The sequence below is a fragment of the Urocitellus parryii genome, chromosome 10, assembly GCF_045843805.1.
Source record: "Urocitellus parryii isolate mUroPar1 chromosome 10, mUroPar1.hap1, whole genome shotgun sequence".
NCBI lineage: Eukaryota > Metazoa > Chordata > Mammalia > Rodentia > Sciuridae > Urocitellus > Urocitellus parryii.
In genome coordinates, this window is record NC_135540.1 from 32352481 (window position 1) to 32496659 (window position 144179).

General features: G+C 37.3%; 4 protein-coding genes, 1 long non-coding RNA gene, 2 other non-coding genes and 1 pseudogene across 10 annotated transcripts in view; 5 read left to right on the top strand and 3 right to left on the bottom strand.

The window, feature by feature from the left end:
* Nucleotides 1–1717: 1717 nt before the first annotated feature.
* Nucleotides 1718–4784, bottom strand: C10H4orf46 (chromosome 10 C4orf46 homolog). 2 transcript variants are annotated; one of them, XM_026395956.2, is made up of 3 exons: nt 4706–4784; nt 4323–4537; nt 1718–3184 (listed from the first exon to the last, which is right to left on the bottom strand). In XM_026395956.2, the coding sequence occupies exons 2-3, from the start codon at nt 4506–4508 to the stop codon at nt 3029–3031; spliced, it is 342 nt and encodes a 113-aa protein (XP_026251741.1). In that variant the 5' UTR covers nt 4509–4537; nt 4706–4784; the 3' UTR covers nt 1718–3028. The 2 variants fall into 2 exon arrangements, with proteins under 2 accessions (XP_026251741.1, XP_026251740.1); XM_026395955.2 differs by lacking the exon at nt 4706–4784 and having other exon boundaries at nt 4323–4605.
* Nucleotides 4785–5020: 236 nt separating this feature from the next.
* On the top strand, nt 5021–37551 carry Etfdh (electron transfer flavoprotein dehydrogenase). Its single transcript, XM_026395962.2, has 13 exons — nt 5021–5267; nt 10153–10293; nt 10717–10946; nt 12583–12664; nt 13103–13221; nt 15431–15508; nt 19399–19545; nt 21179–21319; nt 22471–22614; nt 32463–32631; nt 35078–35260; nt 35701–35922; nt 37008–37551. Exons 1-13 carry the CDS (start codon nt 5234–5236, stop codon nt 37169–37171), a joined length of 1854 nt encoding a protein of 617 aa, XP_026251747.1. The 5' UTR covers nt 5021–5233; the 3' UTR covers nt 37172–37551.
* A 454-nt stretch (nt 37552–38005) lies between these two features.
* Ppid (peptidylprolyl isomerase D) lies at nt 38006–52740 on the bottom strand. Of its 2 annotated transcripts, XM_077803575.1 has the most exons (10): nt 52555–52740; nt 50198–50338; nt 48079–48185; nt 45328–45516; nt 44239–44361; nt 43433–43539; nt 41552–41693; nt 39160–39246; nt 39023–39065; nt 38006–38272 (listed from the first exon to the last, which is right to left on the bottom strand). In XM_077803575.1, the coding sequence occupies exons 1-10, from the start codon at nt 52637–52639 to the stop codon at nt 38184–38186; spliced, it is 1113 nt and encodes a 370-aa protein (XP_077659701.1). In that variant the 5' UTR covers nt 52640–52740; the 3' UTR covers nt 38006–38183. The 2 variants fall into 2 exon arrangements, with proteins under 2 accessions (XP_077659701.1, XP_077659702.1); XM_077803576.1 differs by lacking the exons at nt 50198–50338; nt 52555–52740 and adding an exon at nt 47407–47572 and having other exon boundaries at nt 48079–48160.
* Nucleotides 52741–68940: 16200 nt separating this feature from the next.
* LOC113187878 (ATP synthase peripheral stalk subunit b, mitochondrial pseudogene) lies at nt 68941–69673 on the top strand (annotated as a pseudogene).
* Nucleotides 69674–75232: 5559 nt separating this feature from the next.
* LOC113178578 (U4 spliceosomal RNA) lies at nt 75233–75373 on the top strand. The gene has a single exon (XR_003300227.1). It is a non-coding gene; the product is annotated as a U4 spliceosomal RNA (small nuclear RNA).
* A 5598-nt stretch (nt 75374–80971) lies between these two features.
* On the bottom strand, nt 80972–91863 carry LOC113187884 (uncharacterized). The gene is made up of 3 exons (XR_003301468.2): nt 91653–91863; nt 90659–90730; nt 80972–81199 (listed from the first exon to the last, which is right to left on the bottom strand). It is a non-coding gene; the product is annotated as an uncharacterized LOC113187884 (long non-coding RNA).
* Nucleotides 91864–92174: 311 nt separating this feature from the next.
* Nucleotides 92175–144179, top strand: part of Fnip2 (folliculin interacting protein 2) — a 112896-nt gene continuing 60891 nt past the window's right edge. For both annotated transcript variants that reach the window (XM_026395936.2, XM_026395937.2), the window contains exon 1: nt 92175–92321. In XM_026395936.2, the coding sequence (XP_026251721.1) occupies nt 92215–92321 (107 nt within the window). In that variant the 5' untranslated portion in view covers nt 92175–92214. The remainder of the gene's footprint in view (nt 92322–144179) is intronic.
* Nucleotides 114632–114704, top strand: Trnaa-cgc (transfer RNA alanine (anticodon CGC)). Its single transcript has one exon. It is a non-coding gene; the product is annotated as a tRNA-Ala (tRNA).

The following is a 144179-nucleotide window of genomic DNA, read 5'->3' on the forward strand; positions in this document are numbered from 1 at the left end:
GTTAGAAAGACAGTCAACCCTTTGTTCTAGTCAGACATTCAGTGATTGGTTGAGGCCACCTATATTACAGAATGTTCTCTACTTTGCTCATTCTATAAATTTAAAAATTAACCTCATCCAAAAAAAAAAAAAAAAAGAAAGAAAATCCCAGAATGCTGTGTTGGACCATATATCTGGACACCTGTGGCCAGTTAAATTTACATTATAAAATTAACCATCATCACAGGCTAGACATGGTGGTGCATGCTTATAGTCTGAGCACTTGAGAGGCTGAAAGCAGAATTGCTTGATCCCTGGTGGAAGACCCCATACCAAACAAAAATGAACTTCTCTGTGCACCACACATGGTAATACCAATGTATGTAAAGCTAAGCTGTGGGCTACTGGATTCCAAACACCAGCAGCTTTAAGTTTACAGCTAAGGAATTAACAAAAAATACCCACAGAACGATTGTTATAAAATCCTTAGGAGGAATTAACCTAAAATGACTGCAACTGAAAACAATTAGAAATCAGTAACATTTTTTTTTCTTTTTTAACTTAAAAAAACTGTGATGCGGGGAAACACATACAAATCACATTTATGGTACAGCTAAAACAAGGGAAATTTACATAGAGACTTGGCTGGGAGTGCGTAAGCAAATAGATCAAAAGAAAAGAATAGGGAGCTCAGAACTGGCACTTTTACATGATAAGTGAACAACAGATGTTGCACTGAAACAAGAGTACTTGGAGGAACAGCTATACACATGCAAAAATAAAAAAGATTCTAAAATCATACAATAAGAAAAAAATTTCAGTTGGATTAAACACCTAAATATATATTTTTTAATTATTAGAAGGACTAATAGGATATCTTAATGACATTTCCTATTTAAAAAAAAAAAACAGAACTACTTGGTAAGAGTACATTAAAAATAAAAACCATTAGTCAAGGAGACTCCATAATCAAAATAAAGACAAACCAGTCTAGATAAGGTGGTTGAAATATACCTAACAGATCAAAGACAAAAATAGAAAAAGGACAAAAATAGGGTCTGAGAAATCATTCACTGCATTTTCTTGATATTCTGGTGGTTACACACATCAGCACTACTGAGTGGTGCCCAGGGACATGGATAGCAGCAGGCAAGGGACCAGTAGGGCCATCTGCAGGCCAGCTACCAAATAAAAATACATAAAACAATAGTTTGTAGTGCTTCAAAAAATACCTGTGTACTAAAAATATGAACACACAAACTAGAATATACACCATCTCTAGGACAGTAGTTACGTTTAGGGAAGAAAGGAGGGAACAAGATTGAAGAGGTAACAAAGTAGGCTTTCAATATATCTGAAATTAACATTTACACACACACACACACAAACACACACAAATCTGAATAGGAAAATGCTATTTATAAAATCTTCATTGTAGGAATATACTGATTCTCTTTTTTTTAAGTTGAAGATGGATTCTCTTTTTAAGTTGTACATGGACACAATATTTTTATTTATTTTTATGTGGTGCTGAGGATTGAACCCAGTGCCTCACTCCTGAGAGGCAGGTGTTCTACCACTGATATACAACCCTAGCCTGGAATACACTGATTCTTTAAATTGATAATTTGTCCTATTTGCAATATATCAAAACCTTTAAAATAATAAGCCCAAAGAAATGGAAACAATATTTGCTTTTAATAAGTTTATTTTTAGACATTTTAAAAATTGCAACTTTCAGAATATATAAGAAAAATATTTTTATAATACTGAAGTAAGCATCTCTTTGGTATAAAAATCACACAACATGTGTGATCTTTAACTAAAATAATTAATCAAGAACTATGACCTAATATGCTAAACAAAACTATTCTTTGCCCATCCATATGTCCCCTTGTATCACCCCCACTATGGGGCTTTAAGAATATACTTCTGTACACATCTCCATATCTACAAAGAATTAAGATGCCACATCAAATATGTTTAAAAATTATATATAGTAGAGCATTAGAGCTAGCTCAGTTGTTGACACACGACACAAACCAACAAAAAGCAATATAAGATACAAGACACATAAAATAGAACATTGTCACTGAGATCAAATAATATGAAAACAATTACTTCATTTAAATTTGATATTCTGGAAACAGAGCAATTTCTTTAGAATTATTATGTAAGTAACTTGCAACTCAGTAATAGTACTGAGTCAAAAATTTGATAAGATATTTTTAAGATAGTACTCAAACATTCAAAATGTAAAATACAAGAAATATTAAAGATAAAAGCAATTAACCACAAATAGGGCAAAAACATGCATTCTTTCCAGACGTGCTTTCATTTCAGACATCCTTTTTTAAAAAGCATCTTAGAAAGGCAAAAAAAAATTATATTTTAAGAAACTATCATCAAAGTTCAAATCCCCATTTAAAAAACAATGTTTTCCTTCAAGTCAATGAAGTTCAGATTCATACATTTTTGAAAAACAATTACAGTCTTCATGCTAAAAACATGAAGGAAAAAAAGCTTTTAGTTATGTTTCTCAAGTCTTTTATTCAACAAGCATTTAGCAAGTATTGTGTGACACTGTTTCAGGTGCTGAGGATATAAAAGCAAGACTTAGTCACTGGTTTTGGAGAATTTACCCTAATGGAGGTGGATTCATCATTAGAAACCTTAGTTACCTCCTTTGGGCCATAAATTGAAGCTCAACTTCAAATTCTACTATTCTTGCATCTTCTTTTAAATAATGTTCTGTGTAGTATGCTACTGGTAGTCCTGTGGCACTATTAACATTATCTACTGATGGAATTAACTTCCATAAAGGATTCTACAAAAGTTTAGATGGCAGAAAGTATTTAAGAATAAACAAATACTGGTCTGCATCAAAAATATCAGTATTCTGCTTTCATAAAAGTCAAGAAAAAGTTCTGTGAGTATACAGAACTGCTGGAAACAGATCATCCTATGTATGCAGTACATGTGCAAAAATCGTATGTTAAGAAGTATGTTACACGGTCCATTGCTGGAACAGCTAGCTAAGCAGGCCAAATCAGTTGTCAGGTTTCAAAGAGTCATAGCCTTCTTTCAGGAGGTCCCGCCAGGTTTTAAGGAAACGTGCATTTTCTGTACATTTGAGGGCAAGCTCTTCCACTTGAGCTGATACTGCAGATGTGGCTTCGAGAAGTTTGGTTAGAGAAAAAGCTGCCTGAAATTAAAAAAAAAAACAAAAACATAAGTTTATTTTTAAAATTCTCATCTCATTTTATAGTCTAAGTTAAATTCGCTCAATACTTTAAACCCAATGCCCAAGTTATTTTCTTTAAAAGTAATAGATTTTCAAATTAAAATGCTAACTCTTTCAGGGAACCTAAGCAAACACTGTTCCCAGATAACACACCAGGAATTAATTTTACATATTTACTTGTAACCAGTCTTATTCTGTAAAAATAGATCCTGATTCATCAAGAGGGGGGGGGAGGGAGGGAGGGAGAGAGAGAAAGAGACAGAAAGAAGGAAGGAAGGAAAAGAATTTGAGTTCAGTCCCCAGTTTCCAATGTGCACAGGAAGGTCTATTCCACAAGTTACCCCAGGAAGGTCATGCGTTACAAACTTCACTCCACTTGCCACACTCAAGCGTCCATAAATACGGAATTTGTGACCCCCACCACTGGGCTCCAATGGTATATGTGATAAGGTTGGGAGGCTAGGTGCTAGTTTCTGAAAATCGGAGATTTAACAGAAATCTTCCAGACTATGCATTCCTTAGCATTCATAGGGAGAAGTCCTGTACTAAACAGTTAAAGAAACCGACAGAGACGTCAGGGGCTGTGACTAAGCCCTCCCAGATGGGTCCAGCGCAAAGCAAGCCTGGGAGACAATAGCATTACCAGCTGGCTCTGGGCAGATGGCCAAGTAGAACAGCGAGCTCTAAGTCCCTCAGAAAGAAATCACAGCTGGGTCCAAATCACCAACAGGCAGCAAGGCTACCGGATCGCGCATTTAAAAGTGGGAGAAGAGCGGGCAGAAAGATCTGGCACCAACAAGCGCAGATGAGATGCATGGTTTCGGGTTACAGCAGATGATTGAAACCAGAAGTCGAAGCAAAAAGACAACAGGGGTGGGGCAGTGGAGAGACAGCTCCTTAATTCCTTGACTCGAAATCTACAGGCAGAATTTCTGTATGGGCTGGCACTTTAGCCGTTATCATCGCCCACCCTTCGGATGTGGCAGCTGGTGTAGGGCTGGGCCCGGCTCCCTCCGTCTCCCGGGCTCGGTAGGGTCTATCTTAAGAAAATCCCCAAAGGGGACGCGGTCCCAGACTTATAGAGCAACGCGACACTCACATCTCCTATCTGCAGCTCCACTTCCTCCAGTGGGTCCACGGTTCGGCCACTGCTCCTGCTCGAATCCCGCCAGCCCAAACTCATTGGGACACCGGGGGAAGATGCTGAAGAAACGTCGGAAGAAGAAGGAGAGGAGGGAGGCGGTGGGGGAGGCGAAGAAACACGAAACTCCTCAGGATCAGCCATGGGAAAAGGCTGGGACCGCAGAGCCGGACCTAAACAGCAGAACCGACACCAACAGTCTTTCAATCGCTCGCGCCCAAAGCCCAGAGGCTCCGCCTCCTCCCCCCCGAAGTCCCGCCCCGTCCTCTCGTGGATCTCAGTCCAAGACCACAAAGACTTTTCGTTTTTCGCGACAGCCAATCAGACGTCAGTCAAGTCACCTTGGGCGGCTCACCGCTCCTGCGCAAACCTCCTGTTGGGCCTCCAGTTCTGCCGGGGCAGAAGACTACAACTCCCAGGGTGCTGTGCGCGTCTCCCGACTCCTGCTGCCACTTACTGCTCGTGCGCATGCGTTTTCGGGGTACCTTGCGCGACTCTCCCGCCCCAATTCGGCTTTAGAGCTAGACCTTTGGCCTACTGGTGCGTGGGTCAGGAGGAAGCGCAGGCTCAATCCTCAACCTGAAGCCGCAGGGCGCCTGGGACTTGAAGTCTCTTTCTCTTTTGCTACTTGACCCGGAAACCTGTTTTTGCTGTCGCGTCATGTGTGGCGCCCGCGCAGAGAGGGAGGGAGGCGGGGACGCCGCGAAGCAAGGGCGGTCGGTGGATCCGAAAGGCAAACTTTAGCCGGAGAGTAGGTGTAACCTGGCAGGTGATGGCGCCCCCCGTGGCATAGAGGTCCAGCGCCCTCCGCGAGTCTCAGACAAGTTCTTCCGTGGTGTCCGACAGAGAAAGTCCTGATTATTTTGAACATGTTGGTGCGGCTAGCCAAGCTGTCCTGCCCGGGTGAGAGGGAACTCCTGGTGGGGACCAGTGAAGGAAGGTGAAGGATTTGGGCGAAACAGACTAGCCCACGCCTCGGGGCTGTAGACACCCCTCCCGTCCCACCTCTCGTCTATTTTCTCAGGCTAGACTGGGGCAGAGGTGGACCCTGTCTGCCTCTGGAAATGGACCCTGGCTTCCTCCCCTTGGGGTTGCCACAATTGGGAGAATTCATAACTAGGTTAAAGGTCACGGGCAGAGGAAAGTTGTCAACACGGCCCCCTCAGTGGACTTCTGAATTGAGTGTTCCTAAATCTTGGTCCTAATGCACATCCCAAAGCTCAGGTGCTATATGTTGCCTTGCTAAGAGTGGGAAAAAATAATATTTGTACAGTTTTTCTTCTTGGTCCTGACCTGACTCGTCTTGCAGTCATCCTAGTCTAGTCTTAAGAATTTGAAGTCTGATCTGTCACATCGTGATTAACATTCATATGCTGCCCAAGTCACAAATTATATCTGGAGTTAGGAATTTTTCTGCATTATCTAAAATTAACTAGAGGCTTATCGTTTTGGGTGCACCTTGACGCTGTTACACGTTTTTATAAAGTTTTACTTTAAAACAATATGTATTTTTTAAATTCAAACAAAGTTTAGAAGACCTTAAATTCCAAGTTAAAACTTGCTATATATTTTAAACGAAGTTTTGGTTATAAAATAATGCTTAAACAAGAATAAATGTTTAAAGTTCAAGATGTTCGTATTAAATTTCATGAAAGTAGAATTTTGTTAAATTTGGTCCCCTTATAAAGTTTCTGTTACCCGTGAATCTATTGTGCACCTAATGCATGGATATTCTTTGTTTTGTTGACCATTGGTAATGTCAGATGCTATCTACTCTACAGCCTAATTTAGGTGCATTCAGTCTTAGCCCAGTAACTCTTTTTTCTTTAAATACTTACTCATTGCCATTTTCCTAACCTGGTGTTAGCACTAGTGTGAGCAAAGAGTTGGAACTCCAGTGTTCTGCGGTGTCCAAATCAGTGTGAGTGATATGATGGTGTTATGGGTTCAGTGGACTTTGTGACTTCACTTCTTAACCCAAATTCACAGTGCCTAACTGAAATCTCTAAAGTAAGAGATTTCATTTGTTTTCAGAAAAGGCTGTGGCTTTTTTTTTTTTTTTAAAGATCCCCTGGAAGAAATCAGGACTGGGGATGTAGCTTGGTAGTAGAACACCCTTGATTTTAATCCCCAGTACATGGAGGTGGGGAGGATACATTCAACTTGCAATTGGGTACTGAATAAAAATAATTAGCGTTTGCCAGGCTGATCTTTATTCAAACATGTCATCTTCAGTTAATTGGAAAGAAAGAAAACAATTTTACCACAGCCTCAAATTCAGTGACTTCAGAGATAATTTCAAGTTGATTAATAGTCTCATAACTTGACAGACTGTTAAAATTGAGATTGCGTTTGAATTTATTTGTATCTTCTGTAAATGGGGATTGTAGCTGCCTCATATATCTCATAAAGTGATGAAAGGATAAAATTCTTAGCCATCAGTATGTCCACAAAAGAGTAAATTATACAGTCCAAATCCACTGAAATTATTTTGTTGATCTTTGCTATTTACTGTTTACAACACATTTTAGAAGTTTATTCATTTGTAGATAGATGCTTCATAGTAGTGACATTTTGAAAATTAGGAAAGGCCTTATTGTTATTATACCAGAAATTAAACAGAGATTTGCAGGCTTCTCTATAACAGTTGTTAACTAGGAAGGCACCTATCCAGTTAACAAATAGGTATTTAAAACTTGCTTTGTATAAGACATATTCTAGATCCTTCATAGATTGACTATAAACCTTATAGTAAATGGATAAGGAGAAGTAACTTGCTAAAAACATCATTGCTATTAATAAATTCAAACACTGAGGAGATAGACTTTACTTTTGTATTTTTGTGGCTGGCTTCTTCCATTTTGCAATGTTATTCACAAGGATTATCCATGTTGTAGCATCTATCAGTACTATCAATTTTTCGTTTTTATTGCTGAATATTATTTAATTGTATGAGTACATCACTATCCATTTACTAGTTTACATTTGGGTTTTTTCCACTTTGTGGCTATAAACATTTATGTACAAGTTTTTGTGTGGACATGTTTTCATTTATCTTTGAAAACCCTGTTTAACCTGTTTCCCAAAAAGTTGTACCATTTTATATTCCCACTAGCAGTATGTGAGGTTTTCAATATTTCCACATCCTTGCCAGTACTGTCTTCTTGAATATAACCATCCTAGTGAATATAAAGTGGTATTTCATGGTTTTGATTTGCATTTCCCTATGTTCAATGATGTTGAGCATCTTTTAATGTGTTTCTTTGGGAAAACATCTATTCAAATCCTTTGCCCACTTTTTAATTGGTTTAGGTGTCTTTTTGTTATTAGATATAAGATTTCTTTGTATAGACTGAAGATATTCTAGATACAAGTCTCTTATCACATATATGATTTACAATTATGCTTTCCCTTGTATGGATTATCTTTTCATTTTCTTTTTTAAAAAAATATTTTTAGATGTAGATGGGCATAATAACTTTATTTATTTATTTTTTTTAATGTGGTGCTGAAGATCAAATCTAGTGCCTCACACATGCTAGGCAAGTGCTCTACCACAGCCACAACCCCAGGCCACTTTTCACTTTCTTAATGGTATCCTTATTAGCACAAAAGTTTTTCATTTTGGTGAAATGCATTTTAATTATTTTTTTCTTTTGTTTGTGCTTTTGGTTGTCATATCAATAATTTACACCAATATTTTATAGTTTTAACTCTTATATTTCAGTCTTTGAACTTCTTTTTGAGTTAATTTTTATACTACCATAATCTTTTTTTTTTTTTTTATTGGACGTTCATAACATTACATAGTTCTTAATACATCATATTACACGGTTGATTCACGTGGATTATGAACTCCCGCTTTTACCCCGTATACAAATTGCTGTATCACATCAGTTTCCCTTCCATTGATTGACATATTGCCTTTCTAGTTTCTGATGTATTCTGCTGTCTGTCCAATTCTCTACTATCCCCCCTCCCTTCCCCTCCCCTCCCCTCCCCTCCCCTTTTCTCTCTCTACCCCTTCTACTGTAAATCATTTCTTCCATTTGTATTATCTTGTCTTGCCCCTCCTTTCCTCTTATATGACATTTTGTATAACCCTGAGGATCGCCTTCCATTTCCATGCAATTTCCCTTCTCACTCCCTTTCCCTCCCACCTCTCATCCCTATTTAATGTAAATCTTATTCTCAAGCTCTTCGTCCCTGCCCTGTCCTTGTTTACTCCCCTTATATCAAAGGAGTCATTTGGTATTTGTTTTTTAAAGATTGACTAGCTTCACTTAGCATAATCTGCTCTAATGCCATCCATTTCCCTCCAAATTCTATGATTTTGTCGTTTCTTAATGCAGAGTAATACTCCATAGTATATAAATGCCACATTTTTTTTATCCATTCATCTATTGAAGGGCATCTAGGCTGGTTCCACAGTCTTGCTATCGTGAATTGAGCTGCTATGAACATCGATGTAGCAGTGTCCCTGTAGCATGCTCTTGTTAGGGCTTTAGGGAATAGACCGAGAAGGGGAATAATCTTTTAACTTTTTATTTCAAAATAATTTTTAACTTAGATGAGTTGCTAAGATAATACAGAGTTCCCATATACCCTTTGCTAAGCTTAATGTCTTACATAACCATAGAATAATTATCAAAACTGAGAAATTAACATTAATGAAATACTACTAATTAACTACAAACTTTATTCAGATTTCCTTTTTCTGTTCCAGTATTCAGTCCAGAGTACCACCTTGCATTTACTTGGTCTACTTAATTGTGACAGTTCCTATATTAATTCTTATCTTTCATGACCTTGAGACTTTTATGTATATTTGTCAGGTATTTTGTAGAATGTCTTGTGATTTATCTTGATTACAGAGAGATTAAAGATTTTGAGCGTGTATTTTATAGAAGTGAAGAATCCTTTTCATTGCAGCATATTGATGTATGATACCAATAGGTCTTGCTGGTGATATTTAAACTTGATCACTTGGTTAAAGTCATATTTCTCTACTGTAAAGGTGATATTTTTCTCTTTTAGTATTCTTTCTTGCTAGAAACTATTCTATATGTCCAACTCACATTCAAAGGGAGGAAAATTAAAGATTTTATGGGCATATCTCAGTGTTTTATACTGTGATAGTTCTGTCAAAATCTTTGTTGAAAGGGAATTTATTTGGCATAAGGAATAGGATATACATTTTTCCAAATGGCTTTCATCTATTTTTGAACCTCTAATAAGTGACTATCTCCTCATGATTTGGAATAGCATCTTTATCATATACCACATCCTTTTGTGTATTCTACTTCTGAACTCTTTTTATTTGTTCATTATTCTGTCCCTTCTCTTGTTTATTAGATAGTTTTTAAATATCTAAAATTCACAAACTTTGTGACCAAATGCTAACTGAATTGCCTATCTAAGAAAGAATAGAATCTGCTCACATTTGAATCATTTTTTAAGAAGCTATTCAAGTGGGGCTCAGTTTCACATGCCTGGAATCCCAACAGTGGCTCTGGAGGCTGAGACAGGGGAATTGCAAGTTCAAGGCCAGCCTCAGCAATTTAGCAAGCCCCTGAACAACTTAGGGAGAATCTGTCTCAAAATAAAACATTGAAAAAAAAAGTTTGGAGATGTGGTTTAGTTACCCCTGGGTTCAATCCCCAGTACCAAAACAAACAATAATGATTAAAAAAAAAAAAAAACAGTCATTCAGCTTATGTTTTTTTCAGTTTACTCCTAACGAGAACTAATTTTAAAAAATAAAATAATGTTCATAATTTTTATACAGCCTATCATTGCTTTCATGCCTTAAAAATTAAGAAAAATTATCTACCTCTCTGTGCTACAAGATGGTCTTCAACTTCTGTTGTACCTCAAATCACTACCCACTATACTATTTATCCCCGGGATAAAGACAAGCGATGGGAAGGTAAGTAATAATTTGTGTAAAATTGTTGAAACTTTTCTAGATACTTTATATCACTTTGTGGAGAGGAATATTTTATTTTTCATGATAATTTAAAATCATCTAATAATATTTTATGGCTTTACCAAGTGTGTTATATATTACTACATAGATAAGTAAATATTTAATAAATTTATGATAATCTCAAAGTCAAAAGTTGCTTTATGGAAGCTAACATAAGATATGCACTGGGATAGAACCTAAGAGAGCATCAAACTTATACAATAATATATGTAGTATCTTTATGCAAAACAGAGGGAATTTCTATAAGTAACACTAAAGCATAGCAGGTCGTTTGTATACCAGCATGTAATTTCTTGTGATTATTAGGTCATATTAATCTTAATATTAAAATTAATTAATATTAATTTTATTTATTTTTAACAGGAGTGAACATGGAAAGATTTGCAGAAGAAGCGGATGTGGTAATAGTTGGTGCCGGCCCTGCAGGGCTCTCTGCAGCTATTCGTTTAAAGCAGTTGGCTGCTGAACATGAAAAGGACATCCGTGTGTGTCTAGTGGAGAAAGCTGCTCAGATAGGCGCTCATACCCTCTCAGGGGCTTGCCTTGATCCGCGTGCTTTTCAGGAACTCTTCCCAGACTGGAAGGAAAGGGGGGTATGAAAAATTGCTTCTTTTATAGAGTCTATACTGTATCTCTTTTTCCAAATTATGGAATAGAAGAACCCTTATCATGTAATTCTTTTAGGGGGTAATTGTATACATATGTATAGATGTTTAAATTTGAAAATTGCAAACATGTTAGCCCTTATCAGAATTATAATATATTGGCTCACTGGGTGCTGTGGTGCACACCTATAATCCCAGAAGCTTGGGAAGCTGAGGCAGGAGGATCACGAGTTCAAAGCCAGCCTCAGCAAAAGTGAGGCGCTAAGCAACTCCGTGAGACTCTTGTCTCTAAATCTGGGGATGTGGCTCAGTGGTTGAGTGCCCCTGAGTTCAATCCCCAGTACCAAAAAAAAAAAAAAAAGATTTTTTTTTACTCTTATTTTTATATAATGCCTTCTACATATTATATTTATGTACTGGACTTATGGGAAGGCATGATTTGGGAAAGATCCATGAGTATTTGTGCTTTTTTTATTTTTATTTTTTAACTTGTTTCTATAGATATTTGTATTATTGTTCTTAAAGCATTATATAAAATTTTCTAGAACAATGTTATATCTAAAGTCAAAGAGGATAATGTAATTTTCTAAAGAAATTAGTTGCTGTGTCCTCTCATGACTCACCAAAAAAAGCTACAGGTGTGATATGCAGAGGACCAAGAGCTAGTTTTACTGCTTTCAAATAAAATTTCTATGAACTTTATTAAAATCTTACAGTCTCAGTTTTTTAATGCCTATCCTGTTCTAGGGTTAGAATATTCAGTGTCTTTTAATACTCTGGCTGAAGGACAAAAAAGTTTATAAATATTGGGCTGGGGATGTAAGTTAGTGGTAGAACACTTAACTAGCATGTATGAGGCCCTGGGTTTGATCCCCAGCAGCACAAAAACAAAACAAAAATCAAAAAAGTGTATAAATATCATTTGTATTCTTTTTATATGGAGTAAATTTCATTTTGCTCTCCTTTACAAAAGATTGTACTCTTGAAAATAAAAGTAATTTTGCTCAATTAAATATTTGGTCAATATTATAGCAGAAATATCATTGAATTATTATCAGCATGATATCAGTTCTGATAGAAAACATTTTTTTTGTGTCAGACCCCTTTATTGCTTTGGTACATACACATACACACATGTATGTACATACACACAAACACATACATATTTGGAGATGAAATTCATTGTATGTATGTTAATTACTTTTATCCAAAGGAAAAATAAAACTTTTCTAATTTTTTTTTTTTCAAAAAGCAAGAAATTTCAACTTGGAGTCAAGCATCTAGGCCAAACTCCTGTAGGGACAGGGAAACATAATGTTCACATTGCAAAGATGTTTCCCAGACCCCCAAGAAAGGGGTTTCTGGGATGCAAAACTGGAAAGAGACTTATTTGGTTTTTAAAAAGATGCCCATCCACTCAAAAAGACAGAAAAAGGATTTGCAGTTAAAAGATTTTCAAAGAAAAGCCTGAAAGGAAGATGAGGGAGGGGATTCCCTTTCCATATTGTGTCAACTAAATTCAAAAGGTAGTTGGTTTTTTGTGGGGGGTTTGTTGTTTTGTTTTTGTTGGGGTTTTTTGCCCTTACAAATTAAAACTAAAAAGTTTTCTTTCTTTTGTTTCTAGGCTCCTCTTAACACTCCTGTAACAGAAGACAGATTTGGGATTTTAACAGAGAAATACAGAATTCCTGTGCCAATTCTTCCAGGTAGAAAATAGTTCTAGAACAGTGAAATTCCACACCTGAAAGGAAGTACATTTCATTTAGAGAAATTCCTTCCTTTGCAGATGAGAAAACCGATATTCAGAGATTTGAAATATTTAGCCAAAGATATACAACTAACTGGTGGGAAAGCAGGAGTAAAACCCAGTTCTTTTGACTTCCAGTCTGGAAAAATCATGATAGCCTTGGAAGCCAACCAGGAATTTTTAATTTAATGTTTTTAATTTAGTAAATTAGAACTAAATTAAATCAAAATTATAAAAAGTATTGAAATTATGACCATCAACATAATGTATACATATATGCAGAAGTACAAGTTGATTAGAATTAAAAAGTATATTTTAAGTATTAAATTAAAAAGTATATTTTTTAAATGTTTATTAACAAAAAAGTCAGATTTACAAATTAAGCATGTATTTGTAGGTCTTCCAATGAACAATCATGGCAATTACATTGTACGCTTGGGACATTTAGTGAGTTGGATGGGAGAACAAGCAGAGGCCCTTGGTGTTGAAGTGTATCCAGGGTATGCTGCTGCCGAGGTTTGTATAGTCTTGTTTTTAATGTTTGTAGGAAACAATTTCTTTTTCTTCTGTAAATAAACCAATAATTTTACAGAGGTGAGGATATATTTTAGAAATGGCATAGGAATTAACAATTATAAGATTGAGGAACCTTAAAAAGATCAAATCTGAAAGTACTTGAATTCCTTATATTGTACCCTCATCAAGTGATTTTCCAATTTCTGATTAAACACCATAAGGAATGAAAAATACTCTTCTGGGTGTGTAGACTAACAGTAACCTCTCCCTTATATTGAACAGAAAATACTATTTTATGCTATACAGAACAAATACATATACCCTTTCAAGGACAACTTTCCAATTATATTTAGGCCTTGCTATCTCCTGGCTCACCTTTACTATGGAGTTTTTTCTTTCCAAGACTAAATATTCTTTTCAGTCATCACATGATGTAATTTGAGTTCCTTGAGTATTCTCGTTGCTGTCTTCAGAACATGTTCCTTTTTATCCTTTTAATAATTGACTTCATATCATTTTATCCCCCTTTATACTTCACTCAGAATAAATTACTTCAAGTCTAATATAGAACAGGACTGTTATCTTCTTCATACTAAAAACTTCTGTTCCCTGAAAGTAATTTTCTTGGCAACTACATCAAACTGTTGATCCTCATTATGTGTTATTGGGAAAATTATTAAAATCTTCTGCCAACCCAGAAGAATCCTCTCCACAAATTGTTTAAAATAAAAGAAATAGCTTTATTATTGAATGAACATTAAATCAAGACTGCAAAGAATGTCAAGAAATCTCTTCCTTCTAAAGCAGCAAACTAGATACAGTCTGTTACAAAATATATAATAATTGTCATTATTGAAAGGAAGAATAAAAGTTGTGTTCTTTTGATAAGCAGCACATTACTTGGACTCAGGCAACCCAAATTCCCACAGAGACAAAAAGACCTGATGGCATCCTTCTTGATGTTCACATTTCAGAGTGACAACTCCAAAGCCCTAAGGAGACATCCTTGGAATGTAAAACTGTCATTGTGTTTATTTAGATTTTTTTAAAAGACTCCCATATATCTGCGACAGATTAAGCATTTGCAGTTAGAGCTTGGCTAGAAGAAATGCTGAAAGAAAAGTGAGGGATGGGGCAGTTTTCTTTGGTACTGAGAAAAATTCAGATTTTAAAAATTTGTTTTGACCATTACAGTATATAAGTCAAATAAAACACAGATCCCTGTTATACCTGTTGTTACAAATTTGTTTTCCCAGCTGATACATATGCATTTGGTTTTTTGGACCCCAGTGTGGGATTTACATTTCTCCTTATTAGACATTCTTGATTGGGATCAGTGTCAAAATCACAGGTAGGTGATTTGTAGAACCTATGATTTTCACTTTTTGATTATATGCACACACTGAGAATGTCTTGTCTTTCTCCTCTTTTCCTCGTTCCCCCCCCCCATATCTTTTCCTCAGTTCTTTAATGATTGTTGCCAACAGAAGATTGATCTATTTTCCAATTTTGTTTTGATACCCTAAACTAGACTTCAGTTCATTTTTTCCCATATCCATTCCTATTAACCCTTGTTTTGCCTTCCTACTCTCGTTTCTTTATAATCTGTCGTTTGTTTCCTCTCTGAAGAAAAATGCTCTTTGGAGGGAAAAGTACAAAATGTGTAATGGAACCAATATGAGGATTATAGAGTGATACTGTTTCTCATTTGCAAAATTACACTTTCGATGTATCTTCCTCCCTCCTTCTTGATCTGAAAATAAACTATAATCACCACTGGGAAGTTTTTATCCTCCTTTTGTTTTGGGGGGTCCCAATTCACTGAAGTTAGGCTTTCTTCAAAGTTTCTTTCTCTATCCATGTTATTAGCCTCTCATTTCAGATTCTTTACATATGATTTTATATCTGAAGGGAGTCTCTTTTTTAATATTATCAGTTTATTTTACTAACCTCTTTTTGCCTCCTCCTTTTCTTCCTCATCAGGCTTGTGGCATTGCTGTTATTTCCATCAGTATGACTCATGTTCTTTTGTACTCCAAAAGAGAGTACCTCAAAAGCATGTCTCTTTTTTGCCTTAACATTTCAAAGCCTGTGTTTCTATAATCTAGAGAACATGTTCACATTCTAAGAAATCGAAGGCTGTTTACTCTTCCTTTTCAAGGTTAGTATGAATCCTGAAGTGATAACAAATTTGTTTTTGTCATTTTAGATCCTTTTCCATGAGGATGGTAGTGTAAAAGGAATTGCCACTAATGATGTGGGAATACAAAAGGATGGTGCACCAAAGGTAATAGTAACATGGCTACCAAATTGACAAAAAAAGAGAGCACACTCAAAATCAGTAATTTAGGTCTTGCTCCAACTACACATAATTATGTGGGTTTTAGAATATAATTATTAGTATGGAATATTTGTTTAAAAAATATAAAAGCAATTTGAGCTCCACATGATTTATGCAAGTAGATACAACAATTAAGAATAACATTTTAGGGCTGGGGTTGTAGCTCAGTGGTAGAGTGCTTACCTTGCATGTATGAGGCACTGGGTTCAATTCTCAGCACCACATATAAATAAAATAAAAGTCCATCAACAACTAAAAAAAATATTTAAAAAACAAAGTGATTCCTTTTAAAAAAAAGAATAATTTTTAAATAGATACAATAATTCATGCAAATATACAAAAAAATACATTTCAAAATTTTTACTTCATTCAGTTGATAAGGCAATCAATAAGGTATCATTACCAGTTCAACGAAAATTCAAAACACATACAAGTGTATATAGGTCATCAGTCACCTGCATTGCCACCTCCACAATTTTCATTCCTATGGATAAGAATCATTTATATTATTATCAGTAGGTGAACAATGATAGACTTTGACCTGATTTTAACCATCAAGTCCTTTGGTAGATATAAAACTGGTTGCCTTTCTCTCATTCAAAATGTACAGCTGAATGGTTTTCACATTTTCACAATTTGTGTTTTTGAATCTGAGGAAGAAAAACCATTAGTTTATAGAGTTCTCACCTATAAGGTTAATTGGAAAAGACAAGAAAAAAGTACATTGCTTTCCAATTAGAGCAAAACACAAATTCACATTCTAATTAACTACATATCTGCGCTTTATTATCTGATTTCACAACTAGATCATAAGCTTCATGAGGACAGAGATGAAATGATCTAATGCCTGGCACCATGCCCGGTACATAGTTAGGTCTCAGTAAATGTTTGTTTATGGATAGTTTATACCCCTTTCTACCACTTTTAAAACTAGGACTTTGTCTAGTTTGTTCCAGTAGATCTTCATGCTTCTCATTACTTCTTGCTGAGAAAGCAAATGGCAAAGTTTGTAAGTTATACCTTTTTCCTCCTATATAGCAATTTAAGTGGCTACATCAGAATCATCTGAGGTATTAGGGTTCAACAAGTCCTTCAGTAGAGATAAAGAAACTGGGCTTTGGGGATTTGTTTTATATTGGGGACTGAACCCAGAGATGCATTACCACTGAGCTATATCCCTAGCCCATTTTTGCTGAGGCTGGCCTTGAATTTGAAATCCTCCTGTCTGAGCCTCCCAAGTCACTAGGATTATAGGCATGTACCACCATGCCCAGTAAAGAAACTGTTTCTTTTTTTTGTTGTTGTTGTTGTTGTTTTGTTTTTTTGTTTTGGTACTGGGATTGAACCCAGGGGTGCTTAACCACTGAGCCACATCGCCAGCCCTTTTTATATTTTATTTAGAGACAGAGTCTTACAGAGTTGCTTAGAGCCTCACCAAATAGCTGAGGCAGGCTTTGAACTCTTGATCCTCCTGCCTCAGCATCCTGAGCCACTGGGATTACAGGCATGCACCATCAGGACAGGCTAAGCAGTTGTTTCTTAAAACATGCACTCAGAAATTCCAAGTCATTGCCAAGTGAACAGACAACTGTTATCTTATAGTAACAAAAGAAAATTGGTTATTTTTCCTACATTATGACAATAATTTATCAATATCAAATAAGTCATTAATGTCACAACAAAATTCACACAAATTCTACCATTCTGATATTTCATTTTTTGTGTTCTCATATTTGTTCAAAATTTTTTTGTGTTCTGTGCTTTATATTTATAAAAGTATATTTTGTATATTGTATTCATATAGATATGAAAGCATAGAAACTGGGTTTGGTAGTATACATAGTGGTAGGCCAAAGCAGGAGGATCACTTGAGCCCCTGAGTTGGAGACTAGCCTGGGCAACATAAGACGACCCCATCTCTTAAAAAAACATATTAACCTAAAAGAACATAGAAGAATGTAATGGAGTCTTAGTTTTGGGAACTCAAAATCTAAGTTTTTTAAGTGGAAAAAAAAAAATCAAGGATTCCTCTGCTCCCTCTGTTGTACCATTCTCTGTTTAACCCAGGTTTTCCTCCCTGACATTTTACTGAAACAACTCGTTAAGAGTCATATACCTTAGCTTGCCAATTCACTAGTCAGTCTGTCTTTTCTTACTTCACCTGTATAAACACTTCATAAGAAAAATAAGTTACAAAAAAACATGAAAAATGTTCAAACTCAAGTAACCAAAAATAAGTTAATGATGAAATAATTCTTACCACTGAGACTGAAAATATTTAGAACTTAGGATATTGATCCTAGCAGTAATTAACATTGAAACAACCTAAATGTTCAACTATTGGAATTTGGTTGAGAACTTGAGAATCTCTTCAAATATTGAAGATAAATGCTTTATTTGATGTATATTGCTTTAGGCAAATCAGTTTATAATGTGAAAATAATTGTAAATTATGCCATTTTAAACCTTTTAATTGTATGACTATATCTGTGCACACATATTCATGCAAACATATGAATAGAAAAACATTAAGATATATTTCTAAGAGATTTTTCCTGATTATTTTTTATTTTGTTCAAAAACTTTATTAATAGAGCATCTACCATGTATCAGACATAAATGCACAATATATTACAGGAGAAAAATGCTCATTGTAGTTCATTTTATAGTAGGAAAAAGCATTTCATTTCATACAAATTGTTCAGCAAAAAAGAAAAAATAATCAACTGAAGAATTTAACCTGATCCTATAAAAGGATATAAATAAACTCTCTATAATTTTCTATTCATAGTAATTTTCTGGAATGATTCACAAGAAAGCTATTAAAGTGGGTTTTGCTGCTAGTAGTAAAACTGGAAAATCAGGAACAGTTGGAAAATGACCTTTCCACTTTATATGCATTTGTAGAGGATTTTTTTTTTTTAGCATGAGCATCCTTTATTGTAAAAACAAGACACAAGATATAAAATTTAAATTAGATTCCACTTAAAACAGTATTCTTTGGCAGTTATCAAGAATACAAGCAATGTGTTGGAGAGGATCTGGGGGCGTGGGGAAGGTGTACTCATACATTGCTGCTGGGATTACAAATTGGTGCAACCACTTTGAAAAGCAGTGTGGAGATTCCTCAGAAAACTTGGAATGGAACCACCATTTGACCCAGCTATCCCACTCCTCAGTCTATACCTAAATCAGCATATTGTAGTAACATAGCCACATCAGTGTTTATAGCAGCTGAATCATAATAGCTAAACTGTGGAAGCAACCTAGATGCCCCTCAACAGATAAATGGATAAACTGTGGTATATATACAATGGAATATTACTCAGCATTAAAAGTGAATAAAATTATGGCATTTGCAGGTAAATGTATGGAGCTGGAGAATATTAGGATAAGCTAAAAGTAAGCCAATCTCAAAAAACTAAAGGCTGGGTGTTTTCTCTGATTAGTAGATGCTGATCTGTGCTGGGGGCAGGGGGTGTTGCATGGGAAGAATGGAGGATCTTTGGATTGGGCAAAGGGGAGGGGAGGGAGCGGGTATGGGGGTAGGAAAGAGATAGACATCATTACCCTACGTACATGTATGATTGCATGAATGATGCATCTCTACATTGTGTACAACCAGATAATTGAAATGTTGCACTCCATTTCTGTATCATGAATTGAAATGCATTCTGCTGTCATGTACAACTAAGTAGAAAAATAATAATAATAATAATAAACAGTATTCTTAGTTCTGTTCCTATTATATTTTTGCATTGTCTTTTCTATACCTGAGTTAAGACTGAATGGAATGTGTATGTTATATTGTCATTTAACATGATTTTCTTTTTAAGACAACATTTGAGCGGGGACTAGAACTACATGCCAAAGTCACAGTTTTTGCGGAGGGTTGCCATGGACACCTAGCCAAGCAACTATACAAGAAATTTGATTTGAGGGCCAATTGTGATCCCCAAACCTATGGGATTGGACTGAAGGAGGTATCCTGATTTGTTTTTACAATTCTAATTTTGATATGTAGAAGTTAATTTTCAATTAAATTTATTTGTATTTTTCATTGACTTGAAACATTCATTAAACTAAAAATACTTGGGATAGTTTTCAAAGGGCAAGAAAATACTACTGATCAAATTATTATCTAAATTATTATATTTTGAAATTGTTTTATCAAGTGATGCTAAAATGAGTCTTGGAAATATTTAAACCTTGATTTTTTTCATAATAATACCATCTGCCCTAGTAGAATCAGACCTGTTATCCATATGCTGTTGTAGCATAGCCACATTATACAGAGAAGTGTTTATTCAAAATTGTAAGGTGAGCCGGGCACAGTAGTGCACAACTATAATCCAAGCTACTTGGGAGCCTGAGGCAGGAGTTTCAAAAGTCTGAAGCCAACTTTTGGCAACTTCAGGACCCTATCTCAAAATAAAAAATAAAAAGATGGGGGGGAGGTGGTGGCTCAGTGGTAGAGCACTCGCCTAGCACATTCGAGGCCTTGGGTTCAATACTCAGCACCACATAAAAAAAAATAAAATAAAGGCATTGTGTCCAACTACAACACACACACACACACACACACACACACACACTCTCTCTCTCTCTCTCTCTCTCTCTCTCTCTCTCTCTCTCTCTCTGTCTCTCTCTCTCTAGGCTAGGTGTTACTCAGTGGTAGAGCACCCCTGGGTTCAATCACCAATACTAAAAAAAAAAAAAGTATCATGAAGATAATTTAAAATTTATACAGTACACACCAGGCATAGTATATGGATCTGCAGTCTAAAATTTAATTAGGAAGCAGGCAGGATGGCACACCCCTATAATCCCAGTGGCTCAGGAGGCTGAGGCAGGAGGATTATAAGTTCAAAGCCAGCTTCATTCAGCAGCTTAGTGAGGCCCTAAGCAACTGAGCCAGACCCTGTCTCTAAATAAAAAACATAAAAAGGGTTGGGGATATGACTCAGGGTTGAGCGTCCCTAGATTAAATCCTAAGTCCAAAAATATACGGAGAATAGCTCATGTATTATAAACAGATCTCAAGTGTGCAGCCCCAATAATTTTAACACAGTAAACACATTCATATAACTTGTCACCTAGGTGGAAACAGAGAACATTACCAGCACCCCAGAAGTTTCCCTCATCCTTTCACTGGTGTTTTCTATAATCACACAAAAGTTTGGCCAGTTTGAAACTCTAATGTCTTAAAAAGCGTTCATAATTTTTTTAAATATTTATTTTTTAGTTGTAGTTGGACACGATACCTTTATTTTTATGAGGTGCTGAGGATCGAACCCAGGGCCTCACGTGTGCCAGGCCAGTGCTCTACCACTGAACCACAGCCCCAGGCCAAAAGGGTTCATAATTTTTCCAACTCATTTCTTTACTCAGATTCAACATGCTACAAATTGGGCTGGGGTTGTGGCCCACTGGTAGAGTGCTTGCTTGCCTAGCATGTGTGAGGCACTGGGTTCGAGTTTAGCACCACATAAAATAAATAAATAAATATGCTACAAATTGATATAATTCTTTGATATATGAAGTAGTTTTTTGTTGCATATTATAGTCTTTGTTATAATTAATACTATAGGAACATTTTGAATTTTTGTTTTTTAGTTATGGATTATTGATGAAAAGAAGTGGAAACCTGGAAGAGTGGATCACACAGTTGGATGGCCCTTGGACAGGCATACTTATGGAGGCTCTTTCCTCTATCATTTAAATGAAGGTGAACCCCTCGTAGCTCTTGGTTTTGTGGTAAGTTATATCCCCATTACAGAAAAAATCTGGTAGAGTTATAGGATCATCAGTTTTGTAAAGCAAGGGTTTTGAATTGGGAAATATAAAATGCTTTTCATTTAAATCTTGTTTTTCAGTTTTACTAATATGTAAAGTGCTTATCACTATCATAAAAATCAGTGGACTTAGAAACACATAATAATAGCAGCTACTACATTCCAGGCACCATGCTAGACACTTTATTGATATTACTAACTTTCCTAAGAGTCCTATGAAGTAAGCATATCCTTAGAGTTTATGAGAAAGCTGAAGTCCAAACAAGTTAAACGGTTTTTCCAAGCACACCAAATGATGGAAGCAGGATTCATGCGTGAAGTTATCTGCCTTCAAAGCCCATTTCCACTATGGCATGCTGCCACCAAATATGAAATCAAACTGGATTTGAACCTACAACTTTTTAAAAATATAAGTAGCTTCTTCTTTCTTGACCACCTACATCTTTGCAGCATCATGAACATTTCAAGGAAAAGAGAAGTAAAAGTTTCTATACTTTGCATTTGGTGGCAATCTTATATTTTAGTGTCATGGGTAGGATTGTACATAACACATTGTTAAATTTATGCATATAGGTGTTTTTACCTCTGGTCAAGTGTTCAGTGCATCACCTTTGGATATTGATTCATTTAATCTAACCAAAGAAAAACGGTGTAGTTAGTAATTCCAGCACTTCAGTAATGCCTTATAGAATGTAACCTATATCCCTTATTCTTTTTTTTCTAAATGTAGTTTACATCCTTTTTCTTCATTTTTGCCCTAGTAGTACTGTAGTAGTGGATTATTAGTTGACTCCTAGAGTTGATATTGATAAATGAATAATAATTAATTACAACTCCTTTTGTAAAAGCATAATCTAAGATACCTATAGATATTTTTCATATTGGACTTTTATTTCCAGAGCAGTGATTTGTTAATATGCTCCAAATTTCTTAAGTTTTGCTGATTATAAACACATGGTAACCTTTTGTCTGTGCTTTCTTTTCCACACAGATTTTATAATCACTTGTTTAAATTTGCATTATTGTATATGTTTCTGCATATACTTTGCATGTGAGAAATTTAACATATTTATTTGCTTATAAATAGTCAAATTTAAATGTACACATTTTAAGGTTGGTCTAGACTATCAAAATCCATACCTGAGTCCATTCAGAGAATTCCAAAGGTGGAAACACCATCCCAGCATTCAGCCAACATTGGAAGGTGGAAAAAGAATTGCCTATGGAGCCAGAGCTCTCAATGAAGGTGGCTTTCAGGTAACTCTTCCAATTGGTTTTTCCTTATTTATGTATTATCAATTCCAAACTGAAAATAAGTTATAACCAACTGAGAAAGAATAGAAAATTATCTCATAGAAAGAAAATTTTTATAAAACCATGTACATGGTAATTAAATTGTATATACTATGAATTTAATTTTAAGACTATATTGATCTCTAGAGATTCATGAGGGTCTTGTCAGTTTATTTTCAACCACAAAGTGATAACACATGATATTTCCATTGTCCTTTTTTTTTTTTTTTTTTTTTTTTTTTTTATTGGTCGTTCATAACATTACATAGTTCTTAATACATCATATTACACGGTTTGATTCAAGTGGATTATGAACTCCCGCTTTTACCCCGATACAAATTGCTGTATCACATCAGTTACCCTTCCATTGATTGACATATTGCCTTTCTAGTGTCTGATGTATTCTGCTGTCTGTCCTATTGTCTACTATCCCCCCTCCCCTCCCCTCCCCTCCCCTCCCCTTTTTTCTCTCTACCCCTTCTACTGTAAATCATGTCTTCCATTTGTATTCTCTTGACTTACCCCTCCTTACCTCTTATATGACATTTTGTATAACCCTGAGGATCGCCTTCCATTTCCATGCAATTTCCCTTCTCACTCCCTTTCCCTCCCACCTCTCATCCCTGTTTACTGTAAATATTCTTCTCAAGCTCTTCGTCCCTACCCTGTCCTTGTTTACACCCCTTATATCAAAGGAGTCATTTGGTATTTGTTTTTTAAAGATGGACTAGCTTCACTTAGCATAATCTGCTCTAATGCCATCCATTTCCCTCCAAATTCTATAATTTTGTCATTTTTTAATGCAGAGTAATACTCCATAGTGTATAAATGCCACATTTTTTTTATCCATTCATCTATTGAAGGGCATCTAGGCTGGTTCCACAGTCTTGCTATCGTGAATTGAGCTGCTATGAACATCGATGTAGCAGTGTCCCTGTAGCATGCTCTTGTTAGGGCTTTAGGGAATAGACCGAGAAGGGGAATAGCTGGGTCAAATGGTGGTTCCATTCCCAGCTTTCCGAGAAATCTCCATACTGCTTTCCAAATTGGCTGCACCAATTTGCAGTCCCACCAGCAATGAACAAGAGTGCCCTTTTCCCCGCATCCTCTCCAGCACTTATTGTTGTTTGACTTCCTAATGGCTGCCAGTCTTACTGGAGTGAGATGGTATCTTAGGGTAGTTTTGATTTGCATTTCTCTGACTGCTAGCGATGGTGAGCATTTTTTCATGTACTTGTTGATTGATTGTATGTCCTCCTCTGAGAAGTGTCTGTTCAGGTCCTTGGCCCATTTATTGATTGGGTTATTTGTTATCTTATTGTCTAATTTTTTGAGTTCTTTGTATATTCTGGTTATTAGGGCTCTATCTGAAGTGTGTGGAGTAAAGATTTGTTCCCAGGATGTAGGCTCCCTATTTATCTCTCTTATTGTTTCTTTTGCTGAGAAAAAACTTTTTAGTTTGAGTAAGTCCCATTTGTTGATTCTATTTGTTAACTCTAGCGCTATGGGTGTCCTATTGAGGAATTTGGAGCCCGATCCCACAGCGTGTAGATCATAACCAACTTTTTCTTCTATCAGATGCCGTGTCTCTGATTTAATATCAAGCTCCTTGATCCATTTTGAGTTAACTTTTGTGCACGGCGAGAGATAGGGATTCAGATTCATTTTGGTGCAAATGGATTTCCAGTTTTCCCAGCACCATTTGTTGAAGATGCTATCCTTCCTCCATTGCATGCTTTTAGCCCCTTTATCAAAAATAAGATAGTTGTAGTTTTGTGGATTGGTTACTGTGTCCTCTATTCTGTACCATTGGTCCACCCGCCTGTTTTGGTACCAGTACCATGCTGTTTTTGTTACTATTGCTCTGTAGTATAGTTTGAAGTCTGGTATCGCTATACCGCCTGATTCACACTTCCTGCTTAGTATTGTTTTTGCTATTCTGGGTCTTTTATTATTCCATATGAATTTCATGATTCTTTTATCTATTTCTACAAGATATGCTGTTGGGATTTTGATTGGCATTGCATTGAACTTATAGAGAACTTTTGGTAATATCGCCATTTTGATGATGTTAGTTCTGCCTATCCATGAGCAGGGTATGTTTTTCCATCTTCTAAGGTCTTCTTCTATGTCTTTCTTTAGGGTTCTGTAATTTTCATTGTATAAATCTTTCACCTCTTTTGTTAGGTTGATTCCCAAGTATTTTATTTTTTGGGGGGATATTGTGAATGGAGTAGTTGTCCTCATTTCCGTTTCAGAGGATTTGTCGCTCATATACAGGAATGCCTTTGATTTATGCGTGTTGATCTTATATCCTGCCACTTTGCTGAATTCATTTATTAGCTCTAATAGCTTCTTTGTAGACCCTTTTGGGTCTGCTAGGTATAGAATCATATCATCTGCAAATAGTGATAATTTAAGTTCTTCTTTTCCTATTTTTATGCCTTTAATTTCTTTTGACTGTCTAATTGCTCTGGCCAGTGTTTCGAGGACTATGTTGAACAGAAGTGGTGAGAGAGGGCATCCCTGTCTTGTACCAGATCTTAGAGGGAATGCCTTCCATTTTTCTCCATTCAGAATGATGCTGGCCTGTGGCTTATCATAGATTGCTTTTACAATGTTGAGGTATGATCCTGTTATCCCTAATTTTTCTAGCGTTTTGAACATAAAGGGATGCTGTACTTTGTCGAATGCTTTTTCTGCATCTATTGAGATGATCATATGGTTCTTATTTCTAAGTCTATTGATGTGGTGAATAACATTTATTGATTTCCGTATATTAAACCAGCCTTGCATCCCAGGGATGAATCCTACTTGATCATGATGTATAATTTTTTTGATATGTATTTGAATCCGATTCGCCAGAATTTTATTGAGGATTTTTGCGTCAAGGTTCATTAGAGATATTGGTCTGTAGTTTTCCTTCTTTGATGTGTCTTTGTCTGGTTTCGGAATCAGGGTGATGTTGGCCTCGTAGAATGAATTTGGAAGTTCTCCCTCTTTTTCTATTTCCTGAAATAGCTTGAAAAGTATTGGTGTTAGTTCCTCTTTAAAGGTTTTGTAAAACTCTGCTGTATATCCATCCGGTCCTGGGCTTTTCTTAGTTGGTAGTCTTTTGATGGTTTCTTCTATTTCCTCTATTGTTATTGGTCTGTTTAGGTTGTCTATATCCTCCTGGCTCAATCTGGGCAGATCATAGGACTCAAGGAATTTATCTTTGCCTTCACTATCTTCTATTTTATTGGAGTATAAGGATTCAAAGTAATTTCTGATTATCTTATGTATTTCTGAAGTGTCTGTTGTGATATTGTCTTTTTCATCCCATATGCTAGTAATTTGGGTTCTCTCTCTTCTTCTCTTCGTTAGCATGGCTAAGGGTCTGTCAATTTTATTTATTTTTTCAAAGAACCAGCTTTTAGTTTTGTCAATTTTTTCAATTGTTTCTTTTGTTTCAATTTCATTAATTTCAGCTCTGATTTTAATTATTTCTTGCCTTCTACTTCTTTTGCTGTTGTTTTGCTCTTCTTTTTCTAGGATTTTGAGATGAAGTATGAGATCATTTATTTGTTGGTTTTTTCTTTTTTTGAGGAATGAACTCCAAGCAATGAATTTTCCTCTTAGAACTGCTTTCAATGTGTCCCATAGATTCCGATATGTTGTGTCTGTGTTTTCATTTAACTCTAGGAATTTTTTAATTTCCTCCTTGATGTCTTCTAAAACCCATTGATCACTCAGCAACCTATTGTTCATTCTCCAGGTGATGCTTGCTTTTTCCTTTCTTCTTTTATCATTGATTTTCAGTTTCATTCCATTATGATCAGATAAGATGCATGGTATTATCTCTACCCCTTTGTATTGTCTAAGAGTTGCCCTGTGACATAGTATATGGTCTATTTTTGAGAAGGTTCCATGTGCTGCTGAGAAAAAAGTGTAGCTACTTGATGTTGGGTGGTATAGTCTATATATGTCAATTAAGTCTAGGTTGTTAATTGTGTTATTGAGTTCTATAGTTTCCTTATTTAACTTTTGTTTGGAAGATCTGTCCAGTGGTGAGAGAGGTGTGTTGAAGTCTCCCATGATTATTGTATGGTGGTCTATTAGACTCTTGAACTTGAGAAGAGTTTGCTTGATGAATACAGCTGCACCATTATTTGGGGCATATATATTTATGATTGTTATGTCTTGTTGGTGTATGGTTCCCTTGAGCAGTATGAAGTGTCCTTCTATATCCCTTTTGATTAGCTTTGGCTTGAAATCTATTTTATTAGATATGAGTATGGACACTCCTGCTTGTTTCCGCGGTCCATATGAGTGATATGATTTTTCCCAACCTTTCACCTTCAGTCTATGTATATCTTTTCCTATCAAATGCGTCTCCTGTAGACAGCATATTGTTGGGTCTTGTTTTTTGATCCATTCTACTAGCCTGTGTCTCTTAATTGGTGAGTTTAAGCCATTAACATTTAGGGTTATTATTGAGATATGGTTTGTTCTTCTATCCATATTTGTTTATTGATGTTACTAAACCTGATTTGTTATCCTCTTTGACTACTTTCCCCCCTTTACTGTCCTACCTCCCATTGTTGGTTTTCAATGTTGTTTTCCATTTCCTCTTCCTGTAATGTTTTGCCAAGGATTTTTTGCAGAGATGGTTTTCTAGCTGCGAATTCTTTTAACTTTTGTTTATTGTGGAAGGTTTTAATTTCATCTTCTAACCTGAAGCTTAATTTCGCCGGATACACGATTCTTGGTTGGAGCCCATTGTCTTTCAGTGTTTGAAATATGTTATTCCAGGATCTTCTAGCTTTCAGAGTCTGTGTTGAGAGATCAGCTGTTATCCTGATTGGTTTACCCCTAAATGTAATCTGCTTTCTTTCTCTTGCAGCTTTTAAAATTCTCTCCTTATTCTGTATGTTGGACATCTTCATTATAATGTGTCTAGGTGTGGATCTCTTATGATTTTGCACATTCGGCGTCCTGTAGGCTTCTAGGATTTGGGATTCTGTCTCAATCTTCAATTCTGGGAAGTTTTCTCGTATTATTTCACTGAATAGACTGTTTATTCCTTTGGAATGGAGCTCTGTGCCTTCCTGTATCCCAATGACTCTTAAATTTGGTCTTTTGATATTGTCCCATAATTCTTGGATGTTCTGCTCATGGTTTCTTAGCAGACTTGCTGAGCTGTCTATGTTCTTTTCCAGTTGAAATACTTTGTCTTCATTGTCTGATGTTCTCTCTTCTAAGTGATCTACTCTGCTGGTAGTATTCTCAATTGAGTTTTTAAGTTGGTTTATTGTTTCCTGCATTTCTAGAATTTCAATTTGTTTGTTTTTTATTACCTCTATCTCCCTGTGAAATTGATCTTTTACTTCCTGGATTTGTTTGTCAATGTGATCTTTCATTGTCTGATTTTGCTGTCTCATGTCTTCCTTGAGACTCCAGATCATCTGAAGCATATATATCCTGAACTCTTTATCTGATATTCCATCTGTTGCAGCTATTACCTCTTCTAAAGTTGAGTTGACCTGCATTGCTTGTGGTCCTTTCTTTCCTTGTCTTTTCATACTGCTCGCGTTTCTTTCTGCTTGGTGCAACTGTTGTGTTTTGAAATTTACCCCCTATTTATTTATGTTGCTCTTGTATACTTGAAAAGTCTCCCTTGCAGGTGCGGGAGGCGGCTGTGCCCCTACTCCAATTGGGGTGACGTGTCTGCCACGCTGGCGGCTCTCTGGGCCTGTTCCGGGAGTGGGCCTGTTCCGGGAGTGGAAGGCGGCTTGCTCTGTCCCTATTCCAATTGGGGTGTCGTGACTACAATGCTGGCAGATCGCTGGGCCTGTTCCGGGCGTGGGCGGTGGGCTTGGCTGGCGGGATTCCACCTAATGGCAGTCCCTAACCTCCCTGCTTGCTAATTAATGGCTTCTCTGAGGCGCCACGCCTTCTGTAGCTGCGGGGCAGGCCGCGCGAATCAGTTGGCCTGGATCTCCGGGGTCCTGCTGCTGGCTGTTTTGATGTTGCAAGCTGTTGGAGAGTGGTGGTGTATTCTTCAGCTTTCCCGGATGGTGGCCACTGACTGCCTGGATGGAGTGTCCGCTGTTTTGATGTTGCACTCTGAAGGAGAGTGGCGGTGTATCCTTCAGCTTTCCCGGATGGTGGCCGCTGACTGCCTCGGTGGAGTGTCCGCTGTGGGGGATGGGACTGTACCGCTTCCTTCCCCTTCTGAGATCCCGTGCTCGGCCCAAGGGTCCGTGTGGGCTTGGCTGGTGGGATTCCACCTAATGGCCTTCCCTAACCTCCCTGCTTGCCAATTAATGGCTTCACTGAGGCGCCACGCCTTCTGTAGCCGCAGGGCAGGCCACGCGAATCAGTTGGCCTGGATCTCCGGGCCCTGCTGCAGGCTGCTGGGATCCCTGGCACTCTATCACTTTGATTTTTTCTGCTTGCCCCTCCCCCAGCGCTGGCTAGCCAGGTTTCCTTTTGGCTGCTACTGGGAGGAGGGGTTGGAGGTCAGGTGTCTCTGGTTTCCCCCTAGCCTGTATGGAGGCTCAGCTTGATACTCCCTCTCCCGGCAAGCCTAGGAGAGATTTTATGCGAATTCCCGCTGTCTGGGGGGTGAGCTGAATGACACCGACCTGTTTTGATGTCGCACTCTGAAGGAGAGTGGCGGTGTATCCTTCAGCTTTCCCGGATGGTGGCCGCTGACTGCCTCGGTGGAGTGTCCGCTGTGGGGGATGGGACTGTACCGCTTCCTTCCCCTTCTGAGAACCCGTGCTCGGCCCAAGGGTCCGTGTGGGCTTGGCTGGTGGGATTCCACCTAATGGCCTTCCCTAACCTCCCTGCTTGCCAATTAATGGCTTCACTGAGGCGCCACGCCTTCTGTAGCCGCAGGGCAGGCCACGCGAATCAGTTGGCCTGGATCTCCGGGCCCTGCTCTCCATTGTCCTTAACTGCCAGGAAACTTGAAGGCAAATTTTCAGCAACCTTAATCTTAACCTTAACTCCCCTAATTTATATGTCTGAAATAAATCATTTCAAATATAGTTAATGTATCAATAATATACTAAACAATGAAATAAGATCTAGATGGCTATGATTAAAACCATTATTATTATTGTGAAAATAGTATTAGACAAGTAAGATGCTCTAAAAACCAGCTCTAAAACTTACCAAATGATTTTGACTAAGTTAATTTCTCTGGCCATAAGGGATCATATGTAAAAATAAAGATGATTCCTTCTGTCTCTAATGTTCTAAGAATCTAACACTATTTTGGAAACTGGATTTTTAAAATTTATTATAAAATAAGCAGATAATAGAAAAATGGGAGAAGAGGGTTGGCTTAACCTTAAAATGAAGCTCTAAATGCTTTATTACTGTATCAATAATTGAAAAGTAAAATCATTATGTATATTATAAACATAATCACTAAAATCTTAACACTGTCTTAAGTTCTGCTATGGGATTACTCTCATTAGGTGTTTTCGTTTCTGGAGTAGTAATTCATTTGCTAGACATATTTATTGATTCGCATAACTCTTTTCAAGCCTACTGAATTCCTTTAAATAATGTTCATATTGTCTATTAATCTAATTCTACTGTGTAATTTATAATATAAAGATCTCAATATACAAATTTTCATTTAAAAACATTGCCTTATGTACTTAAACATCTCAAATGATTTGCAGATTAATAGAAAGAGATGACTACAAACAAGCACTTTTTACCTGAATATACTCACTTAATCAAAGATTCAAATACTTATTCCCACTAAGTTTTTGGAAAATCTTGAGAGACAGTAATTAGAAACATTGTTTTAATTATTTTGAGCTAAGAAATATTGTCCAACATTTTTCAGCATGTCTTTTCCTTTGTCCCTCACTTCCTAACATGATGTCCAGCTTTCAGTAAAACTGCCCCCCAGGATAGTGTCCTCCCAGAACTTAAAAATAAACACATCCTGCCTCCACCCTACTGTAACATTTTTGTTCATGGGATTTAAGCCCCCAGTTTCAAAGAACTTAAACTAACAATATATGTCCTTCACACATTTCTAGCTCTTAAATAAGCATCAAAAAGGTCACCACCTCATTTGAGAAAAACATTGGCATTATCCAAGTCCCTAACCATTATCTGTTTTCAGCTGGTAGCATTCCAAAAAGCTCTTTTTCTCCACTGCTTTGTGATCCTAATTCATTGCTGTTCTGTGGTTCTAATATTGAGTTTGGTCTCAGGAACAGTCATGAATTTATTACCCACAAAAACTATGAAAGGACTTGGGCCCTGATACTTATCTTTTACCAGCATTCCTTCTATCTGTAAGTTTTGCTTCTTCCTTATCCTTATTTGTCATTGATAGGAGGTATGAAACAGAGCCTTCACCATGTCTTAGTCTTTGGTTTGTTGGTTGGTACTGGGGATGCTTTACCACTGAGATACATCCCCAGGCCTTTTTATTTATTTATTTTTATTTTGATACAGCGTCTCACTAAGTTGTTGAGGCTGACCTCAAAATTTTTTGATTCTCCTGCCTCAGCTTCCCAAGTCACTAGAATTACAGGCGTGTGCCACCATGCCAGGCCTTACCATGTCTCTTTTGCAGCTGGTGGCAGTGGTTTCCCTGTTAACCACCTCTTCAAGTCTGTCTCAGCATTATTAGCCAAACTTTTACCACCTCATCACTTTCTCAACAAAAGCCCATGGCTTAATTTAGGAAACCCTTGGAGAACAAAAATACAGAAAGGAAGAACAATTCTGCATTGGTTCTCTTTCCTTTTTAAACTATGGAGTACATTTTCCCATGTACCCATCACTATTTCAACTGCTACACTTGTGAGCAGCATATACTCTTCTGTTAACTAAACAGTCTCCTATTGACTAAAAATATTGCCACCCTTTATTACATTATTCTTTTTTTAATCCAAAATGTATACTGGCCAGGCATAGTAGTACATGCCTATATTCCCAGAGGATCAAGAGGCTGAGGCAGGAGGATCTCAAATTCAAAGCCACCTTCAGCAACTTAGCAAGGCCCTAGCCAATTTAAGTGAGACCCTGTCTCAAAATAAAAAAGGGTTGAGGATGTAGCTCAGTGGTAAATTGCCCCTGGTTTAGTCCCCAGTAAACCTCTCACCCCCCACAGGGAAAAAAAAAAGTATACTGGAGTTCAAATACGTGTCTTAAAATTTTGGAGGGCTGGGTTGTAGCTCAGTGGAAGAGTGCTTACCTATCATGGGAGGCACTGGGTTGGATTCTCAGCATCACATACAAATAAATAATATAAAGGCCCATCAACAACTAAAAAATATTTTTAAAAAAATTTTTTTGGAAATTCAGCTCATTAAGTTAATCAAAATATATTGTGTAGCCTAGCTGTAGTGGTAACATAATTATATCAAAGATTTCCATCCCTAGATATCAAACTGAAATAAAAAGGATAGATAAAAATTTCTTCTAAATCATGTATTTTCCCAGAATACATGTAAAAGCAAATCACAACTTAAGAATGTAGTCATCCAGGTTTAGAGAACATTTTTAACTGTGACATAGATATGTATAAATAAAATCATTTTAAAACATGTTTCTATCTTAAATCTGTCCTGAAAGGAAAGGAAAACTTTTAACAGAAAAACAGCAATAGTCCTAGTCCTCACTCTTAGGGAAGGCAAATGAAAACTGCCCTTGCTCTATTTCTTTACCTTCTTGCATTCATTTTCATTTATTTATTTTCAACCTTTCCCTATAGCTGTAGAAGACTTTGGCATGTTCAGTTTTGCCTAATTTGCACTAACAGTATATTCTGAACCTTTTTTCCTCAGTCTATACCAAAACTCACCTTTCCTGGTGGTTTACTAATTGGTTGTAGCCCTGGCTTCTTGAATGTTCCCAAGATCAAAGGTACCCATACTGCAATGAAAAGTGGAAGTTTGGCAGCAGAATCAATTTTTAATCAACTAACTAGTGAAAATCTCCAATCAAAGACAATAGGTAAGAAATTCCTACTACAGGAAATAGTTTTGTCAGGTTATGTGTGTTACAGTTAACCTTAAAGATGTATACTGGGGCTGGGGATGTGGCTCAAGCGGTAGCACGCTCTCCTGGCATGCATGCGGCCCGGGTTCGATCCTCAGCACCACATACAAAGATGTTGTGTCCACCGAAAACTAAAAAATAAATATTAAAAAATTCAAAAAAAAAAGATGTATACTGTATCTGTTCCTTTGTGAACAGTATTAAGGTATATGCTATACAAAAAAAAATATATATATATATATACACATACATACATATTCTTAGTACTTACTGTCAAGAGAACTTTAAAACAATGTTGTTTTCTTCATATCAAAAGTATAATAATTATCAGGCATGGTGGTATATGCCTGTAATCCCAGCAACTCTAGAGGCTGATCCTCCACAATTTAGCAAGCCTTGTCTCAAAATAAAAATAAAAAGTGAGGATGCACTCAATGGTAGAGTGCCTCTGGGCTTAGTTTCCTATGTAGCAAAAAAAAAAAAAAATAGTACCAGTGTTGTCCCCAGAATCTATTCCAGATTTGACAATACTGCATTTACACTGCATCCATGTAAGGCACACAGTAAGAACGCACATATACCAGCGTGCATTCCTTAGCAAACACTGCAAGCACAGGCATATAAATGACCCTTCTAATGTAGTAGAGAAGAACAGCCAGCACTCACACCTCAGTAAACCCTTTATCTAAATAGACCCTCAAGGGATTCTGTTTTTCTCAAAACCAAAGTTACCCTGCCCCTCTAACTTCACCTTTTATCACTCTCCATTCCAGCCACATGGGCCTCTTTGTAATTCCTGAAACATGCCATGCTTGCTCTTATCTTAAGGTTTTTGCTCATAACTTGCTCCCTCATTCATCCTTTACCTTTGTTCAAACACTCTAGTGATCCTCTCTTGCCCACACAGTTAATCTGCAATATGTAGCACTCCCATCCCCACCCCCAACACTTTTCTTCAGCATTTCCCACCTTTTGGCATACTATATCATTTACTTATTTATACTTTTTACACTTTCCACTTGGATGAAAACTCCAAGAGAGCAAGGACTTTGTTCATTTTGAATCCTAAAGACCTGGCACACAGTACAGTAACTGAAAAGATAATTTGATAATAGCTTTATTCCTTAAAATCACAGATAACAAATGTTCCACGAGTTAGAATTACACAACTTGGGGGATGGGAGGTTACAGCTCAGTGGTAGAGTAATTACCTAGCATGTACACTGTAGAAAATTAAAAACTATGCAGCTTGGTTATGCCTTCAAATGTCTTTGTAGGAATGGAGGCCTTGCATATGGGAGTGGAAGGGGATGAGGTACAACACAGAAAAGTTAAGTCAGAAATGGAATGGTTGGGTAGAAATTTTTCCTAATGTTTTTGTCAAGTATTGTTCCTTATTGGACCACCAGCCATACTTCAACTGTATCATATACCCATAATACCAACACATAGTACTAGAGCCAGTGTATCACAAAAGGCAAGGAATAAAGCCTGTGAGAAAAGGGAGTGAAGCGAGGGCAGGAAACAATAACTGAAAAAAGCATAGTCACTGTGGAGTTCATGAAAGACAATGAGAAGAACCAATTGTCTTCTTAAATCATAAAGGTAGTGTACCATATTTTAGGTATTACAATTTCCTAGAGCTACCATAGCAAAGTATCCTAAACTAGGTAACTTAAAACAATTTATTCTTTCCAAGTTCTGTAAGCTAGAAGCACAAAATCAAGGATTAACAGGAATATTGCCTCTCTGAAGTGTCTGTAGAGGAATCTTATCTTGCCTCCCCAATTTCTGGTAGCCTTAAACATTCCTTGGCTTCTGGCAATTTAGTCTCTGTCTCCATCTTTTTAAAAGAACACTGGTCATATTGAATTAGGGACCCATTCTACTCCAGGAAGCCTTAATTACATCTGGAACCACCCTATTATAAAGTGAAAGTCTTAAATTTTGGAGTTTAGGACTTCAAAATACATTTTCACATGGAAATATTTCAATCCAGACACAGTTGGTATTTTCTGTGATGAACTATACAAATTTTCACTTACTGGTAGCATGAACTTTTTAAGCTTTCTTCTCAGTTTTGCTGAATTTTCAAACTAATTTTCTTTACTACCAGTGTTAAGTATTCAGGGTTGGGACTGTAGCTCAATTGTAGAGTACTTGCCTGTCATAAGCAAAGACCTGGATTTGATCCCCAGCACCCACAAACAATAATAAAAAGCAAATGTTTACTGTCAACAAACATGTACATCAAACTATTATCTTTCTGGAAGATTCCAACATTTAAAAATTACTTATGACTTACTAATCAGATATTTCATTATCAAAATACCTTAACAATAGAGTATTTTATGCAGCTTAAGGCTGTTTTACAGTTAACATTTCATGTTTTTCATGAAAGGGCTCCATGTACCCGAGTATGAGGACAATTTGAAGAAATCTTGGGTGTGGAAAGAGCTATATTCTGTTAGAAATATAAGACCTTCCTGCCATGGAGCATTGGGTTTATATGGAGGGATGATTTACACTGGAATATTTTACTGGATATTGAGAGGAATGGAACCATGGACCCTAAAACATAAAGGTAATTCAAACATTTTAAAATGTCAATGTTATAATCTTTAAAAGCTTATAAATGGGATCTATTAATTAATGGAGAAAAAGACCTTATCTTTTCATGTTTTATAAGCTTGCTTGCTTAGAGAAATTATAATTGCTGTCTTTCAAAGATCTGTAACTAGAGGATTAAAGCCGTATTTCTTTGGCGTTATTTTCAGGTTTTTATAATGTTAAGAAAGTACTTGAGGGTGGGAAGGGGTGCAGTTCAGTGTTAAGAACACTTGCCTATCTTTTACAAGGCACTGATGAAGAGGTAGAAACATAGGGAGGGTTGGAGATAAAGCTCAGTGGTAGAGGGTGTGCTTAGCATACACAGAAGCCTGGGTTCAATCCCCAGCATCAAAAAAACATACATATACTTGAAAACTGTTGTTATGTAAAATATTTTTCTGAAAATTGTTGAAGGTTCTGACTCTGATCAGCTTAAGCCAGCCAAAGATTGCACACCTATTGAATATCCAAAACCTGATGGACAGATCAGTTTTGATCTCTTGTCATCTGTGGCTTTAAGTGGTACTAATCATGAACATGACCAGCCAGCACATTTAACTTTAAAGGACGACAGCATACCTGTAAACAGAAATCTATCAATATATGATGGGCCTGAGCAGCGATTCTGCCCTGCAGGTAATAATTTCCTTCCATTCCTAAATCTGCTTCAAATATTTTAGAAATTATTCCATTTAGGAATTATTTACTTCCATTGCTTGGAGATTGTTGTTATGACCACTACACTCAGCTCTTTTTAGGAAATTCATACCTAAATGAGTTTGCAATTAGCATTAATAGTTAACAATAATAAAATAATAGGGAATTTTGGTTAAACCTAATTCAGATGACATTTCTCCAGAAATGTCAGACCAAGATAAGGATTATGGAACACAAAATACCACCTCTGTTCTTGTAACAAAGAACAGTTATTAAAAAGTTACTTTTGTCATGGCAGCTCCTATGTGCATACACATGCTAGACTAGGTTACGGCCATACTGAGTTTAGGAATGGTCCTAAACTTTAAATTCACCATGAATATGATATCTTCTTACTGCTTTCAGCTAAGATTAATCCAAACCAGGTCTCAAATGCTATTTTAGAACCAACAGTATACAGATATGTGAGAATAAATACATTCTCAAGCCCTTTGAATGCAAGGACCTTTTGTAGACTTTTTTTTTTTTTTTTAAAGAAACCAGGTTATCACTGTGGGGTTATAAACGCCCTGAGGACAAGACGTGGATTTCTTTTATTAGCTACAGCATGGGTGTGTGTGTGTGTTTCTTTGTGTATCTCAAAGATGGCCAAGTACCAAAGATCCTTGTTAAGACTCACCTAGTCAGTACTGCTCTACTTTTTTTATTATATACATTTATAAACTAACAGCAGCCCGCAGCACACACCAAGATTGTCATTATATAATGACATTCTCTAGCATTCAGAAAACAACTTCTAAGGTTTCTGTAGGTGAAGATTTTTAATTCTACTGTTAATCAGGGCATGGTGACATACCCCTGTTATACTAGCTACTCAGGAGGCTGAGGAAAGATCACAAGTTCAAAACCAGTCTAGACAACTTAGCAAAACCATGTCAAAATTTAAAAAAAAAAAATTAAAGTGCTATGGATACACCGCTTAGAGAGTGCTCGTCAAGCATATGCAAGGCCCAAGGTTTAATCCCTAGTACCACTCCATTAACATTATTCATTTTTACTTTCAGGAGTTTATGAATTTGTACCTTTGGAACAAGGTGATGGATTTCGGTTACAGATAAATGCTCAGAACTGTGTGCACTGTAAAACATGTGATATTAAAGATCCAAGTCAGAATATTAACTGGGTGGTGCCCGAAGGTGGAGGAGGACCAGCTTATAATGGAATGTAAACTGCAATTTATTTCATTTCAGGAACATTTACATTTAAAATGTAAATGTATAGCAAACTAACATTAAAATATTCAGAAGTTAACAAGTATCCTTCACAAAATAACTATTGGTGAAATAAATGTTTTATACTATATCTATGTAAAATTGTCCCATAAAAATTATGAAACATTTCCTCTTACAATAAAACTAAAAATTATGTAGCATTTACTTACCTCTGATTGTTCAAGATTTCAGCACCAACAGCAAAATGCCTTATTGGGCTTTACTATACAGTTGATTTACCAAATTTAAGTCTTCAAATATAAAAATGAATATACATTCTAGACCAGGGATTAGCATCTAACTCAGCACTTACTATGAATAAAGTTTTACTGAACCAGCCAAGCCCATCGGTTATACACTGTCTTGAGTTATAACTACAGAACTGAGTAATTGTGACAGACTAGATGGTGACTGTAAAAATTTTACTATCTGGCCCTTCACAGAAAAACTGCCAAATCCTATGTGTCATCTTTAAGCATAAAACACCAGCACAAACTTACCACATAATGTATAAGGACTGAGGGATACAATATACAAATAAGTGTTCATCAGTTCATTCAACAAGATATAACTTAAGGAGTCTGAAAGCAAACTGGAGGTCTGGAGTTGTGGCTTAGAGGTACAATGCTTGTCTACCATGTGTGAGGCACTGGATTCGATCCTCAATACAACATAAAAGTAAAATAAAGATTGTATCCACCTATAACTAAAATATAAATACTAAAAAAAAAAGCAAACTGCACACCATTCTTTATGAAAGTACAGATAGAATTTTTAAATCAACGTCACTGTATTTTTTGCCACTTTTTATTAACAGGGAACCTGTATCAGTATTTTAAAGTGTAAACAATGAAGAACTGAAATGTCAAAGGAATCACATTAGCAATCACATATAGACACAATAACTCTTACATTGTCTTATTGCCTTTATACAATAAATGCATAATATTTAAGCAAATTGAATCCTTTCTAAGCAAACATTTTTGCATATACTGCCTTCTCTTTATCTTTCTCTGCCTTTATCTTCTGTTTGACTTTCAGCAATTCTGCCTGGATGGCTGCAAAAAAATAGGCAATGAGTTATTTCTCAAAACAAAAAGATTAGGAATGACCAACAAACGATTATAATATCACAACTCCTCCTCCCCATTGACAAAACTTTTCTTCTGGATAAAATAACAACCCTATTAACAGAAAACTCTACTCCAAGAAAGCAGAGTTCACAACAACCCTGAAGCATAATTTCAGAAGACTGCCAACTGAGAGAACTCAATCACATCAATACTTGTTTCTCCATCTCACTACCTTGTTTTATTTTAGCAACAAGGGACCAAAGAGATAAATATTTAGATCTGGTGTTGCTATTCACTTTTGGCTTATTTTAAAGAAATAAATTTATTTGTCATAGCTTTTCCAAAACATATCCAGTATCTAGAACACTAGATTACTGGCCACGATGTTCCACTTAAGGAATGGTCCCAAAAATTAGATTTACAATGAATACTATACCTGAGTATTGACCTTTCAAAGAGTGTCATAGTAACAAAAACAGGATCTCAAATGATAAGGCAGAATAAACCATATTAAGTGTACTGTGAAAAACTAGTGCATTCTTGAGAGGAATGAAAACAAGCTCTATCAGGGGAGGACCTTGTCTTATTCACTGATATACATATGGCCCAGTAACAGGCATTCTATAAGACCCACTGAACAAATGCCTGATATCTGCCAAAGTTAAGAGTACAACAGTTCATGAGCATAATTTTAAAGTGCAAAATGAACTTTGACTACAAAAACAGCCAACCTACCTTTATCTTCTGGTGCTATCTCCTGAGCTTTCTTAAGATCAGCCTTTAATTGGAAAAAAAAAAAAAAAGTTGTGAAAAATTAAGATCTAATTTACAAAGGTGACTGTTTATTGTAAAACATTTGAAACAAAATTTACCAGTGCCTGATCGTATTCTTTTAATCCTTGCCATCCTTGAGCTCTTCGATACAGTGCTTTAGTATTTGATGGGTCCATTTCAAGAGCCTACAAAAATTAAAAAATTATAACTATCTAAATAAATACATTTTTCAGATTCATTTATTGCCTGACACCTTCAAATCCACTTCAGCTCAAGACTATGAACAGCTCTCTTTTGCCAGTTAGCATAGTGTGACAATTTATCAGCAGAGGGCACTATATGGAGGAGGAAGGTGTTTCTTGTCCATATCTTTAACATGCTCCTCGGCACTGTGGTTTCTCTCTCTCTCCAGACTCAGTCCTAACTAATGTATTTATAAAAGAAAACACTGTAAATGAAAGTTTGCAAGTTGTCCCTTAGTGTCTCTGGAATAGTTCCAGGACAGCTCAACTCACCCCCTGCAAATTAAATCTGGAGATTTAAATTTTTAATATAAATGGTTCAGTATTTGCATATAATAACCTATACCTTTCCTCCCATATATTTAAGTCTTCACATGTTTAGTACAAAAGAAATCTTCAATCTGAGGCTGGATGAATCTTAGAATATGGAATCCATGGATACAGAGGGCCAACTATACATGTTTTTAATTGAAATCTAAATTTCGTGGGAACCTGAGTAACTTTATAAAGATCTTTTCACTAAAATAAGCATTTTTAAATTAACATTCTATTTATATATTTTAAAAGCCAATAATCACAGATTTACTGAAAAGGAAACATCTGCTTCACAAGTTATGGAGACCCAGAGTAAAGATCAATTTTTTCTTTTTGAAGATTTTTCCTCTGTTGTATGTTCCCTTCTAAATATATTCTAGGACTAGGGGTATACACTGCTAGAACACTTGCCTTACATGAGTAAGAGTCTTAGATTTGATCCCAAAACTGCAAATATCTTTTCTTATCCTCTATTCACCTATTCTAAGCAGATTTTTTTTTTTTTTTAATGTAGCAGTGTTGGGATTCAATCCAGGACCTCATGAATGAATGCTACGCAAGTGTTCTACAACTTAACTACACCCCTAGTACAGAATCTCATTTCAGTTCTATAGCTAATCTATAGCTTAGTGGGCAAAAATCAAAACATTTAGTTTGGAAATACTTTCAAACAACTATATAACAGGAAAGAGAGTCATAATCGATCTATTTTGAGAAAGGTAATGCTTTCTAGCTTTATCAGTTAATGTAACTAGATAGCCCTCATAAAGACAAATGACATTTCTGTGTGTTCCAAATAGTATCCATTCTCCCATACAAGGTGTGATGACCCTAAATAGAAACTGGCCCCCTCCTAAACTAAATCTATTAAGTTTCTTGGAAATATGAATCTTGTAATTAAAAACAAACTAAATTCACTGGGTACATAAAATGTGCCAAGCACAGTGCTAAGTACTTAAAACTTGCTTTATGATCTTTTACAACCATCCCATCAGGTAGGTATTATTTTCAATTTATAGAAAACAAAATTCAGGGCTGGGGATGTGGCTCAAGCGGTAGCGCGCTCGCCTGGCATGCGTGCGGCCCGGGTTCGATCCTCAGCACCACATACCAACAAAGATGTTGTGTCCGCCGAGAACTAAAAAAAAAAATAAATATTAAAAAAAAAAGAAAACAAAATTCAGATTCTATAAAAATTAGGAATCTATACAAGATCACAAAATTAGCTGAATGACAGAGGTCTAATTTGAAAAACCATGCTGGGTGGGGCTGGAGTTGTGGCTCAGCGGTGCAGAGCTGGACAAGCATGTGCAAGGCGCTGGGTTTGATCCTCAGCACCACAAAAATAAATAAATAGGGGCACTGTGTCTAACTACAACTAAAAATTTTTTTAAAATAAATAAATAAATAAAACCATGCTGGGACTGGGGGTAGAGTTCAATGGTAAAGGCACTGGGGGTGTGGCATGCCTAACTCCACAACCACATACCTAGTCATTCCTAACTTTGTGTTCCAATGCTTAGCATATAATAGGTGCTCTTAAATGAATACATGAACTGACAAATGCTTTAAGAGAAAAATAGGAAAGTCTTTCAAAGATATTAAGTACACGGGGTTAAAAAGCAAAATGAGAGGCTAGGCCTGTGGCTCAGTGGTAGGGTGCTTATCTAGCACACGTGAAGCACTGGGTTCGATCCTCAGCACCACATACAAATAAATAAAATACAGGTATTGTGTCCATCTACAACTAAAACAATTGTTTTAATTTATTTAAAAAAAGCAAAATGAATGGATTGAAAGGAAGTTCTGAAGGTCCAAAATATTTAGAGACAATATGCAATAAGACATATTCAGATATGTAAAAAGTGGTTTTGTTCAAGTTGGTACGCCAAAATCCCTCTCCTTCAAAAAGTTCAATATTACACAGAGTTACCTCTAAACAACTGTCAACTGCTCCCTGCCAATTTGACATCTTCAGTTTACAAGCACCAATATTCAGCACACAGCTTAAGGCTATAGACTGCAGCCTAGATCCATCTGCTTTCTCAATAACAGCCTTTGAACTATCCACATATCTGGAAAAAAATTAATAAAAGCAATATGTAATTCCACACAAACAAGACTTACTCTACTACTTCAAAAATACTAAAAAATGTTACATCATTTCTGATATAAAAAGCAGATACTAGGGCTGGGGTTGTGGCTCAGAGTTAGACCACTCGCCTACCATGTGTGAGGCACCAGGTTCGATCCTCAGCACCACATAAAAATAAAGATATTGTGCCCATCTAAAACTAAAAAGTAAATATTATTTTAAAAAGCAGATACTAATTTAATATCCAATCTTCACAATCTTCTTATTAAACATTTTTTTATTTTTATTTTTGTTGCGGGCCAGAGCCAGGGCCTCGAGCACCCTAATAAACACACAGTTTACCACTGAGCTCTACTCTCATACCCATTATTTTTCTTTTGAAGGTCGTTTTCTTTATGAAGTATTTTTATTTCCTAAAACATTTTTTCCCAAAGTGTTCAAAAAGAACAAACAATTCCCAGGAGCCAAGTGTGGTGGCACACACCTGTTAATTCCAGCAACTCAAGAGGCTGAGGCAGAAGGATACCAAGTTCAAGATACAGCTCAGCAACTTATCAAAGCCCTAAGCAACTTAGCAATGCTTGTTTGAAAATAAAAAATAAAAATGCTGGGGATGTAGCTCAGTGGTATAGCACCCTTGTGTTCAACCCCCAGTTTAAAAAAAAAAAAAAAATTTCCCAAATCAATTGTGCAGTAGTAGTAACACACCTCTAAGTTAAAATCAGGTCCCATTAGGTACTTTCCAATGTAATTGTATTTGGAACCAGGAAGGTACCAGAAGGGTACTGACTGGCAAAAGGTGAAGAACAACCATGTAGTGTTCATTTTTAATTGTTTACTGAAAAAGACCAAGAAACTGAGCATACCAAGCCCCTAGAATTGAGCTGCTAAACTTTTCTTTCTTTGAAATTAATCAGAGCTCCTTAGAGAAAGTGCTGATACCAGATACAAAAGCCAGGTGATTGATTATAAGATGACTCTGAAACAAATCTTGTGTCAGAAAGCAAGCAAGTGATCATAGATTGTCAAAATGAGGCTGGTGATATAACTCAGTGGTAGAGCTCTTGCCTAGCATTTGTGAGGCTCTGACTTTAATCTCCATCACTGAAAAAAAAAACAGCAAGTCAAAATGAAATGGGCTTCCACTAAACAATATTAAAACTCTTTGAGTACCAAAAAGAATCACAGTATTGCTACATTAATACACCAAAATGAAAAAACCACAGGTCTACAACATTACCAAATGAAGGGCAGGGGTTTCTTACACAGAATGCCAGCTAACAACTGTAGAATATCACAGTTCTCCAACAATTAGTGTAATAAGTAAGGGTAAGGATCTTTAATGACACTAAAACTACTGTGTGAAAGGTTGTTGGGTTCTGGGTTTCCATATAATCTCAGTATCACCTCATGGGGAAAAGGGTCTCCTAGAACAGACACATCCATTCCACTGGTACAAAGTGAACAAACTCTGGTCAAACTGATTTACACCTTCACGATGTTATATAATAGCAAAAATACAATATTATCTACACCTCAACTCTTCTGTATTTTGAAATTTTTCAAAATAAGCTGCAGCAACAAAAGAAATGCAACTATTTCAAACACAGCTGTTTATTCCACAGGGAATTTGCCAAAATACAATGAGGAATTTGGAATTTCAATTTATAATTCAATTTACAAGATCTTAACAGTAATTTATTTAAAATGTTTAATTACCTTAAAACCTTTGCATATTTTTTCATGGCCATCTCCCAGTTCTGGGATTTGAAAAAAGTATTTCCAATATTTTTTAAGTCTTCTGTTATTAGTAAAATTTTATCTACCTGTACAAAGGAATACAAACACATTGGAAGTTAACAAGTAATATGATAGGTTTTATCATTATACAGAGTGATACAAAATCCCAAACTTTTTGCACTAAAAATTTTTATTTGTTAAAGTACTAATCTGATAGAGCAGATTATGCTAAGTGAAGCTAGCCAATCCTTAAAAAACAAATGCCAAATGTCTTCTTTGATATAAGGAGAGCAACTAAGAATAGAGCAGGGAGGAAGAGCATGAGGAAAAGACTAACATTAAACAGAGACGAGTGGTGGGAGGGAAAGGGAGAGAGAAGGGAAACTATGGAAATGGAAGGAGACCCTCATTGTTACACATAATTACATATAAGAGATGTTGAGGGGAAAGGGGAAAAAAAAAAAAACAAGGGAGAGAATTGAACAACAGCTGATGGGGTAGAGAGGGAAGATGGGAGGGAAGGGGAGGGGGGATAGTAGGGATAGGAAAGGTAGCAGAATACAACAGTCACTAATATGGCATTATGGAAAAATGTGGATGTGTAACCGATGTGATTCTGCAATCTGTATACGGGGTAAAAATGGGAGTTCATAACCCACTTGAATCAAATGTATGAAAGATGATATGTCATGAGTTATGTAATGTTTTTGAACAACCAATAAAAAAAAATTTAAAAATCAAAAAAAAAAAGAAAAAAAAAAAAGTACTAATCTGAAAGTACTTACATCTTTTAAGTCTATATCTGCATCCTCTGGGAAATCTGGATGACTATCGCCAGAGCCATCTTTTGGTAATATTCCCCAATCATCCCCTTCTTTGAGTTCTCCACATTCTGCAATAACGCACAACTGTAAAAATAATAATGGAATTGTAGAAATATACTACCATATTAATGAAATATTATTTTTAAAAGTCTTCTTTAAAAGCTATATAGTTGTAAATAACAACACTACTGAAGTCATAGACTTCAGTTAGAAAACTTTTATTACAATAATGCCCTTTTTACTTATTTATTCCAACTAATATAACAATATCGGGCTGGGGATGTGGCTCAAGCGGTAGCGCGCTCGCCTTGCATGCGTGCGGCCCGGGTTCGATCCTCAGCACCACATACAAACAAAGATGTTGTGTCTGCTGAGAACTAAATAAATAAATAAATAAAATCTTAAAAAAAAAAAAAATAACAATATCACTATCTACTTAAGTATTCAGAAGCTCAGTGTACACATAGTAAATTGTTAATTTTACCATTCTCCATGTTAATTATCTTTTGGTGAGGTATGAACTTTTAATTTACTATAATTCCCTTCATACTCTGAATTCCAAAGCTTGCCTCCTACAAGTAACTAAGTTTCCAATGCCCACTTACAACTTAAGATGCACAATACTATGGTCATTCTGATTCACAGACATCTAGAACACAAGTATCTTCAGAAATCATACAGTCTAAACACTTTAGGAACAAAGGATGAGGAAAACAGGCCAAAAAAATTCAGTAAAATGATCAAGGCCAAATCTCTAGAATAAGAATCTAGGTTTGCTATCCTTTTTCTACTGTGTATTATTACACAGTCTGGATCAAAACTTTTGCTGGTATAGGGAGACTTTTAAGTAATCTAGCAAAAATACATTAAATTTGAAATAAGAATTAAAAAGCTTCCTTTAGACAATAGGTACAAAAATAAAGTGATAGATGCAGGCTCCTAAATCAAAATCATCCTAACATTTTCCAATTTTTCCAGCTAATAATCACTAGAACATTTTAAGATAGAAACTATGACAATATGTATATTTCACTATAACTTTTTACTTACTTTGACAGGTTTTTCACCTTTCACTTCTACATTTTCCAGCATCCTTGCCACACCTATGCCTTTAATTACTTGGCCAAACACCACATGCTTCCCATCCAAATGAGGAGTCGGAACTGTCGTGATAAAGAACTGAGAACCATTTGTATTTCGGCCTGCGTTTGCCATGCTCAATAAACCCTCCCGATCATGCTGTAGGAAAAAAAAAAATCATTCAAAGAAAATGAAAGTTAGGGTATTAATCTAAACTGTTCTTTTACTGACCACTCACATAAAGTCAGGATAGTTGGTAACATGAGTCATTCTACCATTAAATCAAACTAATTTTTCTTTCTTTACTTTGTTTTTGTTTTGTGGTACTAGGACTGAATCCAGGGCCTCTAGCATACTAGGCAAGTATTTTAACACTAAGTTACATACCCAGACTGTACTTTTATTTAAGAAATGTTCTATTACCTTTACTTTGTATAAAATGAAACCTTCGATGAACAAAATAGGGGGTATTTGATAACTTCTTAAACTTTAGGAAAAGCTAATGAAATCAAATAACTGAAATGGGGGTTAATTTCTAAATTGGTCACTTTAAGAAGATGCTTATACTTCATCTTTAAAATAATCTAATAATATATTTCTACCCTTTTATGATGGATGCTCTTGAAGACTTGAAGGGTTTTCCCACATTCAGTAATAGGCCTACATTATTATTCTTCCTTTACACATCCATCAACTGGGAACAGTAATGGGATATTGAATTTGACTAGTCATTCAGTTAAGGTACTTTCCTAATCACAAAAGAATCTAAACCTTGTGGCTTTTATATCAGGTAAATTAACTCTTCAGGGAGTGTACAAAGGAAACTGCTACCTACATCTTGAAATCAAAATTCTACCTTGTTCAATAGTTCTGTCATGAAAACTTCGTTTTTCTATTTTATTTCTTCGGCTTTGTAAATACCTCCTCATTGGTGATAAATTCTAACTCTCTAAGTTTTTCCACCTAAAATGCCTTTTATCTCTCCAGTGTAAATAATTCAGCTTTCAAGGCTACCAAAATTATAGAAGAAGCAGGTCTCCTTTCCAGAAGCTTCCCTTTTTTTTTTTTTTTTTTTTTGGTATGCATGAAATCATTACATTATCTTGGTTTACATTCTTCCATTAGCTTCTTTTGGTGCTTTCCCAAAAATATTAGCTATAATCTTAACTACTTTTCTCAGTTTTCCACTGTCTTTGTCCTCATCCATAATCCTTCAATTTTACTTATTTTCTTTCTTTCTTTCTTTTTTTTTTTTTTTTTAGAGAGAGAGAGAGAGAGAGAGAGAGAATTTTTTAATATTTTTTTTTTAGTTTTCGGCGGACACATCTTTGTTTTTGTATGTGGTGCTGAGGATCGAACTCTGGCCACACGCATGCCGCCAGGCGAGCGCGCCACTGCTTCAGCCACATCCCCAGCCCCTTATTTTATTTCTTGCCTAAAAAAATTTCAGTCACCTTGCAAGGCCAGGCTTACCCATTCCTCCTCAATGTCTCCTTTAATAACTTGGGCCATATAAATCACATCCTTGCCCCAGAGCACACATAAAGTTTATATTACTGAGTTGTGAATCCCTAATGTGAAAATCCAAAATCTAAGACTCCAAAATCTGAATTTTTGTGCAGTAGCATTCACAAATTCAGATTTCAGACTTGGGGATTAGGGATGCTTAACTGGGAAAGCAGATGCAAATATTCCAAAATCCAAGGAACTCCAAAACCTGAAACACTTCTGTTTCTCAGCATTTCATACAAGGGATCCTCAACCTGGATCAAATTTATACAAGTTAAGTATATTCACTCAATTTAGAATTTATTTGTATCTTATTATTCTCTAGTTGTCCCATATTTTTAAATCTTGTCTCCAAGGTAAAATTATAAATTCCTTGTCATTTCATTTTTATAATCTTTCTGGTTCCAGTGATAGAACTGAGCATACAACTACATCAATAAGTACTATTTAAAAGAATGATGACATTTGCTTTTCAAACTTTCCTCATTACCTTGCTCATATTCCTCATTTCCAAAGATATCACTTTACTTTTGTACTTACATGTCCATTCTTAAAACTTGAATGATGCAATATACCCCGATTAGATCTTGAGCCAATGGAGAAGGCACAGGTACCACTAATGTCCTTTAGAAGCTTGGACATTAACCACATCCACTAGTTTGCAAATCCCCTGACATCATGGATATTAGCGATGATTTTTGTTGCTCTTCAAATTCAAGAATAAAGATGCACAAATTATCATCTTTACAACAAAAACATTTTTCCTGGAATCAATTTGCCATATGGGCTCATTTTATCAAGCCAATTAGAGACTCAGCATCCCAGGTATTTATTGGGGCCTTATCACATATCTTAAGAGAACTCATTGGCTTAAACAAAGCATGTAAAAACTCTACCACAAAGAAATAATAGAGTATTTTTGACAAATAAAAATTATAACTGGATGAAGACCTTCTATATTAAGATGGATGCTGGGCTGGTGATGTAACTCAGTGGTAAGGGCTTGCCTAGTATGTGTAAGACCCTAGATTTAAAAGTCCAAGCACCACAAAAAAAAAGCACATTTACAAATATGATTCCTTTTATAAGTAAAGCATAATCTAGGCACACTTAAGGTCTTTTTTTGGTATTTTAAAAATATCCAACAAATATATTTCACATGTGTTATAACCTTTATGTTAGCAAAAATATACACTTTCTCCTCTACTTTACCTTATAGTAGAAATTTTCATCTTCAAATTTTTCACCATAAATACTTTCTCCACCTGTCCCATTCTGATTTGAGAAGTCTCCACCCTGAATCATAAATTTCTTAATAACTACAAAAAAAGGAGAATGGCTATTAGTGACTGACACGTGGAAAGCTTCAGCCATATTAACTAATGAATAGGTAATAATAAAGACAACTTCCTAAAGCATTTTAGTCACAACATCCTCCCATTTGTCTTTCTCCACCTATCTTTTTTATTTATTCTTTTTAGTTACACATGACAGTAGAATGTACTTTACATATCATACATACATGGAGTACAACTTCCCATTCTTGTGGTTGTACATGTGGAGTTATACTGGTCATGTATCTATACATGAACATAGGAAAGTTATGTCCAAATCATTCTACTGTCTTGCCCATTCCCATTCCCACTCCCTTCTCCTCCTTCCCCCCATTCCAATCCCCTCCACTCCTTTCCACTTCCTTTTGTGAATCAGCATCCACATATCAGAGAGAACATTTAATCTTTGGTTTTCTTTTCACCTATCTTAACAACTCTATACTTTTTGCAATCTGAGTCCAATCTACATTTTACCACCTGATCACCTACAAGTAAAACTGTCAATGAAACCCAAAATCTGGATATCTTAAGTTTTCTCCAACATATCTTGACTCTAACTTCATCTTACATAATGATCTATTTCTTCCACCAATGAGTTCTTTAAGTACAGCAACTCTTTTTCTTCCTTGTAACTATGTATGTAGCTATTCAATAATGTTTGCTGAATGAAGACCAATTAGTCCTAGTATTTTTTACACCCTAATAAAAATACTTCAGTAAAATTATCCCTTTATATCAAGAGCAACCAAAATCACTCCCATGTTCAGAGATCCCTAGGACTCATGGTCTCAACATTTGATTGTATTATAATCATAAGGATACACAGCTGGAAAAAGACATAGGCAGGATCTGAAGAAATCCATGTGCAGGCTTCATCATGCTGCCTCCCTCCCATGAAGTATCATGGAACACATTTCTCCCAGCAATGAAGATGTAGAAACATGTACAACAGTTGTACCCAAGAAAGCCAATTAGAGACTGAGCATCCCAGGTATTTATGGAGGCCTTATCACATAGATACTCTGCCTAGCATATTCCAAAATTCCAGACTCCCAAAAAGAAAAAGAAAGCAGATATTCAACATAAGTTATACATTTGTACAAACGGTCTAGAGACAGTAAATCACCCTTATGATTTAAGTGCCAAGCTCCCAAACTCCAGCTAAGTGCTACTCTTGGAAGCAGACCTTTATAAGGATAGCAGCCTTGGGCCTGCTATGTTAACTATTTTCTACATATATTCTGTTAGCACATTGATGTCTTATGAAACACATAAGCAAATAAATGCTTAAAACATTTAATAATTGATCCTAATTTTTCTTAATAAATTATTTTTAAAAAAACATAACCACAGGACTGAGGGTATAGCTCAGTGATAGAGTGCTTGCAGTGAGGCACTGCAAAAACAAAAAAAATGTATTCATGTTATTCATAAATAAACATTTACTGAGTGATTACTCAATAATTATACAAGGTGCTAAAGACAAAGTGATAAGAACATATAGTTAAACTTATAGAACCTTCAGTCTATTGAGGAAACTGTTAAGTAAACACTAAATAAAAGAATGATTACAAAGTGCAAAATGATATACTTTAATCACCAGTGTGTCCAAGACACTGAATCTACAATCTGCAGCCTTCTCAAGCAATCCTGCCCAAGAAGTAAAAATAACTTTTCTGTCACCTAAGGCCAGCTCACTTTATCATGGCTATGCTCTTTCTTTCTCAATCAAATGGTTTGGGAGTGAAGAAAAACTTGTGAAGACAGGTGTAGTCCATTTCCCTATAGATAAACCCTAGTACTCGCCCATAATTAATTCCACTTCACAGTCCAGTCTTTATGAAATTGAGCTATTACTTCTCATGTCAAAGCATCCTCTTAGGAACTAACTACATCAGTACTTTTTAACCTTTCTTCCCATCTCAATGTTTTCTTCCCTATCTCCTGAAGAACAGAATTTGTCTGTTTGAAAGTAGATTCAGAAAATGTATACATACTTCGATGAAAAGGACATCCTTTGAAATAGAGAGGTTTCCCAGTCGTGGGTCCAATGCCTTTTTCTCCTGTGCACAATGCACGAAAATTTTCTGCAGTTTTGGGTACAATATCTGCAAACAATTCTAAGACTATTCGACCAACTAAAAGAAAAGAAAATGAAATTGTGTCAGTATGCAAAAACAAACCACCAAATGACAAAAGGATAATTGGTACAACTATGGTAACAAATCACTCATGAATTACTAAATTCTCTTGGTCTTTTTTTTTTTTTTGGTAATTTCAAGAACACAATAATTGTTATTAACTATAATCACAATGTTGTACAAAAGATCATGAACTTAGAGGCTGGAGTTGTAGCTCAGTGGTAGAATACTTGCCTAGCACAAGTGAGGCACTGGGTTCAATCCTCAGCACCACAAAAGAATAAATAAAGTAAAGGCACTGTGTCCATGTACAATTAAAACAAAAATATTAAAAAATATATATCATGAACATATAGCTCCATCAACTGAATATCATTTGAGCAACCTCTCCCTAGCCCCTGGTAGCTACCATTCTACTCTCTACTTCTATGAGTTCAACTTTTTTAGATGACACATTCAGGTGAGATCATTTGGTATTTGTCTTCCTGTATTTGGCTTATTTCCCTTAAACATAATGTCCTCACGGTTCTTCCATATCGCAAATGACACTATTTCCTTCTTTTTTTAGGGTTGAATAGTATACTCCTTGGTGTGTGTGTGTGTGTACATATTTTATCTAATCATCCACTGACATTACAGAGTTGATGCTATTATTTCTGCTATTGCAAATAATGCTGCAGTACACGGGAATGCAGAAATCTCAATATACAAATTTAATTTCCCTTGGTGTTATGGTTTGGAATGTGAGGTGTTCCACAGAAGTTCATGTGTGAGACGATTCAAGAAGGCTTAGAGGTAAAATGAAAGAGGTTATAAAAGCCTTAACCCAATCACTGAATTAATCCCCTGATAGGGTTTAAGTTATCACTCAGTTAACCCAAAGCAGGTAGGGTGTGGCTGGAAGAGGTGGGTCACTGGGGGCATCCCTTTAGGGTACATAATATATCTGGTGAATGGAGTCTCTCTTTGCTTCTGATCATCATGTGAGCTGCTTCCCTCCACCACACTCTTTGCCATGATGTTCAACCTCACTTCAAAGCCCCCAGGACTAGAGCCAGATGTCTATGCACTAAGAGCTATGAAACCATGAGCCCCCAAATAAACTGTATTCAGAATTTCCAATCACCAACCAACCACTAAGAGAAAAATGAAGCCGGGCACAGTGGCACACACCTGTAATCCCAGCATCTCAGGAGGCTGAGGCAGGAGGATCCCAAGTTCAGTTCAAAGTCAGCCTCAGCAAAAGCAAGGTGCCTTGTCTCTAAATAAATACAATAGGGCTGAAGATGTGGCTCAATGATCCAGTGCTCGAGTTCAATCCCCAGTACCAGAAAATAAAATAAAATACCCTTTCAGTGGTCAGGCTGGTCCAGTTTTATATGTATCTGTAGCCCTTCTCTGTACTTTGTGCAAACTGCCTAGTTCAGTCTTTGAAATAAAAGCTGAAAAAATTCCTCTTCTATACAACGCCTTAAAATGCGAAAATTCCAAAACTGTTTTGGAATTAGCTCCAAAACAAGCTGAAGGTACATGTAAAATGTGTGTGTCCCATAGATGCATTCAAACACACTGCCTGGTCAGAAATTGTAACAGGTTATAGAAGACCAATTCAGTTATAAATGTAACTTCACAAGGCCTTAGGAACTTTTAAGCAGGTAGGTATCCTAGGCAACAGAGCTACTCCCGAGTTCAATTCCCCAATGCCAAAATAGAAAAAACGTTTGCTTATCTGACCTCTAAAATTAGTAGTAAAGAAAAAGCACTAAGCAAACAAGTGGCTTTAATTTATAATTAACATGGCAGGTGCACATATATGTGCATACACACACACACACACACATTTTGTGCGCCAAAAGACGTGTTGAGTGACTGGAGCCCCGCAGACACACGAGGCTTCTGAAGAGCCCCATGGCAAATATAAAATAAGCTTATTTTGTGACAAGCTGGTGGTGCACAGGTAGAAGGCAAGTGAAATATCAAGACCGCCACAATTCCTGAACTAGAAATTTCCAGAAACTTCCTCATGACCCACAGCATTAGCACAAAAGCCCTGGTTCCACCTCACGCCGCATGCCGATCTTGCTCCAGATGGGACCCAGGCAGCCATGCCTCAGTGCCACCGAGCAGACCCCGGCCCGAAAGGCAGCCTGCGAGTCCCCCAAGCACCCCCAGCCCCTCCTCCTCAGGGCCCTTCAGCCAACAACTTCGCTCACCTCGCTCCTCTCCGATGTCCACGTCAAAGAAGACTCGGGGGTTACTGGGATTGGAAGGCTTAGCTTCTGGGGATGGGTGCGACATCTCGATTTACAGACGCGTTTAAAAGCAGAACCCACGAACCTCGTGCACCACTAGCAGCACAAACTCCAGTGCGCTTTTCTCCGCGGAAAGCTGGCGGCGGCGCTGAGGAGCCACTTCCGGCGCCAGACCGGAAATCCACGATCCCACCTCCGCCTCCGCCTTCCCCCCTCCCCCCCCCCCATTAGTGCGCTCCCCGGCGAGCGCGTGTGTGGCTGTCTGTTTCGTGTGCTCTCTTCCCTGCTGCTCTCCTACTTTGGTGTATTCTTTCGCTAATTTCTTCGCCTTTCGTGGTGTGGAGAGCTTTGGAGTCGTTCCCATTCCATCCTCAGCTCAGCTACTAACTGGATTTCAATTCTCTCGTCTGGAAAATGGGAATAAAAAAGCTGATCTCAGGGGTTGGGGTTGTGGCTCTGCGGTACAGCGCTCCCCTAGCACGTGTGAGGCCCTGGGTTCCATCCTCAGCACCACATAAAAGTAAATAAGTAAAATAAAGGTATTGTGTCCAACTACAACTAAAATAAATAAATATTAAAAAAAAGCTGACTTCCTAAGGTCATTTGGAGAATTAAAGACATAAATCACTTAACATAATGACCAACAGACTGCCGGGCTGGTACCCAACCTGTAATAACTGTATTATTGTAATTTTATTATTTGATCATCCACGAAGAAAACCTGTGTAAATGCTTTGACCTCTAGTTCTGTTAGAGCTAAGCAATTTGGATTCAGTGTGCTTAGGCATAAGTTATCCTTAGATGTTTACCCTTTTTTTTCTTCTGAGAAAACAAAACCGTTGATATTTGAATGCAGCATTTAGAATGTCTTAAAAGCCACAAGCTTTGAATAGCAGCAGCTAGGGTGGATTTTTGGAAGGAACGATCAGAGCTCATTTTCACCTCTCAGAACTACCCCCTTCCCATCCAGTGAAATGAAGGTTCCTGCCCTGTTTGTTGCCTGATCTTAGGATATGTAAAAATGAGAATTATAAAAAAGCAACAGATTTCTACTCTCACCTTGAAGTGGCATGTAATATACCCTGAATATAAGCACTAAAATTGATGTTTTAAAAGGAGGGGGACAAAAAATGACTTTTTAATCAAGCACCCTATCACTGAGCCACACCTTAGACCAAGGGGCCAGGGTGAAATTTTAGTTTGAGGGTTTTTTGTAATTGGTGCATTATAATTATACATAATAGTGCGGTTAATTATGTCATTCAAACATACATAAGATAATTTGATCAATCTCATTGCCCAGAACATTCACTTTCCCTCCCCTTCCTTCTTCCCCTGACCTGATTGCTCTACTTACTGATCTCCCTTCTGTTATCATCATCTTTTAATTAGTGCATTATGAATATATATATATATATATATATATATATATATATATATATATGAAAGTGTGGTCTCAGAATCCCTTTTTTTATTCCTTTTCTTTATTTCTCTTTAGCCTCCATATTATGAGAGAAAACCTGCAACTTATGGCTTCCTGGCTCTGGTGTATTTCACTTACCATGGTGTTCACTATTCATTTACCAACAAATGACATAATTTCTTTTTTATGGATGAATAAAACTCAATTGTGGCCAGGCTCAGTGGTGCATACCCATTATCCCAGCAGCTCCCAAGGCTGAGGCAGGAGAATTGCAAGTTCAAAGCCAGCCTCAGCAAAAAGCAAAGTGCTAAGCTATGGGAGACCAACCTTGCATGTGACTGAGTCACACTCCCTGGCTGGGTGCTGAGGCGCTCATTCACAGAAATGTGGCAGAGCTTTCCCCACCCTTCTTGGGTTCCAGGGATGGTGTCTCCTGCATGGGTGTGTCTTGCTACAGCCCCATGGGTGGAGCTATGCTCACCTGTTCCTTTGTAATATAACCCTTTGCTCTGTTTGGGATAGAATGTTCCATGGAAACACCTTTGGTGTGTACCCTTATCTTACAGTGTGGCCTACCTAGATGTCAATCAACTGATGACAGCAGACATCATGAAGCTAGACTCAGCCCCCTGAAACCTGACTCCTTGCCACATTTGAATAGCTTCTCCTCAATAAAAGGGGTCAGTATGTGGTCTCTTGCTCTCTCTCTTCCTGTGGACCCTTAAGGTCAGAGGAGCCATCACAGCAACCTCTTGTGTGGTTATTTTGCGAAGCCCAGTTATCCCAGTTTATCTGGAGTGACCCCTGAGTGTTTTAGTCGAGAATGAAACCTGGCACTAAGCAACTCAGTGAGACCCTGTCTCTAAATAAAATAAAAACAGGGCTGGGGCTGGGGCTCGGTGGTCGAGTGCCCCTAAATTCAATCCCCAGTACAAAAAAAAAAAATTGTATATAAATGCCATATTTTGTATACCATTCATCTGTTGACAGGCACCTAGCTTGGTTCCATATCTTGATACTGTGAATTGTGCTTCTATAAACATTGGTATGAATTTATCACATAAAAGCTGATTTATGTTATTTTGGATAGATACCAAGGAACAGGACAGCTGAGTCATGTGGTGGTTCTGTTGCTAGTCTTTGAAGAATCTCCATGCTGTTTTCCAAAGTGGTTGTACCAATTTGCCATCCCAGGAACAATGTTCCTTTTTTGTTTGTATTCTTGATGATTGCCATTTTAACTGGAGGGGGTGAAATATCAGTGCAGTTTTGATTTGCATTTTCTTCGTTGTTAAGGATGCTGAACATTTTTCATTTTTTCATGTAATTGTTTTCCATTTGTATTTCTTATTCTTTTTTTTTAACCAACAGTAATCACATTTATTTTCATTTCACATCAGTTGCTGAGGTTCTGAAGATACTGTACACATCATTCAGCATTTTCATAATACAGTAATAATTATACTTGCTGCTAGGTACATTTACAATGTAGTACATTGTAAAAAGCATATTATATCACAAATTTGCTTTTTAATATTTTGATAACTTTCAAAATAACTGATTTATTTGCAATCCTGTGAATTTTGTTTATTTACAAATATTATCTGAAAAGTAGACCATGAACTTCAGACTGCTCAATGTCCTTTGATACCAGGAAAGTCAAATCTTTCTCTAACCTAGTCTCATGTCTGGCCTGCAAACTAGTGAATTACATAATAATAAACTCACATTAAAATTTTTATCCTGCTGGGCGTGGTGGCACACACCTGTAATCCTAGCAGCTTGGGAGACTGAGACAGGGAGTTCAAAGCAGGCTTAGCAACTGTGAATTGCTAAGCAACTCAGTGAGACCTTGTCTCTTAAATAAAATACAAAATAGGGCTGGGGATGTGGCTTAGTGGTCAAGTACCTCTAAGTTCAATCCCCGGTACTAAAAAAATAATAATTATTATTCTGATCTACTAGCTTAACAATCAGCTTTTAGATTATCATTGCTAAAATAGTCATTTTTATGCCATTGTCCTCCTAATCATTATATGATGTGTACTCTTATTAATTAAGCACTTTTACTCTGCCATCAGAGTTCTGGAGTTCAAATAAAATTCTAATAGATATTAGCATGTGAGTTTTGATAAGTACAAATTACTTAAACTATGTCTCACTTGTGTCATCTAAAACTTAGGATAAAAAATATATACCTCTTTTAAGATTGCTATGATGATTAAATTGAGGCATTTTAGTGCCTGATACATAGTAAGACTCAATAAGTGTAAATAACTATTGTTAAACTTGAATAGTTAATACTTTATTGTAATTATTTTTATTTATATATGAAAGCAGAATGCATTACAATTCTTATTATACATATAGAGCACAATTTTTCATATCTCTGGTTGTATATATTGTAATTATTACTAATTTCAACATATTTCAAGATGGAAGTTAACACTGTCAAGGTGCTTTGAAGATGCTGCCACACTCTTCGAAGAAAAAAATAATGTGATTCTTTCTGTTACATAGGTTTCTGCTTGCAAAAAGACTAATTTGAATGTTACTCTCATTGTGCCTAGATTTTTCACAGTCAAGTAACAGCTTTATATAAACTGTCATATTCCTAGAACCAAATCAAATGAAAAAAATCATACCTCCCCAAACCACTCAAAACTGGATTTTGCCAGACTCAGTGGCACACACCTGTAATCCCAGCAACTCTGGAGGTTGAAACAAGAGGATTACGAGTTCCAAGCCAGCCTGAGCACCTTATTGAGACCTTGTCTCAAAATGAAAACTAAAAAGGGCTGGGGATATAGCTCACTGGTTAAGTATCCCTGAGATCAATCCCTAGTACAGTAAAAACCAAATGAACAAACTGAACTTCTGGTGAAAAGAAAAACCTTTTAGTAGACAACGTTCTCTACTGATAGATTGCTTATTTTGATGGGGGATTGTAAGTTCTGACATTTTACCTTCACAAGGAACAGCAAAAGAGCCAAGAACATGCACTATTTCTTAGGGTTAAGGACCTGGTTTCACTTGGATGGAACAGGGATGCTGAGAGCCTTATAATAATTATTGTTATTAGTCTCTTTCTCATAAGTATAGATAATATTAAGACATAACCCCTATATTATGTTTCATTTTGTTTTTGAGACTTGGGTCTCAGTATGTTGCCCAGACTGGCCTTGAACTCCAGAATTGCTAAAAAGATTTTCATGCCTCCACCTCCCAAGTAACTGGTATTATAGAAACATGCCATCAGACCTAGCTTGCCCAATATTCTCTCAGTTCTTATTGACCATCGCTTCACTCCAAGCAGCTAAGTATTCTATGATTATTGTTTTAAGAGAAAGATGTAATGGCAAAGAAAGAAGAGGGGTAAGAAGGAATCTCTTTCTGGTTTTGCAGAAGACGTGGCTTGACAGAAACAGAGAATAATTATTGACACACAAAAAGATTTGGACAAAACATTTTTTATAAGACCATGGCTTTCCACTTTCAGAAGAAAATAAAACTAAGTCACAGAAACAAACCCCATCTCCTGTGCTGAAGAATGAGAGGGTCATAAATGGCAGAGAGAGGAGAGTAAGCGGGAAAGCAAGGACAAAGCAGATTTCCTCTTCCCAGAGTTGGGAATGTTTCCTAGTCCCCTGATCACATCCCTGAAAACCTCCATAGATGAGTTTTTTAAGATCCAGGAGCAGAGGAAACATGTACCCTGATACCTAAACAGCCTCCAGAATAAAGGCAGCCCTGAGAGAAAAAAAACATGTAGGAGTAGGTAGAAAGGAACTAGACAGGCTCCCAATATCCCTACACATCTAGGTGGGCATGGAAAAGGAAAGACAATCTCTAGATTTAAAGATAGCTTGCAGAAGGGAACTCTGAAGTCAGCAGAGGCCTCTGAGAACTGAGGTAAGAGAACAGATTTCTCATTGGATGCCTGTGTAGACAAATGACATTGAGAACCAGAGCATACCAACCTAAAAACTTGCCACCATGTCAGACCTTTTCAAATTAAGATCCAATCTCAGTAAGGGTAAGGAGGGATAACAGAAACTGACAACAATTACATTACCAATCCTTCAGAACAAGCAATTCAAAATTGAATATAAGTGAGTTACAGATAAAGTTGTATTTCACACACATCTGAGTTGTATGCCTTTACATGGGCAAAGGTTGTGGACCACTGAATCCTTATCAGGACACCAGACAAACACAAAGTGGTGCCCAAGTCATATGTCAAGGGAAATAAGTTAGGAAGGACACCATAGTTGGGGAAAAAAAATTCCAGGATCCTATTTGTAGCATCAAGCTCTGCTGCAAAATTAGAAATTCAAGAAGAGGTTAATATGTAACTCTTTTTTTTTTTTTTTAAATCCATACTGGGGGTTGAACCCAGGGCCACTATCACTGAGTTACATTCCCAGTTTTTTTTTTTTTTTTTTTTTTAATGAGACAATCTCACTAAATTGCTGAGGACCTCTCTAAATTGCTGAGGCTATCTTGAACTTGCAATCCTCCTGCCTCAGCTTCCCAAGTGACTACAATTACACATGTGCGCCATTACACCTAGCTAACAAGTGAGTCTTTAAAGAGACAAAATATTCTGCTCCCAGAGGAATACTTGGTGTTGAGGTAATTACTTGTGGGAGAGCTTCCTTACCATGGATCCCAGCTCTGAGCCATACAGAGTGTTGCTTCCAAAAGAGAAAAAATTTACAGATCAGAATGGAAGAACAGCTCTTAGGCTCTGCCTATTTATAAATATCTCATACTTGTAGGCTTTCTGACCAGGAACATTGAACCAATGAAAGACAGCAGATGCCACCAGGGGACAGCAAAGTCTATGGTGCCAGCAGAAACCATCCCACATTCAGAATGGTGCCCCAAACTTTGTGCCTGAGTATTCTCAATATGCCGAGATTGTTCTAGCAGCTGAAAACCACATGACAAAAACAAACACAAAGATATTGATTATCAGTTTACAATAGCACCAGAAAGACAGGGCTTGTGTAATACAGAACAATAGTAAAAATTTTTCTGAGGAGTAATAAGATTATTTTCTTTTCCACGGAGTATTAGACTGATTTAAACTGTTTTCAGTTGCAAAGTATTTATTTACCCTCTTCTGACAAACGAAACTATTGATATATTCGTTCAAATCCTCAGTATTTCTTTCCCCCAAAGGAAAACAAAAAGGTTATATTAAACCAGGCATGGTAGCACAGACCTGTAATCCCAGCAACTCAGAAGGATAAGGCAGGAGGATTATGAGTTCCAGGCCAGCCTGGGCAATTTAGCGGGACCCTGTCTCAAAATAAAAATTAAAAAGAAGGCTGGGGATATAGCTTAGTTGGTAGAGTGCTTGCCTCACATGTATAAGACCCTGGGTTCAATCCCCAGCACCAAAAAAAAAAATAAATAAATAAATAAATAAATAAAAAGAGCTGGGAAATGTAGGTGAGTGGTAAAGCACCCCTGGGCTCAATTTCTAGCACCAAAAAAAAGTAAATAAAGAACTAAAAAGACTTCCTTAAAAGTAATTTTGTGACTATCACACACAAAACTAGCACCTATTATTGATCATTACTATGTGCCAGGCTCTGTGCTAGGTGCACAGAGCATGCTTATTTAGCATGCTTATTTAGTCCTCAAACAACTCTATATTTTAGATAACCTTGTTATTCAATTTTACTCACCAGGCCAATAAGGGTAAGAGAGGTTAATTAAGTTGCCAAATGATTCCAAAGTCAATTTACCATAAAGATATAATCTAACAATGTATGTTGTTTTTTGTTTGTTTGTTTGTTTGTTTTTGTTTTTAACTGCTAGGGATGGAACCCAGGGCCTCACACATGCTAGGCAAGTACTTATGCTGAGTCACCCTCCCCTCCAATATCAACCAATCTTTATTGGTCTAAGTATTTGTAAAAAAAAAAAAGTCACTATATATATATATATATATATATATATATATATATGGAGAGAGAGAGAGAATCTTGAACTTGACCTCTGTCATTAACACTATAGACTTGCTCTGTATTTTGGCTTCGATCTGACATGATAAAATGGATCAGGTTTTTATACCTTTTATAAGATATTTTATATCTATAGAATGTGAACAGAGAAAAATAGCACATTCTTCTGTAGAAAATGAAAACAATAAAGTTTCTTTCTAATCATTTTGCACAGAGAAGGGTTAGAATTTAAAGAATTGATGTCAGTCAACTTTGGATAGGGCAAAGGGGAGGTAGAGGAGGGGAGGGGGTATGGGGATAGAAAAGATGGTGGAATTAAATGGACATCATTACCCTAGGTACATGTGTAAAGACATGAATGAGGGCTGGGGTTGTGGCTCAATGGTAGAGTGCTTGCCTAGCACATGTGAGGCCCTGGGTTTGATCCTTAGCACCACATAAAAATGAAGTAAAGATATTGTGTTCACCTACAACTAAAAAAAATAAATATATTTTTTAAAAAGGCATGACTCTACTTTGTGTACAAACAGAGAGATGAAAAATTGTGCTCCATTTGTGTAATATGAATCAAAATTCATTCTGCTGTCATGCATAACAAATTAGAACAAATAAAGAAAGAATTTATGTCAATCTTTTGGTATCTCCATGAACTTCCCTAATTCTGGGCAGAGATGGAAACTAAAAGAAAGATTTGTAAACAACAGATCTTGGTGTCTCTGATAGAAGATTGTGTGTAGTGAAAGTTTAAATAAAGAGGGTCTGTTGGGTTTTATTGATTGACAGGACTTTTTGTGATTTAGGATTTTCTGCCAAAAGCAACAATAAGTTCAGCAGGGTTGATAATGAAGAGGTTTGCATTTTTTATTTATTTGAAGTTCTGGAAATTGAACTCAGGGCCTTTAAAATGCTAGGTGAGTGCTCTACCACTGAGCTATATCTCCAGTCCTCAAATTCATGTTTTTAAAGAATATTTCTGAATCTAGCATGGAGGACGACATGAGGGGAGCCAAAATGAATGTAAGGAGGACAGTGAGTGAGTTAGTAATGATGAAAGATGACCAAATTTGGACTAAGGTGGTGGTTGTAAAGATAAATAAAAATGGATGGATGAGAAAGGAATATACAAATAAAGTCAGCAGTACCAGGTGAGGGATTGGATATGGGCTGTGACAAAGAGGGGATTAAAGGATAACACCTGGCTTTCTGGCATTTGCAATTGAATGGATGGTGAGGCTGTTTACTGGGATGAGGAACTGCTCACAGTCTAAAAATATGTAAGTCAAATGGAAAAAGAATTCTCCATTTGTTTTCAATTCATCCAAATTTTCTCAAAACTCAGAACTATAAACAAGTAGGTTCACTATTTTCATTTCCTCTTCAAAATCTAGTCATACCTGAAAAAGGGTTAAATGATACTTATTGTCTTCCAAGTAAAAGATTAAATCATGAGAAGTTCTTGTTTGTATTAGAAAACTTTCCCTTCTAGTCATGTTCTTTACATAAAAAGATCTTTAAAAATTATTAGATGTTTTAATAGCCTTACTAGAAATATGAATAATAAAGGCCCAAATTGTAGAACTTCATGGACAAAAGGAAATGTCTTTGTAATTTACAAAACCAATTTAATTGTTTAAAATTACTTATAGGTTGTAAAAAGTTATTGTTTAAATTTTAAACAGCTAAATAGAAAATTATCTGGATATCTTTATTATAGTGAAAGATCATCCTTACATCATTAAGTTAAAATCTTAAGTGCTAATATTTTATGCAGGTTTACTCTGTCATGAGTGTTCTATATGTTTTATATTCATTTTATTTTTTTTAAGTAAACATATTCACAAAACACAATCAAATGATGAAAAGGAATACATAGTGAAAAGTTTCCTGGCTAATCAGACACCAAATTCCATAGTTGGAGAAAATCAATGCTACTCTCTTCTTAGGAGATTTTCTTGAGCATTTCTGTGAGTATGCAAGCAAATGCATTTGTACACACACACACACACACACACATATTCTTGGATTGGGTGTGTAGCTCAGTGGCAGAGTGCTTGCCTAGCATGTGCAGGGCCCTGGGTTCAATCCCCAGCACTACAGCAGACAAACTCTGCATGTATTATTTACTCTCCACTCCATATTTATGCTGTTCTACACTTTGATTTTTCTGATTAACAATATATCTTGGCAATATCCCTTACCATAACATAAAAGTTTTCTCATTCCTTCTTCTTTTTCTTCTTTTTTTTTTTCCCCCTTTGGTACTAGGAATTTAACTCAGGGGCACTCGACCACTGAGCCACATCCCCAACTCTATTTTGTATTTTATTTAGAGACAGTGTTGTTTAGCACCTCACTTTTGCAAGGCTGGCTTTGAACTTGTAATCACCTGTCTCAGCCTCCTGAGCCTCTGGAATTACAGACATGAACCACCACACCCAGCTTCTCATTCCTTTTTAAGCATGGTATTTGATTGTCAGTCCATTAAAACAGCTCCTTATAGATGGAGGGTTAGATTGTTTTCACTCCTTTTCTATTATAAACTACTGCAATAAATATCCACATACAGATATAAATTTACTCACTTGTATCTGTTTAATAAATTCTAGCAAAAGGTCAAAAAGTCTGTATGTACATTTTTTAAAATATTTTTTTAGTTGTAGTTGGACACATGCCTTTATTTTATTTATTTTTATTTGGTGCTGAGTATTGAACCCAGAGCCCTGCATGTGCGAGGCAAGCACTCCACTGCTGAGCCACAACCCAAGTCCCTGTACATTTTTAATTTAATTTTAATAGTTATTGCTCAGCTCTTCTATGTGATGGTTGTACTAATTTATATCCCCCAAGCAATGTATAAGAGTGTCTGGTTCCACCAAACTCTCACCAATAAATGTATTTTTAAGCTTTTTAATCTCTGCCAATCAGATGGGGAAGTGCCTCAGCACTTGTACTTTAAATAGATTTTTTTTCACTAGTCCTTATAACAGTATTATGATCATTTTACATGTGAGAAAATTAAAGTTTATGAAGATTAGGTAACTTGCTTTAAGTCATTCAAATTTTTTAAAAAATGGAAGAATCAAGATTAATTTTTCTCTGTCTATATCTTGAACAAAACCCCTAATCAGTAAATATTCCCATTAAACAATACAGCCCCCAAATCTTAATACTGAAATTGTATTTCTTTTTTTTAAATTTTTTTTAGTTGTTGATGGACCTTTATTTTATTCATTTATTTATATTTTGTGCTGAGAATAGAACCCAGTGCCTCAACACATACTAGGCAAGTGCTCTACTACTGAGCCACAACCTCAGCCCCCTTAAATTGTATTTCTCAAGATTATTTTTGATGATTCAGAATTGTGCTCAAAAAGTTTAGTAGGATTTTACAGTATCTTAGTGTCATCATGATCAGTATAATTATCATTGAGCAATAGATGTTTGTCCTAGATTAAACTAAAAGTGACTTAGTTAATAGATGCCAAGTGAATTGCCTTTAATGGTCTCATGATATTGTCAATTCTGGAAATTTCATCCCAAGTCCAGAGCTTGAGCCCTCATCATCCACACTCAGTGGCTCAGTTTCAGAGCTAGTTGAGTACAGAAAGATGTCTATACCAACTTAAATAGGCCAAGAATGCTGAAGTCACAATAGCAGGCTTAAAATCTCTTTTACGTATAGCTCAGAGTGAAATATTAAGCTTCTTTGAGTATAAATGGAGTCAGTTTGCAAAACAAAACCACCAGAAACCATGTGGCTATTCCCTGCCACCCTCTGACATGATTGGAGAGAATGTATGTGGGATGGAGGAACTAACTATATAAGAATCATGTGCTCACAACACCTTAAGCTACAATTTGGAGACATTATACATGTATTTACTGGGTGTGGGCTTTCAGCATGTTACAGGTTTGACTTGTTTGTAGCTCTCAGTGGCATGCTTGAAGTCTGTCAGGACAGGTTTCATGAAGAAAACACACTGTTACCTCAACTACAGCTCCCATCCATTAAATTCTGTCTAAGGATCTCCTAGGGAGCCTTTCACACCAATGGAGAAAACATGAAGCATTTAATAAATGGTGGTCGGACAAATGGTTAACCATCTTGAAAAAAACAAATTCAGAAGTATACTTTGCACCTGTACAAAAATGAATTCCAGATAGATAAAACATATGCAAGTAAAAAAATTCATTCCAAATCCTATCACAGACCAAAGGTTCATTTGCCTAATGTACAAAGAGTTTCTACAAATAAATAAGAGAAAAACCGGCATCCCTAGGAAAGTAGGCAACCATTCTCAGAAATGGAAATATAAATGTCTCTTAAACTAATGTTCCACGGGTTGGGGCTGCAGCTCAGTGGTACAGCGCTTGCCTTGCATGCGTGAGGCACTGGGTTCCATCCTCAGGACCACATAAAAAATAAATAAATAAAATAAAGATACTGTGTCCACCTAAAATTTTAAAAATATGTATATCAAAAAAGCTAATATTATAACTCCTTCATAAGAAATGCACTTCACAACTGCACTCTGTCAGAAATTCAAAAGTCAAGAACTCTAATTGGCCAGGAGAAACTATGAGGAAATGTACACGTCCATACATTATTGGTGAAAGAACTCTGGCAACATGTACAAAAACATAAATGTTATGCCCTTGGACCATCAGTTCTAGGGAAATACAGTCTTTTCCTGACAGGGAAAGAGACCTTTCCTGAAGGAGGTGAGGAAGCGACCTATGCCAACACTTGGGGTAGAACAGCTCAGGCAAAACACCAAGAGCAGAAGAGTGCAAGCAGGTGGTAGAAACAGCAGGAAGGCCAGTGTAGCTGGGGTGCAATAAGCAAGGGGAGATATGTCACAGAAGAAAGAATGGATGGGGTAGGACCTCTAGGGTCCTCTCGGGCCTTAAGTCATTACAAAGCCTTCATTCTTCACTCTAAGGAAATGGGGAAATCACTGGGGCATTTTGAGCACAGCAATGGCCAGATATTAACTATTTTATTTATTTATTTAGGTACCAGGGATAGAGCCCAGGGACACTTAATCACTGGATCACATCCCCAGCCCTTTCTATTTTTTATGTTGAGACAGTTTCACTAAACTGCTTAGGGGCTTGCTAAATTGCTGAGTCTGGCTTTGAACTGGTGATCCTCCTGCCTCAGCCTCCTGGGATTTTAGGCATGTGCCACTGTGCCTGGCTGAACTACATTTTTATTTAAAAGAAAAAAAAATTTAGCTACAATTTTCAAGATGACACCGTCTTGAATTTTTATTTGATTTTCTTTCTTTTATCACCCATTGATTTTTTTTATGTTGTATTTATTTTTTTGGGGGGGGGGGAGGGATACTGGGGATTGAACTCAGAGGCACTCAACCACTGAGCCCCATCCCCAGCCCTGTTTTGCATTTTATTTAGAGACAGGGTCACACTGAGTTGCTTAGCACCTCACCATTGCTGAGACTGGCTTTGAACTCCTGATCCTCCTGCCTCAGCCATCAAGCTGCTGGGATTACAGGCATGTACCAATGTGCCCAGCTCCACTGATTTGTTTTATTAGAACTTTATAGTTATATACAGTAATTGGGTTCATCCCAATAAGCTCATACATGCATGGAAATGGATCAGAATTCATGATCCCTCCCCCTCCTCCTCTCATCTTCCCTCCTCTCTCTCACTCTCCTTCCTCTGCTCTACTGGACTTCCTTTCACTCATCTATTAATTTATATTTGATTGTGAACTACATTTTTAAAAGACAAATGGAGCAAATTAAATTCCATATTTGTATGATCATATCAAAATGAGCCCCACTATTTTGTATAACTTTAAGGCACTAATAAGAAAAAAAGCGTTAAAATAGGCAGTGGGATGGGCTAGGGATGCCTCTGGGTCTTGTTTGTTTGTTTCTTTTTGTTTTGTTTTGTTTTGTTACGGCTCCCCCTCAAAAGAGAGAAAGGGGAAAGGAGAGAATGAATAAGAAAACAAAAGCTAAATTAAAATAAATATAGATCTCTCTTTCCAGGCCTTTGTTATTAAACAGGAGTAGAGAGAGAAAGTGATAGCTGGAACAGAAGGAAGCTTGAATGTTTTTGCTGTTGCTGTTGTTTGGTTTTAGATGGGAGAAATAAAGGCATATTTGTTTTTCCTTTCTTTATTTGTTCTAATTAGGTATATATGACAGCAGAATGCATTGAAATTCATTGCACACAAATGGAGCACAACTTTTCATTTCTTTGGTTGTATACAATGTAGAGTCACACCATATGCTCACTCATACATGTACGTAGGGTAATGATGTTCATCTCATTACACCATCTTTCCTGACCCCGTTCCTCCACCCTTCCCCTCCCTCCCCTTTGCCCAATCAAAACTTCTTCCATTCTCCCCCCACCCTCCAATTATGGATCAGCATCTGCTTATCACAGAAAATATTCGGCCTTTAGTTTTTGAGAATTGACTTATTTCACTTAGCATGATATTCTCTAGTTCCATCCATTTACCAGCAAATACCATAATTTCATTCTTCTTTAAAGCTGAGTAATATTCCATTGTGTACATGTGCTACATTTTCTTTATCCATTCATCCACTGAGGGGTATGTAGGTTGGTTCCATAGTTGGGCTATTATGAATTGAGCTACTATAAACATTGATGCAGCTGCATCACTGTAGTATGCTGATTTTAAGTCCTTTGGGTAAAGAGTAAGGAGTGGGATAGCTGGGTCAAATGGTTATTCCATTCCAAGTTTTCTGAGGAATCTCCATACTGCTTTAAATAGTGGTTGCACCAATTTGCAATGATAACGTCTCGCCCATGTCCCACACAAGAGGTGAAATGGGGTTCCCCTTGGTGGAATGGGCTGGCTAAGAAATAAAAGCTAAAAAAAAAATAGAATGGCAAAACAAACAAACAAACAAACCCCACAGAACACAGAAAACAGTTCCAAAAGCAGGGTCAGGGTGGGCAAACCGATTAGAGCTTCTAGGCTCTGACAAAATGGAGCCTGCACCTGCTTATTTGTATTGGGAAACATCAAAGACCTTCCATAGAATGTTCTTCTCCAAAAAGGTTAAAGTTGGGCTGTCCAGTTCCCAACGGGTTATGCCCATCTCCAGAGCAACTAGTGAAGTGGCACCCCTTTCTCCACGGAAAAGCCCTCTTCACCATGGCTGATTTTAGGACTGTCAGCAAGAGTCTCTGCAAAAGAGTCTAATGTAGATAAACTTCCTATTTTCATGTCACTCTGTTTACTTGGCCACTGGCTGAGAAGATACCAGCACTCCAGGTGCTGGACACCCCCTTACTAGTTATTACAAACGCATCCAGTATAGTACTTTGAAGAAATGTGCAAACAAGGCCTCTGGCCTTGAGCTGGGACTTCACAGAGATGTCTACATTTTTAAGATAAGTTACAAATGGGCTCCATGGTAACAGCTGGCAGAGGGAGGAAAGAGAGGGGAGAAGCAGCTCTCCCCTTCTCAGGTGTTGTCCTTGAAGAGTTAACTTGCCCAGAACAGTGAAAGAAAAAGCTGCTTTTATGTGAACTTCTGCAGACTGTGAACTTCTGAGCCCCTCCCCTTACTCGCTGGGTATAAAACTCTGAAACTCCCTGAACTCGGGGTTCAGGGGATTGATTGATTACAGCAAAAGCTGTACCCTCTGAACCTGGCTGCAGCCAAATAAAACTGTTTCCTGCTATCTTCGGTGCCTTGCCTTTGTTTGTCCCTACAACCCTAGGAGGGAATCTTTCTAGCAGAGCGGAGATAAATGAAGGTCACGTTCGTTGGGCAATCTATTGCAGAGGGAGAGCCTTGGATTGTTTGCAGTGCCAAACCTAAATCTCCCTGGCTACCATACCAAGAGAAGATACTCATGTAATTCACGGATGGCTTCCTGTAACAAAGGCATATTTTTATGTCATTGGAAAGAGAAAGAAAACGTGAAGATGCAAGGGAAAAGGGAGACTTCTTGAAGCAATATCTTTGATGAAATCCAGTGCAGACATGGACGTGTTTTTTTAAAAATTATTTTATTTATTTATTTTTATGTGGTGCTAGGGATTGAACCCAGTGCTTCACACATGCTAGGCAAGCACTCTGCCACTGAGCTACTGCCCCAGCCCAGGAAATGGTGGTCTTAATCAGGAGTACATAGAGTTTATCCACAGCAATAGGAAGCAAGGCAAGATGGAGAGGGTGGACACAAATGTGAGTAAAGACATGAAGAGAAAAGAGCTTGTTGAAATTCTCTGCTGAAACTTCCTTTTCCTGAAGGGATCAGGATGCAGGATTATCATACGGCCGGTTATCGGTGACAGTCTTGCTTCCCCACATGTTTGAACATTAGAGAAGCACGCCGAGGCAAGCATATAAAGCAGGGTTTATTTTAAAAGGGGTAACAACAGATCAAACCATGAGAAGCAGTACAAAAGAAGGGTTAAAGTTGTGATGTGCCCTTCAAATATTGGAAGGTTGAAAGGAAAAGAGGCACTATTTGGTAGAAAGGACACTATACCTAGGGTTTTTCAGGGCTGAGGACTACCCTGCTCCTAATGGATGTAAGACCTTATTCTAACTGCTCTATGTCTTGGAGAGCCTGTTTGTTAAGAAGAGGATTGAATTAAATCAGTGTTTTATGTGGAGAAGACTCAGAACTGTTATGAAGATATTGGCATCCTCCCTCCTATTGTCTGAAAGATCTGAACACTACCCACCCTCCATATCATCACCTGAAAGCTTGCAGAATATGAGATAGCTAGAAAAGAACAGTTAAAAAAAAAACCATGCAATTGTTATCTGTCCTCACCTGTCATTTGAAAGCCCTAAAATTAAATGGTATCGAAGGAAAAAAAATAAAATAAAATAAAAAGGGATAACAGTCTGGTTGGGGTCACAGGGACACGAAGCCTGGTGTGTGGACATTTGCTGACCATGCTCCCCCCGGGTGGTACTTTCTGCTGCAGCCAAAGCAGCCTTGTCTCAAGAATGCAGTAGTCCTAGGACCAGGGGTATTGCAGGCAACAAGGATCTTTCATACAGGGCAGCCACCTCTTCCTGAATATGGAGGAAAAGTTCTTCCTGGGCTGATCCCTGGGGAATTCTTCCAGTTTCTTTATCCTAAAACTGGTGTAACAGGACCCTACATGCTTGGAACTGGTCTTATCTTGTATTTTCTATCCAAAGAAATATATGTGATTACCCAGAGACCTTCTCTACCATATCAATAGTGGGGTTACTCATCTATGTAATTAAAATATATGGTGCCTCTATTGGAGAATTTATTGATGAGCAAAAAATTGCCCAACTAGAAGAGGTGAAGCAGACTTCCATCAAACAAATCCAGGATGCAATTGAGTTGGAGAAGTCACTGCAGGCACTGGTTCAGAAGCACCACTATCTATCTTTTTGATGTCCAGAGGAATAACATTGCTATGGCCTTGGAGGTTACTTACCGGGAATGGCTACATAAAGTATACAAGGAGGTAAAGATTCACCTGGATTATCATATCTCTGTGCAGAATATGATGTATCGAAAGGAACAGAAGCACATCATAAACTGGGTAGAGAAGCACGTGGTATAGAGCATCTCTGCACAGCAGGAAAAGGAGATGATTGTCAAGTGCATTTCAGATCTCCAGCTGCTCGCAAAGAAGTCTCAAGCACAGCCAGTTATGTAAATGTATCTGTCCCAGTTGAGACAGCTACGCACAATTGACTGAGTAAATGAAAACTAGTCTACATGAAAAAAATAAATAAATAAATAAAAATAAAAAGGGGTAACAGACTTCTCCCGAGAACGGGACCATAGTTGGTATCATGGTATCCCAAGAAACGAGGTGTTCTGCCCTTTTCATATGTCCTAGGATTCCTTTGTCCTCCTGCTTTTCCCCCTTATCTTTCTCCTAGTATGGAGGTGACTAGACCCAGGAATACTCGGTGGGGTGGTGAAAAGGTGGGAAATAGGTGGGCTGTAGGGGGAAGGGCTGGGTGGAGTAGCTAAGGACACATTAACAACCTTATAACTCTCAGTAGGGAGAGGAAATTCCTGGGACAGTTTACTTTGGCAACAGTTTGGAGCAGGGGTAGATCCCCCTGAGGGATCTACCCTTCCCAGACTCACTTAAAATTGGCCTCCTTGACCTGACCTGACTCGATTTACCTATCTACACCTTCTGCCTGTCTAATTCTGGCTTCAAAGAGAATAATTTATCTAAGAAGGTGGGGGAGTGAATGGACCAGGGAGATCTGAAATGATTGCCAGGTAACATTACAAGCCTACTCGAATTCAATGTTCCAGAATCTAAAGAGTGACTAATCACTGAGGGTTTTTCTTGGCCAGACTGTATGAGTAAATACAGGTGAGGAAGAGGCAGAGTTGCAATCTGGTTGTGGTTTTATCAGGTATTAGCAAGTGAGCACACACTGAGAAGTTGGAGCATTATGAACAATAGAGCTAGGTTGCTGTAACAAAGCAACCCAACATTTACTCTGTGACTTAAAACAGATGTCTTTGTCTACTTCAGCACAATCAGAAGGTACCACTGCAGATCACTGGGTCTCAGGTTCAAGCAATCATTTACAAACTGAAGGACCTTCCATCTTGTTTCTCTTCCATGCCTAAGGTATTTTGCTCATCTGAATCATGGAAACAAGGTAGCAGCTTGAGGAGGAAGCACTGCCCTCATTTTAAGGGCTAATGGCTTATGTTCCATTAGCAAAGTACATTTTGATTTCCGATGCTACAGTTCAATGTAAGGAAGCCCAGGAATCAGTGTGCAAGTGAGGCTCTGTGCTAAGCTCTACTTCTATCATTTTAAAAGGGGAGAATTGGGGCTGGAGATGTGGCTCAGCGGTAGAGCGCTCGCCTGGCATGCGTGCGACCCGGGTTCGATCCTCAGCACCACATACCAACAAAGATGTTGTGTCCGCCGAGAACTAAAAAATAAATGTTAAAAATTCTCTCTCTCTCTCTCTCTCTCTCTCTCTCTCTCTCTCTCCTCTCTCACTCTCTCTTAAAAAAAAAATAAAAGGGGAGAATAGATGATAAAAATGATGATGATGATGATGATGATGATGATGATGATGATGATGATGATTTTGGTGGCAGTGCTGAGGATTCAAACTCTGAACTTTCCATATGTTAGGTAAGTTCTCTACCACTGAGGTGCTTCCCCAGACCAGGAGGATGGATCTTAGCAGACAATTAGAACTGTCTGCAATGGAGTGATTATAACGTAAGAATTTACGCTAAGCAATGAAGAATGGGAGGATCTGAGAAGAAGAAGGCATAACCAAAATGTGGTAGAGTTGTGGATAGCAGAGTATAAGGATGACTAAGGTCAGGATTCTAGAAAGATGCTTGACATTGAGAACATGGAATTATACTCATTGATTACATCAGGATGTAAGATGATCTCATATAAGGAGTGACTCACACAGGATGAAAGGCAAAATTATAGGAGTAAAAGAGGTCAAGGAACCGAGGTAAGACATGTGAGGGCTGAGCCATATGAATGTTGAAATGCTGGGTACTCCTGTCCCAGCTACTAAAATCTTTTAAGAAATGAAGGCAAGTGATAAATGTGGGAGAGTAGTTGGCATAATATGATGATATGAGATTCAAAGCTAGAATATTATTAGTTATCTAATTAGTTATATATGACAGTAGAATGCATTTTGACACATTGTACACAAATAGAGCACAACTTCTTATTCCTCTGGCTGTACATGGTGCAGTCACACCAATACTGTAATCATGCATGTATATAGGGTAATAATGTCTGTCTCCTTCTACCATCCTTCCATCCCCACTGCCACACCCTTCATTCCCCCTCCCACAATCCAAAATTCCTTCATTCTTCCTACCCCCACCCCCAAAACCTGCCTTACTGTGGATCAGCATCTACTTATCAGAGAAAACATTTGGCCTTTAGTTTTTTAGGATTGACTTAGTTCACTTAGCATGATATTCTCCAGTTCCACTCATTTACCAGCAAATACCATAATTTCATTCTTCTTTAAAGCTGAGTGATATTCCATTGTGTATATGTGCCACATTTTCTTTAACCATTCATCTGTTGAGGGGCATCTATATTGGTTCCATAATTTGGCTATTGTGAATTGAGTTGCTATAAATATTGATGCAGCTGCATCATTGTAGTATGCTGACTTTAAGTCCTTTGGGTAAAGACCGAGGAGTGGGATAGCTGGGTCAAATGGTGGTTTCCATTTCAAGTTTTTTTTTTTTTTTTAAATAAAGCTCTATCATTTTATTTTTTATTTTTTAGTTATAGTTGGACACAATGCCTTCATTTTATTTATTTTATGTGGTGCAGAAGATTGAACCCAGGGCCGCACATGTGCAAGGCGAGCGCTCTACTGCTGAGCCACAATCCCAGCCCCCCCATTGCGTTTTCTGAGGAATCTCCATACTGCTTTCAACAGTGGTTGCACCAATTTGCTATGTAGGAGTGTACCTTTTTCCCACCAGCAATTTTTGAGTGTACCTTTTTCCCCACATCCTCACAAACACTTATTGCTTTTATTTTTGATATTTGCCATTCTGACTGGAGTGAGATGAAATTTTAGATTACTTTTGGTTTGCATTTCTCTAATTGCTAGAGATAATGAACATTTTTTTTCATGTTTGTTAATCGATTTTATTTCTTCTTCTGTGAAGTGTCTGTTTAGTTCCTTAACTCACTTATTGATTGGGTTATTTGTTTTTTGTGTGTGTATGTTAAGTTTTTTGAGTTCTTTATATATCCTGGAGATTAGTGCCCTATATATATTAAAAATTTTTGAGAGGGCATCTTGGTATATTGCTCAGCCTGTTCTTCAACTCTCTCCGACTCCTTGGTGCAAGTGATTCTTCTGGCCTCCAAGTAGCTGGGATTACAGGTCATGCCACCATACTGGCTAAAAGCTGAGAAATTTTAGGGAGGAGAAGTAGTTTGAAACTGGAAATGAAGAGTGAAGGGAATCCGCATTCCATCTCCAGTCCGTTAAGCAGTATATGACAGAAGGAATATCCACTGATCTAGAGAGGGCTACAGGGGAAGTGGAAAATCTCTCAGAGGTGATTCAGGTTTCAGGCCCAGCAAGGCAGGGAAGGGGGCCTTCACAGAGCAGGGTGAGGACTATGCTGCCCACTTTAGGCATTACAGTGAGCACAGAGGGAACATGGTTGGGGAAGAATGGGAGAATGGAAGAGAAGGAGTTAGAGAGTCAGCTGTGTCGGGGCTGGAGTGAGGGACTTGGAGGGTGCCTGGATGTGCACAGCTGCTTTTAGTGTTGATGGAAACAGGGATAAAGGGATGGTGTGATTAATCCTGGTGGATTCAGGGTAGATAAGGTTGGCAAGGTTGAGAGTGTTTTGTGGTAGGGAGGAATGAGAGATCTTTTCAGGAATTCTGAGGCCACTCTGCTCTTTGGCCACTGCAAGGAGAAGCCAGGGAAGGGTGGTTTGAATTACAGCTAGAGTAAGAAAAACAGCTGGAATCTATAAAGGAATTTCCTCGGGAGGAAGGGCAGGGTTCTCCTCAGGCTGATGAGCTCAAGCTACTGATTTTTTTTTTTTTTTTAAAACATTTAGTTTTTAGTTGTAGGTTGACACAATACCTTTTTTTTTTTTTTTTTTAAATGTGGGGCCATTGAACCCAGTGCCTCACGCATGCTAGGCAAGTGCTCTACCTTTGAGCCACAACCCCAACCCAAGCTTCTGATGTTTTCTAGTGGTTTCTTCCCAATGTCATTTTGGGAAGAATGAGGGAAAACCCATGGGACAAGCAGTGTAAGATCAGTTCTTTCCCAGAACTCTCAGACTCTGTTCACTGTGGCTGGAATCTCACACACGGCAGGGGAAATTCTTGCCATATGGCATCACCAAGCCAAAATTTATCATCTATTTTTGAGGGATTATAATTTTTTGAGACTTTTCCTGGCATATCCCCCAGATTCTTCTTCCTGATATATTTCTAGTTTATGAATCAAGCCTTTCATCCATTTATTTATCCAACAAGTATTTCTTTCCTTAGTAATTAGTCTAGCATAGCTTTATTTTAGGCATTTAGGAAATGATAATAGTGGTCTATTCCCAATTCTGCAAGAGTTTAGTCTATTTGGGATAATAAGATAAAAAATAAAAAAGATAGAAGGAAGGACACAAAGGGAAGAGAGAGGAGAAAGAACACATTGATAGCAGCCAAAACAGGTTATTTTGGGCCAAAATATGTTATTTTGGGCTGGGAGTATAGTTCAGTGGTAGAGTGCATACCTAGCATACATGAGGTCCTGGGTTCCATGCTCAGCATTGCAAAAAAAAAAAAAAAGTTAAATTTAAAAAGCTATATGTGAAACTCATGAAAACTACAAAACTTTATTATGGGACATGAAACAGGATTACATAAATGGAGAGACTTACTGGGTTCCCAGAAGGGGAAGATTCAGTATTGAAACAACATCAAATATGTTGAAATTAATCTCAAATTCAATGTCCTCTGGTAAATATGCCAACTAAAATTTTTTAAACTTGATGAGCTGATCATAAAAAACTAAAAACTATTAAGTAAGATACACGTGAGCCAAAAAGCTTTCTTTGAAGGGGAACAAACAGCAATCCCTCTTCTGGGTGTGTATATATATGTGTGTGTATATATATATATATATATATATATATATATATATATATATATGTATATGTATATATATGTGTACATGTATATTGACAATCTCTCTCTCTCTCTCTTATATATATATATATATATATATATATATATATATATATATATATTAGAAGAAGAGCCAAATTTACACATGCTTGATTCTTCTTGAATTGGTATTATCTTTTGCCATCACCTATGGACCTCAGACTCCAGATTCTTCAGTTTTGAACACAGACTGGTAATAGTGGCTCTTCAGGAAGCTTCCAGGCCTTCAGTCTTAGGCTGGACTGCATCATTGGCCCCTCTGGTTCTAAGGCTCCAGCTTCTTGGACTTGAACAGCTACTGGTATCCCTGGCTCTCCAGCCTACAGATGGCAATTGTAGGAAGATGCAGCCTCTGATGGTGTGAGCCAATCTAATAAATCCCCTCTTCTAATTATATTCTATTGTTTTTATTCCTCTGGAGAACCCTAATATGCCTCCTAAATTTAAGACAATTATAGCAATGTGATGACTGACTGGAAAGGAAAAACAAACAGAAAAGAATAGCAAACTCATTTTAAAAAAACAATAGGAAGCTTTGCACAGTGACAGTATCATTAGCCAATGAGGTTTATCTGAGGCAAGATTATTGCTAATTGAAAATGATTCCCCACACCCCACCATGATGGCTTGAAATACAGTCAACACTGGCAATTTTGACAGTCTTTACAGAGACTGAACATAAACAAACAAAAGCAAAACTGGAAATTAATGCAATTTTTTGGAAAAAACTTACTTTGCAGTACTGGAGTTAAACTAGGATCTTGAGCATGCTAGGTGAGCACTCTACCACTAAACTATATCCTCAGATTTAATGCTAACTTGTAATGAATTTTTTTTTTTTAACATGCTGGATACCAACTTAATTCTTCACGATAGAACATGGTGATTTTAAAAATATATTTTGGATCCCAAAATTATAATGTTGTTAAAAAAAAACTCCTTCCATTCTCAACTACTTGTCTATGTAAATAAGGTGTCCCAGCATTTCCAGCTATAAAAACAAAAATATTTTACATATCATGTTATATTCATTATATTTATAAAATTATATTATACATAATATTGTTAATTTGAACCTGTCGCAATATTGCAATCAGTAATCTTCATCCATAAAAATGAATAAACTGCATCTTGTGCTGTCATTCAGATATGCACTTACAATTTTTTTTTCTGGTATTGGGAATTAAACCTACAGTGCTTTATCCCTATCCTTCTTCTTCAGCCCTTCTTTAATTTTGTTTTGTTTTGTTTTGTTTTGAGGCAGGGTCTCAGTGAGTTGCCCAGGCTGGCCTCAAACTCACAATCCTCCTGCCTTAGTCTTCTGAGTAACTGGAATTACAGGCCTGAGCCACAATGCCAGACTGCAATTTTCTTTTTTATGTTTTAAGAATGACAAAGTTGCCAGGCATGGATACCAAAGAATGACTGATAATTTCTCACATATAGATTTTTTTTTCTATAATCCCAGCAACCCAGGAGGCTTAGGCCACAAGTTCAAAGCCAGCCTCAGCAACTCAGTGGGTCTCTTTGCAATTGTCTCTAAATAAATAAATAAATACATAAATACATAAAAGACAAAATTGTAGCCAAGCATGGTGCACACTGTAATTCCATTGGGAGGCTGAGGCAGGAGGATCCCAAGTTTGAAGCCAGCCTGGGCAATTTAGCCAGACACTGTCCCAAAATAAAAAATAAGCCTGGGATGTTGCTCAGTGGCAGAGTGCCCTGCTGGGTTCAATCTTTAGTAATGCACAAATTTTTGAAAAATTATATTGCTATATTGATTAAAATTTTTACTACTAATAATTAAAATGATAGAAGATTTGAATATTTAGATCATTTATTAACCCAGGAAATAAATTAATTTAAATTTATTTACATATAAGTTACAGGTTACAGAGTATAATTGATGATTAGACTTCAACTGTAAAAAGTTTCAACTGTAAAAAGTGTTTTACATTAAGATAAAACCATGTGGGAGAAGTAGAATAGAAATGTTAGTTCCAGGATCTGAAAGACTGATGCAAAATCTCTGGATGTTTTTTTTTTTTTTTTTTTTTTTAAAGCCTCAAATTGTTAGGATATTTAGATTTCACTGGATACTTTTTTTTTTTTTTTTTTTTTTTTACCAACAATGTAACATGGTTTGAGACCAAGTCTTTAGTTTGCTTAGGGCCTAACTAAGTTTCTGAGGCTGGCTTTGAACTTGCGATCTTCACATCTCAGCCTTCCATGCCCTCTAATATTTTTTAAATGAAATGTACACCTTGATTAGAAAATGTATTTTTAAATGAAATGTACACCTTGATTAGAAAATAATTGGGAAATGTAGCTCAAGGAATCGTGTTTAAACCAGGCACAGTGGTATATGCCTCTAATCTCAGCGCTTAGGAGAATTAGTTCAAGGAAGTCTTGGCAATTTAGCAAGTTGTCTCAAAAATTGGGGGCACAGACTGCCACTGTGGCACATACCTGTAATCACAGTGGCTTGGGAGGCTGAGGGAGGAAAATTGTGAGTTCAAAGCCACCCTTAGCGGCTCAGAGAGGCCCCAAGGAACTTAGTATTTTATTAAAAATGGCTGGGGATGTGGCTCTGTGGTTAAGCGCCCATGGGTTCAATCCCTGGTACCAAAAATAAATAAATTTTAAAAATGGGGGTGCAGCTCAGGAATAGGGTGCTCCTGGGTTCAGTCCCCAAACCCACTGCATCCCAGAGCGGGAAGCAGGGCTGGGAGAGTGAGAGAGAAGAACAAGTGCTTAATTGAAATATGGGCAAGTTAAGAAAGCACTTTGATAACCAGAGAGAGAGAGTTACATGAAGGTATCTCCTTTATACTAAATCTTGAAAGAGAAGTAGCTCAGGAGAGGCCAATTAATGCAAAAAGAGTTGAAAAAAGGAACCTTTGCCAGGATTACAACAGAAATGGAAATTTCAAACTGTTGCCCAGGTCATCACTTCAGAAAATGTGTTCTGTAAGAAGTAAGGATGAACAAGAAGGTTGACAGTTGTTCTGTGGAAAAAAATTTTGTTTCTGACAATTTCATTTTTAAAAGGTATCCTTAAAAAAAAAAAATCTGTGTGTGAGAAATTACCAGTCATTCTTTGGTATCCATAGGGGATTGATTCCAGGACCCCCTTGAATATCAAAACCCAAGCCCAAGTCTCTTATATAAAATGCCATAATATTTGCATATAACAATCATATTTTACACTTTAAATTGACTATATATTCCTTATAACTAACACAAAGTAAATGCCACATAACTATTCTACTGTATTATTTAGGAAACAATGACAAATAAAATAAGTCTGTACATAGTCAGAACAAAGGCGATTTTTTTCTAAATGTTTTTGGTCCAAGGTTGGTTGATTCTGTGGGTGCAGAACCCATATATATGAAGGGTCAGCTGCATACTAATAAAATTGTACATGGGATTGTTCTGTAACAAGTGGCCTTGTGAGAGTACAGCACAATAATTAAGAGGATAGATTTTTGTGCCAGAGTGATGGGTTCAAATCAATGCTGGCTATATACTAGTAGTGCACAGTGAGTAACTGTGCACTGGTCTTTGCATGGGCAAAATGACACTACTGCTACCACTTTCTTCATGAGGTTGTTGCCAGGGTTAAGTGAAATACATTATAAGGAAAATGCTTAGAAACATGGTCTGGGATATAGTACGTGATATGGATGGACTTACGGGCCATACCTAAGAATATCAGAGATGACTTGACATGGGGTGAGGGGCCTTTGATATTCAAGTCAGTGCATTGTCAGCTTAAATATTAATAATGGCCATGCTATGTTATTGTTCAACAAACATTAACTTGTTGGCTACTGGTTTGTCTTAATAAATGTGATGTACCTTCTTTTAGAGTATATTACTATACTTTTTACTTTCACTAAAAGTTAATTAATGTATAAGGCTAAAAAAACATATAAATCAAAATTAAATGTTTTCAATTTTAGTGATTCTGCACCAAAAATTAGATCACATTGTGCTGTCTAGTTTAATCCAAGTACATTTCATAAATTCCTGTAATATTTTGTAAAGACAAAAACAATTTTGGAAAGGTTTAAATTTTTGGAAAATGCTGAACTGTACATGAAATGACTAAAATGTTGACCAAAGGTACAAGACTGCCAAAATACCTGCATTAAACCTTTCCAGTTGGACTGTGGACTATTTAGATGACCTTGTTATGCCATTAAAGATATCACTGATGACTATAGGTGAACATTTTTTTTTTTTTTTGAGATGGTTGTCTCATTATGTGTTGCTTAGGCTGTCCTCGAATTTGCAATCTCCTGCCTCAGCCTCCCAAGTAGCTAAGATTATAGGCATCTGCCATGATGTTCAGCCTATTTTATCAATTGAATATAACTTGACTACAGGGCTGGTCGACACTGTATTGGTGCCAATAGATTCACATTAACATTTTTTGGGATACCAGGATTATATTTAATACACTGCCATGTAGGAATGTACTGGTATTCACTGTGGCAATAATATTAAGTGAGGGACTGAAAGTTTAGCCAATGCTTTGTATTTTTTGTCATTTCTGAATTTTATAAAAAGTTTAGCCTGCTACAATATTTAGTTCCTCTTTTCACCTTAAATAATGAGTGGAATGTCAATTATTCTTGGAAGGAAAGCAAGCAGGAGGCAGAAAATAGTAATTTTTTAAACATTTTGGGTTTGATGCATCAAAGAGAATCTAAAAATTATGGACTCTCTCCAAAAAACTACACATTTTTACAATACTTAGTATATTTTAGGGATGTGAGTAATGTTTCTCAAAGTATCATCCATGGACCATTTGCTTCCAAATTTCTCGAGGTTCTAGTTAAGTTCAGATTCGTGAGTCCTACTACTGGTTTGAAATCTCACCAGATCAGGCCCAGAAACAACAGCAACAACAACAATCATCATTATTATTTTTGCTGTGCTGGTGATGGAACTCAGGGCCTTACATATGCTAGGTACTAGTGCTTCACACATTAGGGAATCTCTCTACCACAGAGCCACAACCCCAGCCCCAACATCAACATTTTTTTTTTTTTTTTTGTACTAGGGACTGAACTCAGGGGCACTCAACCACTGAGCCATATCCCCAGCCCTATTTTGTATTATTATTTAGAGACAGGGTTTCACTGAATTGCTTAGTGCCTTGCTTTTTGCTGAGGCTAGCTTTGAACTTGTGATCCTCCTGCCCTAGCCTCCTGAGCTGCTGAAATTACAGGCGTGCACCACTGTGCCTGGCCCTAACATGCACCTTTAAAATTAAAAAATAAACTTTTTTTTTTTTAATAAAAGGAAAACACAAGAGAAATAAGCATATCCCTGTGTATCATTTTAGAAGTCAAACAGTACTAGAAGGCTTGTGATTAAAACAAGTTTCTTATCCCTACTTTTCTCAACACCTGGTCTTATCCCTCAACTTCTTTAATTTCACTAATATTTTTCCTCCATATATTAAAAAAATATATGCTTATGTCCATTTTTCTTTCCTTGATTTTGGTGCTGGAGATTAAACCTAGGGCCTTGTACATTCTAGGCTACTGCTCTATCACTGAGCTAGATCTCAAGCTCCTTATACCACTGTTTGCTGATTTATCAACTTTAGTCCTTGTCTGTTGACTTCCTGGCATGGTGAAAAAAACACTAAATCTCTCCCCTAGCTCAACTTTGTTTTTCTTACCCTGCACCCTAATTATAATTTTTTGTTAAACCAATGGTCAATGGCAAGTCAATATCAATATTATTCAGAGTGAACTATGATGATTGCAACTTCTTTTCCTCCATGTTTTCCTTTTTTTTGAAGTTAATAACTGCCTCATTTTCCCATTATTTTATCTACCTATTGTTAATGTTTTCCCAATGTTCCAGCATCTCTGCTATATACTGACCAACTTCATATATATATATATATATATATATATATATATATATATATATATATTTCTTTTTTTAAATATTTATTTAGTTGTAGTTGGATGCCATAACTTTATTTATTTTTATGTGGTGCTGGGGATCGAACCCAAGGCCTTGCATATGCTAGGCAAATGCTCTACCGCTGAGCCACAACCCCAGCCCAATTTCATATATATATATATTTTTAGTTGTAGATGGACACAATACCTTTATTTTATTTACTTTTATGTGGTGCCGAGGATTGAACCCAGTGCCGTACACATGCTAGGCAAATGCTCTGCCACTGAGCTACAACCCCAGCCCCCAATCCCATTTTTTTTTTTTTTTAATGTTGAAAACACTTCAACGTTATTTATTTATTTATTTATTTTTTCTGAGCTGCCTCTGGAGCCCTCTTTCTTCCTCCTCATTTCCGGTACTGTTGTTTCCTTGAAGTTCTGGGATATCCCCTTGTGCCACCTTAGGATTTTTCTTGCTACTTTTCTTGTTGTATCTTCTTTTCCACATCTTCCATGTTCTTCTTTTATTTCCTTATTTTGCTAAAGTAGTCCTTCCAGTTTCCTAAGAAAGAATGCACAGGAGGTATAACATTTGAGATCTTGTATATCTGAAAATGTATAATTTATGTGACTTGATTCACAGTTAGTTTGGTTAAGGATTCTAAGCTAAAAATAGTTTTCCCTCAGATTTTTTTTTAGTTCTCTTTCTTTCTGTCTTTTTGGTCCTGGGGATAGAAACGGGATATGCTAAGCAAATGTTCTTTCATTGAATTATATCCCAGCCTTCCCTAATTTTTAAGGTTATGCTTTATTATTTTCTATCAAGGGTAACAAAACTGATGCAATTTTGAGGGTTTTTTTTCTGATCAGCTTTCTGTTTCTGTAGATTTTATAATTTTTTTTCTTTGTCCAAGATGTTCTGAAACATGATGTGACTTGAAATGGTTTTGTTTAAAATTTTAAGATGAGCCTGTCAATAATGGGCATTCCTAGGCTGGGGTTGTGGCTCACTGGCAGAGTACTTGCCTAGCATGTGTGAGGCACTGGGTTCGATCTTCAGCACCACATAAAAATAAATGAATAAAATAAAGGCATTCTGTCCATCTACAACTACCAAAAAAAAAAAAAAAAAGCACTCCTATCTTTCAGTCTGGGAAATTTCCTTCTATAATTTCCCTGATAATTTGCTCTCCTTGTTTTTTCTGATCGCTCTTCCTAAAATTCCTATTAATAAACACTAGGATTCTCTGACATTCTCATCTTTCCTCTTCTATTTTCTATCTTTCCACAACCTTATTTTTACCTTTTATTGAATATTTACAAGTGTTTATTGATTCACAGATTCCCCTTCATATTTTGAGATACTACACATTTGTGTTAGTCAACTTTCCATCACTATAATGAGATACTTGAAATGATTAATTTATAGAGAAAAGGTTTATTTTGGCTCAGTTTTGGAGGTTCCAGTCTAAGATCAAGTGGTTTCCATTGCTTTAGACCTTTGGTGGGTGCTAGATGGTAATGGTGGGGACATTCAAGATACAGAGTATACCAATATTGGCTCTTGAATGTCCTCCAAAAGCCCATGTTAAAGTCTTGCTGTTGGGCTGGAGTTGTGGCTCAGTAGTAGAGTGCTCGCCTAGCAAGTGCAAGGCCTTGAGTTGGATCCTCTGCACCACATAAGAATAAATAAATAAAAGAAAAGTATTGTGTCCAACTAAAAATAAAAAAGAAATAGTTAAAAAAAAAAAAGGCTTGCTGTTGCTATTGGGAGGTGGTGGTGGAACTTTTAAGAGTAGGGCCTAGTAACAGATCTTTAGGTCATTAGGGGCACACCCTTGAAGTAAACAGTGGGACCCCATCCCTTCCTCTTGCTCTCTTTTGTTCTCTAGTCATGAGATAAGTGGTTCTGCTCTGCCACACCTGTCCATTTTGCATCTGGCACCCCACCAGAGGTCTAAAGCAATGGGTCCACTTGATCTTGGTCTAGAACCTCTAAAACCATGAGCCAAAATAACCTTTTCTATGTGGAGTATGATTTTTTTAAATTCACAAGTAGATGTGCCTGCAGTGAAGTTTTTCACTGTAGGCACATCTACCTGTGATATTTGGGCTCTGTTGTACCCCTTCTCTGAGAGGAGAACATTCACTTAATGCCCCTCTTTTGGTCCACTGAGGGAAAGCTGTCTAGCTGTGCAGTCTGAGTACAGAAACCTGGGGGCTAACTATTTCAAAGAGACTTGCAACCATCCCTCCTAATCTGAGCCTGTATCTGAACTAACTTTCAGGGGCAGCTGGTACCTCCCAAATGCTGAAGCTTTAATCTCCCAGGAGAACTGGCCTTCATCTTCAGATTTAGGTTTCAATCTCCTCTCCTCTGCTAAACTAATTATTATTCCTTCATTCGCTGTCGTCTTCCATATACTTCTTGTCCAAACACTTGTTGAAATCTCTACTCTCATACTCCCCACCCTTTGTTTTGTCATTTTAGGTCAATGGGTTATTGTTTGTTTTATTCCTTTACTGACACTTTAGTGAGTTTTGAAGGGAAAAAAATTATTGTGTACAAGGGAGATTCTTGTGAGCAAATCACAATTCATAAGTGGAATTCCGAAGTAATTTTTTTTTTTTTTGGTACTGGGGATTGCACTCAGTGATGGTCTACCACTGTGTTACATCTAAGCCCATTTTAGTTTTTATTTTGAGACACAGTCTCACTAAGTTGCAGAGGTTGGCCTTGAACTTGCCATCCTCCCTAGTCATAACAACTATAGGCATGTGGCACTATGCCTGGCTCCAAAGTAATTCTTATGCAACATATACTTGAGGGCTACCAGCTAATTAGAATACTGAATAACTAGTGACCATTTACACGAACTAGATAAATTTATGTGAAATGAATGATTTGCAAACCAACTATGATGTTTGGTGAACTACTGTCCTAGGGAAGAACAAATGAATAAGAAGAAGAAAGAAGGAAGGTCACAAATTAATTGTAGCTATTTTTATCTATCTACACTGTGGGATAGATACATTATTATATTCATCTTTGTACTTTTTCTTCATTTTCTAAGTTTTATGCACTGTCCATGATTATTGTTGAGAGTATGGGAGAGAATTTCTGTACATCTCCCTAATACCTTACGTGTAGAGGTGACATACTGTCCACAGAAGCTAAAACACATACATTGACTGGATAGGCTCTTATTGAATGCTTAGACCAAAGTTAAACACTACAGAGGTATTATTAGGAAATAGGCAAATAGTTCCTGAATCATAAACAACTAATCCTGAAAAGAAACTATGAAATAAAAGTTGGAGTTGGGAGTTGGAAGTGTCTTCCTTCTTTTCTTTTTTTTCAGTGCTGGGGATTAAACCCAGGACTTTGTACATGCTAGGCAAGCACTCTATCACTGAGCTACACCATAGCCCTAAATTCCAGTGTTTTAAGGGACTAGAAAACAGAATTAGAGGGGTAACTAAAAATGGAGATAAAGGGAGTTAGCCAGTTGATGTGTAATCAGTGACATTAAATTGAGCAGTGAAAAATAAACAGGAGTTAACCAGACATAGTTGTGGGAGGGGGGTGTGGGTAGAAGTAAAAGCACATCACTGTGACTGGAAGATAGCCAGTGTGTGGGGTGGAGGGTGATGTGAGATATATTTGGGAGGTAGACAGTGACCTAATCCTATAGGACTTTGCAGGCAACACTAAAAATTTTGGGTTTTACTAGGAGAATTACTAGGAGGTTTACTAGAAACCACTGAAATGTTTTAATCAAGGAAGTGACATGAAACAATTTACATTTCTGAAAGATCCCTATGGCAGTGGCAATGGGGCAAGGAAGTACCAATTAGGGCTCTTGCCAAAGTCCCGGACATAATGGTAGCTTGAACTAAGGCGGTGGCAATGTACACAGAAAGAAATATTTGAAATTTAGAAGAGAAGGGTTAAGAGAGCTTCCTGTGTTTCTGTTTTAAACAAATATATAGAGGCAGATGTCATAGGGAAGATGTCAAGAGAAGCAGAATTTGGAACAAGTAAAGATCAAGAGTTCAGTGTGGGATGTTTGTAAGATATCCAAGCAGATATACCAAGTAGGGAGGTGATTATAAATATTGGGAAGAGAGGTCAGATCCAGAGGTAAAAGATTAAGTGTCATCAACAAATAGATGACATTTAAAGTCACAGGATGGGTGAGTTTATTTAGGGAGAGGGAGAATATAGATGAGAAGAGTAGAAGAGAGAGAAGGAAAGCCTTTAAGAATTTCCTATTTTAAAGAATGGGAGAGAAGTACCTTCTGGAGGATGAGAGAGTAGTCTTTAAGTTTGGTTAAAATCAGAAGAAGTCTGCATGCAGTACCAAAGAATGCAGGTTTTATTTTATTTTTTTTTTTAAAGAGAGAGAGAGAGAGAGAGAGAGAGAGAGAGAGAATTGAGAGAGAGAGAATTTTAAATATTTATTTTCTAGTTCTCGGCGGACACAACATCTTTGTTGGTATGTGGTGCTGAGGATAGAACCCCAGCCGCACGCATGCCAGACGAGCGCGCTACCGCTTGAGCCACATCCCCAGCCCCAGAATGCAGGTTTTAAAAAGGAAGATATGATCAATTTGATTGCAAAGATGATAGGAAAATGTCCCTTGATTTCAGTACTGTGGGGGTCACTGATTACCACTGTAAATTATCAGGTGGATTAAGCTCTGTTGCAAATGTCAGAGAGACAAATTTACCACAGATTAACCCATCAGGGTTCATTCAGTTCAATTTTAGATTTTGAATTTTATTTTTTCTGAGATGTTCTGGTTATAAGGATAACTATTTCATAACTTCTATTCTTTTTTACACTCATTTTTCAAAAAAAAATAAATTTGTTTTTTTAAAAAAACTAAAACTCATTCTATCTTGCAATTGCCATAAAGGGTCCACTGGACATTTTCTTATAGTCTCTTAGTGACTTTGATTTCCTCTAGTTTCATACAAGTAAAACATTTTGATATATCATTATTGTAAGAATTATTTCCACATTACTCAACAATACTTCTAACTATGCTAGAAAAGGCAAAAGGTATAGAATTTGTAATCACCTAGCAGGTAGATTCAATAGTGAAATAAATCATTCACTGTAAGATAATTTTCTTGGTTCACTACAATATCTAAAATATTGCATTCTCTCTTTTTTTGTGTGTGGGGGAGGGGGTACTAGGGATTGAACTCAGGGACACTTAACCATTGAGCCACATCCCCAACCCTATTTTGTATTTTATTTAGAGAGAGTCTCATTGAGTTGCTTAGCACCCAGCTTTTGCTGAAGCTGGCTTTGAACTTGTAATCCTCCTGCCTTGGTCTCCTGAGCCGCTGGGACTGCATCATCATTTAAGGGAGTATTAAAAAAAATCTGGAGATAGTATCTTTGCATTGTTTATTGTTGTTTTAATCTTTTATTAACCACTAATGAAATTCAGATTTTTTCATTTGTCTTCCCATATGGCAAAGAAAGGAAAATTGATAAAGAGAAACATTTCAAAATATTAGAAAAATTAGAAGATGAATGCAACAAAAAAAGAACTCTGGATTTTAAGGATGATGGTGAAATTTATCATACAACTGAATTCTTAGACTGTGAATTCACAAATGACATTCTGGATGATTTTCTCAAGCTAAGAAAGATGACTCAACAATATTTATTTAAGTATAAAAAAGAAAGTATGGAATTCTCATCCAGTTAGACATTTAATGGGAATGACTTCCTTATTCAATATTTTGCAACTAGAACCCAAGTCATTTTAAAAAGATGTGTGATGTACCTAAATCAATCGCTTTCATATACTCCAATAATTAATATGCTAAAAAAGAAATTGGGAAAAGTTCCCACTTGCAATAAACTCAAAATATTAATAAAATATTAATTTAATGAAGGATGTGAAGGATCCCTACAATGAAAACCACAGAACACTGAAGAAAGAAATTGAAGAAGACCTTAGAAGATGGAAAGACCACCCATGTTCTTGGAGAGGCAAAATTAGTATCAAAATGTCCATGTTGTCGGGTGTAGTGGCGCATGCCTGTAAGCCCAGTGGCTCATGAGGATGAGGCAAAAGAATCTCGAGTTCAAAGCCAGCCTCAGCAAAAGCAAGACTGCTAAGCAGCTCAGTGAGACCCTGTCTTTAAAGAAAATATAAAACAGGGCTGGGGATGTGGCTCAGTGGTTGAATGTCCCTGAGTTCAATCCCCAGTTTATCGCCCCCACCACAGAAATGGCCATACTACCAAAAGTGTTATACAGATTCAATACAATTCCCATCAAAATACTAATGACATTCTTCACAGAAGTAGACAGAGCAGTTCTAAAATTCATTTGGAAAGATTAGAGACCTAGAATAATTAAAGAGATCATGAGCAGAAAGTGTGATGCTAAAAGCAGAAGACCAGATCTGAAATTATATTACAGAGCTATATTAATAAAAACAGCATGGCACTGTCACTAAAACAGACATGAAAGACAAATGGAATAGAATAAAAGACACACACAAACTTATATAAATACAGTTATCTTATACTAGACAAAGAAACCAAAAACATGTTGGAGAAAAGATAGCCTCTTCAACTGGAAATCTACATGTAGAGGAATGAAACTTGACTCCTGTCTCTCACCTAGCACAAAAGTCTACTCAAAGTGGATCAAAGACCTAGGAATTAGACCTCAAACTCTGCAACTTCTAGAAGAAAATGTAGGCCCAATACTCTAACATGTTGGCATAGGAATCGACTTCCTTAAACAAGACTCCTAAAGCACAAGGAAAAAAAAAAACAATAAATGGGATGGCATCAAATTTAAAAGCTTCTGCACAGCAAAGGAAACAAGAGTGTGAAGACAGAACCCACAGAACGGGAGAAGATCTTTGCCACCTGCTTTTCAAATAGGGCATTAATATCCAGAATATATATGAAGAACTCAAAAAATTTAATACCAAAATACCAAATAACCCAATCAATAATGGGCAAAAAAACTAAAAATTCATTTCTCAAAATAAATACAAATCATCAACAAGTACATGAAAAAATATTCAATATCTCTAGCAATTAGAAAAATGCAAATCAAAACTACACTGAGATTTCATCTTACTCCAGCCAGAATGGCAATTATCAAGAATACAAATAATACCAAGTGTTGGTGAGGATGTGGAGAAAAAGGTAAACTCATACACTGTTTGTGTGACTGCAAATTAGTGCAACCACTTTGAAAAGCAGTATGAGAGATTTCTCAAAAATTTAGGAAAGGTATCACCATATGATCTGGGAAAAGCGGGGGAGGGGACATTCCATCAAAAGAGAAGAAAAATCAGTAGAATAGATGAAGGGAACTGAGAGGTTGGGAGAAGGGATGGAATAAAGGAAGAAGAGTGGAATGAATCTTCCCTAACTTTCCTATGTACAAGTATGAATAGACCACAGTGAATCTCACCATCATGTATATCCACAAGATACTAACTTAAAAAAAAATCACAACTAAAAGTACATAATAGATCAGTAGAGCAGAGAGAAGGGAACAGGGGAGGGATAAGGCGAAGGTAAGAGGAAATACTGGGGACTGAATTAGAGCAAATTATATTCCATGCTTTTATAATGAATCCCAATGTTATATATAATTTAAAAGAACCAATAAAAAGGAAAAAAATGTGATATATTTTCTGCTATCTTTTATGATCTCATGTATCAACATACTTTATAAAGTTTTCAAGGCAACAAATAATAAAGGAATATGCACATACATAGGTGAATGGAAGGAAACGTCTGAGGTAGAGATGAAAAAAAATTCCATGAATTGCTAATTCTAATTTTTGTTTATAAACCTAAAAATGAAAATGTTTTGCAGTTAAGAAGCAAAGAATATGGCTATCTTGTCTTCAACAAAATGATGAATCATTGAAGTTTTCAAAAGCTTTGAGTTTTGTGTTTTTCAGGTACAGGAAGCAAGAGTAATCATGAACTAAAACTATCAGAAATGTATTTAAAATGAATATGATAATTATGTTCCTGGCTCATATATGTTAATGGATAAGTATTTCTATTCAAACTGAAACTACCATTTATGGTATCTATTTCTTCAAATGTAGGAAAATATGGGATAAAAAAACTGGGTTTGCTATGTTTAAATTAAAACTTATTAAATATTTTTCAGTATTCTTTTATTCTTGCTTCTGTAAATGATTTACAAAATAACTTAAAATAAGAAAAAATGGGGCTGGGTAATGTAGCTCAATGTTATGGCACTTGCTTATCATGTGCAAGGTTCTGGGTTCAATCCCCAGCACGGTCAAAAAAAAGAAAGAAAAATTGAACAGGATCATTGGTGATGAGGTTTTTCCTCTGGCATACTGACAGATAAATAGATATAGGTTTATTTAATATAATAAGCAACAGAGAAAAACAAAACCAATGAACCTCTCAAAGATTCCTTTTGGACTCAGATAATAAAAATTAACTCACCTAATTGGGAGTATCAGCTTAGGCTAGATGGATGGTGGATCAATAATGTCATCAAGGACCCAGCTTGATTATAATTCTCAGTTCTGCAATTTTCAGTTCTGGTTTCATCTATAGACTTGTATCAAGACAGTTGCAGCAATGAATTTAGACATACAATATCCAAAGGAAGAAAAAAATATCTCTTAAAATTAAGGAAACTTATTCTAGAGTAACTCCTCCTCCAGCTCCTTTTCCTCTTGCCTCCTTTGTCAGGAAGAAGGTGGTATAACACACCAGGGAGGCTATTGACAAAGTCCATGACAGTCTTTCTCTGGAAGTCAAACTGAAACAACTTACAGAACATACACTAACAACTGTCACCTGGACTCAGAATGAACCAGGATATATGTCAGCCTTTTTAAGTCCTTTATTTTCATATTAATGTTATTCTGTCATTTCCAAGTTTTCAGAATATTATTATATTCCCTGTTCCTCTTTGACAGTTGCATACAGAGTCATATGATCAGTGCTGGAGACCAGGACTGTGACCAGCTTCAGCGACAGGCAGTGACCAATGAATGACAGACAAAAGATTGGGTTTTTGAAGAGGCCTTGAATAGCCAAAAAGAAAATTGATGAGACTGGGAAAGATGTTTGGGGCTGTATCTCCCAGAACTTTGTTGGCTAGGATTTTTGTACCCTTAGAAAACTCAAAGCAGGTGGAATGACTAGAACTAGAATGAGGAAGAATGTGATGTTGAGAGGAAGCAAAGGAGAAAGAGGAGGGAACAGAACCATTTCGTATCCTTTTTTCTCCCTTAACTTGAAGTCTTGTCCTTAATGGATTGTTGCCTGGTCAAGACCATAACTAAGTTAATGGAGTAAACTATTTTGGATGATTTTTTTTTTTTTAACCCAGGTGTGCTTACCCACTGAGCCACATCCTCAGCCTGTTTTTTGTATTTTATTTAGAGACAGGGTGTTGCTGAGTTGCTTAGGTCTTCACTGAGTTGCTGAGGCTGGCTTTGAACTCTCAATTCTCCTTTCTTACCTGTCTCAGCCTCCAGAGCCACTGGGATTACAGGCCTGTACTACTGCACCTGGCCCTCTTTTGGATGGTTGTATTGCATACTTGGACTGGGCTAGAATTGACAGTTCTTGACCATAGGAACAAGGAAGACCTGTCAAGTTCTTTATGTAATTACAAAAGCTTCTAGGCTCATAGGGAGTACTTAGGTTTTAGTTACGATAATAAAGGACATTTTCTGACCAAAGATGGGGTAAGAAAAGGAGATTTGTGGCCACCCCAGTGTGTTAAGTCACAGAGATGCAGCCAATACCTACCTTATAGGATTCTGATAAATAGTACACCTTTATGAGGTGAAGATCCTTAGTAAACAGAACAAAGTTAAAATCGGGGCTCTGCTTACATTTAGTAGTGCAAAAGGATGACTGCTCCCCACTATGAATACCTAATGCCACCACCTTAACAGTAAAAGATCTCAGAGAAAAAAACAATTTAAGTGTTAGTCTCTACCATCTTTCCCTTACCTTTGTGAAACTGCAGCATTTTATTATTCATAGCTATTCATTCATAGCTATTTTCCAACCAAGGCCAGAAACCTACACAATTAAAGAGGGGTGGGGAATGCAAATTAAAATTAAACTTAGATCCTGAACATTTTTTTTTTCCTTGCTGGGGATCTAACTCAGAGCCTTGAGAATGCCAGGTCAGTGCTCTACGGTTCAGTTATATTTTTTGATTACTTATATTTATGGAAATACATTTGCCTTTTTGAGCCTTCAAGAATCCTCAAAGGACTTGTTCAAAGGAATAAGTTGGAGAGCCCAGGAGGTAGGCTTGAGATTTTACTCACTTTTGCTCTATTATCCATCATCTGAAAAACTTTTTGAGTCCAAAGCTTATAAAACATAAAGAAGCTGCTTCAAATCTGGAAACGTCCTTCATCACAAAACATTAAATTCTCAGGGGAGCTGGGGTGGGACTGGACAGGAAAGTGAACTCAGATACAATTCAGTCTTTCCCCAACCCAGATACTATGTGCAGTTATTAATATTAATATTATTATATGCCTTTATTGTTAAATATAAATTAGGAAAGCAATTCCTCTATAAACTACCTTGGTTCTAAATCTATATAATAGAAAAATCTATTATATAGATTTAAAAAAAGGGCTTAACATTTCACATGCAACTTTTTATATAATCATGGTATGTGGTGACCCAAGATGCCAAGCATAACTAATGATATAAACTGCTTAAAATATATATATTTTCTTTTTGTTTATTGAGGATTGAATCCAGGATGGTTTACCACTGAGCCACATCCCCAGCCCTTTTTTCATTTTTATTTTGAGACAAGGTCTCGCTAAGCTGCTTAGAGCAAACTGCTTAAATTTTAACGGAAAAATCTATGGATGTGGAAGAAACCTGCCAATCAACACCTTGGGTGGCCTTGGAAACAGCAAACTCAAGCACGAAGCCCTCTCCCCAGCAGTCGTCTTCTGTAAAGGAGTCCTCGTACCTGCGCAGCGCGAGGACCCAAGTTCAGGGCTTTGTCTCGAAAGAACAAAGGTCGGCCAGCCGCCTTCTCACGGCGAGGCAAGACCCAAGGCTCCAAGGAGCCTCGTGCCCTCGTGGAGCCTCGCGCCCTGGTGGAACCGCGCCCCCGCCGTCACCGGCCCCAGCCCGGTCCCCTTTCCGCGCTGCCACGCCCCGCCCCACGCAAGGGGCCGCTGCTCGGGCCGCGCCTCCGTCTCCCGCCTCCGCCTCCCGCGGGGTTGCGTGCGCCCGGGGCGGGCGGCCGCCGGGCCAATGGCCGCCGCCGGGGCCGCCGCGCTCCTCCCGCGCCGCCGCGGGGCTGCGGACTCCTCCCGCAGGAGGTAACTGTCAGCGCGCGAGGCGGCGGGCCGGCCCAGTCATATGACCGGCCGCCGGCGTCCCCGGCGCGGAGCGCAGTTCCTTAGCCGCCGCAGCCCCGCCGCCGCCGCCGCTATGGCCCCGCCGCTGCGGCCGCCGCGCCTGGCTGCGCGCTGAGCCGCCGGCCCCGAGCGCGCGGCCGGAGCTGCAGCGGCGGCGGCAACATCATGGCCCCGACCCTACTCCAGAAGCTCTTCAACAAAAGGGGCAGCGGCGGCAGCACAGCGTCGGCGTCCGCCCCGGGCAGGGCTCCCAAGGAAGGACCCGCCTTTAGGTAAGGGGCGCTGAGGGCGAGTCCCGCGCGGTACCCGCATCGGCTTTACGCTGGTCAGAGGGGCGGGAACCGGGACGCGAGCTGCCCGGACGTCGCCGCCGTCGCCGGCTCCCGGCCCGGGGTTTGTCACCGTGCACGCGCCCGCGCGGAGTGCTGCCCGGGACCCTCTGACCTGAGGGTCTCTTCCTCCCTCCCTTCCTCCCTCCCTTCCTCCCTCCCTGTCCACCACTCAGGGTCCTTGCCGGTTAGGAAGAGTTACGCTGGTACTCGGGGTCCCGGGCGTGCACAAGGCTCTGCTCTGAGAGATTGGCTGTGGTTGAGGTGAACCCCTTCCGGGCACAGCCGCCTGGAGCCTCTGCGGGCCCTGCAAAGCTGTGAGCTGTCATTTTGAGGGCAGCACCAGCCTATTGTGTGCGTGACAGTATTTTGAAGTTGTGAAGGAGCAACAGCCACTAAAAAGGCATCTTTCTTCTTTCTTGCCATATATGACAAGCTCTCCAACGGATGAATGAAAGTATGTAATTTCCACATCATTTGGAACGTTGATGCCGCATGATGTGTGAAAAGGGGGAGTGAAATGCTTTTATGAAATGTATGAGATTTCAGTTTAACAAAGCTGATGCATATACTTAATAGAGTCAATATTCTGAATACATATCTTTGAATAATCATAGCTAGCATTTATTGAGTGTTTACTCTTTTAAATGATCTGTGTTGAGTTCTCTCCTTCTCTAAGGACGCCGTGAGAAGGATGCTATTTATTCCCATTTTACAGGCAAGAAACCTAAAGTCATAGAGAGCTTAAGCAGCTTTCTCAAGAACCACAGCAGTAAGTGGCAGAACCTGCGTTTTGATCTAAGCAGTTTAATCAGGAGTAAATTTCCCATACTATTCTGCTTTCAAGGGCTAAGTTATTTTTTAAAATGTCCCATATTGCCTTTCACAACCCTTATGTTGAGAAGTTTATTTATTTATAAAAGATTTCAAGCAGTTTTTTTTTTTTAAGTGAGCATCCACTCCCAATTATGACACTCTGACAGGTGCTTTTGGCCAAAATGTCTTGCAAAATGTTTTGCAAAAGCAAGACTATTGTTTAATAGATCTAGACCCAGTACAATAAACCTTTTAAAAGTTTCAGGTGAAACTTTGAAATGAATTTTGGATTAAGTTTTATGCTTTGTGTAAAACTTTTCTTGAATTCCACTTAAAAACCCACAGTCCCTCACTGTAGTTATGTGAGAATTAAATAACTAGTATTTTTTGTGAGGGGTGTGTGTGTGTGGTGTTTGAAAGGTAAATTGTAAGAACTGCCCCTTTTGTTTTGTCTACCATAGTTAAAGTCTCATATTTCCTTTAGGCTAACTGAATCCTTATAATTTGAGCAGGGAATTTTCTGCCTTGTAGTACTCTGAGCACTAGTGATGCCATGTACCTTCTCAGAATGGTAGAATTACTTCAGAACCAGGGTGTGTAATTTCTTCCTCTCCTCAGTAACCCAGACTGGATCAAGGGGACAAAGCCTGTAGGAAAAGGGGCATGTGTGTTACAGGTGTCTTGCTGAGGGCATTTAAAGGCATTGTAAATGCTGGTGGAGATAGTGGAGTTGTGTTGTCATTATTTTCTCTCTTGGCTGCTCAGTTGCCTACCACCACTTCCTCCATCTCTAAGTTTAATTGGGCATATTTTAAACAAAAACAATTGTGGTTATATTTAGGGCTTGCCATATTAGGGAAATTGATTCCCACTTTGTGGGAACATTTTCAGTACAGTGTTCTGACTTTTCATTGGTGTAAAATGAAGGACAAAAAAATTGTGCCACAGACTGCGTTTTTTTTTTTTTTTTTTTTTTTCCCCTTGACCTCATTAGGATTTTCTGTAAGGTTTTGAGTAAGTGTTTTTGGAGAATTTGGGGTTGGATCTCTGTTGAATACCTCACTTGATGAAGGCCCCCTTTTACTAGTATCCTTGATTAGGGATAATCAATGGAAAAGAAGGTGAAGTAGCAGATATCAGCAAAGATACAGGAAGTTGGGGAGAGTCTACCAGTGCTCACCAGATTAATAAGATTAATAATGGACATCTGAACAAATCTTTCCTTCATCTGGCCTAAGTCTTTAAGATGTTGGGTTGCCCTCTGGGAAAAGCTTCCCAGAGAATTTCCCTCTCCTTACCTAAAAAATAATGATCCTGAGTTTACTTTTATATTGATTTTACTAAACAGGAGCTGGTGTGTGCTTTTCAGGGAAGTGGGTGCCTCATACAGGGAATTAATTGTCCTTGAGAGCGTACCTCATATTTGAATAGACAGAAGTTAAGGCACAACCTATAGATGAAAAGTTAAGCATTCCTAGTGTGAATTTGTATACTTTATACATTTAAACACAGGTGTAACATTTAGATCTAGAGAATGAAAGGTCCTCTTATAATTTTGTAGGACATTTTTATAGCATATTTTTTGGGAAATTCTAAACAAAAGTAAGATCTAACTTTTTATGTTTTTTATTTTTGTTGGAGAGTTGTGGAAGCCTTTTCTGTCTAATGTCTGTAATGGACTTTCACTCGTTATCTTAAACTTTCCCTCAGAATTGATTTGCCCTTGACGTTTGTTTACTTTGGTGTACTTCCTAGTTCCTTCTCTGGATTTCTTACTGTTCTCTCGTTCCTCCAGTTTTCACATACTATATTAGAGTGGAAATTTGTTGTCCAATAAGTAGCTTGTATCACATGTCATTTTCAGCTCTTCATGCTTCCTGGCATTTCACCTAGAAAGAGGATCAATAGAGTCACTGTTCCTTCTTGTTTATTTTGTTCAGGATGAGCCCTTTAGATAGCTTCCAGGAAACAGGTTGTTAGAAAAATTTTTTAAAAATCAAAGGAGATTGAATTTACCCATTTAAGAGAGGTAGATAGGAATATAATATGAATATGGTATTTTTGAAGTTTAAATTCTGTCTTTGAAATTTGAGGGAGTTTTTTCTGCTGCTATTCAGAACGCTTTTCACTTTTAATTAGTTGATATACAAGTTTGGACTTGAATAATGCTTTGTTTCATAATGATAAATTAGGACAAAAAATTGACTTGTATAGTGGCTCAAGTCAGAAATGGAAGTGGGCTCTTGATTACCTTGGATTTAAGACCAGGTTTACATGGGATTTTATAAAAGCTAAAATATGTCCAGTGACTTACACATCTGGTTCAAGTTTGAAGGATTAGCTTAAGGTGCATTGTTTAATTTTTTCGATGTCTCTGGTGAGTTAATGGACCAACTTCCACCTAAAATGTGCATGTAACAGGGAGGTGAAAAATATCTGGCTGTTAAATGTTTTATTGTGGACCAGTTAAATGAAGTGAGTAGGCATGAATATCTCCTGGGATGTGGGGAGTGAATAAAAGCATTGCAGCTGCTTGGTAGTTAGCGGTGTAAATTCCAGAGTAAACTCCACTCCTCTTTCCCTAGTTCTGAGGACCTCCAGTCAAATGGCCTAGTTATTGCTAATCCCCATTGTTCTGTTAGAACAATTTAAAGTAATGTGTTATAGGGTTGGTATAAATATAATCTGCTTATCATTGTTATCAAATAGCAGCTGATGTCCCTGTGTTATGCCTTGGTACTCCACCTGTACAAATCCAGGTAGGACACCCATGGTTGCACCTACTGGAATTTACAATCCATGGGACAATAGATGAATAAACAACAGACAATACCTTGGAAACTATAACATGCATAAAAGTCAAACAATTGATAGAGAAAAATTTTTTACATTTGCCTGCTGCTCTTGTACTTGCATGGCTGAGGGCAGGACTATACTTTCTGCCCACTTCCAGGTCCCAAGATGCAAACATTTCTAATAAGATTTTTCTGAGGCAGGATGAAGAATATTCTGGAGAAAATCATGATTTTTTTCAGTACACTAAATTTTTTTAAAACAATATTGTTTTAGTTGTTGATAGACCTTTATTTTATTTGTTAATATGTGGTGTTCAGAATTGAACCCAGTGCCTCACACATGCTAGGCAAGTACGCTACTGCTGAGCCCCAGCCCCAGCCCTATGGTCAAATTTTTAATGCCCTTAAGATGTGTGGCACATGAAAAGTAGCTTTGATTTTTTTTTTTTTTTAAGTACTTTCTAAAACTCTTTCTGGAGAGGTCCTTGCCTGTGCTTTGGATCTCCTCGCACACTTTTTTACATTATATCTCCTTGTCCTGTATACCAGAATACACCATGGGGGCTTATACTAATGATTTCTAGCAGAGGTGCAGAAGGGAGTTGTAAGTTCTGTTAAAAGCCCGAGGCAAACAGATTAAGGAGTTCTACTTCATGCACCATGTTGATATGCGTTTCAACAAAACTACATTTCCCTGGTCCTCAAGTTCTGCCATTTGTAAAGTGATATCACCAGTCTTATGTAATACAATTGTGCTGAGGAGGTAGTTTAAACATCCTTCAAAAAGAATAAAATGTGGTACAAAATGATTTTAAGTATTACCAACTCTTTTTAGGTTATGGAGTTTTGTAATACTCCTGTTGAGGTTTTCCTAAAATTGAACCATTTTCAGAGGCTGTTTTCTTCCTGCAGATAGAGGACTGAGCTGAGGTACATGTTTTTGTTGGTTTGTTTAATGGTGATGTAATCAGTGAATGAAATAGACCCTTTAATGCTCAGAGGAGCATTAAAGACATGCTTCAGCCAGTAAATCAGACCTGGATAGAAGTGACTGGGCATTCAGAAATATTTTTAGGAATATGGTGTATTTACTTTTTTCAGGATTAGTTGCAAGTTTTTATTATCAAGACTATAGTCTTGTTTAACCAAAGGGGGCATTGGTTAAGCAAAATGATCATCACACAAAGGTGTTCTTACTAGAAGTGAAAGTAAGATGTAAATGTATATGATTAACATTTTAAAAAAGAAGTATGTTGGGCTGGGGTTGTGGCTTAGTGGTAGAGCACTTGCCTAGCACTTGTGAGACACTGGGTTTGATCCTCAGGACCACATAAAAATAAATAAATTAAATAAAGGTAAGAAAAAGAATGCTTTAGAAAAAATTTTAAAAAAGTATGTGATTATGCATATACATATACACTGTACATCAGTGGTTATTAAGAGGTAGGTGAAAATTTCATTCTTCTTTGTTTTTTTTTTTTGTTGCTAATTTTGGATTTTGTTGTAATGAATTTTTGTTGCTTTTGTGACAAATTATTTTAAATAATTTTTAGAATATTTTATACTGTGAGGGAATAGGGTAAGAATAATGTTTGCTGGAGAAACCTGATTTGAATAAAATCTCTTACTAGACTTTTTCCTCTTATGCTCCCTTCAGCAGCACATATACTTTTAAAAAATTTTCTTCCCTCATTAAAATAATCAATAGTTTGTGTTATTAAAGTAATACGTTTATTAGAAATTTTAATGTACTTAAAAACCTAAGATCATTAAATACCTTAGGTGGACAAGTTAATTGGTGATGTTAATAATTATAGGAATGCATATGTGCAAAATTTTTACCAGTTGGGCAGGGTCACTGCAATCCTTTGAACCCTAGTGTAGTCTTCACCTGAGGCTCAGAGCAGTTCAGGAGCTGAATGCAGGTCTCCTTCAGCTTTATTTGAAATATGTTTAGAGAAGAATGATGCAGACTCTTTGATTTGGAAAGAACTTGGATAAGTTGAAAGACCTAGATGAGACATTTTTAAAATATGAAACATGTATTATAATTGTAAATTGTGAAGTGTGAATTTGTCATGTTACATACACATTGTTGTTTGATTAGGTAGGTGGTATTGAGAGAAGAAGGACTGGGGCATATGGTGGTTTAATGCACAAAGTATATAGCTCTGGGAGAGCTTTGATTTTTGTTGTTGTTGCTTTAGGTTGTCTTTCTCATGGTTTGCTTCTAAGATCAGTTTAAGGAAGCCACGTTAACTTTGTGTTTCCTTGGCAAAGGAAGTTACAAGATTGTCCTTGCCCTCATGAAATGCTTTGGCTGCCAGCATGAATTCCTGGTGGGTGAATCTGATTTGAGAGCTGGTAATGTGATTTACTTCTCCAGCCACTGTTTTTCTTGGTGTGTGCAAAAGGAACAAATGTTTTATACTGATTGTACAAATCCTTTGCCTGGTGTGAATTGTTAGACCTGGGCTATGAGATCATGTACTTGGCTATAAAAGTAAGTTTTTCCTTTGAGTGTAAGAGTGCTGAAATACTTGGTGAATGCCTACTTACCAAACTTTCTTTATCTCAGGTTTATGAAAAGTGATTATTATGAAAAAGAGGAAAAACAGGATGGACTTTTCCAACTAACTGGGCATGTTACAGTGATTTCCCTCAACTCCACCCATCTGTAAATGGAACATCCATGACTCACTTCTATGGCCACACAGACACTTTTGTAACCAGTGCTTGAATGGGAGGGTGGGATGGGGATGGAAGGAGATGGGCTAGCATCCCACTTGTGTTCAGTCAGAATCTGTCCAGCTGCCTTTATTATGGAGTTCTGAAAAGAACAATGTTCCTTCTCATACAGCATTCTACTTATTTTTTTCTTACTGTATTTCTGTTTGTATCAAAATAATACAACATATTAAGTGCAATAAAATGCAGCCATTAATACTATAATGTTGTGGGTAAGTTTTGTAGCAAGAGTGCTCTGTTATGTAAGATTTTAGTGTTAACATGAGTCTGGATTCCTGATTATCATGTTCTTCTCTCCTGAACACACACACACACACACACACACACACACACACACACACTCTCTCTCTCTCTCTCTCTCTCTCTCTCTCTCTCTCTCTCTGTACATATACACACACTTATTTAGGTACCAGGGATTGAACCCAGAATCAATTAACCATTGAACCACATCCCAGCCCTTTTTTATATTTTATTTAGAGACAGGGTCTTGCTGAGAGTTGCTTAGGGTTGCAGCTGGCTTTGATCTTGCAGTCTTCCTGCCTCAGCCTCTCAAGCTGCTGGGATTACAGATATGAGCTACTATACCCAGCTAGAATATTTTTCTAGTTTTTTTTTTTGTCCCTGTGGTCTTGCTTATTTTGTAGATTGTACTCTAGAATTTGTGCCTAGCATAGTGCTAAGGAGAGATGTCCTCATTGCTTTATGAAGATGATTTTTATGACCACACCCACAACTTTTTAATCATAAATAAGAAAATTAGTTGTATTTGCTCTATCTTTAAATAAATAGCCATTGCTGTTTGATTATCTACTGATATCTAAAACAAAATGAAAACCAATTCACAAAGGGTGTCTTAAGTGGGAGTGGTACTGGAGCAGTAAAATTCATCCCCAAAAGCTGAGGGGGATGGATCAAGAACCTGCATATCTGAGGGGAACTCTGATTCCCAGTAAGAATAGTTGCTTGTTGTCATAGCAACTCCATTTCTTCACAAGTTGAAGACAAGTTAGATGTTAACCTGCACATTCCTCAAGAGATGAACCAGTTGTTGATTTAGGATGTGTTAGGAAGAAGCAGCAAAATCACCAGTCTAATCAGTTTTGCCTTTAACACCTTATAAATACTTCAGACTGCCAACTATCTCTCTGATGTGCTCAGAAAATTGGACATTTTCTGTATTCTGTCTTGTAGTCAAAACCTTTAGGGTTATGCGGGGGGAGGGGGTGGGGGTGGGGAGGCTTTTTGTGTGTGTGTGTGTGTGATGCTGGAATTGAACCCCAGGCCTTGTTGCATGCAAGGCAAGCACTCTGCCAACTGAGCTAGGGAAAAGCATCTTTGTTATCATTTACCACTTAACTAACTACCTGTACTTGCTCAAGTTCTTTTTACAAAGTATGATTGAGAAATAGTAACAAGAATATCTTTTAAATTTGATGCCACAAATCTTTTATATTTAAAACTTGCATTTGAATGTAACTGTGCATGAAGTAAGAAAATGTATTGTTAGAGCCTAAATATGAGAGTTCTTTTACATCCTAGGCTCTGCAAATTGTATTTCTTGTGCTTAATGCAGTGCTTGGCAGGAAGTTGGTATTTAATAAACACCTGTTGAGTGAATGAATGAGTGAATTTAAGAGTTTTGAAAGTGATAATCCTTAAAGCATCTCTAGTATTCCAGAATCTGATTTCTTGAAATGTTAATGTTTATAGTAGGGAATTGTCTTTTTTGGTGTTTCTCATGTACATTATGATGTTAAAAAAGGAAATGTTTTTATAGGCACCTCGAAGAAATTTCCTTATTCTATTAATATTAATTAATTGGTATCAGAAAGGGTAAGTGTTCTAAAGGATAGATTGAGGTACCCAACCTCCAAAGAAAAATATAAAAAGGATACATGTTTAAATAATATAGTGCTCTCAGCTGTCAGAAGTAACCTAAAATATTTAACTTAATATTTGTGAAGCTATGGAATTCCTAAGTATATGTTGATAATAAGGAACTCTTTTCTACATACTGTGTGTGTGTGTGTGTGTGTGTGTGTGTGTGTGTGTATTACTAGAGATTCAACCCAGAGGAGCTCTACCACTGAGCTACACTCCAACCCACTTTTATTTTAATTTTTATTTTAAGGTAGCTTCTCCCTAAGTTGTCGAGGCTGCCCTTAACTTGTGATTATCTTACCCCAGCCTCCTGAATTGCTGGAATTATAGGTGTGTTCCACCGTGACCGACTGTTCTTTATACTTTTTAGATTCTTTTGAATTCTTGTGTAGCATGGTAAAACTAATAGATTATAGATAGAAATGAATGAACTGTTCTCTTAAATCTAAGATACAGCACACTTAGTTCTGAAAACAGTATTGTAGGCTGAACCCTGCAGAGAACGTGTTTGCATCTTACATGAAGTGCTTTAGAAAAAAAGGTTGAATCATCTCTGCTTTCCATGTATGATTTTTCCATTTGAAAAACTAATTTAAAAATGGATGTATGAATCTGACTTGTTCCCTTAGGAGTATGCATCAGACTAACATATTATTAATGGTGGCCCACACTGTGTGAGAAAATGAGGTATGAGTAAACATTTTCCCCAAGCATATCAGGCAGTGACTGTTTGCTCTAGAATGGTACATTAAATAAGTTAGTTGCTAGGGCAGAAGGTGGTGGCAGGAACTACTGGCCCTACCTAGAGGGCAGAGATGGATTCCTAGAAGCCATTTGATTCTTTTCTAGCGAGCAGGACTCCGTGGAGGACCCTGTAGACATTGGTAACTGGCCCCTACTATGTTATGCCATAACTGTTATTTGATGCCATATGTTCCTGAAAAGTTGCTTCTGTATGAAATTATGATTTGTCTTTGTTCAAGATTATTAATTTTAAATGTGTCTGGTTGAAAAATCAAACTGTATATAAAATGTGTTGAAATATAAGCCTCTCACTTTATTCCTCTAATTCCTCTTCTCAAAGACTACCATTATTGTATCAATTTCTTTTGTTTCCTTCCAGAAGTATTTTATGCAAATATAAAAAAAAGGCTTTTTTAAAAAAAATAAAAATGGCAGTTGCTGTGTGTATTCTGCATTTAGCTATTAATTGCCTTGATTTCCTCTGAATCAATGTACATATAATACTTTGTCTAGGAGTTCTTTTTTGGGGGGGAGGGGAGGGTACAGGGAATTGAATTCAGAGGCACTCAACCACTGAGCCACATCTTCAGCCCTATTTTGTATTTTAATTAGAGACAGGATCTCACTGAGTTGCTTAGCACCTTGCTTTTGCTGAGGCTGGCTTTGAACTTGTGATCCTCCTGTCTCAGCCTCCTGAGCTGTTGGAATTACATGTGTGGGCCTGGCTCATCCAGTAGTCTGATTGGACATTAAGATTTAAATGCCCAGACTGCTTTTTCAGAGATCCTGATTTAATTGGTCTGAGCTGGGACTTCCTGTGTCTTTCTTTATGAAACCCTCCAGGTAATTTTAGTGTGTAGCCAAGCATTTTAACTAGTTCCCCATTGATGAATTATTCAGGTTATTTTCAGGCGTTATTGTTAGAAAAGGTGAACTTCCTGGCCAGAAGATCCTTATGCATAAGTGTGTGTGTGCACACAGCGTGTGTGTATATGTGTGTATGCATGTGTGTATGTGTGTGTGTATATATGCATATATGTATACAAACACATACTTTCCAGAAATTATCCAGAAACCTCTAGAGAGGTTGCACTTGTTTACATTCTTTCCAATGGTATGTGATAGTGACTGTTTAGTAAAATACCCTAGAGAAACAGTATTGATGAGGTGGTGATGAAACTTGGACCCTACCTCACTCTTAGTAGTTGGACCCTACTCATTTTTGATCACTTGTCTAGTTTAGTGGCTGTTTAGATTGTTAAAACTCTTCTGCAGTTCAATCTGGCTATGCTACCTCTGAGCTGCATCCTGCCCTTTAACTTTTTAAAAAAGTGTTTTTAAAAGCATTTGCTAAGTTGACTAGTGTGGCCTTGAACTTGGCAATCCTGCCTTAGCTCTCCAGTCACTGGGATTATAGGCAGGTACCTCCTCCACAGCCCACACTAATAATTTTTTGACCTAGTATTTTAAAAGAAAAACTACGTGCACAAAGATGTTTATAAAAAAGCTCTGCACATGGAGATAACTCTTTTTTTCTTTCTTCTGTTTTATAGATATATTTTTTTAGTTGTAGATAACATTTTTATGTATTTATTGGTATGTGGTGCTGAAGATCAAACCCAGTGCCTCACACATGCTAGGCAAGCGTTCTGACACTGAGCTACAGCCCCAGCCCCGAAGATATTCTTTTAAGTGTTATTATTATAATGATAAAATAATTTTTAAAAATGTAACCAGTTGTCCAATAGAAAAGTAGCTAAGTTACCATGTTAACTTCATTATGTAATGGTTAAATCATTATAAAGACTGTATTAATTTGAAATATTTGATATGTTAAATGAAAAAACAACATCAATTGGTACCTAAGTTGGGAATATATTAGTAAATACACAAATGTATGACCAAGAACTGGAAAGAAAACAGTTAAGAACAGTCATTGTGATTGGGTAATGATTATGGATAAAAATAAAATGCTTTATAAAATTATAAATTTGTGTGTGTGGAGAAATTAAAATTTGTAAAAAAGATTCTTATAAAGCAAATAACCTTTTATTTATGTTGTTAAAGATGTATTGTCAGGGCTGGGGATGTGGCTCAAGCGGAAGCGCGCTCGGCTGGCATGTGTGTGGCCCAGGTTCGATCCTCAGCATCACATACAAACAAAGATATTGTGTCCGCCGAAAACTAAGAAATAAATATTAAAAAAAAATTCTCTCTCTCTCTCAAAAAAAAAAAAAAAAAAGATGTATTGTCAGGCTGGAGTTGTAGCTCAGTGGTAAAGTGCTTGCCTTGCATATGTGAGGAACTGGATTTGATCCCCAGCACCACATAAAAATAAATAAATAAATAGAGGTATTATGTCCATCAACTAAAAATATTTTAAATAAAGTTATATTTAATCATAGGCTTCATTAATTTGTGAAGACATAATTATAGAATATGTATGCAAATGGCTTCCCCCAAATCTTTAAGATATCTATAAGCAACTTTTCAAGAATTTTAAGGGATAGCCCTCTAGTTTATAAAAAATAACTGACCATTTCTCATTTTTCACAGTTATTCTTTGAGGCCGGGTGTTTTTATTAACTAATTTATGGGTTATACGTTTATAATAATTTATAGATGAAAAAAATGAGACTTGTTTGAGCTTGAATGGTTAACAGTGAAACTGGGAATTCAAGCTATAGTCAGTTCTTTACTAATACATGATCTGTATTCTCTCTGTAGATTAATACTTGAAGTACCTAAGAAATTGAGATTCTATACTAGATTCTATGAGGTTTGTGAGGAGGTATGAAGTCTTAAGTAGTACTTCTAGGGAGCTTACTGTTAATTATGTGAATAATAGATATCAAGTTTGAAAACTAATTAATAACATGAAGCAGAATCAGGACCAAGTCTCTAATGTTAGATTAAGAAGAAAGGAAGGATGGTCAGTGGGCTTTTTAGTCTGGAGTAGTTGGGGGAGACTTTTTAAGAAGGTAGGATCTGATGGTTAGAACTGAGAAAGAGAAGACTTTTTATACCTTTGGAGGTGTTCTTGAATTAATGATGAATGAAACTGGTTTCTTTGAAATGAGTGTTCTGTGAGATAAGATACACTGCAACCAGATTGGGCCTTGTAGGCATTATCACTTTTAATTTTAGATGACCCTACAGTGAAGATGGAGAGAGTTCTCCAATGTATAGTGAGGTTAGTAGAGTAATTCCTTCAAATGAGGATTTTCATCATAAAAGGGGTATAAAATCACTTTTCTTGCAAGATTGTCTGAATACTGTAGAGATAATATATATTAGTTATACCACAGAGCCTGGCACCTATTAAGCATTCAATAAATAGTGACTCATAACCCTCAGAAATTTAAATATTGTCTTTTCCTCCAGCTTCTCCACCTGCTTCACTGTATTAATAGTATTTTCAGGTTGTAGGGAAGAGCAAGCAACTTGTCTTGCGAAAAGGTGGGTTCCTTCTCTGTGGGAACTGTAGCTCTGAGTAATAGGGAGCTTCAATGACTTGCTCAGCCTGGGTACCTTGACTTATAGTCAAAAGATATTTGAATCATATCTTTTCCTTGCCAAAGACAAAGAAAGATTTGTTTAGCTTATGAAATTGTAGTAGTGACAGTCTCAAGGGAGAAACAAGCCATGCTGGAGGTTTAAGATGCTGAAGTTACATGCTATATAAACTAGTTTTTCCCATGACTTTCTTTTCTAAAAATCATGATGAGAGAGATGCATGTTGGTTAAATGTGTAGCAATATGATATAGATCACTATTTCAAAGTATAGTTGATAGGCTGAACTTAATGGTGATAGCTGACATTTGCATGGGTTTTATTTTCCAAAGCAGTTATATTTATTTTACAGAGTAGGAGACAGGTTTACAGGCCAAGAACACAGAGCTAGTTGTCCTTACAAATATGTGAATAGGACCAGATCTTGGAGCATAGACCTTCTTTTATTTTTTTTTAGTACCAAGAATTGAACCCAGGAGTTCTCAACCCCTGAGCCAGGTCTCCAGCTCTTTTATATTTTTATTTTGAGACAGGATCTTGCTAAGTTACATAGCGCCTCTCTAAGTTGCTGAGGCTGGCCCCGAACTTGAGACACCCCTGCCTCAGCCTCCTGAGTCACTGGGATTACAGGTTGCACTACCCTGACCAGCTGAACATAAGTCTTTTGATTCCTGTCTTGTGCCTCAGCCATTTTTTAGTCCTATGAATATGGCAGAGTTCCTCTGTTTAGCACTTATTAAAAACGGCTATGACTTGGTAGCTAAATTATATGTTATTGATTTTTAATTATCATAAGTTTATATTCCCTAATATGTTGTTGGACCATTGTGTTATTTCCATAACTTTTCCTCTTTTTGTTATTGAGGGGCTCAGAAATCCAGCCTTCTTCCCAAGAGTGGCCCTGTCTCGTTTCTCTCTGCTCTTCCCCTTACTTTCCTTACTCCAGTAAAAACAAGCTTGTCTTAGTTCCTCAAACAATTTTGAGTCTTCTCTTTACAGGGTTTCTTTGCCTGGAATTTGCCTCCTCCCTTCCTCCTTTAATCTTGCTAACTCCTACCTACTGCAGTGGTTGGGAGTGGAGGTGGGCGCTAGAACCAGACTTCACCACGTAATAGCTGCATGATCTTGAACAAGTTCCTTAACTCCTCTGTGGTGTGTTGCTGCTTTCTCATTGATGCTTTGGGAATGATAACTACCACCTCTTGGTGTGGCTGTGAAATTTAAATGAGTGTATTCTTCCCAAGTTAGAACTGCGTGGCACATACTAAGAACTCTGATGGGTAGAAGTTTTTGCTGATAGCATCCACAGCCCCAGTGGGCTAGTTAGCCCTGTTCTCTCTGACTTATCATTGTATGTAGCACCCTTTCCCTCTGGGTTCTGATGGCCTATGCATGACACTCCTCCACTATCAGGACTTGAGATGACCATGTCATGTCTGTGTTGTCCACTTTAGGATACAGTACCTGGTACTATGTATGTACTAGACAAATATTTGAATAAATGAATAAGCAGAAGCTTCCTTAGCGTCCATCATCAGCTTACATATTTTAGCTCAGCTTTCCTTTCTTTCTGTGAGCATTTTTTTTTTAACCTTTTATTTGGGTCCTTTGGTGGGTAATTGTAGAGAAGGCAGATGATAGAGAAGATCATCTTTTTTTATTTGCTTGCTTTTTGGTACCAGGGATTGAACCCAGGGGCACTTAACCCTCTGAGCCATCCCCAGCCCTATTTTATATTTTATTTGGAGACAGGGTCTTGCTAAGTTGATAAAGGACCTCACTAAGTTGCTGAGGCTGGCTTTGAACTCATGATCCTCCTGCTTCAGCCTCCCTGTGTGCCACGGCACTCAACGAAAAGATCATCTATATCCTGGTTTAACCTAGATTTCATCATAGATGCTTTGGAATTAAAACACATGAACTGTTCAGTGCAGTTTATTCCTCAAGAGGCCTGTCCATTAAGGGCAACTTGTTTGGGAGAAGAGGATATACATAATGGACAGGCCTCTTGAAAAGTTGTTGTATTCTTTAAGAAAAAGTTGAAGTGGGTTCCACATACAACAGGCTACACTCAGGAGGAGCCCTATGTTGACGCTGGCTTTAATCTATTTACTGCTACAGCCTCCCTACCCCCAGCTCTTGCTCTCTAAACACACACTCTCAGGATTTCCTGGCATTCAGTTTTTGCTGGTCATCAGGTGTGCCATGGCCATAAAGTAGTGGCTGAAGCCACTTGACTTTTTCACCTTAGATGCTCTCTTTCTGATCAAGAGTGAAAACAATGTGAAAGGAAAAGCTTCTGTAAGAGTAGAATAGTTTCTGGCTAAAAATGATGAGTCTGTTTTTCCAGCTTCAGGGGTGGTGGTGAGCAGTCTCAGTCCTGGCAATCATGTGGAGGGGTTCTGGGTGGAGTAATGCCTTCCCCGAGCGGACAGGGGCTCAGATAAATCCATTAAATGGTGTGGAGGATGGTAGAAGAATGAGATCAGCCATTAATTTCTGCAGAATCTATCAGATTTTCCAGGGGAAGTAGTGAAAAGCAGAGGTTAACCAACCCCACACTGGACTTCAAAGCCATGCTCCCCTTCTCTCCGCTCCCAAATTCAAAGCCTCTATAAGAGGAGTGTGTGTGTGTGTGTGTGTGTGTGTGTGTGTGTGTGTGTGTGTGTGTGTAAAATAGCAGGCTTTTATCCCTCAGAAAATATTTTCCCTATAGTTAATATACTATGTTATGAAGGACAGGTAGTTCATTTATTTGTTAGAAAGTGGATATATTATATATTAACCTGGTTCTGGTAGAATGACCAAATACTCTGACCACCCTTTTATAATAATGTTTCTGATGTATGCTCTTAGTTCTAAAAGTAAACTTACAAATGAACTCTGCAGGAATAACCAACTCATTCTTAAACTCACTTTCTCCTAACTTAGAACATAGATCACTTCTGATACCACATGTTTTGGGATTTTCCCCCCACCACGAACAAGTGGGCAACTGGTTCTTTAGCAGCAGACACCCTCTAATCTAGTGCAGTTCTGAAACTGTCTACCTAGAGATCTATCTGGATGAGACCTCTGTTCCAAAGATCTTGGTCTCCCCACCTTAGATGCCAGTTGTAAGCTCCAGATCATCTTACCTGTGCTTCTGCTCAATCATCTATAAATTGGGAATGTATCCACTATCTCCTCCTCAGGTTTAATTAATTTGCTTGAGTGGCTCACAGAGCCAAGGAATAGTTAGGTTTGCTGGTTTGTTGTGAAAGATATTAAAAAGGATACAGATGAAAAGATACATAGGGCAAAATATGGCAGAAGGGCGCAGAGCTCCTGCACTTTGGGGCAGTGCTACTCTCTAGGAAACTCTGTATTTGGCTCTCCAGAAGCTCTCTGAAACTTGTCCTTTGGGGTTTCAGTGGCGATTTCATTGCATAGACATGATTGAAACATGGACAGCTGTGTGGAAATGTGATTGAACAAAAGTATGATCTAATGCTATAGTGGATTAGGTGGGGAACCCCAGCGAGGCCTGTCTGTTCAGATTCTTTGGCATTCATTCCTCATAGATGGGGGCAGAACTCATTCTGAAATTAGGGTCTTATCTACTATCAGATAAGGTAGGTCAGAGAAAGACAGCCAAGAATGGAGTTTTTGTGACCTGCCTTGGGGAAGAGAAATTCTAGTTTCTCTGGCCTGTTATTCTCGTTTCTGCAGTAAATCTTCACTCAAGAGCATCTACTGACATCTTCCACATTCCAGGTACTGTGAATTGCTGGAATATGGAATGACTATGATGTATCCCTGCCCTGGAGAGGTTCAGTTAGTGAAGGTTAGTTTGCTATTGTTCTATAGGAACTTGTATAACCAGAACTAACAGCATACTGAGAAGTAGACACAAGGGGGCCTTAGAAAAGTGCTCCACAAGATTTATTAGTTGATTTAGGTCTCTAAGCTTGGTAGAGTCCAAGTTCATTCTTTTTTCTGTACTTAGCATTTTCTTAGGTTTTTTAAAAAAATATTTATTTTTTAGGTGTAGATGGACACAACATAATGCCTTTATTTTTATGTGATGCTGAGGATTGAACCTGGGTACCACCTGTGCTAGGCAAGTGCTCTACTGCTGAGCCACAATCCCAGCCCCTTAGGTTTTTTTAAAAAAACTTCTATTTGAAGCATTTGATGACAAATACACGTTTTTTTAAATATTTATTTTTTAGTTGTAGATGGACACAATACCTTTTATTTTTATGTGATGCTGAGGATTGAACCCAAGACCTCGCATGTGCTAGGCGAGTGCTCTACTGCTGAGCCACAACCCCATCCCAGATAAATACATGGTTTTTAAATTATTTTGATATTTGTGCTCATAGTCCCCCCCCCGCCCCCATTCAACTTCTCATTGTCTTTCCAGTTTATCAGTAGATGATGTTCTAAAACTAAATAATTGTTAGAAGTTGTTCACCAGTTTTCTCAAAAACTAAGTGGATTGGAGAAGGCTGAGGGTGGAGAGGTAGGTGGAGAAGAGGCAGCAGGAACTGATTTCTGATAAGAATTTTTGGTTTCTTTCTGACACCCTCAGACAGTATTGTTTCTACCTCCCTCTATAACCTTTTTTTAATTTTTTTTTTTTAGTTTCCATAAATACTGTTAGGTCTTAGGTGTTTTTTCTATATCAAGAACCCTTTAAAGAGTTTGCATTTTGGTTTGTTTGTGATACTAGGAATTTTATTAGTTATGACCAGTCCCTGTTGAAATGTGAGGAATTCTCTTTGGGAATGCCACTGTTCTGCCGAAGCTTACAGACTGTTAATATGGACCATCAGTAGTGACTCTTGTGTTTCATTTCCCCCCATGTTCTCTGCATCGTATTGAGTAGCAAATGAGGTTGTATATATCCATAACTTTGAGTGTAATATGTGCCATATGAAGGTCTGAAAACAGGTAAAAGGTGGTGATGTAAGGGCAAGTTATGAAGTTGTGTCACTTAGGAGATGAAAGACAGTAAAGCCCAGAGATAGTCTATCCAGTCTTACTCTTAGACTAGAATAAGCAAAATTCTTTCCCATAGGAGAAGGCAAAGGTGAATGTGGGCAAATTCCAGCTAACAAACATTTATTGGGTGCTTTTTTAAAAAAAAAGTCTTTTAGTTGTAGATGGCTACAATACCTTTATTTTATTTGTTTATTTTTATGTGGTGCTGAAGATCAAACCCAGTGCCTCACACATACTAGGCAAGCACTCTACTACTGAGCTACAGCCCCTGCTCCTTACTGAGTTCTTTTTATATGCCAAGCATTATGTTAATTTCTGGGATCAGATGGAGGAATGAGACATGATTTACTTTCAGGGAGCTTACAGTTTTGTAGAGGAAATGTTCACAGAAGGACCCCATCAGGTACAATACAGTCACTCTTTGTTGTTTGCAGATTCCATGTTTGTGAATTCACCTACTTACTAAAATTTATTTGTAACCCCTGAATCAATATTATTGGCTCTCTTATGGCCATTCACAGATGTATGCAGAGTGGCAATACATTTGAGTCTTTTACACATGTTCCCAACTGAGGTCAAACAAGGCAATGTTGTGCTGTCGTGTTTCAGCTCTTATACTGTAAACAAGTACCTTTTTGCAATACATTCAGTGATTTTTTTTTCATTTTTGTGGGTTTTGTTGGTGATATCATTGTTTAAGAAAGTGTCCATCAGTGTAGTATTGATGTGCCGTCTAGTGTTCTTAAAACTAAGAAAGTTGTGGTGTGCCCTTGAGACAAAATGCATATTAGTTAAGCTTGGTTCAGCCTTAAGTTAGTATTGTTGGCTCTGAGTTCAGTGTTAATGAAGCAACAATATACATTAAGTGTCTTGAAAAGGAAACACACATTAAAAATGTATTAATTAATTAATAAAATACTGAAACTATAAGTTTGTAGGAACCTAACTCTGTTTTTTCCTTAGTAGCAGTTGTTGGTACAGATTCTAAGTGCCCTGAAGCATGATCTAGGAATCTTATAAGTCCAGGTGTGAAAGAGACCTATGTAGATTATTAAATGACTGGCAAGGTTCTTACTGCACAGGTTCATTCGTTCTTTTGCTGTTTACAAGCCCAACACCACTAGTACTGCAGGAAAAGACACTGAGGGAGAAGCCCCGCAAGATGTGTTTATCCATTAAGTTGAGGGAGGAGAGGGAGAAGAGCTGAATGGTTAAGGGTTGTACTGGTGTTGCTAATTGCAATGATATGCTTTTTCTTCTGCAGAGTGAGATTGATGTTATTCTTCCAGAGTATTCTTTGTTATCTCATAGTTCTTCAATTTTCAGTTCCCTTGTCATGTGATTTTCAATATTATAGCACTTAAGATTGGCAAATGTTCATACTTATGATTTGGCCAATAGAGGTAATGATTCCTTTCAGTTCTGTCTGTGTGGAGTTTGGGGGTGTAGTTGGCTTCCTCTTGACTGTCCTCAGAGTTTGACAATTCTGGATACTGTTCTCATTAGACATTGTGATGGATTTTCCAAACAGAGACAAATCATACATATACCACCATTGTAAGTCTTCTTCTGAAAACTGTTGCTTAGTTCACTAAACTGGGCACATTTGGCTGGTGGCACTTGGAATGTGTCTGGTCTGAATTGAGATGTTCTCTAAGTGTAAAACTCATGCTCTCTCTCTTTTTTTTTAATTGTTTTTAGGCGTAGTGTGAAAAACATACTGTGAAATAATATTTCATTAATAGTTTTAAGATTTTGTATATGTTGGGTTTCTTTTTGTGTTTTAAAATGTGGACATTGGAATATTTAAAAACATATATGTGACTTACATTATCTTTCTGTTGGATAGCACTGATTCCTTGGGATTATTCCTTTGGATTTTCAAGGATTAATTTAGAAATGATTGCATTAAATGGTATACTTGCCAGATTCTTGGGGGGCAATTGTATTTGTAATGCCATTAAAATTGCTGCTGGAATACCTGGATATTGCTCTTGTAAACAAAAGTAATACTATCAAAAATACTAAAACATCTCCCTAAGAAGTGACTTGTTTTGCTTAGAAATTCCTCTGTAATAAAATGAAGTAAATACAACAATTCTACCATATAGAATATAACTGAATCCTTTTAAAAATCAATATCAGGGGCTGGGATTGTGGCTCAGAGGTAGAGTGCTCGCCTAGCATGCATGAGGCACTGAGTTCGATCCTCAGTACCACATAAAAATAAAATAAAGGTATTATACACCATATAAAAATAAAATAAAAGTATTATATCCATCTATAACTAAAAAATAAATGTTAAAAAGATCAATATCAGGGTTAGCTTTTGCTTGTGTTTTGGATTAATTGTATATAATCAGGTTTTTAAGTGTGTAATTATTTTTCAAAGGATCTTTTTAATCTATGTCACATTGAGCCAGGGTGTAATGAGGTTTTGCTATCCCTTTGAGAGTGACCATTTTCAGAACTTGGATGAAGAGCTTTTTGCAAGACAGCCTTAGTACATATGACAGAAAAGAGATTCATTTAAAAGAATCTAATTTAAGAAGTATTTGGTAAGTACTTTTTCCCTGCTCAGTGTTTGTTTAACTGCACAAACAAAACACAGAAGAAATTAAGGTGATACATGTCCTGTAGAAGCTCCTCATTTGATAGAGGAATTCATAAAGGACATTCTAATATGGTGTATATTGTGAGGTGTGAGCAGAGATTAACAGTTTATAAAATCAGCCAAGGCACTAAAATGTGAAAACTGTTTATGAGAACAATGCAGGTCAAAAATTATCCGAATAAGTACCCCTTCTACACATTCTTTTATGAGAATTGTATATAGCCTGCAGCAATTCTTCTCTGAACTAAGACCTAGGGCAACTTGTAAGACACAGGGACTCTTGTTCTAAGGTTTAGCTAAGGGGAAAAACTGAAGCATGGTTGTAGTTAGGGAGGTTCTGAACTCTTAAGAAATAGAGTCCTTCAGAGACGTTATATATAGAGTTCATTCTGTCTTCCCATTGCAAATGTTGAAACATTTTCAGAAAAGGGCCATTGTGGGAATTTTTTACAGAGCAGATGGCCCTTGGTTTGTGTCCTCAAAGAACTTAAATTTGGCTTGGAGAGTTAGATGAAAGGAATTTTAGAAGAGGGGATTTATCAGTTGGAAGAGAGAATGCCATTTATTAACTTGAAAGCTAATTATTTCATAGTTATAATTTTCTAGTTGTTGCACTAATTTGTTCTAGAATTTACTGTTCCCAAGGGACTCTGCAGAGTCTATTTTAGAGTGCTTAATTGCCTGGAGCTTCAAGAGAATTGGCTGCATTTTTGGCGGGTGGAGTTGGGGTGGGGGGGTGATTGACTTTCTTGGGTAAAATTATTATTTGCCAGATGTCATTGTGGCCAAAGTTATTTATCTTGGCTTCATGTTGTATAAACACAATGTAGTCATCTCTGAGCTTAGTAACTCAAATAGGACAGTGAGTACTTTTGGACTTGTGTATATAAAAAATAGTACATCACATTTGTCTAGAGCTTTATAGGTTCTCAAAGGGACTTTCAAATGCTCATGTTCAACGTTTGCAACATGTCTCAGAAATAGGTGGCGGAAGTATCATCATTAACCTTTTGTTTATCTCCAAGGAAAGTGAGGCTCAGAGAGTCTGAATCTCTTTCTTGACAGTCATGTGGATAGTAAGTGACTGTGTCAGAACTAGATAAAGCTCATGCCTTCTAGCCCAAGGTTCTTTTTCTAGTGTGACATCCTGTCTCAGTAGGAACACCGCTGATGGTGATGACTCTCCTGGTTCTGGCATCTCCTGAGTTCCTAGTGCACAGCCTTATCATGAGGAACTGATTCAGAGAAATGAGTGTCTGCTGATTCAGAACATCCTTTTACCAGCTTTCTCTTCTCATAAATTGATTTCTGTTCACTCCCAAGCAGCTTTCTTAGTTTTTGTGGCTAATAGGACTCCTCAAAGCCTTTAAAAGTCTGTCTCTTTCTTTCTGATGGGGATTGAACCCAGGGCCGGTGCATGCTAGGCAAGTGCTCTACTACAGAGCCACGGTCCCCAGCTCAAAGAGTCTTTCTTAGTTTGCCAATAATAAATTTATTTTATGGGAAGCTTTTCATTTTAACTGTGTGTATGCATATATATACACATGTGCATACACATATATACACATATGCATATATATGCATTCACACACACACACACACACACACACACATATATTTTGGTATGGGGGATTGAACCTATTACCATTGAGTAATAGCCCTAGTCCTTTTCATTTTTTGAGACAGAATCTCACCAGGGTGCCCCAGCTGGCCTCAAATTTGTAATCCTTTTGCTTCAGCCTCCTGAATTGCTGGCTTACAAGGGTGCCCCAATATGCCTGGCTAATTGTAACTATATTATGGTGAATATAGCTGATGTTACTTGTCAGACGAAAACTGAAAGAGAGCTGGAAAGAAGCATCTTCTTTTGTCACTGACTTATCTCTTAAGCTCAACATTGATTTCCTTGAATAATTCTTAGCAACTCTATAATTCTTTTTTAAATACATATTTATTTTATTTTTTAAATTTTTTCTTTTTAGATATGCATGACAATAGAGTGTATTTTGTCATTATATATACATGGAGTATAACTTATTATAATTAGAATCTCATTCTTTTGGTTGTAGCAACTCTATGACTCTCATATTGAATAGGTTTATTAGCAGGCCAGGATTGAGTGTGATACCATTAAGAAGGTGTTCTTCAGGCTGGGGATATAGCTCAGTTGGTAGAGTGCTTGCCTCGCATGCACAAGGCCCTGGGTTCAATCCCCAGCACTCTCCCCTGCCCTGCCCCCCTCAAAAAAAAAAAAAAAAAAGAAGAAGGCTAACAACAATCCTGACAAAATATGGAGCTTAGACTAAGGTAGTAGCACTGGAAGCTGTGTTGGAAACTGCCTTCTCCCCATTGGCAGGTTTAAGAGGGAGTTAGGTAAAACTTTTTACCTGGCCTTTATGTCAGCAGTGGTCAGTGAAGAGAAGACCATAGTACTATGGGTACTTCTAGCAAGACTACCTTATGATCTCCTGGCCCTGTTACACCTGACATACTAAATATTTGAAAGGACAAATGAGTAGGGTCTTTAGATAGTATACTTTAGACATAAGGTCATCATATGCTGTAGAAGCAATGAGAGGCCTTTATAAATTATAGAAAAGTGTCAGGCCAGGTCTGGTGCCATACAACTATAATCCCAGTTACTTGGGAGACTCAGGCAGGACTATTGTAAATTCAAGGCCAGTCTGGGCAATTTAGAGTTTGTCTCAAAATAAAATTTTTGAAAAGGACTGGGGAGTTGGGCACTGTGGCACACTCCTATAACCCCAGCAATTTGGGTGACCGAGACAGGAGGATTGCAAGGTTGAAGCCAGTCTTTACAACTTAATGAGACACTATCTCAAAATAAAGGGGAAAAAAGGGTTGGGGATACAGGGTGCCCTGGGTTTAATCTCAAGTACCAAAAAGTAAAAAAAGCCGGGTGGGGGTAGCTCAGTAGCAGAGATAGCTTACACCATGAGGCCCTGGGTTCAATCCCCTGTATTGGAAAAAAAAAATTTTTTTAGAAGAGTGTTATGCCTCTTATTTTGTTTAATCCCATTTGGTGGCATGTTTAATTGTAAAACAGGTTAATAAACAATTCTGAGTAATTCCAGGATTATCCCAATGGCTACAGTAGTTAAAATGATAATATCAATTATGTGTTGGCATGATAATTTGATTGCATAATTTATTTATCTTTGAGATAAATGTATCTCCATGTTATAAATGTTTAAAAAATTATAAATGCTTAATTTAAATGTTATAAATGTAAAGAGACCTTTTCACCAAAACATTCTTCCCAGGAAGACTCAGGGAGCAGTCTAATGTGGGACATAAGTCATGTAGCTCACCTGAATGAACAAGGCAAATGGGAAGATGCAGAGGGTCGAGGAGGCTGAGAAGTCTTGCCTGGAGGACCTTCATGCTCAGCCAGTGTGAACTGGGGCGAATGAACTGCTGCTTCTCAGAACTGACAGCATTTTAGGACTTTGTGTAGCTCTTTATTGCATGCTGAGTTAATCCAGGTTGTATGTTTCAAAGCATTAGCAGAAATGTTTGATTATGTTATAACTGTATATCCAAATGGAAGGAAGATGGAGGTTCTGGAGCAGAGAATTCTCCATTATTCTTTCAAACATAAATTTCCTGAATTTATGATTCTGATAAGAATAATGATGGTTTTTGATGGGCAAAATATGAACCCTGAAAACTAGTAGTGCTATACAGCCCTTTTCAGTCAAGTAGGTAGTGAGTAGATATGTTTCAGAAGAATTTTTACAGGGTTCTTCAGGGCAACCTCTATTTTACTTTGTAACTCTGTGTCCTGCTCACATGATTTGCAAAAAATGAGAACTGTGAATGATTCCAATCCAATAGCTCAGCTTTCAACTTCCTAAATGGCTCTGGACTACTGATACCTTGCTAAGGTCCAAACACTAGTGACAACCTGGGTTGACATCAGAGTTAAACTTTAAAAGTTGCATAATATTCTGTTGCTAATGTTTTCTAACTTTTGGAAGTCTTAGAAATAATTGGTTGGCTCTTGTTAATTTCTGTGCAACATGGAGATGAGGTGTAAAAATCATACTTAAAGAAAAAGGATTGTGGATTAATGTTTGGTATTGGACTTTAGAAAAGTCATGAAGGTTTTTATCTAAGTTGCTGGTTATCTCACTGATTTTAGAAAGAGTGAATCATTTTACTGGGATGCCCCTTCTTGGGGATGGAGAGTTAGGCTGCCCTTAGGACAGCCTCCTGTTAGCAGGTCTGACCTGGCTGCCTCCTTTTGGTGTTAAAATAATTACTTTTGGAATAAAATAATTACTTAAAACCACAGCTTTATTATAGCTCATCTCCAAGGGTTACTGTGTCATTTATTAGGTCCAGGACCTCCTGGAGTCTTTCCTTCCTTCCTTTCTTCTCCTTCTCCTCATGTTGCCAGCCTGCTGGTACTTGGTGAGATAACCTTTGTTTTGTTTTGTTTGTAGTACTGAGGACTAAACCCAGTACTGAATCCCCAGCCTTTTTTATCCTTTCTTTTGAGACAAGGTCATGCTAAGTTCCCAGGCTGGCTTCGAACTTGTGATTTTCCTCCCTCGGGCTTCCAGATTGCTGGGATTACTGCATGCACCACCAGGGCCAGATAACCCTTAAGTAGCACTTTTTCAAAGAAAGTGTAATGTGTATAGTTTAAAAATTCCTCTCCTTATATGTATTATATTGCTGCTTAGTATTAAATAAAGTCTCCAAATAAAGGGAAATTGTGGAGTTTTGTTTTTAGTTAGATACTTGAAGAGTATAATAGCTGCAGCTACAGACTTGCTGACTTACATAAATATCAATATTTTATTATGTTGAAGGAAAAAAAATAGTGTGGATAGAATTTCACCCTTCCAGGGAAAGAACATTTTTATATGTTTATTTTTTATTTTCCTTTTAGCTGTCTGAGATTATTTTGACTCTAAAAATTCCCTTACAATAAAACCAATAGAATTATTATAGAATAAAGAAATCAAGTAATCATTACTAGCAAGAAGTTTTTTTTAAATGAAGGTAGTTCTCCCGGGATTGGAGATTTAGTTCAGTGGCAGAGCACTTGCCTACCACATGCAAGGCCCTGGGTTCGGTCTTTAGCCCTGAAAAAAAAAATAAAGTGAAATAATAATTTTACCTATTATTTGTAAATGATATATGCCTGTTATTAGAAGATGTAGAAGATTTTTAAAAAATGTCAGTCTGGGGGCTGGGGATGTGGCTCAAGCGGTAGCGCGCTCGCCTGGCATGCGTGCGGCCCGGGTTCGATCCTCAGCACCACATACCAACAAAGATGTTGTGTCCGCCAACTAAAAAATAAATATTAAAAAAATTTCTCTCTCACTCTCTCTAAAAAAAAAAAAAATTAAAAAAAAAAAAAGTCAGTCTGGCTACTCCAAGACACTTTGATATTTATCTCTGGTATTGTTTTCTGTTTTTTTTTTTTTTTTTTGTCATGCTGGGAATCAAACTCAAGGCCTTATACATACTAGGCAGGCACTCTACCACGCATGGAGCCACATCCCATTTCCCCTATATTTGGTTTTTAAAAAGCGCACTTGATAACAAAGTGCCTGTGCAATTTCAGATCCTTTTCTTTTTAGTTAATATTACAATATAAAAATCTTTCTATGCTTCACATATTTTTATCTAGACATGCTATTCATTCATTCATTTACTCATTTCCTTCTTTGTGCTGGGTACTAAATGCTTTGTTCTCCAAAGTGTGGAAACATGGGTGTAGAAAACAATCTAGATTACAGTGAATAACTACAGCTCATTCTGAATTTTCATGTAACTTTTGGTTTTGTTTTGGTTTTGGTGCTGAGGATTGAACCCAAGACCCAAAGAGTACTAAGCATATATTAAACCATTGATCTATATCCCCAGCATCATGTAACTTAAAAAATATATATATATAGATTTTTTTTAAAGTTATAGGTGGACACAATACCTTTATTTTATTTTTATGTGGTGATGGGGATCAAACCCAGTGCCTTATGCGTGCGAGGTGAGCGCTGTACCACTGAGCCCACAGTTCCAGTCCCCTCATGTAACTTTTATTTGAATCTGAAAGTTAAATTATCTTGTAGGCAGGAAGTTCCTAGTTTTAAGTCAAAGAACTAATACTGGTTGATTTTAGTATATTTTTAAGCTAACTGCATGTGGGTAAAAAAGGAAAAAAAAAAAATCACTCTGCTTAGGAGCCTGTCCCTTAGCCTAGTGCTAGAATGGGCAAGGTTGAGAGTGGAAAGCAGAGCAGGCATCCTGTGTGGTCATTGATGTCCTTGGCTTCTGCACAGGGATTGTTTACAGGAGAGCAGGGCAGGGTTCATGGCAAGGTGTCTGACAAGAGACTTAGTCACCTACAAAGCACATGACTGGGACCTTGTCCTCAGAGGACTAAATTAGGCAGACTCCAAACATTCTCAGTGGTGTAGGATTTAAGATGGTAGAGAAAAAATTTCTTAATTTATCAATCAGTTATGTCCAACAGCCTCCTCCTTAACATTTTTCCAAGTCTGTCCACAGATGGTCCTGCACAGGTGTGCACCACTAGAAATAATAGTGCAAGAATGAGAGGGGTGCAGGTTTACTTGTGAGCCAAGGATTCCAGTGCCTGGGTTTCAATCCTGACTCTGCCAACCACATGCTACATATCTCAGGCCCAATTCCTTAACTTTTCTGGGCTTCATTCTCCTGTTAAAAGAAGATAATACTGCTGCCTACTTTCTGTGATTAAATGAAGCATGTAGAATAATGCATGGCATGCAAAATAGGCCCTCAGTGAATTTAGCTAACTACTGTCTACCTTGTATGACCAAGTTTGTACATATTGCCAAATTTCTTAAGTGCTGAGCTAGTCAGATGGTTGAGTTAACACTAGGGCAGTTGTGTTATTTATTTACTTATGCAGTACTGGGGTTCAAATACAGGGCCTTGTGCATGCTAGACAAGTGCTCTATCACTGAGCTATAGCCCTAGCACCTATGTTATTTTTTGGTTGCACACTGAACTGGTATTGTGAGGATGGGCTGCGCTTAGTAATCAAAAGCTACCCCTGGTGGCATTTCTGAAGACAAGACTTGGTTTCAATCTTGGATCAGTTTCTAAAGCCCTTTTCCCTAAGGCATGCTGCTTCAGAAAAGTTCTCACTCTCTTACCCAAGTCTGCTTGCTTTAGTCTAACATGAGGGCCTTTTTTTGTTTTTTAATAAGTTCATACTAAATTATAGAGAAAAGTATATGTATTCTGAGTGGTCCTAAATTATACAGAGTAGTATATGTATTTTGTTCATAGCACCAACACTGAGATCAAAAAACAACATTCTATAACCTTTTTGTGTTGCTTCCTGGTTATCACACTTTGAAAGTCACAGATGGAAATGTTTGTGATTGGTTGTTGTTATGTATGGAAGTCATTATAAAGGAAGGTTGGTTTGGTACTGCAGATCAGAAACCTCACTGCTCCCTCTCTTCCTGCATTTATTCCCCCCCTTTTTTTTTTTAATTACTAAGGTAATGTGAACTGGCAAAGAAAGAGTCATAAAAAGATTCATTAGATGAAAATGTTGGACTGGACTTTTCTGTCTTCAAACTCATTTCTTTTGATTGGGACTTTTGAGGGTTTTTTTGGTACTGGGAATTGAATCCAGGGGTGTTTAACACTGAGCCACATCCCCAGCCCCTTTTTATATTTTATCTAGTGGCAGGGTCTTGCTAAGATGCTGAGGCTGGCTTTGAACTTGTGATCCTCCTGCCTCAGCCTCCTGAGACACTGATATTACAAGTGTGTGCAGCCACACCCAGGTCCTAAATTTTTATTACATATTGTGATCTGCTAAATTTTTATAACCTCAAGAGTGAGGTCAAGGGAATGCAAAAGTGCATCAGTACTTACCTTGAAACTTTCCAGATTTTTTAATTCTCCCAACTGTAAATCAGGCATTGGCCAAGTATGGTGGCACACGCCTGTAATCTCACCAAGTTGGGAAGCTGAGGCAAGAAGATGTTCTAGTCCAGCCTAGACTCTGTTTCTTAATAAATAAATAGATAGGACTGGGGATGTAGGTCAGTGGTAAATTGCCCCTTGGTTCAATAATTCAGTAAAAAATAAATAAATCAGGAATGAGAGTGGGCCTTTCTTGGATAGGAGGTAGATCCTAGGGTCACTGCATTGAGTCTGAGCATAACATGAAACTTTGAGTGTTTTGGTTGATCAGAGATTCTGTCCATGTGCGGGAGGTTGGACTGGTGGCATTTATTGATTCATATACTTGGTGCTTTTCTATAGGACCACTCAGTATCTAGGATATGAGAAGGAAAACTGTACAAATATCAGCTTAAAAAATTAAGGGACTGAAAAGAAAATAATTAAGAGCTTGAAGAGAGCTTGCAGAATGGAAGAAAAATCTTTGCCTAGTACTCTTCTGACAGAGGGAGGAAAAAAAAATATATATATATACACATACACACATATATATAAATTTGCCCATTTATTGACTAGGTTATTTGGTGTTAAGTTTCTTGAGTTATTTATATACATGAACATAAATAATAATATATAAATATTTAATATATGCTTCTAATAAATATTATAAATTATATTTTAAATAAACATAATAAATATAAATTATAAATATATGTATATAAAAATAACTTAAAAAACTTAACACCAAGCAAATAGTGTAATCAATGAATGGCAAGTGAACTAAACAGAAATTTTTTAAAATAAAAAAAAATACAAATGGCCAGAGCCAGGGTTGTGGCTGAGTGGTAGAGTGCTTGCCTAGAATAAGTGAGGCCCTGGGTTTGATCCCTGGCACCACATAAAATTAAAACAAGTAAAATAAAGGTATAGTGTCTCCATCTACAATTACACACACACACACACACACACACACACACACTCATATGTAGAAAGAAATACAAATGGCCAACAAATACTTGAAAAAATGTTTAACATCCTTAGCAAGCAATCAGGGAAATGCAAATTGAAACCACACTGAGATTTTTATCTCACTCCAGTTAGAATGGCAGTCATCAAGAATACAGATAATAAAAAAAAAACTGGCAAGGATGTGGGGGAAAAAAGAACATTTATACATTGTTGGTAGGACTGCAAATTAGTACAACCACTATGGGGATTCCTCAAAAGACTAGCAATGGAATCACCACGTGACTGAGGTATTCCATTTCTTGGTATTTATCTAAAAGAACTAAAATCAGCATATTAGAGTGATACATACATTTGTTTATAGTAACACATTTTATAATAGCCAAGAACCTGTCTAGGTGGGATGAAGAAAATTTATAAAATTATATTTATACAGTGAAATTTTACTTAGCCATAAAGAAGAATGAAATTATGTTATTTGCTGGTAAGTGGATGGAACTGGAGAACATCTTTTTTGGAGGCAGGGGGTACCGGGGCTGAACTCAGAGACAATCATTGAGCCACATCCCTAGCCCTATTGTGTATTTATTTAGAAACAGGGTGTCACTGAGTTGCTTAGCACTTCTCTTTTGCTGTGGCTGGCTTTGAACTTGTGATCCTTCTGCCTTAGCCTTCTAAGCCCCTGGGATTACAGGTGTGTACCACTGTGCCCTGTTGGAGAACATCTTCCTAAATGAAATAAGCAGGCTCAGAAAGTCAAAGGCTCAATGTTTTCTCTCATATGTGGAAACTAGAGAGTAAAAAGTAATAAAAAAGGTATCTCACTGGACTGGTGTTGTGGCTTAGTGATAGAGTGCTTGCCTAGCATGTGCGAGACACTGGGTTTGATCCTCAGCACCACATAAAATAAATAAATAAAATAAAGGTATTGTGTCCATCTACAATTAAAAAAATTTTTTTTTAAAAAGGATCTTGGGCTGGGGATGTGGCTCAAGTGGTAACACGCTCGCCTGGCATGTATGGGGCGCTGGGTTTGATCCTCAGCACCACATACAAATAAAATAAAGATGTTGTGTCCACCGAAAACTGAAAAATAAATATTAAAAAAATTCTCTCTCTCTCTCTTTAAAAAAAAAAAAAGTATCTCATCAAAATCCAGGGGAGACCAATAGAGTAGAGGAAGGGGATAGAGGGAGACAGAGGAGGGGAGGGGTAAAAGAGGTTCTGGGGAATTAAATTAACCAAATTGTGCTATGTGCATATATAAATATATCAATGAATTTCACCTTAATGTATAATTATAAATGCACCAAGTTAAAAAAAAATTGAGGGGAAACCAACAGAGTAGAGGAAAGGGATCAAGGAGAAGGAGGAGGGAAGGTTCTAGGGAATGAAATTGATCAATTTATGTTAGCTGTTTTTACATATTTCACAACGAATGACTCTTGCTATTATGGATAATCATAATGTAACAACAAAAACAAAAACATTGAGGTGTGGGCTAGGGGTATAACTCAGTGGTAGAGTGCGTTTGCAAGGCCCTGTGTTCAATACCCAGTTCCAAAAAATGAAAGTCTGAACCAGTAGTCTTCTTGCCTTATGCATATCACGTGGGTTCAGTTCACTATACTTCTCTGCTCCTCCCTCCCAGACTGGTGAAGTTCTCTGTATTGTGGAAGTATCAGAGGGAGAGCAACATTCCAGTCAACATGTTGAACTGCTGGAGGAGTGTGGGAGTCTCATCAGTGGTTGCAAACACTTTTCTAAGTTTGTAAACTTTGGATAAACCAAATTATTTTCTGTAATGCATGGATCAGTTATGTGAGGGAAGTTGAGAACTCAGCCATGTGTAAAGTTACAAATAAGATTGATGTTAAATTATAGTATGCTTATGATTTAAGACTCAAAAGTAGGATCCACAGCATGATAATGGATAGCAGCATGAGTGTATTGTTCCATTTCAGGAAAGAGAGGATTGAGAAAATAGGGAGATTGGTTGAGGGAAAGAACAGACTTTAGGGCTCTAAAGGTCTAAACATACCTTCTCTCTACCCAGTGAGATGCTCTGGATTCTCAGAAAAATAGTTGATCTCAGAAAAATAATAATGATACAGTTATTGCTTGTTTTTCAATTACTGAAGAAATTTTAGAACTCTCAAGTAAATATAAAGAAATTGGGGTTCAAATAGAAGCATCCATTTTAAGTACAATAGTGGTTTTGATGTGCATCTGTACTTTATTATCTTTTATCTGATTTTATACTGTGGAATTAAGGGTTATGGACTAGGATAACAGAGGAAATGGCATTTTCACTTTTTAAAAGTCCAAGTGTCCTTTGCATTAAAATACCACGTGAGTTACATTGATTGTAGTGACCATAAGATGTGAGCCTCTGGGAACTTTTGGTGTAGAAAATGAGGTTAGGGAGCAGAATGAGTGTGCAAGGGCCTCCTGCTCAGAATGTGTGCACAGGACTGTCTCAGAAGTACTGCTTGTTGCAGGTAGATTTGTATCCGGTTTAATGCACATACTTAGCTTCATCAGGAATTATCTGTTGGGCATCTACCATGCATAAAACTTGGCACATTCATTCAAAGATGAATGTCAAGACCTAGGGTTTTTTTTAATATTTATTTTTTAGTTATAGGTGAACACAATATCTTTATTTTATTTTTATGTGGTGCTGAGGATCGAACCCAGTGCCTCACGCATGCTAGGTGAACGCTCTATCTCTGAGCCACAACCCCAGCACAAGACCCAGTTTTTATATTCAAAGTGTTTACAATCTGGTTAGGACATAAGATACATATACTGTCATAAAACAAGTATGGTTAAAAAGTATTATGGGGCAATACAAGGAACAGAGGCCTAGGGAATGAAAAATTCTTCATGGGGAAGATGGAAGTTTTGCTTAAGGAAGTAATTATCCAATTGGACAGTTCCCAGCCAGCAGCACCTGCATCCTGGAACTTGTTAGAAATGTGAGTTCTCAGATTCCACTTCAGAATGTGGGGATCAGGAGCCCCCAGGGGTTGAGCAGCAATTTGTGTTTACAAGCTTAAGTTTGGACATCACTTTACCAAGGAAATGGTGGCTGAAAGATGTGCTGACTGAATTTAGGGAGGAACAACAACTGGCACAAATAAGGTACATGAGGATGGGTGCCTAAATGAAGGGGACTGGTTAAAAGGACCTAGTGTTTTTTGTGCCATTTAGTTTAGTTTCTGTTTAAGAGAATTCTTTCTGAATGTAGCTAAATCCTTTTTTCACCTAAATGTCCTTTATAAGTATGTTGTCATTTTGATCTCTTATTATTTACAGTGTTTGTACCTCCTGGATGAGGAATAAAATGTACATGTTTATATCATTATTCAAAGCCTCTGGAAAATGTAGAAAACACACATCTGTTTTGTGTCTAACTACCTGATAAAAAATTCATATACAGTAGATGTTTCAAAAAGAATTTCATGACTTTTCATCAGATCCTAGGTAAATATCTGTTAGAGATTAAAGTTTTAAAACTAAAATTGAGTTTTTATCCATAAAGAGTGGGGTGTATTCCCCTAGTACCTCTATTACCTACTTTATAAAATATAGGGCTTGGGGGCATTTTTAAGGCTCTGTCTCTCTCTTCTCTTGTGGTTTTTAGGCCAGACCCTAGGTAATTGGAAAAGTTGGTTTGGAGCCACACGTGAACCCCTTGTTAGGTGGGCACAGGATGTTGAGAGGAGGCTCTGCTTCCAGTCTTTGCTCTCCCAATCACCATGTGCCTAAAACTGAAAATACTTTTATAGTGCTGTATAAGTAATCTTCTGATTCTCTATTAAAAAGAGAAAGTTATCTCTTTTTAACCCATGACCAAACTATGGCCCTGCAGTTAAGCTTTAAGCTCAACGTGTTCTCCTTCCTGAAAAATGAATTCATCTTCTCCTAATCTGATTTTTTTTAATATTTACTTTTTAGTTGTAGTTGGACACAATACCTTTGTTTTATTTATTTTTATGTGGTGCTGAGGATCTAACCCAGGGCCTTGCACATGCTAGGCGAGCACTCTACCACTGAACCACAACCCCAGCCCCTCCTAATCTGATTTTGACTCGATACTGTCAATTTAGCATTTGCCATGGAGAAGCCAAGCTATTGCCATAGGTGTACTGCAATCTTTATTTCTTAAGGGAGAGTGTATTTTAGATCTTAATTTTGAGTTCATTTTAGGGAGACTTTCAGGGATAGAATATACAGTCATGTGTTAGGGCTGTGCTACATCAATTTTTCCTCATATGTGTGGAGTGAAATACATGGCTACCATATGTGAAGATATATTTAAAGCTTCCTATAACCAAAGAGCCAGCCAAGGGTTCACCAAATTTTAGGGGTCTGTTAATATTTCTTGAGCCAGATTCCAGGATGAGAAAAAGAAATTGGGGCAATAATTTGTTGTTGGGTTTTTGTTTGTATCAGATTTTACCTGTATTCTAGGGAACTATAATTTTTATTTCTTCTAAAAGGAAAATTTGGGGCTTTGTGGTGTAACTCAATGGCAGAGTGCTTTCCTTGCATGGCAAGGCCTTGGGTCCAGTCACCAGCACGATAGGTAGATAGGCAGAAAATGTTTTATCCATGAACTCATAGAATGATATTGATTTTATAACATTATTCTTAATTTTCAGATGTTAGTATCAGAAGTCAAAATTGAAGTGGCTTTTGTCCTAGGGCTTTCTCAACTTGGATGTTTGAACTAAGTGCAAGAGTTTTGAGGGTTTATGGCTTGTCATTATTGTTACTCTTTTTGCTTACTAATTTTTTCCCTATATTAAAGCAAGAGAATGTCCATACTCGCTTCCTTCTCCCTACATCACCATAATATACATTTAGTCCTACATTTTGGCTGCTGTCTCTCACTTGCTATGGGTAGAGTTTTGCAAGGTTGCAGAGAAAGACCTGTCAGCTGACACTTGCTCACATGAGAGCCATTAAGAGGGTGGTGTGGCCAATGTCAGAACAACCTTGCAGCTGAAGGCAAGTCACTGCAACTGCCCAGAGCCATATGAATAGTCTTGTGACCAATTAATTGACTACAACATAATCTCCAGCTAGGGAGCGCAGATGGAGTGAGTCAGTCCAAGCTGCTCAACCTGTTGAGTGTTTTTTCTTTTGCTAACTGGAGTACAAGCTTGGGAACAAAAGTAGGAAGTGGGATTTGTACTCGTCTATGTTTATAATGGGTTTGCTGAGAGCATGTTTTATAATGTGATGGATGCATTTGACTTCCTAAATCATCCATGGGCTTAATTTACGTAACAAATAAATGTTCCTCTTTTTTTTTTTTGATTCTTAAAGAGGAAATTAGTAGGCTGTTGCCAAGTAGCTTGTCTCATATACTGTATAGGGAGTGAAATGATAGCTTAGAACTGCTGTTCGCTGTGGAATATTCCTCAAATAACAAAGGAACTTCAAGATTTGTGTCCAAGTCCACGTTTACATTGATGGTTGGGATAAACCGGAAGAACATTAAACCACTCCGAAGATGTGTGGCGGCACAGCAAAAACCACAAACCGGCCAGGAGGCTGGCAAGATTCGGCCAGATGTGTGAGTGGTGTCGTCTCTGGTGCTGGGAGAATTTACAAGGCGCTTTTATGCACAAAGATTCGAAAATGTGCTGGGGTTGGAAGGGGCACTGATCACACGGAACCAGATGACAGGTTTGAAACTTTAGTTCTATTTTAAAGTCTCAGAGAAAGTTTTAATTCACTGGTACCAAGTAGATAGAGTTGTATTGACCTGAAAGTTGTTTTTCAGTAATGCCTCAAAGGGGGAGAAATGGGCTTACTGATGTGTGTACACAGAGAAGACTTTTCCTTTACAGAAAAAGTTTTAGGCTTGGGCATTTTTTAGAGATTCTTATGTTTCTACTACCCATCTGCTTTCTTAACTTTTCATTATGTTTGCTGGAGCCAACTTAAAAGAAATGGTTATATCATTTTCCTTTTGTTGCAACTTGAACAATACTATTTGCATTTATTTATGGGGGAAAAAGTTGTAGTCCTGAAGTACCTCCATACCTAGTAGTAGATAGGGCACAGGATTGTGCTTCTTCCTAGCTGCACGGTAGGTGAATGTCTGTGCCTTCTGGTGGAGGCAGGGTGCTGAAGGAGAGCCCAGTCTCCCTCTGGAAAATCCTTTTCATGAGAGAGGGATAATTTTAATACTGGAGCTTGTCTAAAAAGAATAACTTTATACTTGGTATATTCTTCTAGGTTATTTCATCTACTTTGGAAGAATTCATTAATTTCACTAGTAATGGAACTTAATTGAAACACTATTTGTAAGGAATTTTATTGCATATTAAAAAAACAAGAAGAAGAAGAAGAAAGAAAGGAAAAACTATGAGAATTATGTTTCATTTCAAAATCTTATGTCTGTCAATAGTAAGGAGAACCAAAGGTTAAGCTCTGCTTCTCAAGAATAGTATAAAATAAAGTTTCTAAATTCGTTTAAATGCTTTTTTCTTACAGGAATTTGCTCAAAATGAGCACATTTTATAAGCTGTTTATCTCATAAGTATGTTCATTGATTTGAATGACAAATAACCAGGATATAGTTTCTGTCATGTAAAAATCTTTGAGGAGAAACTTAATTAAAGGGTAAATACTTCACTATAATCTGAGAACCCAGTAGATTAGAGAGTTAGAAGGGGGAAGTCACTTCAAAAGTGTTGGGTCATATGTTGTCCACTCAAAGAGATATGTTTGTAGAAGAGGAGGTAATGAATGATGTGGTATTTTAGAAAAATACATTTGAGTATTCAGATAAGGATTTCACTTTTATAATGTTTTTATCTATTTCTTATCAAGAAAGGACAGCTGGGTGATAGGAGAGTAATGAAATGGCTCAGTTTATCTGAATCTTGATTGAGATCCCCAGCTCTGCTGCTCAGGAGCCTTATAACCATGGGGAGGTCTCTAGGATTTTCTGGGTCTCACTCTCAGTTGTTAAACTACATGGTAGATTCATACTACTTTAAAATTATTTTCTAAAATATTCTAAGATATACTATTAGGACCTTCTGTATTCTGTATTTTGGTTACCCTATAGAATTCCACCTCTCCTAGTAAGTTATTTGGTGTACACCATTAAAAAAAAAATTATATAAGCTGCTAACCTTTCAGTGACTTGGCTGTTTGGGGTAGGATTTTAACTATTTTTATTTAAGCAACACTTTAAACTTAATGAAATGTTTTTGTACCCATTCCCCCTTTCTTTATCCCCCCCCCCACCTTTTTTTCTGTACTGAGCATTTAACCACTGAGCCATATCCCCAGCTCTTTTCATTTTTTATTCTGAGACAAGGTCTTGCTCAGGGCCTTGATAAGTTGCTGAGGCTGGCTTTGAACTTTTTGTGCTCCTCCTGCCTCAGCCTCCCGAATCACTGGGATTACATGTGTGTGCCACCCCTTTATCTTAACATCCTTTAGATTTACTTTCCTAATGCTAAGGTTTTTAAAAATATTTTTTTTACAATGATGACATAGATTTTTAGATTAATTTGGAATTAATCTCTGGTTACCAGATGCCTTGGTAGACATCATCCATTTTCTCTTCCCTTTGTTACAGTCTTAAGAATATATGTGTTCTTTGCAGTATTATGCTGGTTTCCAGCTTTATTATGAGTTGGGCCAACCTCAGGGGTAGAAGTGAATTATTGACAGAAGCTCCTACTGTGGGGATCAGGCTCCAAAGTGCTCATGAGTTATCTGTTTGCCTGAGTTATGTGGCAGTCAGTTAGGGAGACTTCCAACTCACCTTTTGCTCTTGGCTATCTGAAATCAATAATTTCAGGTAGTTTTCTTAGTTGAGCATACTGACCAGTAGGGAAATGTATACACCCCCTACTCCCCCTTCTGCGCTTATGATTTTTTTCCCCAGTAATTCAAAAGATGAAGAAAAAAGTCTCCACAAATACACTAGAGTCACATGGCATATATAACAGTGGCTACTGTGCTAAACAGACATAATTCAATGCAGAAAGAAACATTTTTATTATCTCATTGTGGTTTCATGGATAGATTTTGTCCACTTCTACTCCTCTTCACCTCTGTAATGACAGATATTGGGGTTCAGTTTGTTTTATGAAGTTGCAGATTTAACAAAGAACTACAGTTTCATGAGGCATTGTCAGTTCTTTGTCAATACAAATCTCCTTGGTAACAATTCAGATATGGTAACTTCGAAGTATGATGCTGAGTATATGATGCAGTGTTCAAATAATTGCTTCCAGTTTCCTGTCTTAAAAATCTGGACTGTAGCTAGGCTATTAACAACTTTTGATTTTGGCCTTATTCAGAAAATTAGATAAGGCCCTAGGACTGTTTATATGAACATTTGCCAAACATATCTGTGAATCAGTGGTAAGAGAAAACCTGTCATACCTTCTTGTTTTAAAGTATACCCTTCACATGCTGAAGAGGAACTGAAACAAAATACTTCAGAGTCAATTAAGCTTACAGTTTCATATCTTGAAATTTGAATTCAGAAGAAATTTTCTGTGCTGCTCTAGTTACCACCATGGGTGCTTGGGGTGTGACTCAGTGGTGAGCCAGCGCTTAGCATGTGCAAGACCCTGGCCCCAACACCAAAACACTACAATCCCCTGGATGGAAAAAGCAGAGGATTGAGTTTAGATATGGATTCACATACATTTTAGGTCAACTAATTCTGTTTAAAAAGGAAAATTCTTAGATTGTCTGTGGTGGTTGCTTTAAGAGGAAAGTGAGTGCAGAAACCAAGGTGTATTTTCACTAGTGAACTGCTTCACAGACATAAGCCAACCATGATTTGCTACCAGTCTTTATTTATAGAAGCTAGGATTACAGACTAGGAAATGCAGAACTAGTCCCAGATTTAGATAGTAATATGTTAAAGCACCAGACCAAAGAATTCTGAAGAGTCTAGGAAAAGGCTGCTAAAATAAAGTACAATGCAGGTTAGGCGTGGGAAGAATATTTTTCATTGTGTTCTGCACATAGAAACAGTGGGAAATTCTACTCTGATACTACTTAATAGAAAAAGTAGCTGTTGGACAGGTTGAATGAAATGGGTGGAGGAAAAAAAAAAAAAAACAACCAAAGCCTAGTCAGCTGATAGTCTTGTGCTTGTGACAAACTTCCCAGGGAGGTTGTACATTGCTGGGTGTGACTATGTTCTGGTCATTACTGTCACAAGTTCTTCTGTCCTTCCTGCATTCCTTCCCTTTTCACTGATTTTGTGTGCCATGAGGGTTTTTCTTTGTCTAGTTATAAGAGCTGATTCCACTAGCTGATGGTTGTGAGATGTAACTTGAGACTGAGTAAATGCATGAAGGAATGTGGTGATAATCTGGTATTGCTGCAGTTCCATGTCTGATTTAGATTTCAGCTTTCATCTTTTCTCTCTGAGGACATGTCAATTACTGGGAATGAATCACAGCAGTCTAAATACAGGGGATTTTCATAGAAACTGACAACTGATATAAACTTTTGTCTGGGTCTTATCTTGATAAGCGTTGATGACATAACAGGGTAAAGCACTTGTTATTAGTCACCATAAGTAATCATGTCCATAATGACAGTGTTCCAGAGGGAAGGCGAGTTTACTTCATCGCTGAAGTCTGCAAGCCATGGCAACTTCTGAAGCCTTTTCCCCTCAAGTTCCTGCTCAGCTCTGTGCTCAACTGGAATGCTCACTGGACTGGTCCAGGATTCCCTATTCTCCTATTATGACTCCTGTTGTGAGTCAGGCTCTGGCTTAGCCTTATCCTTTTATTGTCAGAATGACAAAAGCTGAATATCTGCTGAACAGAGATGGAGCAAGCTGTGATGGGAACTGGTGAGAGCCATAACTTGTGACCCATCTAAGATTATAATAGAGCTCCCAGTCCAGACTCACCAAAGCGAATCTAGCCTGTAGTCTGTGGAAACACCAAGATTGCTAAGAATTTTCTTTCTTTTTTTTTTTTTTTTTAAATGGGCCTAAAGGGGATGTTTGGATATCAGGTATAAATCCGTGTGTTAAGCTTTATATTTGAAGAGTTTAATCTAAAGTTCTATCAGTTTAGAAAACTACTTTCAGGTCTTTATAGAACAGATATTAATGAAAACCCTTGTTTCTTACTGTTCCATATTACCCTGCTCAAAGTAAATTAAAAAAAAATTAAAAAGAGGAACTTTATGAAATTAAGTTATTGTTTCATCTCTAATGTGTGAAAACCTGTGGAAAGAACTTTTCTACCTTGATTTCATGATTGGGGATAGGGAAGTCTTCTCTGCCTTGAATTCACTATGTCTTTGGGAATGTTTCCAAATATCTCTGTTTCTACTCTCTTCTAAAAAAGCAGAGATGATGGATTAGGTAGTAATTTCCCAAGTAAGTGATTTTTTTAACGTTGGTTCCTGATTCACTTTAAATCACTGAATCAAATTCCTGCAGGTGGAAACTGTAACGCTTTGTACAAGGGAGCCAAGTTTGGGAACTACTGTGTAGGTGGTGTTAGGTCCTTTCAGCTCTTAACTTTCAGAAACGGGAAGACTTGGCTCTGAGTAATCAAGGGAATCAAAACTACCTTACAGTAATCATTTTCCATGTAAGGGAGCAAGCCACATAGATATTTGCTGAAATATAGTCTCAGCAGAGTGAACAGCAGATGGCAAAACATGCCTGATGAGCATCCTAAAAAGAAAAATGTTTCCTGAGGGCAAAGATGGTTTGGATTCAGAACATAAATGGCCAATAATCCTTTGTGGGAATGTGAATAGGGCAGAGGTGTGCTACTAGTAGGCAGGACTAGCAGTGGCATGCTATGATATGAGGGAGGTAGAGGTTCCCCGTCCTCCTAATATTGCTCCCACCGTCCTTCACTTGATAGCAAAACCTCCTGTTACTCAATCCTTGTTTCTTTGTATTTAACCCTTGTTCTCTGTAGGCAGTAACTCATACCTTAGTGTGAACTATTCTTATGAGAATCCTTTGCTCTTTTGGGAGGAGCAGAACTGGCAAGGACTGGGAATGTTCCCTGGAGAAGTGTGAAAGTGGACCCTCACCTTTCCAGCTGAGTGGATGGAACTCATGGAACTCGTGAAGTGAACAGGAACAGACTTGATGGTGATATCTGAAGCTCAAGTAATGTGTCCTTGGTTCTCACCATCACAGGGAACCCTCTAGTGGACCATAACAGACCAAATTCAGAGAATAATCCCGTCACATATTTTAAAACTATTGCCAAAAATTCCTGTATTTTTAAAAAAAATTCCTCTGACAATTGAAATTTTAAAAAAAATTCCCTTTTAGACTACATTTAGAGCAGTTTTAGGTTCACAGCAAAATTGAGCAGAGTTCCCATAATACTCCTGCCCCCATGCACCTGGGGCCTCCCATGCTGTTGACATTTCTTACCAGGGTGGTGTACTTAACCAATTGTAACACAACTGATGAACCTGTATTGACGCATAGTTATCACCCAAAGTCTGTAGCTTCCATCAGTGTTCACTATTGGTGATGTACATCTAATGGGTTTGGACAAATGTATGATGTGCTTTATCTATTATTCATACAGGCTAGTTTCCCTACCCCAGAAACACTGTGTACTTCATGTACCCATTCCTTCTCTCTTCGGCCCCTGCAACCACTCACCTTTTTACTGTCTCCACAGTTAAACCTTTTCCAGAGTGTCATTTGATCAAAATCATACAGTATTTAGCCTCTTCAGAATGATTTCTTTTACTTAATATACTTAAGGTTTTTCCTTGTCTATTCATGGCTTGATAGCTCATTTCTTTCTAACCCTGAAGAATATTTCATCTATAATCTTTTTACCCATTGAAGGACAGCCTGGTTGTTTCCAAGTCTTGGCAGTTATCAGTAAAGCTACTCTAAACATCTGTGTGCAGATTTTTATGGGAACATGTTTTTAACTTGATTTCTGGATTGTAAAGTAAGAGTAATATTTGGTTTTGTAAGAAAATGCCAGATTGTCTTCTGAATGTCTCTATGACCAACACTTAGTAAGAGTTTCTCTTACTCCATATCCTTGTCAGCATTTGGCATTGTTAGCCTTCTAGATTGGGCTATTTTAATAGTGAATAGCTCGTATTTTGTTTTAATTTGCATTTTTCTAATGACATGATATAGAGCATGATTCTTGCTATCTATCTTTTCTGGTGAAATGTCTGCTCAGGCCTTTGCCCTATTTTAAATCATGTTGTTTGCCATTTTTAAAATCATGTTTTGCTTTCTTATTGTCAAGTTTATAAGAGTTTTTGTTTTTGTTTTGGATGGCAGTCGTTCATTAGAAATGTCTTTTACACATATCCCCCCCCCCCCCAGTATGTGGCTTGTCTTCCCATTCTCTTTACAGTGTATTTGGCAGAGTAGAAGTTTTTAATTTTGCCTTTTGTTAATTTCTTTTATGGGTTGTGTCTTTGGTGTTTTATCCAAAAACTCTCAGCCATACCCAAGTGATCTAGGTTGTCTCTTGTGTTATTCTTTCTGAGTTATATTTGCATGCTACATTTACATTGGCAATTCATTTTGAGTTAATTTTTGTGAAGGTTTTAAGGTATGTTTCTAGATTCAGTTGTTTCAGTACCACCTGTCAAAAGTTCAAATTCAACTGTTCATTGCTTTTAAATGAAATATTAAAAAAAGTTTTCCAGTGGATGTATTCAGAGCTGATCTCAGCACCCTGTCTGTGTTCATGTCAGGGTAGCTACTTTCCTCCTTTCTTTTTAAATGCCCTCCTTTTGAACTTTATGTTGGTATTAATTAATTAATTAATTTTTGATACTGAGGATTGAACTCAGGGACACTCAACCACTGAGCCACATCCCAGCCTTGTTTTGTATTTTATTTAGAAACAGGTTCTCACTGAGTTGCTTAGCGCCTACTATTGCTGAGGCTGGCTTTGAACTTGCAATCTTCCTGCCTCAGCCTCCTGAGCCGCTGGGATTACAGGCATGCACCACCACACCTGGCTTGTAAATTTATTTTAAAGAATTTTGTGAATCCTTTTTTCTGATTGTTAAGACAATATAGTTTTATGAAACATTTGGAAAATGCAAGCAAGCAAATTTAAGAATGAAAGTCCAAATCATCCTTAATACTACCACATAAAATTGAACTATTAACACTTTTATTTATTTCCTTCCAGTGTTTTTTTGTTACATGGGGGTAAGCTAAGTTGTACTCAGTAAATTATATTATACATCAAGTTATATGATCTGCTTTTCTCTCATTATAATTACATGATAGTTTTACCATGTCATTAAAATTGGCTTTTTGTTTGAGTGTATGCGCCTGTATGCACAGACCCTGTCACTCTGGCTAGTGTGTGTGGCTATAACAGAATGTCTAATGATGACTCCTAAATCAGACTGCCCGCCTCTGCACTTGGGATAGCTATCACAAATTGCCCTTCATATATGGTCATAAAATTTTGTATCTCTGTATTTATTTGGTGTGGATGGTCAACTCAGATTTTGGCGAATCTAATAATAGGTATTGATTTTTATTTTATTTTTATTTTCTTACCTCTCAAATCAGGGCTTTGTACCTGCTAGGTAAGTACTCTATCACTGAATAATATCCCAGCCCCCTCCTCCTTTTGTTAAATTTTGAGACACAGGTGTCTCTTAAGTTATCCAGGTTGGCCTTGAACTTGAAATTCTCCTGCCTCTGGCTACCAGCTTTCCTTTTCTCTTTTTAAAAATGGGGTTTAGCATTTTTCCATATGTTTTAAGACTATTTCTTTGTGTATGTGTGTGTGAACTTTCAGTATCTTTTGCCTACTTTGCTGTTGTTTTAATGAATCTTTTAAAAAATTAACTTCTAGTTTTTTAGTATCAGGGAGATTCTTTGTGATATGAACAAATTTTTAAAACTTTTTAAAAGGCCTTATTATATATAGATAAGTATTTTAAATTAAAGTCACACTGTAGGTATAATTTTGTGTTCCACATTTCAATCTTAAATTATATTAATTGAAGTCACACTGTAGGTATAATTTTGTGTTCCATGTTTCAATCTTAAATTATATTACCAGTATTTGTGTTTTTCAAATAGAGCAGGTTTTTACACCTCAGATGGGGAAACAGAGGGTGTTACCCTAACTCATTTGTCACTGGTGTTGAGCCAGTAGTGTGGAGTTGGGAAAGCACAAAATCCAGAGTCTTGTGACTTTGGTTTGAGTTCTGACTTTGCCTTGTACTGGTTATAACCTTGTTGAAGTCTCCTAACTTCATTGTAAAACAGATTATATAATACAGGTTCTCACAGAACATTTTGTGAAGGTCAGCTCAGGTAAATTCTGTAAAAGTGTTTGGCAACTCTAAAATGTTAGGCAATTATTTGTGTTGTATGCTGATCAGTTTTTTAAAAAACAATATTTTTATCCAAAAAGTTCTTTTTTCAAAAATAGATTATTTATTTATTTATTTATTTATTTATGGTGTTGAGGATCAAACTCAGTGCCTCAATGTGCTACGCAAACACTCTACCACTGAGCCACAACCCTAGTCTACGCTTTACAGTTCTGAACAAACTTGTCCTGTCTACCTCCCAGCACCAGACCTTGGAAACTGATGTCTCTGAGCTCCATGAGAATTATGTAGTAAAAAGAGCACTTAAATAGTATGATGGAAATTTATTTGATACAGTACTAGAACAGCAATAACAAACTGAAAACCATAGATAGATTTAACAAATGAAAAAAGGAATACTTTTTTTTAGAGAGAAAAGTTCTCCCATTCTTGGGGTACACAGGGGTTAATGAAGGACAGGAAGATGTGATATATAAATGTTGAGAAGAAAGCTCAATAAATGTCATTGTCTAAGACCAAACTACATATTTGGAAACTGAATCTGAATGCCTTGAATTCATTAAGGTGGTTTCCTTGTAGGAGTTCACCCACTGCCTCATGCTTCAGCTACCAAGAAGCCTCTTAAAGGAACCGGTATCAAGGGTATTTGTCTTAAAGCAATAATAGTTCCCACCCACTACTGGGGGTTGAACTCGGGGCCTCACACATGCTAAACAAGTGCTCTACTACTGAGCTGCATCTCCAACCCTGTTTTATTTTATTTTGAGACAGAGTCTTGCCAAATTGCAATCCTCCTGCCTCAGTCTTCTGAGTAGACAGAATTACAGGCATGCACTATTGTGCCTTGCAATAATGGATTTTAAAAATGAGAGGTTGCATACTGGGATTGTGGCTTAGTGGTGGAGTGCTTGCCTAGCATGTGTGAGGCACTGGGTTTGATCCTCAGCACCACATAAAAATAAATAAATAAAATAAAGGTATTGTGTCCATCTATAATTAATTTTCTTTTTGTAAATGAGGGGTTGATTTTGTTACAGTACTCATCTTTTTATTTTAAATTAATGAAGAGATAGTACAGTCACATAGTTTAATATTCAAAAGGCACAAAGCTGTGGTAAGCAGTTAGAGCACACTTACTGTGTGCCTTACTCTGTTAGGTACTTTATAGATTACAAGAGAAAGACTGAAATGTAAACAGTATGCAGGGAAGTCATCTGCTTTCTCCGCTCTGAACAACCCAGCTTTCTCCTCAGAGACAAGTTGTGTTAGGTATTCTACTCATATGTAATAAAATCCAGATTCCCTCATTCCCAATTTTTCCTTTCTGTAGGTATATGGTAACATTTAATACAAAATGTTCTTTGTGTGTGCATGTTTGTTTTTGTGGTGCTGGGCATCTGCTGTACTGATGAACTGTACCCCAAGCCCATACTACTACTACTACTACTACTACTACTACTACTACTTTTTTGTACCGGGTATTGAACCACTGAAACACATCCCCAGCCCTATTTTGTATTTTATTTAGAGACTGGGTCTCACTGAGTTGCTTCGTGCCTCACTTCTGCTGAGGCTGGCTTTGAACTCACCATCCTCCTGCCTCAGCCTCCTGAGCCTCTGGGATTACAGGTGTGCACCACCATGCCCAGCTACTTCTTTTTTTTTCCAGTTAGAATTATGTCTTAGAGTTTATTACACTATAGAATTGCAAAGGAGGAGCTTTCTCATTTTTTGTTGTATCTAAATAGCACTATATCATATGGATATACTATATTTTTTCACTATCTATGTTGACAGTTTGTTTTTAGTTCTTTACTATTCCAAACAGTTCTGCAGTGAATACTTTTTGTGCATAATTGTTTTGCACCTGTGCAACTTTATATGTGGGACTGGTTTCCTAGAAATGGGGTTCCTGGATCAAGGGTATATGTGTTTGTACTATCTCTTTCAGGAATATTATTTTATAATCAGAGACAAGTTACAATTATTTATTTATTTTGGTTCTCCCAATTTACATACAAAAAAGACCTTTCACAGAGAATCATATTTTTGACCTCTAGAAACTTCTAGGAAAATAGAAATATTACCTGATCTCTGTTTCTCTTAATTAATATGTAAAACAATTAGAATTAATATGTAAAATAATGTCTCTGAGTCTTTGAAAGACATTCATTCATCTGTTACTAGAATATGGTTTCCCTGGAAATAGGAAAACCTTACCTTCTGGAAAAGCGAGGCAGTGGTGTTTGCAAGTTACTTTTAAGCAGAGCCATTGTACATTTCAGTAATCCAAGAATTTATTCAGTCTTGAATGCTTTGGTTATGCTGACAAGGATATAAAAAAATTATCTCGGTAATATTGAATTAATGCACACACAAAGATGAACATCAAAACTCTCTTTTTGCTATGTTTTTCTTTTTTTAAAAGTGCATGCATTTTCTAGTTTGTAGATGTTGGAAAAGAACAATTAGTGCTCATTTAGAATTAAAGGAACATTTTGGGGAAAGTGGGCCATATATATAGATATTCGTGGAGTTTAGGGAATAAACTATTAATAACAGCAACAATAAAATCTGGAAAACTAGTCAAGGACAGAATCTTAACTGCATGGGATGACCTGCCTTTTCAGTGTCCCTCTTACTCCAAAAATTTTGTAAGCATCTTTTGAAAGTTTTATTGATGAGGCATGTTTTTATTAAGAAGCATGCTTATCAAAGCATAGAGTGTATCTATAAGTGTTAAAGAATACCATACTGCAATGTACATTAATTAATTCGGATTATTTTCCTCTTAGAACTTGGCTGAGATCATCTGCTGCAAAGTATCCTGTGCACATTTAATAGATGACAGGGGTTTATAGTGTGTTAGAGTTGGAAGGACCAGAACTATGGGGATAATTTTAGCCTCACCCCATTTTACAGAGGAGGACAAGTTAGACTGTCCTCCTCTGGTCACAAACTATATATATATATCCCAGGCCTTCTGACCTCTAATGTAGTTTCGTCTGCACTGTGGTAGCCCCAGGGCAGTGGAGCATGAGTAGTGGTGGTGTGAGCCACGTGGAAACCTCACCTCATTCAGTTTTACCTTATATGACCCTGAGCTCAGAAAAGATGGGAGAAACTGTCTTCTGTACTTGATACTTCATAATAGCTAAACCTCAATCTGTATTGTGACTCATACTATAATGTTTGGTCACTGCTGTGAACACATTTTGTATAAACTTAAGTGGTTTTGTGATGTTTGCTGCCATTTATAGCATTGTTTTGGTGGCAAGCGTGGGAAACAAGCTAGGAGCTATACCCTACTTAAAACAAAAGCTTCTGGCTGTTGTCTTTGTTAGGGATCAGCTATCTTCAGGAAAATAGGGGACCTGAAAGTTACATATACCTCTTTTGTCCTTCCCTCAGAAAGAATATTAGTTACATAGATGAACAATCCACTATCCCACAATTCCCAAATCCTAAAATCTTTGAAAAATCAATTTTTGGAATTGATCTGAACTGATGGAAGGCTATTTATAGTCTCCATTTAATCCACCTAGTTAAAGTATTCATCATTTGGGCTGGTAAAATATTAATTTGTTTGATTTTGGGGTTTGATTACATCTTATACTATGGAGTAGGTATTATGTGTAGTTTAAACAGCTTCCTAAAATTGAGGGATCTGAATTCTGAAATATCTAACCCTGGGGATCTCCGTTAAAGGATTGTGCACCTGACCTTGGAATTATGCTCTACATAAAAGCACTTTTGTACTTATTTAGTTCTTTTGACAATCTTATGGAACGATAAGGCAGACATATTTTGGGAAAGTTTAGTACTAGAATTGGAGCGTTCTTCAGTTAGTCACCCGAGTTGAAAGAGATGGAGTTAGAAGCTCTATTTACTATGGCGAATGCTAATCCAAGTCCCAGGCATCGTGTCCTCAGGGACTTCCATCCCTCACCCTACTATATGGTCTTCTCTTCATCCTTTGACTTCTCCATAAACCATTTAGACATTTATCTGAGTACCTGTAACAGTGGACTGTTACCAAGTTTACTTAGGTATTTATGTGCATTTTGAGGTCAGAAATGAATCTAGTTAATTTCTGTTACCATAACTTTCATGGTGCCTGGATTAGGACAGGTGCTTAACAGTGTGTGGAGGAATTGTGGCAGTGTGTGCTTTGGGACCTGTGTTCTTTCCATGCCATGCTGCTGACTATGTAAGATGTGTTCTTCATCACAAATTATTCTTAAGAGTAAAGGATTTACTTACATATCACTATCTTTTTGATATTTTTAGTTTTTATTAGAGCATTATAATACCATAATAATGAGATTCATTGCTACATATTCATACATGCACAAAATATAACTATAATTTGATTTCATATCTCTCCTCCTTCCCTCCCTTCACCTATTTTTTTAAAGACAGAAAAATTGTGACCAGTGTTTAATGTAATTATTTTTTGGTAAGATATCAGTAGGATACATTTAATGGAATAGTTAATTAATTAATATCTTTAGTATTGCATATTAAAGCTTCTTATGAAAATTAGAATCTTAAAGCACTTTTTAGTGTACTCTTAACCATAGGACAGTAACTCAGTGGTGAATTGTTATGCATTTCCTATGAAATAACACCAGGCGATTCTTGCACACCTAAGCCTGCAGAAGTACAAAATAGGGAAAGAAAAGGAGAGTCAACTAATTTGCAGATTATGTTCCTATTAGCCATCTTCCTAAGAGTACTAAACTAGCAAAAAAAAAAAAAAGATGAAATAAATACCCATTATGTTACTGCCATCTATTTACACAACTTTTTCTTGAAATAAATAGCTTGCTACTGGATGGGGGGAAAATGTGTATTTTGTGTTGACAGGTGAGCTCTGAATGCCACCTTGAGCATAATTTTGACTTCTGTAGTCCCAGTTTTCCTTTCTTTTCAGGTTGTCATTCAGCCCTCCTCACTTTGCTTGAGCAAAACTTTTTTTTTGAGAGTAGAGAAGTGCTGAAAGTTAAAAACATAGACTAGGGTTTAAGAGTGGCTGGAATATATCATCATACACATAGTAAGTTCCGTTGGAGCAGGGGTTATGATTCGTTCATTGTTTTACTCCAGTTCCTGAATGATTGCTCAACACAGTCAGCAGGCAAGAACTACCTTTTAAATACATGGTATTCATCAGTTTTTGTTATCATTATTGTTTTCTTTTTTCTTTCTTTTTTAAAAATATTTTCTTGATTTTGATATTTCTTTATCATATATGACTTTTTAAACATTTACATTCTTAGGTCACAAGACTGCTCTTTAGGCTCTTTATGTGAAGTTGTTTTTGACAATAGAGGGTTGCTTTCTTGTGGGAGACCAAGAGGGGAAAGGTAGATCATGCTTTTCGATATGGGCTTACTCACACCCACTTCTGGTCTGATTCCTGTAAAAGTTTGAGGTGAGAGTTAACTTGGACAATAGAACTAGTCTTGGAGGATATAGCAAATCACCCTGCAACAAATTATATAACTGTGCTCTCTTCCTTATTGCCATTACTCTTTAAAACCCTGGGGACAAAATACAGTACTACCTCTCCATTGACCTGAAAATGCTCTTCTCAACCCACTTCAGTGTTTTTTGAAAAATGCAGGTCAGATCATGTTATTGCCTCTCTTGAAAACTTGGAATTGGTACACCCCAACTTATAAAACAAAATGTGCATTCCTTGGCATAGCGTCTAAAGTCCCCCACAAGTAGTCCTGAACTCTCTCCAGCTTCATCTGCTTTATCATTCGTCTGCAAGAAACATATTCCAGGCACACAAGATTTTGATATTGTACCATTTGCTTTTTTTGTGTTTGTGCTGAATGTACCCTCAGCCTATAATGACTCCCTTGTTCGTTATTCCCTCTGTATCTTTGTCCCGATTTTATTCTTATGAGGACACAAGTCATTTGATTAGTGTCCTTACTAATTTAGTATGAGCTCATCTTAACTTGATTACATCCATAAAGACCTTTCCAAACAAGGTCATATTTGTAGGTATAGGAATTAGGACTAGAACCATACGTAACATATGGGTTTATAAATTTTAGAGAAATCTCTTTTGCTTGTCAGCTTTCAAGGGAATAATTCAGACTTTGACTATTGCTTTCTGCTCTTCATTAGTAGTTCCAAAAATAAGGCCTAGTTTCCATTCTAACCAGGCAGATTTTAGCATCATAGAATTTTAAAATCCAAAAACCTCCACTTGTAATTTTGTTTAAAATTTTACAGTAAAAAAAGGTAGGCCATCTTATTTTCTTGTGCTTAAAGTCATAGTGGGCAAATAATACATGGGCCCCTGAGGCCAGATGTGGTAGTGTTTCCTTACTCTCAACAAAAGCAGACAAACAAGATTGTTTTGATTAAAATGCATTTCTCTGAAATGGTCAGTATTTTAAGGCAAACAGCCCAGGGCTTATTGTTTATTGAAGAGTTGCCCTCAGTCATATGGAGACTGTACCATTTGATATTATACCATTTGCTTTTTTTGTGTTTATGAGTTATCCTCAGTAAAGCCCCAGGAACTTTGTTCAGGGCTCACAGAAGTTCCATAGTAAGTGACGGTTAGATGTTGAGGTGACTGTGAATGAAAATGTATTTGTCACGTGACTGCTGCTACTAACTCAAGCCCTGTTAGTGTGGTAGGGAAAGGAGCTGGCGGAGTACTGGGAATCTCCCTGGATTATCTCCTTTAATCTTCACAACATGCCCTATGATCTGCTAGGCAGACTTTCCCAAGGCTATAAAACTCGTGGGAGGCAGAGCTCAGATTTGATCCCAGGCCTGTCTTATTCTGAAACCCTCATTTAGTGGCCTTTGTCAGGTCTCTTTTTCCTTTACCCAACTGTGCAACTGTTAATTCCCTCTGCTAATATTAGAGATGATAAATGTCAAAATTATGGTTGGGTGTTAAACTAAAGAAAGTGGTCATATGAGAGAATAGGGTTTTCCTTGTTTCTATAAAATACTTTAAAACATTTGTGTCAAAAAATTGAATAATCTGACATATGTTCTTCTCCTGTACCTTTTATTTCCATCTTTTTTGATTGAAAAAGAACATGAAATTTTTAATAAAGTCTTATAATCATTATTAAGTTTGAATTATTCCTAGATAGGCTATCTTTGGTTTAATTGATATTTTGAAACATTCTTCATAAGAATGGAACAACTTGTAAATTATAATGCTATTTTGGCAAAAATGTAATTATTGAGACAAAATAGGGTAAGAAAATATAAGGCAATTACATCTTTGTTGACTTTTTTCACTCACTTCTAGTAACTTCAACCTGTGTATTTTGATTTCTGTTTGTTTCTTTGTTGTGCTGGGGATGGGACCCACAGCCTCATGCATTCTAGTTAGTGCCCTACACTGAGCTACAGGCCCAGTTCTTGAACTGTTTTAATACATAATTTCAGAGAGTGTTTTAATGGCCTTTTGTAATTTTAAATTCAGTGGTTTGAGTCACAGTCATCAGACTTTAGGTTGTGACAGAAAATGAACTTCAGGGAATAGTGCTTACTCAGGAATAGCTGGTTTCAAGTGCCAACAGGAGTCTGTGTCATTCCATTGCTCACCTGCTTTTCCTCCACGTTGACTTCATTTTCAAACAGGCGCTTACCTCGTGATGGCAAAAATAGCCACCAGCAATCCTGGGATTACCATTTACAAGCTGAGCAACTAAGTTTTGGGACTGGCTCCCATAGCTCAGCTCAGGTCATGTGGCCATGTCTCATTGCCAGATCTAGAACTTGGACTACCTCTGGACTGAGAGTGGAGGAAAAGCGCTTTCCAAAATAAACTTGCCATGCTGTTCTCAAAATTAGGAGAAAAGAATGCTGGGCATAAATTAGAACACAGGTTGTTGAAAGAAGGTACAATCAGAACTTTGTATTTTTTGCTGCTGGGATTTAAGAAAACAAATCTGCTGCACTAAAAGAGCATGTTCATTTTTAACTAACCACTGCCAGAAAAAGGAAAGAACCCAAAATGCAGTTTGTGATTGGGTACCAGACTTTGTATTGATTTTCTTTAAAAATTACGATATTCACACTCCTTCAAAGACTTTAGAGTCCCTACTGTATGTCACCCCCTGTGTGAAGTGCTTTATGTGTTTTATTTATTTGTACAGGTACTTTGTGAGGTCAGCATTACTATATTCATTGTCCTTAATCAAAGGAAATGAAAGGTCAGAGTGTTTGGATTGAATCCAGATGCGTCTAACTTCACTTACACAGTCTCTTACTTTTACAATTGTCTGTCCATCTGTTACCTGTCTCTCTTACATCCTCCTCCAGCAGTCCCTGTCTAAGCACCTGGCACCTCGGTTCTGCCTCCTGAAGATGTCTCCATGCCTCCCTCCATTCCTGTTGCTCTGGCCTTCATTAGGGAGGGCCTGAACTCTTCTCATACATTCTCT

Bases quoted from the DNA above. Each gene is read 5' to 3' on its own strand.
- Ppid (XM_077803575.1), bottom strand. From the start codon at position 52,639: ATGTCGCACCCATCCCCAGAAGCTAAGCCTTCCAATCCCAGTAACCCC. The intron at 48,186-50,197 runs GTATGTATACAT...CTTTTTTTGTAG, and splicing joins AGGATGTCCTTTTCATCGAA to TTATTAAGAAATTTATGATT. The intron at 39,066-39,159 runs GTAAATTTTGTT...TTCCAATTAAAG, and splicing joins AAGAATACGATCAGGCACTG to GCTGATCTTAAGAAAGCTCA.
- Etfdh (XM_026395962.2), top strand. From the start codon at position 5,234: ATGTTGGTGCGGCTAGCCAAGCTGTCCTGCCCGG. The intron at 22,615-32,462 runs GTAACTCTTCCA...TTTTTTCCTCAG, and splicing joins TCAATGAAGGTGGCTTTCAG to TCTATACCAAAACTCACCTT. The intron at 35,923-37,007 runs GTAATAATTTCC...TTTTACTTTCAG, and splicing joins GCAGCGATTCTGCCCTGCAG to GAGTTTATGAATTTGTACCT.
- C10H4orf46 (XM_026395956.2), bottom strand. From the start codon at position 4,508: ATGGCTGATCCTGAGGAGTTTCGTGTTTCTTCGCCTCCCCCACCGCCT. The intron at 3,185-4,322 runs GTGAGTGTCGCG...TTTTAATTTCAG, and splicing joins TGGAGCTGCAGATAGGAGAT to GCAGCTTTTTCTCTAACCAA.